This window comes from Nycticebus coucang, chromosome 20, assembly GCF_027406575.1.
Source record: "Nycticebus coucang isolate mNycCou1 chromosome 20, mNycCou1.pri, whole genome shotgun sequence".
NCBI classification, from domain to species: Eukaryota; Metazoa; Chordata; class Mammalia; order Primates; family Lorisidae; genus Nycticebus; species Nycticebus coucang.
The window spans coordinates 60359410-60490839 of record NC_069799.1 but is presented as its reverse complement, the minus strand read 5'-3'; the positions used below and the strand labels follow the sequence as shown (position 1 = coordinate 60490839).

The 131430-nt window shown below is 41.7% G+C and overlaps 1 protein-coding gene across 2 annotated transcripts; it reads right to left on the bottom strand.

The window, feature by feature from the left end:
* Positions 1-31172: 31172 nt before the first annotated feature.
* On the bottom strand, positions 31173-129526 carry UPF2 (UPF2 regulator of nonsense mediated mRNA decay). 2 transcript variants are annotated; one of them, XM_053573018.1, is made up of 22 exons: positions 129446-129526; positions 122404-122783; positions 119004-119783; positions 107096-107256; positions 103058-103255; positions 100940-101089; positions 99262-99365; positions 93838-93923; positions 81348-81456; positions 73673-73786; positions 71636-71752; positions 68331-68516; positions 66505-66708; positions 65299-65574; positions 62126-62309; positions 56815-56954; positions 52642-52746; positions 52265-52363; positions 45530-45697; positions 35948-36089; positions 34549-34669; positions 31173-32467 (listed from the first exon to the last, which is right to left on the bottom strand). In XM_053573018.1, the coding sequence occupies exons 2-22, from the start codon at positions 122763-122765 to the stop codon at positions 32458-32460; spliced, it is 3816 nt and encodes a 1271-aa protein (XP_053428993.1). In that variant the 5' UTR covers positions 122766-122783; positions 129446-129526; the 3' UTR covers positions 31173-32457. The 2 variants fall into 2 exon arrangements, with proteins under 2 accessions (XP_053428993.1, XP_053428994.1); XM_053573019.1 differs by lacking the exons at positions 119004-119783; positions 122404-122783; positions 129446-129526 and adding an exon at positions 118893-118912.
* Positions 129527-131430: the final 1904 nt, after the last annotated feature.

Sequence of the window (131430 nt, the reverse complement as noted above, 5' to 3'; positions counted from 1 at the left end):
CCATTTTTAAGAAACTCTTAATCCTTAAATTAAAGAAAATAGTATGCTTTCAGAAAGGTGTGTACAAATGGCCAAACCAGAGTCTCATCTGCCATGGGTAGTACTTGGCAGTGCCCAGAATAATTAGTATTTGCTGGAGTTTTCTCCTTCTCTTTCTGTGACCTGGGCCCCTGTGTACATACTGATCTTCACAAAATTGGCAGAAATTTTGGCGTTTGTTCTTCCTCTTGTGAGGCTGGTTGAAGAGAAAGGCCCAGGAATGAACAGCGAGAAAAATAAAATCAGGCAACCGGTGGGATGCCTTCCCTCTTGTGAGGGCAGTGCCGCTGCAGGGTGGCAGATGTAACAGAGACCCTAGTTTTCTGCACTGTTATCGCCTCAGAGCCCTTGAGGATGGCTCAGAGCACAGGCAGCTCCTAGCATGGCCTGTGGTACCATCCTGACCTGCACAAGCTCACTTCGGACTGTTAGGATCACTTGCTGGAAAGCAACTTCTGTGAAAAGCTGAGTGGAGTAAGTGAGGCTTTATGGAGACCTTAGGCTTGACCTTTGTCTTTAAAAAAAAAAAAAAAATCTGGCTTGCTACCCGTAGTACAGTGATTGTGGCTCCAGCCACATACACCAAAGATGGTAGGTTTGAACCCAGCCCCTGCCAGCTTAACAACAATGACATCTGCAACAAAGAACAGCTGGGCGTTGTGGTGGGTGCCTGTAGTCCCAGCTACTTGGGAGGCTGAGGCAAGAGAATCGCTTAAGCCCAAGAGTTTGAGGTTGCTGTGAGCTGTGATACCACAGCTCTCTACTGATGGCAAAATAGTGAAACTCTGTCCAAAAAAAAAAAAATTTAGAAATACGTTTTCTTTTGATTCCTACAAGGAGTGTGACCTTTCAGAGGTGGTGACATTGTGTTACACAGGTGATCTAAGAAATCAGTTCTTTAACTTTTAGTAAAGAGGAATGGAGAGAGAGAATTTAGGTAAATACGACAACAATTAGCTTTTATACCAAAACGTGTGATTGCCGTGCCGATGTTTTCCCAGTGGCAAGGCGCACAATGAAAGCATTGTTTCTCTGAGTGTGTTTTATCGCAACATTAATAAACTATTCCCCCCCACCCCTCAGCTGCTCCCTTGGGTTCTTCAACTTTCGTCATCAAATAATGGAGTTCTCCGAATGGGCGGTAGCCTTGTTTTTCCGTGTTTCTCCTTGTTCCCTGCCTGTGGTTCCTGCCAGGGTGGGAGGAGAGAGGGCAGGAGTCAGGTGTGTTCACCTGCGAGAGAGGTTCATGTTTTCATTGAAATGACAAGTTACCAAACAGGTTTTGTGTCTTCTCTTTACAACAAGCCTGGTTCCCCCCCTGCTTTAAAGTATGGGGAACAAGTTCCTATATCCTTTTCTAATCTTCTCATCGGAAAAGCCCTGCTTTGAAACATCTGAAGAGAGAGGCTGTGAGCTGCCGCATCCTGGGAAAACTGGAACTCCTTGGAATTGAACTTGAAACAGTGGCGTAGCTGGGATCCCCGTCTGCCACTCAGACCTCTCCCTGGCCCACCAGGGTCGCTACCTTCCAGTGTCAGAGCCAGGAGGGGGATCCAGTTGTATCTGCTGAAGAAGAGGCCCAAGGAAGAGGGACTTTACCTAACAATTGCAATCAGTGTAACTGGCTTATTGTACCCTCAATGAATCCCCAACAATAAAAAAAAAATAATAATAAATAAATAAATAAAAATAAAAATAAAAGAAAATTTGGCCCCTAAGAATAAAAAAAAAAAAAAAAGAAGAAGAGGCCCAAGGGCACTTTGCACCCAGGCTTGTTAGCACTGGATGGGTCGGGTTTTGCATACAGCACGCAGAGAGAGGCCTTCCGGAAAAAAACATAGCAAGGCTCTGCCTTCCATGTTCCAAATTCACGAGACTTCAGAAATGCCAGTCATCAGTTCAGGCAGCCCCACCTTTATCCCACTGTCCTGGGTGGGGGTTTCCTTCAAGCTTCTCATCTGAAGGTTGGGACCTCCTATTTCACAGCCGGCTAAATGGGAGACATGGTGAACTCCAGTAATGACCTAAAAAGCCTTGTGGCAAACTTGGCATTCTCCAGCCTGGGGAGTGAGGGACATAGTACCCGGCTTTGCTGTCTGCCTCCTGGCTTCCTCCTTCCTGGTTCCTCACCTGTGTCACTGGGGGTGGGGGGCTGATACCAGCTATCCCCCCTCTGCCCCTCATTCCTGAGGCTCTGGGATGCTTGGCAAGTGAGACTGGATCTGGCTGCTATGAGCCCACCCCCACCCAACCACCTGCCATCCCACCGTGGCTGCAGGTAAGAATTCACATTTGGAAGCTGAGGCTAATAGAACTTAGTCATTGATAAACAGGTCACACTTCATAAACTTTAACCTCGGAGTATTTGTGTATGAAGCAAGGCTGCCAAGGGTAGTGACCTAAATTGTGGAAATACCTCTTAGGGGTGGGGCTGAGCAAACAAGGAAGCCGTGTGCCCGCCATTCCAGCTCGTGTCCTCGCCCTGTATTGGCCTGTCTGCGTTCAGCCGTGGCCCCTCCGTGTGCCCGCCATTCCAGCTCGTGTCCTCGCCCTGTAGTGGCCTGTCTGCGTTCAGCCGTGGCCCCTCCGTGTGCCCGCCATTCCAGCTCGTGTCCTCGCCCTGGAGGGCCTGTCCACGTTCAGCCGTGGCCTCTCTGTATATGTTCACTGCATTGCTGCTTTTTATGAGAGGGGACCGCTTGGGACATGCAACTGGGGGACCTGGACCTGCTCTGGAAGATGCCTCGGCTGTGAGCCTTATGTAATGGCCTAAGTCCTTACACTTAGATGTCACACTGACGTTCCTAACAAGTGACAGTGACAGCAAAACTGGTGCTTCTCTTCAGCTTCCAACAAACTCTGGAATTGCACATCTGTTTCCTGGCCCACGAAATTGGATAGACTTTATCCCTGTTACCCAGCTGTTTACTTTGCATCTAAGCATTTTGAAATTGGGGAAAGCAGCCTCTTCCCCATGAAAACAGATGTACAGAGGGTAAGAAGGCTTGTAAGGGAGGTTGCCGCATCTTCGTGTTGTGGTGACCAAGGAGCCTCGACTCCTGCACCTGGCCTTCTGAACTCTGGCCAAGGGACTCACTTCACCACATTTTTCCTGGTTCATAATCAGTGTGACTGTGAAACTTTCAGCAAGACTCTTTCAGTCCAATCTTAAAGGCCAATGAACTGAATTATGGTACTTAAAATGTAAAATGGTTGGTGGGAAAGGGAGATGAAACCAAAATAAAATGGTTCAAAACTTATTTTCTTAATGTTTGAAGCTTAGGAGGTGAGCCACATGGCTCCAGATCTGAGCGTGTTCTTTTATTCATTCTACACATCTCTGTGGCCTTCCCCCGTCCCAGAGGCCCAGGGGCACAAGGTGGCATCTCCTTTCTTTCTTACGGCCATCAGGAGGGTCTGTCCTAGCCATCAGCAGGTGGGACTGCTGCGGTCACCCTGCCGTGGTGGCCTGGGCTGCACACTCCTGCTCCTGTGCAGGTGAGCAGAGTCTCCACTGCTTTGCCTTTCTCGCCTCTCACTTCTCAGAGTTACCACCCAGTCCCTTCTCCCCGTGGGTCTGCCCTGCTCTGTCCTTAGGTTTCATCTGATAGGGACAGGGTGCCCACAAAGGCAGGCAGGAAAGGCCGCAGGAGGTTGTGTCCAGCCTGGCCCTGGACAGGGCCCTTATGGCTGTGGGCAGGATCAGTGAATCCTTGAATCTGGTGCATGTGGCCTCGGCTTGGAGGGCTCCAGCTCAAGGCAGGTCCTTTGGTGGCCTCTAGCTCCCTCCCTCTTAGGACTTGGTCCTGGAAACGGGAATTGCCTGTCAGAGTTTCCAATACCCGACACGCAGGCTCCTATGCACAACACGCCTGAGTTCACCTGAGGTCACCCCAACAGTACCTTGGCAGGCTGTGGGAGTCGTGGTTGTTGCTGGAAAGTCCGTGAGCCTGGCTTTGGTGGTGCAGAGCCTGGTTCTGAACTAGGAGGCAGCTGCCACCTAGGGCCCAGATGGCGGAGAGAGATGAAGTTGCTTCTCACCACGATGCCCTTCCAGCCACAGCTGCAGCGTGACACAGGGCTGGGCAAACCAGTAGCCCCTCTCCCACCGGTGGCACTGCCCACTTTTGTCTGCCATCTTACTGGGAGTACCTGCTCTCGAAGAACTGAGCGTGTCCTTGCCTTGGGAGCATCCACACTGCCTCTCCTCATGTTGGCATTTAAATTAGGTTTTGTAAATTTCTTCTAGAAATCCCTACTTCTGATGCCAGTTTAGGCCTGGATGGTAAAAACCACAGGCTCTGCATGAGCACAACAAACCCGTGCTTAGGAGAAGATGGTCCTCCAGGACGGCCTGATGCACATTTCCTGGTCACTGTCATCACCACAGGGGTTCCCGCACAGCCTGGGGACTCATGAAGGGGCCTACCAGCCTCGGCAGCCCCCAGGGACCCGGCATTCTCATCCCCTCCCTGCTGGCAGCCAGTGCAGACACAACGAAGAGGTCACTTTTACATTGAAGTTCCACCGCCTGCTGGGATACAGGGCGTTTCCACTTTCTAAAAATAGATGTCCAGCATTATTTTCCTTCTCTGGGGCCAGGCAGGTCTGCCTTCCTGCGCAGACATGACACGGGAGGAGGCTGCCCACTGAGGTGCTGGCTTTTGCCTGTGGAAGTCACAGAGTTCTTCCCGGAGTGCCCTCCTCCGGAGATGCTGGGCCAGTTCCCAGCAGCCACCTAGGCTGGCGAGGAGGGGGGTGCCTATGTGAGCGGCGAGGTGCAGGCCGCAGCCTGGGCATCATGCTGGGATCTCCAGGCCCAGCCAGGGCTCACCAGAGCTCCAGAGTAAGGGGAAGACGCAGGCCCAAATCCCACCCACCCTTGCTCTGCATTCTGGGTGGGCCTGAGGTCCTGCAGCAAATCCGCTTCCTCAGTCCGTCCTGCCCAGACAGCAAGGTGGCCTGGCCCCTGCCTGCCAGACTCTCCTTCTCTGCCAGGCCTCCTCTGATTCTCCATAGCTCACCCAGCTGGAACACAGCTGGGCCCCTCACAGCCTTCCAGAAACCCACAGTGGGTTCAGCAGCTGATCTTACTCCACCCACTGCCCCAGGAGAAGGCAGAGGTCAACAGGAAGGCCTGGGCATACGCAGCCCAGGTGCTGACCAGCTGTGTTCGGCTGAGTCTCCCAAGTGGAAAGTTTGAGAGACTAAGTGGAAGCATGGATGTGGGAACCTGTGAAAACTGTTGCCCCAGGCTGGGGTTCTCACAGTGTGGCCCCCTGAGCAACACAGCAGACTGTCATCAGGGAAGTCGTGAGAGTTGCAAGCGACCAGACTCAACTTCAGGCCTATGGGTCAGAAGCTCTGGAGGGAGGACCCAGGGGGCCTCAGGAAGCCCTCCATGGGACCAACAGGCTGGGTCCGCAGACCTTCCCCTGAGGTGCACGGTGGGAGAAGCCCCTAAACGTGCATTGTAGGCGTGGGGGGTGACATCCTGCAGGTGCGACCCCTGCTGTGCACATCTTTGCATCCTCAGTACCTAGGGTGGCATCTGGTGTGCAGAAGGTGCCCGATAAATAGCTCTTAAATTGAACTGTCCCCTGAACACTGAAGTCTCACGGTGAGTGTATGTGATGCTTACAGCTTAGAAAGCAGAAAGCCCAGCTTGAGAAAGAATAGTAGACTTGGGCACTTACTTGGTCCCACGGTGACCACAATGGAGGAACCATCAACCTGACAAGGGGCCAGGCTACACTTCCTGCCTCCCCAGCACGTGACTTCCAGGGCTCCCCTAAGTGGATCAAAAGGTCCATGCCAGCTGTGGCCTCCAAGCGTTTGGGCACCTACTGTGTGCTGTCCTGAGGATGTCAGGGGAGCGGGACAGACACTACCCCATCCTCCCCAGTTACACTCCAGGGCAAAAGACAGACACAAGAAGTTATAGCCATACTGTGGAAGGGGAAACTGGCCTGGGGACAGAGTTGGGGGCAGTGGTTAGGGAAGAGAGCCAAGGTGAGAGTCAAAGCACTCAAATGGGAATGGAGTGTACTCTACACAGAGGGCATGAGCGTCCCAGAGTGGGTCAGGAGTTAGAGCAGTTAGGAGGAGGGTCTGTTGGAGCTGGGGGAAGGAAGCCCTGCCCACACAGGCCTTGCCATCCAGCAGTCACTTAACAAATGCTTGGATATGAACCTAGACACTGGGGTACAGGAAGATAAAAGCAACTCACAGAGCGAGACCTGCTCTTGAGGCACTTATGCTCCAGGGTAAGGACAGAAAACAGAGCTGGGAACGGTGCTTCGGGAGAGGGTTAAGCACCAGTGGCAGATGGGACTCCTGCCCAGCAGAGAGAGGGGCCGAGGAAGTCAAGGCCGGTGTCATCATCAGGCAATTAGGAGTTAGGACTGTGCCAGCTCACCCCCGAGTCACACCCCCACTTGAGGCCCTGTGAATTCAGCCTGACAGTTTCAACATCCTGGTTTGCAATCAAGGAAAGGGAAGATGCCAAGCTTTCCGGGAGGAAGGAACAAAACCAAGAGCATCACATACACACTGTCCCCTGTTGTGCACGTAATACGGCACCAGGCTCTATGAGCCGACTGCAGGGAGCAGCCCAACACCTTGCTCCCCATACACACGTCAGCCTTTGTGCAACTACGCTAAGTAGTTGCACAAAGGCTCCAGCTGAGGGCTAAACATTTAGAGCCCAAATCGTGTGCCCTGAGAGTGTCAATTCCAAAAATGGTTCCTGGGGCGGCGCCTGTGGCTCAGTGAGAAGGGCATCAGCCCCATATACTGAGGGTGGCGGGTTCAAATGCAGCCCCGGCCAAACTGCAACAAACAATAGCGGGGCGTTGTGGCGGGCGCTTGTGGTCACAGCTACTCAGGAGACTGAGAAAAGACAATCGCCTAAGCCCAAGAGCTGGAGGTTGCTGTGAGCTGTGATGCCACAGTACTCTACCAAGGGTGACAGAGTAAGAGTCTGTCTCTAAAAAAAAAAAAAAAATGGTTCCCTGCCCAAGAACCAGATCTGGTCCAGAGAAGTTCAAAGGAAGTGGTTAATGACACAGCAGGAGTACAACTGGGCCAGGCTAATAGCACTTAATGGGATTCTGAATCCCAGACACCAGTTGAGCCGGCTGACCCTCTAATGACAGAGCATGTTAGGTAGGTGCACCTCCTGGGTTGGCAGCCGATGGTATTTTTGTTTTTTGAGACTCAGTCTTACTCTGTTGCCCAGGCGAGAGGGCCGTAGTGTCCCCATCACTCCCAGCATCTCACATTCTTAGGCTTAAGAGATCCTCTTGCCTCAGCCTCCTGAGTTGCTGGGACTATACTGCCTGCCATCATGCCAAGCTAATTTTTCTATTTTTAGTAGAGACAGATCTTGCTCTTACTCAGGCTGGTCTTCAACTGCAGAGCTCAAGGGATCCTCCCACCTTGGCCTCCCAGAATGCTTGGATTACAGGCATGAGCCACCGTGCCCAGCCTGTGTTGGCAGCCTTTGGAGACCAACCAGATTTTGTTTGAAATGAGGCTTTGAACACCACCAACCCCATATTCATACTTGTTCCCATAAACGTGTTCAAGGGAGAAGAAGCAGGGAGAGGCGGGACACACAGTGAAGATGAAGACGGGCCTGGGCCTGCTCCTCGCAGCAAGACAGCCTGGCCTGGGTCACCCCCATCGCTCAGCTTCAGTGTCCTCATCGTGTTAGTCAGGACGGGCGAGGCTGTGCAGTGGGAACAAGTGGACCCTAACATCTTAGTGGCTTAACAAAGCCAGTCTCTTCTACTCACATCACTTTGCGGGCCGGGCTTCCTTTCTCCACTGTGTGCAGGCAGGAGTGCATGGCCTGTGATATCTCTGCAGCAGAGCGAGAAGAGGACAGGGAGGGCATCTCGGGGAATATATCAGAAGCAGGCCTGGCGGGGGCTGACATCCATCCTCCCTGCATCACGGGACTGGACTCATCACATGGCTACACCCCACGAAGGAGGACCAGGCATGCAGTCCCCTCCCAGGAAGAGGAAATGTGACGGGACGCATGTAACACAGTCTTTGCTCACTCTACCGTTAAGTCTGTTCACTCATTCATGCACACATTTACTCATTCAATGTAGGTGCCAGGCATTGTGTTAAGCGTCAGGGCTGTAAAAGTCACCGTGTCCTCATGAAGTTCTGTAGGTGACACACATAGATATCACGTTATAGTTCTGGATAGGTTCTTGGAGCAGCAAAAAGAGGCACTAACCCTACATGGAACAAGGAGGGTGGGTCCTAGAGTGCTGGTAGCTTTAACAACTGGCTCTCGGCAGAAACGTGTGTGTGTGTGTACATGCACAGACAGATGTTGTAGCGTCTACTGATACAAAGGCAGCAGAGCACACAAGTTGAACAACAGTACAGTCTGCAACGCCCTGGAAATTCTGCAGGGCCAGTTACTTCTCATAGCACTTAATGGATTTTTTTATTATTTCTTAATTGTTTGTTTACCAAGAGAAACTAGCCCACATCTTCGTTTATGGCTCATAGCTCAGGAGCACAGGTCTGTGAGAAACTTCTATGTAATTTTTTAGTATGTAATTTCTGTTTCTTTAGAAATGTCTTTCTAACATAAGATTAAAAGGATCAATATCTATTCACGTTTTTAAAATGCTAAATTTGTCCTTCACATTGAACTAACTTAATTCACGTAAAGGTGATTTTTTGAGGCTAGCAGGTCAGTATCTCAGCATTTTTGCTGTGATCCACTTGCAGGACCTGACCGGTCAGTCATAAGCCAGCACTCATGCATCAGGGGAGCTTGAGCCTTTCTCTGTGGTTTCTAGGGAAGAAATTCTTTATGTTCCAAAATCACTTGGCACTCTGAGAGATACCAGCCTTCCTCATCTCAAAATCTTTTTTTTTTGTAGAGACCAAGTCTCATCGTACCACCCTCGGGGAGAGTGCCATGACGTCACACGGCTCACAGCAACCTCTAACTCTCGGGCTCGATTCTCCTGCCTCAGCCTCCGGAGCAGCTGGGACTACAAGCGCTCGCCACAAGGCCCGGCTATTTTTTTGTTGCAGTTTGGCCGGGGCTGGGTTTGAACCCGCCACCCTCCGCATATGGGGCTGGCGCCCTACTCACTGAGCCACAGGCGCCACCCATCAAAATCTTTTATAGAACCATCATTTTTGTATAAATCTATGTGTGCCTTCTTTCCTGGCCAGAAGGTCACAAATCTGAAGGTCTGTTCTGTGACAGACTCTCAGATGTGTGACCAACAGATCCATGCTAGTTACTGTCCTTGATGGATAAGACCACCTTAAATAATGAGGGTCAAAAAATGTAAGTAAGGGCTGGAGACTCATGGCCCTTTGGTCCCTAGAACACTGGCTAAGAAGCAGGGAAGCAAGGTGGGGAAAACCCAGGGAAGGACACAGTGGTGGCCAGTGTGGAGGGCACTTTCTGGGAAGCTGGAATGAGGAGGGCTCTGGGAACTACAGGCCAGGGCCAGGAGAGAGGTCCTCACTCACAGGGAGGGGCTGGGCAGGTGGCTTCACCAAGGGGCGAGGGGCCCTGTTCCCTGCTGATGTGGGGTATCTGTTAGGCACTGTTGGCCTCCCCAAGCTGGTGAGGGAACAAGAAAAAAATATGCACGTGAAATTCTGTGCTTCGGTGCCCAGCTCTCCTATACATGGGAAGAGAAGGGCAGGTGGTACAGAAAGGGTCAGAATCCCCCAGCTATGGACCCATCTGGAAGGCCTGGGATTCTGCCCTTGGAGACATGGTTTGTCCCGCCAGCCAGCAGCCTTACCCTGGCCCAGACCCTAATCCTTCCTGAGCCTCAGCCCTCCTGGCCTCATTCTTCCGTGGGAACAGGGCACTGTTCCCCTGAGGATGCAGCCATGGCTGGGCCTGCAGGCTCCCCGTTTGCTCTGTGTCCAAGCAGCCCAGGATGGCTGATCCCCAGATCCCAATGTTCTGAAACCTTTCGAGGCTTTCAAACCTTAGATAAATAAGCGACACAGTTAGGGAACAATCTTTGACCTTGGAAGACGAGGAGAAATTCAGGGCTCTCCAGGACACAAGGTGCTTGCCTTTTATGGGGGCATTATAAACAGCGATAAATGGGGGTGGCGCTGTGGCTCAAATGGGGGTGGTGCTGTGGCTCATATGCCGGAGGTGGTGGGTTCAAACCCAGCCCTGGCCAGAAACTGCAAAAAAAAAAAAGAGCAATAAATGGGCTCTCTCTGTCTCTGAATATCTTTACGCATAATTTGTAAAGGCATTTAAGCCTCACAACCAACGACCCTAGGAGGTAGGGCCTATTGGAGGAAACTGAGGCATGGGGGAGGTTAGGTAACTTCCAGAACCCCACAGCCACAGATGACAGAGCTGAGACTCTCACCTGAGCCCTGGTGCCCACACAGGTGACCTCGTCCTCTGCCCTGGCCCTGACCTTTGGGACACACAGAGCCCAGGAGTCCTGTTGCATGTGGCATCAGATCCAGGGCAGGCTCAGGTCACAAGGCCTGTAGCTCAGACACTCAGGGGCCACTTCTTCAAGATCAAGACAACAGGATTGTGACTGAGGAACACCCAGGCTGTGGCAGCAGCTGGTGCTGGAAGGGACCTGAAGCTTCAGCAGCCCTGTAGTTGGGGGCTGGCTACAGGGCCTCCCTGGTCACTGTGCCAGGGCTTCCTGGAGCTCTCTCCTTCTACCCTGTCCGTCTCTCTCCTCCAGGAAAGAGAAACATTCCAGAAAGCCAAATGACAAAGACGTCTGAGGGGAAACCCAGAAATAGCACGGCTTCCTGGAGCCCACTGCTGAATGGTGCCCAGGCGGGGCCCTGGCACCCAAGTAGCCTGGGTGGGTGGGTGGGTGGCGGACGCCCTGGTAGCTCTCAGCGGTAAGTGACCAGGGGAAGCCGGAGAATCTCCTGCGTGAACTATAACCCATCCAAGGTCAGGCATGAAACCCGAGGCCAACACGGAAGGAAATGACCAGAAGAATAAAGGGCCTGTGCCTCTCCCAGCCGCCTTCAGCAGCCACCCTTTGTGAGAGGCATAGACAGGTCATAGCTGGCCCAAGCCAGAAAGCCCTAGTCCTTGGGAGGTGTTACCATAGGCTGCCTCTTTGGTCTCTCAGATTCAAAACCTCTACCAGCACTGACCGGTATGTTCTGTGCCACCCAAAGCTATCACTGGCCCTTATGCCCCTCACCCTTACTTCCCTAACAATAGGCTGGGCAGGGCTAGGGGCCCTAGAGCTGCAGCTGCTGGCCGGCAGGAGTCTCAGTCCCGGGGTCAGGGGAGCTGTGCAGTGGGAGTGACCAAACCAGTTGGTGAAGATAAATGAGCTCAAATAAGCCAGTGATGACAGTGGGAGCCAGCTTCTCCCTCGCTGAGAAGGGGTCACAGATGTGCAGAGAGCTCCCAAGGGAACCCTCTGGTGTAGGATTGGAATGGGAGATACTGCCGTGAACTTGCAGTTATCAAATTATGTCAAGAGATGTAGAAATGAATGTGGGTGTAAATGCGTGTATCTGTGTGCACATGTGTGTCCCCAGCTCAGCTGTCTGTGAGCACACGCAGCACCCAGCAGCTGCCTTCTGAACCCTGTTCATTCCCTGCAGTAAAGAATCGGGGCTCCTGAGGGAAACAGTGGCTCTAGAACTTGGGCAGGGAAATGAGAAGATGGGCCTGGAACATATTTTTTTGGCCCAGAAATTAAGGAAGTGTCCAAAGAATGATGGGGACATGACAAAGGGACACAGCGAGCAGTGTGAAGAGACTCCACTGAGCAAACCAGCCATAATTTGAGCAAAATAAATAACGAATGATAATAGATTGTAACCCATTATGACCCACTGAATAAAATATGAAACTACTGAGGCCACGCCCATATTAATTAATTACATTCGCTAGTTATAGCCATATATTTATAATTACTAACTATAATTATATTTATAATTACTAACTATAATTATTATTTTATGAGTAATCAGAGATTTGCATAGTTTTAAAGTACCTGACCTCAATTATTATTTCCTTAATAATTATAAAGGAAATGACTTATAAAACTGATGCCCCAGAACGGTCTACCATGTTATCCTGTGGCTTTGTTTACCCCCTGGCACATCACCAGGTAACCCCACGATCTGTGATCCCAGTCTCAAAAGCCCAAGACTAAGGCCACGTCAAGCCTCTTAAAAAGATGGAGAAGAAAAAAAAAAAAGATGGAGAGGAGGCCGGGCACGGTGGCTCACACCTGTAATCCCAGCACTTGGGTGGCTAAGGTGGGTGACTGCCTGAGCTCACAGCTTTGAGACCAGCCTGAGCAAGAGCAAGACCCTATCTCTAAAAAATAGCCTAGTGTTAAGGCAGCGCCTGTAGTCCTAGCTACTTGGGAGACTGAGGCAAAAGAATCCTTGAGCCCAAGTTTGAGGATGCTATGCACTGTGATGCCACGGCACTCTACGGAGGGTGACAAAGTGAAACTCTGTCTCAAAAAAAAAAAAAAAGATGGAGAGGAAGGGGGATGGCAGAGCATTGACATGCTGAAAAGGGGATAGCAGAGCATTGACATGCTGTTAGTCATTTACACTAGAGTCTAAATGCAGTACCTTTCCTAAGGAAAAGGGAAAGCTTTAAGATGGAGAGAGAGGAGAAAGCAGAGGACCAGGATGAGTTAGGGCAGTGGCAGGAATGAAGGGAAAGAGAGAGCTGCGGGTGGCAAACTCAGCGTTCATCTCTTTCTGCTGGCCCAGGGCCACCCCCAATCCTCTGACATCACTGAGCAAGCCCTTGCAGCACTTGTTACCTGTTGGTCCCCAAACATTTCATTCTGAGGCCCTTTGCCAGGAGAGGACCACATTCTTTGGCAGGGGTTGAAGCCCCAGAGAGACAGAGACCCTGCTGGGATCCGGCAGGGAGTTCAAGCCACTGTAATTAGCAGCCTAGGCTCCACCCCAGGGGAGGACAAGGCCCTGGGATAGGTTGGCTGGGCCTACTGAAGAGGTGACTTACAGGCCAGGCAAGATACGGCATGTGGTTGCAGGCCTCGTGAATTTGAGGCCCCTTGCCCTACTTCATCCCCAGGACATAGACACCAAGGCCCACTGAGGCCAGAGGAGCATTTGCCCGAAAATATCTCCCCACTCCTGCTCTGGCGTCACTGCTGCCTGCTCTTAGCTGCCCCCCAGGCTGCCATGTGTACCCTCATTGTTGGCATCTCAGGGAAGGGGACCTGGTGGATGAAAGCAGCCTGTCCGGTTAGCCTCTGAGACCCCAGGGACCGTGGAGCTTGAGATGTATCACAAGTGACGCTCCCTCTAAGGCATGATGGTGCCAAAGCCAAGTGCCCAAGACTCAGTTTTCATCACTGAGAGAGAAAGGCTTGGTCTGGACTTGGTCGTGATCCCACTTAGGATGGGCAGTGGGGAGGCTCAGGCCTGTCAGTCAACAGGACCGAGCAGGTATGGGCCGTCAGCGTGCCAGGTATGTGCCAAGGACTGTACGTGGATTACCTTAACTCGTTTTCACAACAAACTTGTGTTGACAGACGAGGGAGCTGAAGGTTAGAGGGTGGAGTCCCTCAACCTAGGTCACAGACAGCAAGTGACAGAGACAGGGCACAAACCAGTCATCTTCCCCCGATGTCCCCTCTCTAGACCCACTGGGGTGAGCTGTCCTAGGCCACGCGATGGCCTGAAGCCCCTGGTGTGTGGTTTAGGTGGTGTGGACATGGTGCAGGTCAAAGGGTGGGTCAGCGGTTGTATCCAAATACCCTGTCCCCACCTGGGTAGGATGCTGGCAGAAGGCTTCCAAGAGCTGAAGAGGTTCTGTCCTCCATCCTTGCAGTCTGTGACCCACATCTAGCCCTGAGCAGGGAGCCCATGAGTCTTAAAGTACTCATGAGGCCCCAAGTTCACAGGCAACCCCAAAAACAGGGCAAGGAGGGAGGAAGGCTGCCTCCTGCAGAGCCAGTTCTTAAACTGGAAGAACTGGGAGCCAGGCCAAGGCATTGGGCCTACTCTCCACTGAGCACACCTCCCAACCTGGTACTCTCCACCAGGAGCTGCCTCTGGGAATGGGGACTGAAGCAAGCCCAGGTCCCGTGGCCACTGGATGTGACATTAACCCTCCTTGTCTCCTCCACTTGCTTCACTCACCTACAAAAGGTGGGTGCAGCCAAAATAGGTGGGGCCACACCCTGCCAGCCCCAGCTCCTGCCAGTGTGATGTGGCCCTTCCAGGCAGGGACACAGGAGGTGGCACCTCCTGGCAGGTACACTCAGGGGTTGAGCAGGGAGCCCCAGAGGGCAAGATTTCTGACTACCCAGAAAGCAGTGTCCAACAGAAGGGACTGGCATTTCGTGGTATTTCTTGGGGTCTTTCTGGAGCAGGAAGATGCTTGGTGTTTAGCTATGGGGGGACGAGCCTGGCGGTCAGAGGGGACCAGAGGAGCTTCGGCTGCCCGGGACACCCTTCCTGTCTTTCCTTTCTTTCCTAGTTTTCTGAAGGGGAACAAGGGCCTTGTTACACTGAGCCAGAAAGTACTGCACAGAGGTCCCAGCAAGGCCGTAATGCAAACAAATCTATTTATTGTTAGACGCTGATGTGTCTTCCCCAAACACCAGTTGGGAGTGGCCCTGCTTGGAGTGACAGTGGCTACTACACTGATGAGGCAGGTCTTAGAAGTCCTTATGTTCCTGAAAATAGCATTTGTAGTTCTGAAAGGAATTGCCCAAATTTGTTCTTTTTTTGTTTTGTTTTGCTTTTTGAGACAGAGTCTCACTTTGTCACCCTCGGTAGAGTGCTGTGGCAATCACAGCTCACAGCAACCTCCAGCTCTTGGGCTTAGGTGATTCTCTTGTCTCAGCCTCCCAAGTAGCTGGGACTACAAGCACCCACCATAATGCCCCGCTATTTTTTTGCTACACTTTGGCCAGGGCCGGGTTTGAACCCACGATCCTCGGTATGTGGAGCCGGCGCCCTATTCACTGAGCCACAGGAGTCGCCCCCAAATTCATTTTTTCTTTTTTTTTTTTTGCAGTTTTTGGCAGGGGCTGGGTTTGAACCCACCACCTGTGGCATATAGGGCCAGTGCCCTATCCCTTTGAGCCACAGGTGCCGCCCTCCAAATTCTTTTTTTAATAGAAACTTTTTTTTTTTTTGTAGAGACAGAGTCTCACTTTATGGCCCTCGGTAGAGTGCCGTGGCCTCACACAGCTCACAGCAACCTCCAACTCCTGGGCCCAAGCGACTCTCCTGCCTCAGCTTCCTGAGTAGCTGGGACTACAGGTGTCCGCCACAGTGCCCGGCTATTTTTTGGTTGCAGTTTGGCCGGGGCCGAGTTTGAACCCGCCACCCTCGGTATATGGGGCTGGTGCCCTACTGACTGAGCCACAGGGGCCGCCCGGAAACTTTTTTTTTTTTTTTTTAGACAGTCTCACTTTGTCACCCTTGGTAGAGTGCCATGATATCACAGCTTATAACAACCTGAAAGTCTTGGGCTTAAGCAATTCTCTTGCTTCAGCCTCCCAAGCAGCTGGGACTACAGGCGCCCGCCACAACGCCTGGCAATTTTTGTTGTTGTTGTTGCATTTGTCATTGTTGTTTTAGCTGGCCCAGACGGGGTTCAAACCTGCCTGCCTCAGTGTATGAGGCTGGTGCCCTAACTGCTGAACTGCGGGGACCAAGCTGAAAAATGTCATTTTCTTTATGTATTTTTTTTTTTTTTTGGTAGAGACAGAGTCTCACTTTATGGCCCTTGGTAGAGTGCCATGGCATCACACAGCTCACAGCAACCTCTAACTCGTGGGTTTAAGTGATTCTCTTGCCTCAGCCTCCTGAGTAGCTGGGACTATAGGCACCCACCACAACGCCCAGCTATTTTTTTTTTTTGGTTGCAGTTCAGCCGGGGCTGGGTTTGAACCCGCCACCCTCGGTATATGGGGCCGGCGCCTTACCGACTGAGCCACAGGCGCTGCCCCTTTATGTATTTTTTTAAAAAGTCCTTTTGGGCTGGGTCAGTGCAGAAGCGTCAGGGTGTGTTATGGGAGGGTAAGTTGGAGTGATCTTTGAGACAGAGAGAAAAGCCCCCCACCCCCAGCACAGTGGAATCAGCTCTTGCCCACACCCACCCCACACCCCAGCCTGAGGGAGCCTCCCCTGGCCAACTTTGACCCCAGTGGGCTTCCCCACAGCTCCTCCAGCCTGCTCAGGGCCTGACCTTGCCCTATAAAACTGCAGCCCCCATCAGCAAATACAAACAGTAAAGACGGCTTATCTGCGTTGCCCAACCAAGGCAAACAGCCCTTCACATGCCGGAGCCCTGCCCTCACCCCCAAGGTTGAGGTGCTAGTCCAAAGATTCACACAGGGAGATTTTTTTTTCTTTCCTTTTCTTTTTCTTTTTCTTTCTTTCTTTCTTTTTTTTTTTTTTTTTTGTGACTATTTCCTCTTGGCAAGACTTCTGGAGGTCTCAGCTCGGGAGTTTTCTCATTGCTGTCTAGAAACCTCCATCTAGCAGGATCTTCAAGTAGTCATGAAGCCCATTCCCAAACTTTGCCAAACTGACTGCCCCTGTCTCAGGTAGAAACCTCCCAAGTGCCACCAGCCGTGCATTCCAGTGACCGGCATTTTCAGGTTTCAGGGTGGGGATGTACCAGCCTGGATGTACCAGCCAGAAGGCACTGTCCTCTTCCAGATGGGCCAATAGCCAGCTGTGTGACCTTGAACAAGTTGCTTACCCTCTCTGAACCTTGGTTTCCTCATTGGTAAAACAAGGGGGCTAATCTAAAGGATCTCTCAGGCCTCATGACAGGATGGCTTGTGTTGCAGCCCTAACCCCCATGCGACTGTACCAGAGATGGGGCTCTGTGAAGGTAATTAAGGTTAATGAGGTCATAAGCTGACAGAGCTGGTGTCTCATAAGCAGAGGAAGACATGCTAAAGCGCCGCCCACCAGAGCCAGCCCAGACGAGCAGCCGTGTGAAGACACAGCCACGGAGAGGGCAGCCCTCTGCAGCCTCTCAGGTCAGAAGGAGGCTGAGTCAGGGGTCTGCTCTCTTCCACTGAAACTGTCTATAAGGAAATACTGTCAAGCCATGAGGTATAAACGGTAATCAAAGTCTGATTTTTTAAAAAAGGATGGACACAGCCGGAAGTTACCCAGCCATTATTCCTCACCTTCCTTATTGTCACCAGTGGTCATTGCCTAATAGCACTGTCTTCCCTAACAGGGGCAAGATTTGAGAATGTCTTACTATGGCACTGCAGATGACTTGTGCTTCTTTAGATAACATTGCTATCATAAAGCCTAAGACTGGTCCTCAAAGTATTTGTTAGACTCTGCATTCTGGGGGCACCCCCTGACACTAACTGGACATGTGGACAGGTATGGAACAGATCTGACAGCCTTGAGACCCCTGCCCCAGAAATCTCCCAACGGAGACACTTATCTCTGCTTCCCAACTCTACGGGTTCATCCCCTGCCAATCAACAGACCCAATTTCCTAGCCCTTTGCCAGCAGAAGTATTTTTCAAACCCCTTTCTCCTTAATTCCCAGAGAGACAGAGTGGAGCCGTGCTCCTGTCTCATCACACAGCACCTGTGATGTTAACTCTTTCTCCACCGTGGCCCTGCTGCCTTGGTGCCCTGGCTTCCTCCTGAGCAGCAGGGCTGAACCTGGCTGGGCTGTGACACCACCTTGGAGAGTCACAGTAGCAGGAAAACCAGCACCTCAGCCTCTCCCGAGTCAGAGCGAGGGCTCCTGTGTCTGGCATCATCTTAGCAGCCAGTTTTAGCTTTCACAGAATTCTTTTGGTTAGAGATCATTTACTGTCCCACAGCAGCCCTGACACACCACCCCGATTTCTCCCTTCACAAAGGCCCCAGACCCAGACATGGAGAGGCAGGGACAGAAGAGAAAGAGACACAGAGAGAGGAAGACGATGGTCAGAGAAAGAGAGAACATGTGTGCAGGTGAGGTGTGTGGGAGTCCATCGTGCACAGGCCTTTTTTATCCCTGAATCCCTGTCTTGACCCCACCCCACTCCAAGTACGCCACCCTCTGTTTTAGGGCCTCCTCCAAATGTTGCTAGTTACATCTTTTGGCCGGAGTACCAGCAAGGCGCTATGCTAACAGCAGTCACCTCCTAGCCAGGCAGTGGCATGAGCCCAGTCTCCTCCCCAGACCCCTGCAGGATCCTGAGCCCTGACCCACTGGCTCTGCCCCAATCTCCCTCTAGTACCTGCATCCCAGGAGTCCCATGTCCCCTCCCACCTGCTCTACCCAGCATTGCTCTCTCCATCCCTGGTGGAAGTGGCAGCCATTGTCTGCATCAGAGCCTCTGGCAGTCAGATGAGACTTAAGCCCCAGCCCTGTGACCTAGTCCACCCCATGGTGCAGTGTGGGGGGCTCGCCTCCGCGCTGCTTCCAGGTTACCGCCTCCCCTCAAGCCTGCTCCTTGTTCCCCTGCCCCACCTCATCAATCCCCAGCCCCATGCTGTCCTGAGCTCTGGGTCTCCTCCCCATTCACAGTCTGGGCTCTGGAGTTCCAAGCTGAGGTCCAGCACTTTGGTGGCTTGAGGAACTTGGGAAAGCTACCAACTCCCTTTAAGCCTTGGGTAAATGGATGGGTCATAAATGGATGGATGAGTGGATGGATAGGTAAATGGAAAGCACTTCGCAGGGTGCCCGGTGTGCACAGATGTCACTGTTTCTGCCTCTGAGAGTGGACACTATCACCCTGGCTGACCACACCCTCCTACTTGATCACAGTTTTCAGAAAGATGGGGACAGGGTGGGACCTTGGGTTCCTACCTAAGCTGGTTCTCCAACATTCCAGTGAGTTCTGTGAGCTGCAGTACATGGATATAACCAGAACCAGTTCTATTGTCTGTGACCAGGGACCCTAACCGGCCCACCTTGAACCTGGCCTTCTCTGAATCCCTCGGCCCCAAACTCCTGAAAGCCACCGCATGCACTGCCAGCTTCTGCTCAAGCACGTGCCTGACTACACTTCTTCACCCAAACAACTCCCACTGTCCTCCAAAGTTCCCAAGGACTCCTTCTTCAGTAGCTTCTTACCACCGCTGGTGTGTTAGGTGTCTGTGATTCCACTAAACCCTACACTCGTAATAAGTGCCATCAAGCCCACTGGTTTCCCTGGGGGGAAAGAGTGGGTCATCTTTATCCTTCCCAGGAACTGGACCATAGTACACATCTAACAAATAGCAGCAGATGGCAGATGAATGACAGATGGATGAATAGATGGGTAGGTGAACAGAAGAGTGAATGGGTGGATGAGTGGACAGAGTGCACAGATAAATGAATGGACAGATGGATGAATGGACACATGGATGGGTGGATGGGTGAGTGGATGGATGGATGGATGGATGAATAGAAGGGTAGGTAAACAGAAGAGTGAATGGGTGGATGAGTGGACAAAGTGTACAGATAGATGGATGGACAGGTGGATGAATGGACACATGGATGGGTGAGTGGATGGATGGATGGATGGATGAATGAATAGATGAATAAATAGAGAAGGAACAGATAGATGGGTGGGTATATGCATGAATGGGTGATTGGGTGGGTAAATGGATGGGTGAGTGGATGGATAGGTGAATGGATGGACAGATAAATGGACAGATGGCTAGATGGGTGGGAGGGTGGGTGGAAGGATGAGTAGATGATGGATGGGTTGGTGGGTGAGTGGATGGATGGATGGATAGATGGATAGATGGGTGGGTGGGTGGGAGGGTGGGTGGAAGATGAGTAGGTGATGGATGGGTTGGTGGGTGAGTGGATGGCTGGATGGATAGATGGACAGATGGGTGGGTGGAAGGATGAGTAGGTGATGCATGGGTTGGTGGGTGAGTGGACAGATGGATGGGTGGGTAGAAGGATGAGTAGGTGATGGATGGGTTGGTGGGTGAGTGGACAGATGGATGGGTGGGTAGAAGGATGAGTAGGTGATGGATGGGTTGGTGGGTGAGTGGATGGATGGATGGATAGATGGACAGATGGGTGGGTAGGCAGGCAGATGAGTGGGTAAATGGGGAGGGAGTGGCCAGATGAGTGGGTGGATGAATGGACAGATGGATAAATGGACAGATAGATGAATGCGCAGATGCCTGGTGGATGGATGAGTGGGTGAATGGGAGGGGACTGGACAGGTGGGTGGCTGACCAAGGCACTCTGTCTCTAGTTGCCCTTGCTCCAGTCTCTCCTTTGAGTCATTTCCAGGCTAATCCTCCTAGAGTCGGACTTGGCTTGCTTCATGTCCCAAATACCTTCAGAGGTTGCACAGTGCCAGCCAAATACAGCTCAATCCCTTCAGCCTGGAACCTGGTTCTACCCACTTCTGCAGCTCGTCTTCCTCCCACTATTCTGCAGCCAGATCAAAGCAGATGCCCTCAGCAGTCTGGCCACTCTGACATGACACTCAGACCTGCAGCATCAGCTTCACTAGGGAACTTATCCTCAGTGCAGTATCTGGAAGCCCTCCCAAGACCACTGAGTCAGAGTCTGCATTTTAACAAGACCTCAGGTGAGTCACGTCCACACGAGAGTCGGGGATCACTGCTGGAAGGGGTCCCGAACATTCCCGCCAGTCATCTGTCGGAATCCAGGAACCCTTTCAGGGCTCAGCTAGACTGTGGTGCCACCACATAACCTCCCACCTGCCCTAACCCTGCCCCCATGTGCACACACCCACCCACATGCACACACATGTACACAGATGAGGCCACAGCACTTGGTCTATGCCTCTTTTGCCCCAGGACTCACCTTTCCTAACCTATATTCACCCTCTGCCATAAATTATAAATGACTGGTGAGTAAGGACCTGTTTGGTCCATCTCATCCCATGCTGCGCTGCACAGACACATGGAAGGAATGAGTGGGCTGAGGAAGGGACAAGCGAAGGGCAGGTTCTTGATTCAGGAAGCATGTCTTCAGGATTCCCATAGCAGCAGTGGCCCTGGGCACCTGGGGTGAGAGCTGCTCAACCTCAGTCCTGTGAGGGGGAAATGAAATTCAACGTATGGTGGGCACAGGAGCCTTCAGAGGCCGAGGGGTTGTCCCTGCACTGGCACCAAGAGCCCTAAGAGAACCTTCTTCAGTGGTCAGTTCCAGGACTGGATTATGACATGAATTCACAGATTCCCTGTCCTTGGCAAGCCCATCCCCTAAGGGAGCCTTCTGGGACTGCCCTCACCCGATCTTTCCTTTCTCAGGATCCTAGCACTTGGGGTGGGGGTATGATTTTCTTTGTCTACACTGCAGAGTGAAAATGGAGTGAGTCCTCCCTAAGATCTGGAATGAGGCAAGGATGTCACTCCCACCACCTCTATTGATAGTTATGTTGGAGATTCTGGCCCCTGTAATCAGGTAAGAAAAAAAAAAAGACATCCAGTTTGGAAAGCTGACACAAATTATATAAAGAAATTCTTAAAGAATCCACAAACCACTAGTAGAACTAATGAAAAGAGTCCAGCAATGTCACAGGATGCAAGATCAGTAGGGAAGTATCAACTGCATTTCTATATATTAGCAGTGAACAATTTTTTTTTTTTTTTTTTGTAGACAGAGTCTCACTTTATGGCCCTTGGTAGAGTGCCGTGGCCTCACACAGCTCACAGCAACCTCCAACTCCTGGGCTTAAGGGATTCTCTTGCCTCAGCCTCCCAAGTAGCTGGGACGACAGGCGCCCGCCACAACACCCAGCCATTTTTTGGTTTGCAGTTCAGCCGGGGCCGGGTTTGAACCCGCCACCCTCAGTATATGGGGCCAGCACCTTACCGACTGAGCCACTGGCGCCGCCCAGCAGTGAACAATCTTAAAATAAACTTAAGAAAATAATTCCATTCATAATAGCATCAAAAATAATAATGTAATTCCTATCAAAGTCCCAGTAAGATATCTTACGGATAGACAAGCTTATTCTAAAATTTATAAGGAAAGGCACGGAACTAGATTAGATGGAATAATCTGAAGTGGACGGACCCACTCTACACAATATTCAGGCCGACCACACATCATCGAGTTAGTGTAGATTCGCAGAGGGGCAGACACTGAGATCACTGGCACAAAATAAGAAACCTAGAAACAGTTACATGCAAGTATGTTCAACTGATTTTTCCTTTTTGCATAATCCTAAGCCTTTTACATAAACTGATTCTTTTATACCTAGCAAAACTGTATTTCAAAACTGAAAACAGCCTTTTTAGAAAAAGATGCCGCTGAAGGCCAAGAAGAAAGCTCTTATCCTTCCCAAAGCCAAAGCCAAAGCAAAGCCTTGAAGGCCAAGAAGGCCATGCTCAAAGGCATCCACAGCCACAAAAACAAACAAACAAAAAAAACGATCCACACATCACCCACCTTCTGGCAGCCAGAGGCAGACAAAAGATCTTCAGAAGCACACCCCCAGAAGAAACCAGCTTGACCATTATGCCATCACCAAGTTCCCCCCACTCTGATTATGCCAGGAAGACATTAGACAACACACTTGTGTTCACTGCGGATGTCAGAGCCAGCAAACACCAAACAGGCTGTGAAGAAGCTCTGTGATGCAGACGAGGCCAAGGGTGCACCTGATCAGACCCTGTGTGTGGTGTGCAGGGAGAGCCGAGGGCATACGTTCAACAGGCTCCTGATTATGATGCTTTCCTTGGATGTTGCCAACAAAACTGAGTTCATCTAAACCAGCGGTTCTCAACCTGTGGGTCATGACCCCCGTAGGGGTCGAACGACCCTTTCACAGGGGTCGCCTAGATACATCCTGCATATCAGATATTTACATTACAATTCATAACAGTAGCAAAATTACATTTACGACGTAGCAATGAAAATAATTTTATGGTTGGGGGTCAGCACAACATGAGGAACTGTATTAAAGGGCTGTGGCGTTAGGAAGGTTGAGAACCACTGATCTAAACCGAGTTCAGCTGGCTAGTTCTAAATATATATCTTTTCACCATGAAAACAAAACTGAAGACAAAAATAAAGACACAGATGAATAAAAGCTGAGAGGATTTGCTGCCTGTATATCTGCCTCACAAGAAATACTGTTCAATGGACTTTTGATGGAGGTGCAATAGCAGTGGAGGGAGGGAGAACAGCCCTCCAGCGAATGGTGCTAGAGAGTGGGCGGGCCTGGGCAAAAAGGAATCCCCAGTCTAACCCGCACACTTGATACAAAAATTGGCTCAAAATGGATCACGGACTTAAACGGGAAACGTAACTCTCATAGCAAAATAAATAAATAAATAAATATCAGAACATCTTAGACATCTAGGGCTAGGTGAAGAGTAGAGTTCTTAGACATAATGCTAAAAACACCAATCCAATCATTTTTTAAAAAATGCCAACTTAGGGTGGCACCTGTGGCTCAGTCGGTGGGGCACCGGCCCCATGTACCGAGGGTGGCAGGTTCAAACCCGGCCCCGGCTGAACTGCAACCAAAAGATGGCCAGGCGTTGTGGCGGGCACCTGTAGTCCCAGCTGCTTGGGAGGCTGAGGCAGTAGAATCGCTTGAGCCCAGGAGTTGGAGGTTGCTGTGAGCTGTGTGATGCCATGGCACTCTGCCGAGGGCCATAAAGTGAGACTCTGTCTCTACAGAAAAAAAAAAAAAAATGCCAACTTAGACATCATCAAAATGAAAAAAAAAATTGTCGAGTATAAAGGCCTGTTCAAAGGATGAAAAGACAAGCTACAGACTGGGGGGAAAATATTTGAAAACCACTGAAGTGACAAAGGACTTGCATGAAGAATACACAAAGACTTGTCCAAACGTAATGGTAAATACACTAACACAGGCTTTGCTTCTGGTTAAATTAGAAAGTGGGTGAAAGACATGAATAGACATTTCACTGAAGAGGAGATGCGAATGGCCAGCACATCATAGCCATTAAAAAGTAGGCTCGATGCCTGTGGCTCAAGCGACTAAGGCGCCAGCCACATACACCTGAGCTGGCGGGTTCGAATCCAGCGTAGGCTCGCCAAACAACAATGATGACTGCAACAAAAAATAGCTGGGCGTTGTGGTGGATGCCTGTAGTCCCAGTTACTTGGGAGGCGGAGGCAGGAGAATGGCTGTGAGCTATGATGTCACAGCACTCTACCCAGGGCGACAGCTTGAGGCTCTGTCTCAAAAAAAAAAAAAAGTGAAAATTAAAACTACAAGGAAAGCTGGTGTGGTGGCTCATGCTTGTAACTGAAGAGATTTGGGAGGCTGAGGTGGGAGGATCTCTTGAGGCCAGCAGGTCAAGGCCAGCAGGTCGAGACCAGCCTGGGCACACGGCAAGATCCTATTTCTGGAAAAAAAATCAGCTGGGCATGGTGATATGTACCTATAGTCCCAGCTACGGGGGAGTTTGAGGCAGGAGGATCACTTGAGCCCAGGAGCTCAAGGCTTCAGTTAGCTATGATCATGCCTCTGCACTTCAGGCTGGGTAACAGAATAAGAACCTGTCTCTAAAAAATAAAATGAAAATAAAACTACAAGGAGATACTACTATGCACCTATTAGAGCAGCTAAAATAAAAATAGTTAATAACGCCAATGACAGCAACATTGTAGGGAAATTGGATCTCTCATATGACGCCAGGAAATGTGAAGTGGCACAGTCACTCCAGAAAACAGTCTGGCAGCTGTTTCTTACAAAACCAGAAACAAGTCCTATAAAATCTTATGTACTTGCTATATGATCCAGCAATCCTGCTTTTGGGTATTTGTGAAATGAAAACCTACATTCACACAAAAACCTGTATACTTAAAAATGGTTAAAGTAGTAAATGTTATGGTATGTATATTTTACTAATATTCACAGCAGCCATACTCAGAACAGCCAAAAGCTGGGAAGAACCCAAAGGGGTTTCCGTGGGTGAATGGTTGAACGACTCTGGCCCACTCCTGTGTGAATTTCAAGGGCATTATAGATCCATACCATGTAATTCCATTTCTATAACACTCAAAATGACAGATGTGTAAGGGTGGAAACCAGAATAGTTGTCAGGGGACAGGACAGCAAAAGTGACTTCAAAGGGACAGTACGTGGAGCTCTCTCCTGGTGGTGGATCTGTTCAGGACCTCAGGGTTACACGAATCTGCACACGGGATCACACTGTATAGCGTCCCCCTGCCCCCAGAAGGCACATGTAAAAACCAGTGAAACTGAGTGAGCTCTATAGTCTGATTAGTGACACCGAACCAACGTCAATGTCCTGGTTTTGATATCTTCATAGAAGATGTCACCACTGAAGCTGGTTAAGGTGTTCGTAGGACTTAGAGTTGTGGTATTTTTGCAACTTCTGGTGGGTCTACAATTCTAAAGCAAAAGCTTTTGAAAAGTGAGATGTGATTAGGAATTTGCGTCCATACTTCAGCCTTCCTCTGCCCAGTCACGGCATGTCACTACCTTTCATGCCCTTGACCCTGTATCTGATCCAGTTGGAGACAGCAGGACCAAGCGTGCTGGGAGCCCACAGGGGGTGCAGTGGCTGACTGTGGAAGGGGCAAGGATTCAAGGCCACACAGAGCTGGCACCAGGGACCTAAACGCTCTTCACCTTCAGCCTCTGTCCCCTGTGGGGCTGAGTTAGAGTCACTTAATGCCTCAGAGCCCCAGCGAGCTGTGCCCTGGTACCTTCTGTCAAGGCAATAGGAGCCAGGCCCAGGTGGTGTGGCTGGCCTGTCTAGCTGGGCCCTGAGCCACACCTGTGGCCTGGGGGTGAATGAGTGAGGCTCAAGTCTCCAGGATGGCAGCAGCAGGCTGTGGCCGGGAGCCCTCGGCCCAAGCCAGGTGTGCGACAGTCACCACTGCTGTCAGCCTAGGCCCCTGTGGTCATGTCTCCTGAGCCTCTCTTAGAACAATGCAAAGCACATGCCCAGCAGACAAACAAAAGTCAAATGAAAAGGAAAGGAAAACCCAGGTCAGGCAGAACAGAAAGAGGCGTCTGCTTCTGGTCAGCCCTTTTCTCATAGTTTCTGTCCCTGATGGGCCCTTCATTCCTCAAGACCTAGGGCCAGGCCCGAGGGTCCCAGGGGCTCCAGGAGTGTCGCTGTTTGCAGTAGCTCTGGAGGGAGCCCCCACCTGCTTTGCCTTTCCCAGGCTGTCTGTCGAGACCTCTGCCCTGCCACCTGCAGACCAGGGAGCCTCCAGAAGCTGCGCCCATCTGGCAACGGCCACTCTTCCTGGCAGCCCATGAAAGCATCAGGCATGGCGCCAGGTTATACAAGCCAGGCGAATGACCATGAGTGACACCACCGGGAACCCCAAGTCCCTGCATCCGATTGTCCCAATATGGGGTCCTTGACTAAGACCTGCCAGTTGTGCTCGGAAGACACACACTCTTTTCCTTCTCTCCTCCACCCCCATGACCTCTTGTCCAGGCTCTCATCCACCCCAGCCTCCCATCCCACCGTGGCCCTAGAGACCGTGGTCCACTCACAGCCGGAGTGGTCCTGTGAAATCAGATCAAACCTACCTGTGATCCTTAGGAGGAGGTCCAGCCTTCCTGACACGAACCTGCCTCTCACCTCTTCTCCGGCTCTGTCTTCCATCTCCCACGGCTTTTCCTCCTTCCTCACGTCAGCCATGCGTGCTCCTTTCTCTCAGCTCTCTGCACCTGAGGGCTGAGTCCTTGTTACTCAGACCTGAGCCCCTCTTTGCAGGGAAGACTCCTCCTTCACAGGCCCAACCTCAGGATGATTACGAGTCCCTGAGCCGTGACATGGGCCCAGCGACGCCCCTTGGAGCCTGCCTCTGGCCGAAGCTTGGGCACTTGTGCTCCGCCATCTATCACAACTGACCCCTATTAGTTTCCTTAATAGTTGTGTCTCCCTCCCGGAAGCAGGACTTTCTCTGCCTTTCTCACTGCGACCTTGTTTATTTACTACAGGTAATGAGCACGCAGAAAGTGTTGGATAAATGCTTTCCATTCCAACTGTCACGATCACTCTGGAACATTCAGAATTTTATTCTCATTGTACAAATGAACTGAAGAGCTTAGCTTGGGAAATTTATCTAGTTAAGTAGCAGGAGCAGAATTCAAATCCAGCCTCGCTAGTGCTGCAGCCAGCGCCCCTCCGCCTGCTCCGGAAGGATGGCAAAAGGGCAAGTGGGTGGTCCTGAAGGATGAGGGTGCACGTTCCAGATTCGGCTCAGCACAAGATCCTCAACCACCAAGGAGTCCAGCCATTCCTTATAGTCTCAATTTTTAATATACTGAATGCTCCCTGTAACACTGGCATCATAATGCTCACTGACCCCTGGGGATTTAAGGATCCCTGTGTCTTCCAAAGGGCATCTTGGATTTTGTTGGTTCTCATATCCGTGAGGTATCTCACAAACTTACCCTGGGGTGGTTTGGCCCTGCCCAGATGCACCGGAGGGCTCAGAAGCCGCCATGATATATTGTAGATATAGGAGTCATTTAACCTGGGAACACCAGGTGTTTCTCCTTAATGTTCAAATTAAGCCACCAAGCCTTTGTCATTGGGAGGAAAGAGCCATACAAAAAAAAGAGAGTATTATCGAAAGATTAAAAGGTTCATGCCTAAACCTTTTAGGGGCCAGTGAGCTCTGGAGAGATGGAGGCATTATTTCTGAACCTGGCAAGGAAGCAGAACTTGATGGGGCTGTATTCCTTGAGGGAGGCCTTCCCGCTGCGGTTCAGGCATGTGGTTCCGTGAGCAATCCAGCCCAGCTGTTGCCAGTCACGTGTGTGCGTTTAGCTACCCAGGTCTGCACCTGTACTGACTCTGCAGACTTGCGATCACACAACCCTGGACCTGATGTGAAGCTGTGGTCGTGACACTACTACCGTAGTTAGCCTCCCTTGGGCACTTACTACGTAACAGCCGCTGTGCTAAGATAGCAGCGGTGACAGGACGCAAACTCTTCCTAAGTGCCAAGCACTGCTCTGAGCGCGTCACACTCAATTTCACACACTTGTTCTGGTCTCTCAGCTATTTCCCATGCTGGAATGTGAGTTCCTTGAGGGCACCAACTCCCGTCACCTCTGTACCCCAGAGCCTGGAACTGTGCCTGGTACATACAGTGAGGTCACTAAGTATTTGTCAAACTAATCTTTGTCTTCCCACGGTCTCCCAGCATTCACATAAATGTTTAAATCCATGAACCCAACCATCATAAAACTGACCATAAAGCCTAAAAACAATTTTTTTTCCTCTCATATAGGAAGCCAGGGAGTACAAACAGCGTTTGCACAAGTACACGCACACACTCAGAATTCTATATACTTTCCCCAAGAATGATAAAATCAGAACAGCTTCCAAGGAAACAAACATTTGTGTAATAATCCAACAATTTTCAGATTACTCCTCCAGAAAGAAGCATGTCTACTGAGACAACAGATGACAGAAGGTCTTTGTTCTTCCAAAGGTTAAGAAAAGCTCATATTTAAATTAAGAATGCCAAAAACATTTTACTCATAACATGCTGTCTTTAAATTTTATTTTCATTAGATCTCACCTTTTTTTTTTTTTTTTTTGAGACAGAGTCTCACTATGTCACCCTCGGCAGAGTGCTGTAGCATCACAGCTCACAGCAACCTCAAACTCTTGAGATTAAGTGATTCTCTTGCTTCAGCCTCCCAAGTAGCTGGGACCACAGTGCCCAGCTATTTTTTGGTTGCAGTTGGTTGCAGTTGGCAGGCCCGGGCTGGATTCGAACCCGCCAGCTCCTGGGTATGTGGCTGGCACCCTAGCCACTAAGCCATACATTGGGCTTCAGATAGCTGAAAGTTTAAACTCTGAATACTACATAAAAACTTTAAAACCATTTTAGAAGGGAATCTTAGATGTATTTCACCTCTGTATTCCAAACAGTATCTTATGTTTTTCATTAGGAACATCATAAAGAGATATAACAAATGTGGTTGGAGCTGTTAGGAAATCTGGAGTCATATTTCTCTCTACTCTTGGCCTCCCCTCTCTGGGGCTACAGTTGACCCGTGAACAACACAGGTTTGAACTATGTGGGTCCAAATGTGTGCGTTTTCTCCCATCTCTGCCACCCCTGGGACAGGAAGACCAACCCCTTCCCTTCCTCTTCCTCAGCCTACCCAACATTAAGACAACAAGGACCTTTGTGATGATCCACTTCCATTAATCAGTAGTAAATATATTTTCTGTTCCTTGTGATTTTCTTAATATTTTTCTTCCAGCTTATTGTAAGAATACAGCATACATTCAATAATACATATATAAAATAAACACTAATTGTTTATCAGTGAGGCTTTGTTAGCAGTTAAGTTTGGGGAAGTCCAAAGTTACATGCAGATTTTTGACTGTATGTGGGCAGGGGGTGCCCATCACCTCTGCATATTCAAGGGAAGTTAATCACATAAATCCCCAAATCATCAATTACTGTTCTTACCATCGGTGTTAAGTCACTGCACCTCTCATGGTGATTCATCATCTGTAAAACAAGCTGTCTCTTCCAGTATTGATCTTCAAGGCACTGTAGGATGAAGACCCTGGGGGCCTACTGGGCTTCTTGGGCATTTGCTCCCAGAAGTGTTTGTCCTCTTTTGTGTTTCTGGGACTTGCTCATCCTTTTAAGTTTCTAGTTTTCTCATCTTGTTCCTTTTTTTCCCCCCAGTTTTGGCTAGGGCCGGGCTTGAACCCACTATCCCCGTATATGGGGCCAGCGCCCTACTCCTTGAGCCACAGGTGCCACCCCATCTTGTTCTTCTTCTGGCTCTTCTAGGAACTGCACACCACCTACACCCTCTGCCTTGGCTGCTTGGGGTAACAGGTGTGTGGAAAGTTAGAATAGGTAAGGATGTGAGAGGCTTTCACAGGAAAGGGCAGGGACTGACTGTGACACAGATCCTTAGGCTGCCCAGAGGCCTTTCCACTTTGTCAGTGCATAAAAGGGAATGGAAGGCTCAAAGGAAGGGATAAATCTGGCAATCTGCTTACTTCTGATGGGTCACGAGGGCAAAAAAGAAAGAGCAAAAACACTAAGTTACAAGAATCACAGTATTTTCCCAAATTCAGGCAGTTTCTTCTCTTTTTAAAACATAAGCTGACATGGACCTATCTTACACATCAGTAATCTTTTGGTCTTCAGCAACCAACCTCTACTGTAGTAAACTGCCTGAAGGAAGCTGCAAACAACATCCTATTTGGCCCACTTTCTTTATGGTTCCACCAAAAACAATCGCACCTGCTAGTGACCTTCCTATGTCTAGATGAAAGGTAAATGAAGGCAAACTATCACTGCAAGGCTGATTTTCACATATTCTCTGCCCGGTGCATGATACATGACATAAAGGGTGAATTTAGAAGGATCCCTGACTCCCTATAGTTTAAAACCTAAAAATAATATACAAATGACAACATTTATACATAATATACAGGTTTATGTACAATATATACATAAGTTATAATAATACAAAAATGACAAATCCATTCTCAAACCCAACAAGAGAACAGTAAGCAAAAGTATCCAGGTCAGTGATGAAGGTGGTAATAGAGCAGAATAACAAGCTTCCCTTAGGTGAAAGGAAGTTTTGAAACTTAAAAAAAGCATAAATCCTCCTTGAAACCACCTGGAAAGGAATGGAAAGCAGTGGTTATTAATGTTCCCTTCTGAGTCACCTGCTGTATAGAGGCTTTTTTTTTCTTCTTTTAAAGAGATGGAGTCTCACTCTATTGCTCAGGCTGGCCTTGGCCTGGCCTCAGTAATCCTTCCATTTCAACCTGCACCTCAGTCCCTACTGGGACTGCAGGCGTGTGCTGCACCCGGCTACTTTCACAGCGGCTTTTGCTCACCCTGCTGCCTTGTGCTACGCCATTCTGTGCCGACATTCCACCTTAGCCAGTGTTAAGCCCATCCTCAAAGTGTTTATTCTACAGGACTGCATAGGCTGCCTTTTGTATTAACCCCAAAGGTAATTACTACAGGTACCTAAGAGAGTCACGCAAATATGGAACCCTTAAAGTCAAAGCAACACTAACATTAAAATACTAAAGAAACTGTCTTCGGGAATATATTATAAACCACAAAGATGACCCCAGAAGACACTGATGTACCCCTTCTACTATATACAGGTTTCTGAAACATAAACCAAAAAAGAAAGACAAAACCACACCAGATGTAAATTACAACACTTTATTGCAGCATCGGCAAAGGTCAGATTTCTGAAGCTGGTGAAGATTGGGCAGCATTTCCATGTGAAATGTTACAACTTTACAAGTTTTGTTTCTTATTTAAATCTACATGCAGAAACTGAAACATGGTAAAAGAAAAAATGTAAAATAGCTAGAAAAAAAGATGTAATCAAGTTGTAGCATACAGATGTGCTCTTTAACTAAATTTACTATGCCTACTGGAAAGCAAACGAAAGACAACTATCCTAGTAAATTAACAGATTGTCAGATACAGACTAAGAACCCTCATTTCTATTTAGTGGGGGGGAGGGGAACAAAACAAAACAAAACGAAACGAAAACAAAAGCAAAATAAAAAGATCTACTTGTTTCCATACTTCGTTTAGAGACAGAGGCTGTAAACCCATGAAGGTCAACAAAATATTCTGATTACTTCTTGTTGTCCTTCGTTCGTCTTCTGTGACATGCTAACTGGCACGTTTTGTTTTCAATGATACTTACAATGGGCTCAACTATATCCCTGTTCCTGGACTGGTATCAGACTCTTCTAAGCCATCTGAATTAATGCTCTCTGTATACTAAAATAGTCTTCACATTTTTCTTTTACCCTAACAGGCAATTTTATTTCACTGCCTCTGATGTATAAAACAGATTTTTCTCCCTCATCTCATGTTCCTCTTGAAACAAATTCCTAAACAAAAGCCTTCCTGGTGGATTATCTGGTATCTGGGTATCTTTCATCGTTTTGTTGTCCTGCATGTTAAGTTTTTACTAGGAGATTTTACTGCTTGCTCTATGCTTTTCTACTGTAGTCCTGGAGCCCCCAAATGTATCTTCTTCCAACATGGGATGTTCAATTCAGAGACACTGTAACTCAAATCAAGTTTAAAACTCAAGTTCATTTCCCCCATACCATTACCATCACAACCATTTCTTCTCTGGCTCAATCATCTCATTGACTCTCTTCTTGGTGTAACTGCTCAGTAGTCAAGTGAACCATCTCATTTCTTGACTGCCATTCTCAAGAGAAGATTAACCCTCACGTGATTTCCATTACAAAAGGCCTTTTACGCCTTGTCTGGAAGCGTCTGCTTGTTCCGGTGTTGGCAGAGGCTGGTGTTTCTGCCTCATGGCCCCAGCCTGTCCCAGGTTTAGATTCGCAACTCTAGACCGACATGCTGAGATGTGTCCACTGCTCTCATTCAATTGCTGGAGGACTCCACTATCCACAACATCAGATACAGGACCTAATGAAATGACACGTGCTGCTGGATCAACGTCTCCTAAAGGCACAAACAGGGCATGTCATGACAAACCAATTTTCTAAATTATAATTTGATTCGAGTTATGTAAGCAAAAACTTAACAATATTGTCAGGAACACACAAACACGTTCAGGGAGTGTAAGACTAGTGTCTGCATTTCATTTTCCCCAATACTTTCCACCCCCCAGTCCACTCCCTTCTATAGCTTGTCCCCTGCTCCAACAACCCAGTGACATCTTGGGCTCTGCAGATTCTCCATGTAACCACTAGACCCCCAAGTGAGGTAAATAAGGGCAGCAGACATCGCTACCACTTTTAACTCAACTATAAAACAGAAAACTGAGTTGATGATATGGGTCTGTCTCTAGATCTTATCCTAAAAAGAATTTTGTTTTTTTTTCCCTTTTTTCCTTTTTTGAGATAGGGTGTTACTCTGTTGCCCCAGATAGAAGAAGGTGATGTCACCATAGCTCATTGCAATCTCAAACTCATGAGCTCAAGTGATCCTCCTGCCTCAGCTTCCAGAGTAGCTGGGACGGGTGCCTCCCACAATGCCAGGCTAGTCTCGAACTCCTGAGCTCAAGCAATCCACCCACCTTGTTTGAGCCTCCCAGAGTGCCTGGGAGGTGTGAGCCACCGCACCTAGACCCCCCCCTAAAAACTTTAAATAATATACCCTTAAAGAAATATGAAAGAGGTCTTATTAGAGAACACCTTCAATGTGAAATTCTTCATAGAGTTTTTTTTTTTTTTATATTTTTTTGTAGAGACAGAGTTTCACTTTATTGCCCTCGGTAGAGTGCCGTGGCGTCACACAGCTCACAGCAACCTCCAACTCCTGGGCTTAGGCAATTCTCCTGCCTCAGCCTCCTGAGTAGCTGGGACCACAGGCGCCCGCCACAACGCCCGGCTATTTTTTTGTTGCAGTTTGGCCGGGGCCGGGTATGAACCCGCCACCCTCGGTATATGGGGCCGGCGCCCTGCTCACTGAGCCACAGGCGCCGCCCTCTTCATAGAGTTTTAATTATCTCACATTAAATAACTCTATTTTAATTTTAATTTAATTTTAAGTGGAACTGCCATGGATTCCATCAGGAAATTTAATGAAATTTAATAAAAAAGAAAAAAGCTCACAATAAACTCTACCTGCATGCTGGAAAATCTAGCAAATAGATTTTTAGTTTTTGCAAACACTGATATTAACTAACCTTGATCTGAGAAATTCTAACACAAAGCCCATGAATTCTCTCAAACTCACAACTAATTTTTTCTTTCTTTTTTTTTTTTTTAGAGACAGAGTCTCACTTTATCGACCTTGGTAGAGCCTGTAATGTCACAGCTCACAGCAACCTCCAACTCCTGGGCTTAGGCGATTCTCTTGCCTCAGTCTCCTGAGTAGCTGGGATTACAGGCGCTGGCCACAACGCCCGGCTATTTTTTTTTGTTGCAGTTTGGCGGGGGTCAGGTTCGAACCCGCCACCCTCGATATATGGGGACGGCACCCTACCCACTGAGCCACAGGCGCCACCCACTAATTTTTTCTATTAAGCCTAAAGAGAAAATACAAAGAAGTCCACTCAGAGACAGTGAAAACCATGATAGGGGTGAAATGAATAACTTTTTAAAAAACAGCCATAACTGAGTCCAGGCACAGTAGTTCATGCCTGTAATCCCAGGACTCTGGGAGGCCGAGACTGGCAGATTGCTTGAGCTCAGGAGTTTGAGAGCAGCCTGAGCAAGAGCAAGACCCCATCTCTAAAAATAGCCAGGCACTATGGTGGGCCCCTATAGTACCCACTACTCGGGCGGCTGAGAAAAAAGGATCACTTGAGCCCAGGAGTTTAAGGGTGCTGTGAGCTATGACGCACGGCACTCTACTGAGGGCAACACAGTGACTCTGCCTCAAAACAAAACAAAATAAAACAGCCATAACTACATATCAAACAGATTTTTTCCTACGGTAGCTACAACTGAAAGACTTTTCTATTTTGCTAATGATTAGGCCTTTGTCAATAAGTATAACCAAGATTCTCTAATATTTTCATATGAGCATCATAAAAAATAAAAAGCTAAGGAAGAAATAAGTTGAGACTGTTTTACCTCCCACCAGTCTTAAAGATTAGATCTGCATTAGGCGCTCCCTTTGGGTGTTGGTAACGAGGTCGCCGCTCCCGATTGGTGTTTGCTGGAGCTGGGCGTTGCGCGAGAGACTGCAACATTTCTGTAATTAAGCGCAGAAAGAAAATGCTGTTAACGCTTATAAATGAACTCCCTCATGAAGTAAATAAAATGTTGGTTAGATCAACATTATTAGTTTTGCCAGGTAGCTAAGGAAAAATTACCATTATACAGACCAAATGATCAAGTTCTGAAAAAGCATATCAGAGATGATAATCTTTGAATACTGAAGGTTCCCCTTACTGCAGATGTGGCCAGCAAAGAGGCAAACAGTACAATGGCCTATGAGGCCAGATAGTACAATGGTACTATCAGGTACAGTGTGTAGAGCGAGACGACACTGCCTGAAATCCCAGCCCGGCCACTTACTGGCTGTGGGATCTTAGGGTCGGTTTCTCGCAATGAAAGATGCAGATAATAATGCCATTATCTCCCAGACAGTGAGAGGACTGCAAGCTACGAAAACGTATACAAAACAGTGTCTGGCTACAGCAAGCACTAAGGTAAGCGTTAGCTAATATTTTTACTGGGAACTGGGAAAGAAGATTCTACTAGTGTGATTTAAGATAAAAAACCCACAAGTACTTATTTACACACTCTCTTGCACAAATAGCAGTTTGTTCAATACAATGCTACATAAACGACTATGTTTGAACTCTAAAATCTAAATACCACAGAAATGTCGTAAGGAAGGCTTAGGAGTGTTCATGTAAGATTTAAATTAACCCCAAATGCTGGGTTAACTGTGTAACACTAAAATCCTAATTTGAGTATGTCTCCAAAGCTGAAGGAATTTGCGGGGTGGGGGGGGCTAAAGATTAAGCCTCTAAATGGACAAAATGAGATAAATGCAGTCACATGCTGCATGTCAATGCTTACTCAACGATGGACCGCACAGGATGGCCTACTGTATACCACACAGCCGAGGTATACAGTAGGCCATACACCTAGGCCCAAGTAAGCACACTCTGTAATGTTTGCATAACAACAAAACTGCCTGATGACACATTTATCATATTTCTGGTGTTAAATCAATTTGCTCAACCGGCTGGCACTGTAAGGCAATTAAAAACTGGCTATCATCTTCCCTGCACACACAGCTACAGTACATAACCTTAACTGAATTACGGAGTTAGCAAAATAGGATGGAACATACTGTTATTTTACAAATAACTGAGAGAAATATGAAGATAGGATAGAATTTTAAAAACAATTAACTTCTCAGTATAAATATGTACAAATATGACACGAAAAGCTGAGAGAAAAAAACTTTGATACTCAAACAGCACTGAAATTTTCCACATCCCTTACGATGTTATACCTTGATAATCTTCTTGTTCTTGCCGTTCATTGATATCTAGAGTGAGCTTTTTCATTCTCATCCTCTCTTCTTGTTCTGCCTGTTGCTGGTTCCAGTGATTTGCAGCAAGTTGAGAAGACATGGGTACATTAAGGATCTTAAACTGAGGGAAAAAAATAACAAAGGAATCACAAAATAGCTTGAGAGAACTGAACGAAAGAAAAACATAAATTACAACATAACAAGTATATTTAAATGAGTTTATAAAAATAATGTCTTCGCCTTATTCTGAATCAGCATTCCAATAACAGATACTAAGATTACTTTAATAGAGACAAAACCACCAGGGCAGCACAGCAAGTAAAACGCCGCCAAGTTCAACTTCCATAAAAACCAGACGTTCCTCTTTATAACACCCTCTTTGGAAGCACATATTAAGCAATATGGAACGAATTTTTATCCTGTAGACTTTGTCATGTGTGGATAATTGTCAGAAAGGCGTTTACACAACAAGAAATAATCTGCATCCTTTTACTTCTATCCACCTCCTGACATATCCACATTCCTATACATAACAAACCAGTCCACCTTGAGCGTTACTCAGTATTAACACACTGTATTCCTGAAGATAGCTGTGATGCTGGGGAGGAAGGAGCGTTGAGCAACTGACCTAGAGACTAGCTCTATCATGGAGTGAGTCCTTATCTAAGAATGGTCTTAGTTTAGTACTGCTCATGGTAAACAAGCCTAAGTAGGATCTATGACAGCATGGGTTATGGCTCCCTGAAAAATGTTAAGTAAGCGACATTACCATCTAAGCATAAAACAGATGTATTTCACAACCCACATTTTCTCTGTTGTGTGCCTCACTTAATAGATCTCATCTATTACTCTGGACCAAAGCATGTTTGTTGGGGAAGGGGAGGATCTGGGGAGACGTGCTCGAGATCTCAGATCTTTGATCTGTGCCTTCTGTAATCCGGTACCCTTTCTTGTATTCTCTTATGATTAAAATTCTCCAGTCAGTATTTTCCTTAATATGTCATACCCAGAACACTAAACACACTAGGCCCAATACACTAAATATTAAGTGTAGGTGAGGAACTACCAAAAAACTGGACTGACTACATTTCATATTTGTGATGGCAGATAATTAAATATCTCATGTATCAAAATAAAAATCTACTAAGGCGGTCCACATAGCTAGCCTAGTAAACTCACCTCCTCTCCACAGTGAACTCAGCTTTAAAGAATGTGCGCTCAGTGACCTAGAATTGACTCCTTGCAATTACCACTTTCTTTTTAAAAAGTGCAAAATGATTAAAAAAAAAAAAAGACTTTACTACTGACATATGTTTGACTTCTTTTAAGCTGCATGTATTTAAAATGTTTAACTTGATGAGTTATGCTACATGTACACATCAGAGAAAACCTCTCCACAGGGGAGAGGGCAAACGTATCTGTCACCTAAGACCTGTGGTAAGCCTCTCTTTCTCTACCTCAGGCCCCAGGCAGCCACTCATCTGCATTCTGTCAATACTGATCAGCCCATGTTTTGTTTTAAAGAGAAGGGGTCTTGCTAAGTTGCCCACGCTGGCTTCAAACCTCAACTCCTGGGCTCAAGCTATCCTCTTGCGTCAGCTTTCTGCAAAGCTGGGATTGTAGGTGCATACAGAGTACTACGCCTGGTCAGTCTGCATTTATATAAACTGAATCATACAATGTGTACTCTTTTTACTGGCCTAGCTTCTTGGGGTTGGCATGATTTCTGGGATGCATTCACACTATTGTATGCACCAGGAGCTTGTTCCTTTTTATTGCAGAATTGTATTACACTGTATTAATACACCACACATCCATTCACCTGTCATTAACATTTAGGTTGTTTCTTTCTAGTTTCAGGTTATTAAAAATACAATTGTACAGTCATGTATAAATCTTTTGTGTTGACATATGTTTTCATAGACCTGAAATGAACAATGCTAGAAATAGAGTAGCTGGGAATATCTCGTGTATTTTACTTTTTAAGGAAGAGCCTGTTTTCCAACGTGGCTGTACCATCCTACATTACTCTAGCAGTGTGAGGAAAGTTTCACTTCCTTTACATCCTGTCCAATCCTCATATGGTCAGTCTTTGAAACTTTAGCATTCTAATGAGTGTATACTGCTATTACATTTGGTTTCAATACTCACTTCACTAAGAACTAAAATCATCTGTTTTAAAACTCAATCTAGAATCACGCTAACAGGTACTCAGTCTAGAATCATGCTAACAGGTGACATCTACTTTATTGGAGTACAGTTTTCAAAGTGTTTCCTGATTAATTTTGAAAAAGGCAGTATCTGCCCACTATAGTTCTTTTGTTCCATTTTATAAGACTTATTAAGTTTAAAGACAACTGCTCTAGATATATAAGTTCTTTCAGTCCTCCAGGATATAATTTGTTTATGCCTGAACACTGGGACTCACTTAAAGTAGATAATAGCTTTTGAAATTATTTAGTTCTAATCCAATCTTTAATCTACTCTTTTGCATAAAAATCTTTCTTCTTGTTAAAAGGGACTATGAATATATATATATATATTTTTTACATTTCTATCCACAAGCATTGGGATTGTCTTTCTTTGTTCTTATGGCGCTGAAAACAGCCTTTTAAAAAAGTACTTCATGCCTGTAATCCCAATACTTTGGGAGGCTGAGGCAGGAGGATTGCTAGGAAGTAGAGTTCAAGACCAGCCTGAGCAACACAGCAAGACCTCATCTCTATAAAAAATAAAAAAAAAAAAAAAAAAAAGCCAGGCATGGTGGCACACACCTGTAGTCCCAGATCCTCAAGAGGCTGAGGCAGGAAGATTGTTTAAGCCCAGCAGTGTGAGACCGCTGTGAGCTATGTTGACACCATTGCACTCTAGCCTGGGCAACAGAGAGAGACCTTGTCTCAAAAACAAAACAAAACAAAAGTACCTCCTAATCCTCTTGAAAATTGCCAGCTGTGGGCTATTTCTAAATTCTAGTGTATATGGTCTGATGATGGCCAATTTTTCCTTCTTCCACAATTATGAATTCTATGCTATCTTTTTTCCTGCCCCTTCCCAAATTTCCTTCCATTTCCACATTACAATCAGTTCTTTCATGAAATATATACTTGCCAGGCAGTGCTGCAAAGAAACAGAGAAACAGATTTTTGGAGTCAGGCAAATTAAGCTCATATCTCAGCCCTATAATTTATTAGCATGACCTAGCAAATTCCTTAAGGAATCTCTTTTTCCCATCTGTAAAATAAGATATCAATACTGTTTTTAGGGTTGTTCTGAAATTTAAATAAAATAAAATATGTAAAGTGCCTAGCAATAGTACTCTAAAATATTACATATTAGTAATAAATTTGAGTAACTAAAAAAGTCTAAAATAACCTGCCTAATTACTTCCTATACATTCTAAAAATAAAACTTTTAGCAAAATGATGTCACAAGACAATTTAAAAAAATCACCTTCTTAGCAAAATGAGATTAATAACCAATAGCCAGAAAACCAAAATCCTTAATTACATTTGTATACTTGTCTTTATGCCTATTTTGTAATCTGTATCAGGAATCTATTTATATCACACAACACTTGCCAACTGTTTATTTCCACTAACAAAACCAACTTAAACAAAATTAAAATGGCCAGGCTTCCCTGTGATAAACTTTCAAATTTTATTTTTCAAAATTTGGGAAGACTAAGTAAATGAAAAAATTCAACTTGAAATAAATTTTCTGCCATACTTCTTACATGCCTTTAACATGTGAAACAAGAACTTCATATAGGGCGGCGCCTGTGGCTCAGTGACTAGGGCGCCGGCCCCATATGCCGAGGGTGGCGGGTTCAAACCCAGCCCCAGCCAAACTGCAACCAAAAAAAAATAGCCGGGCGTTGTGGCGGGCGCCTGTAGTCCCAGCTCCTCGGGAGGCTGAGGCAAGAGAATCGCGTAAGCCCAAGAGTTAGAGGTTGCTGTGAGCTGTGTGACGCCACGGCATCCTAACCGGGGGCGGTACAGTGAGACTCTGTCTCTACAAAAAAAAAAAAAAGAACTTCATATAAACGCACTCTTCCTACACACTGAAGTTACTGGGAGACGTCACAGTTAACCATAATGAAATTCCTTATTTTCAGCACTACTCGTATGGATAGCACTCTGTGGTACCTGTATTTCCAAACCTGGGTGCTAAGAACCACTGGGAGAGAAAAGCTCCAGTAAATACACATTGTAAGCAGAGTTGGGCCAAATTATTATGACATGTGGGAGAGACATTTCAAATACTAGAAAGATTAAAATTTTTGTTTTTTAAAAATGACAATATCAGGTGGTGCCTGTGGCTCAGTGGGTGGGGCGCCAGCCCCATATACCGAGGGTGGCGGGTTCAAGCCTGGCCCTGGCTGAACTGCAACCAAAAAATAGCTGGGCGTTGTGGCGGGCACCTGTAGTCCCAGCTACTCGGGAGGCTGAGGCAAGAGAATCGCTTAAGCCCAGGAGTTGGAGGTTGCTGTGAGCTGTGTGAGGCCACGGCACTGTACCGAGGGCCATAAAGTCAGACACTGTCTCTACAAAAAAAAAAAGAGAGAGAATATCATTGTATTCTCATGGTTGGAACAAAAATAATGATATAAATATAAAAAACAAGAATAACATCCAGAATGAGAACTTGAAGCAACTCATTTTTCTAATCTTCACTGGTCAACACTACGTAACAGGTACAGTTACTCAAAAAGCACCTATCAGTATAAAATCAACAAAGAGCTACATAAAATACATTCATTCTGAAGATACAATTATACATAAAAATCTCTGGATTACATTAAGAATACAATAAATTTTAGCTAATTTATTTAGCTAATTATTATCTTTATCAAAGACGGGACTTCCAGGGCAATGTTAAGTATTTTCTCAGTGAAACATGAAATATCTATTAAGCATTGAGAATGACAGCTAAATTTTAAGTCATTTTCTGTCTCAAAGTATCAAAAAAGATGCCTTATTAGAGATGGCAAGGGTAAAGAAAGAGGGGAAAGTCTGAGTTTTTCCATGTAAATTAGACTCCCACATTAGAATCCTTTAAACGAGCTGGCTGGTTTTCCTCTCAGTGACTGTACTGACTGATCGTAAAATACTATAGAATTTACACAAATAAAGGGGAACTGGCATACTACTGTTTCATAAAACATTCAAGTAAAGCAGCCCAATAAGAAAAGCAGTTAGATAATTTCTTGATTATTATGCAACTGGAAGCTACAATTCTAAGATGCTTTTGTTTATATGTCACCATATTTACAAAATCCAAAAATAAAAGTGTGGCAATACTTCTTCCCTTATTAGCTACCTGATCACAAAATATGAAATTTCTTACATAATTCAGTAATAATAAGCCTAATGAAGGTGGTACTAATCATATTAGAGTACAAAACATAATAAAGAAAATTTCTTAATGAATATGATCAAAAAAGGTGAAAAATATGGGCTTTCTATTTATTTGTAAGACTAACAATTTCTTCATTTAGGTCTTCTAAAGGGAAATAATTGGCCAGGTGCAGTGGCTCATGCCTGTAATCCTAGCACTCTGGGAGGCCAAGGTGGGTGGACTGCCTGAGCTCACAGGTTCGAGACCAGTTTAAGCAAGAGCGAGACCTCCTCTCTTAAAAAAAACAATATAGCAGGGTGTTGTAGTAGTCCCAGCTACTTGGGAGGGTGAGGCAAGAGAATTGCCTAAGCCCAAGAGTTTGAGGTTACTGTGAACTATGATGCCACAGCACTCTACTGAAAGCTACAAAGTGAGACTCTCAGAAAAAAATAAAAAATAATAACCAAAAAGGGAAACAATTATATGAAAGATAAACAAAAACATTTTTATTTTATGACCTTTATAACAAGATTTACAAAAGGAAAATTTCTCAGGTGTTAAGTGCTTAAAAGGACCAGAAAACAGAGTGTAATAAGAGATGAAGAGACACATTTACTGATGCTGCCTTTGCCAAAGCCTTTACTGTAAAGCTATGAAGACACGATGAAAAGAGAGGCACTACTTTATAGCAAATTAGAAGATAAAAAGATTGAAGTCACTCAAATTAAATTTCCTGGAACATGATGAAGCAATAAAAGTGACTTAAGCTGTATTTTATAGCTACTACAAGTCTGTAGATAAAATTAAATACAGGTATGTATACATTTATATATACATGTATACATTTATATAAATATAAAATCTCAAATTACCAAGATAGATTAGTGTTATTACTCCAGTCAAAACACATAACGAATCTTAACTCCTTATACATACTAAGTGCAAAAAAAGGTTTCTCTTCAAGTAATAGACTATATTATATATCTATTATACATTTTTAAAAGTAATCAAAACATTTTAAATTTAAATCAAAATGTTTAAAATTTAAAACATTTTATAACAGTTCTATTACATTAAAGCTTTTGCTTTAATGATCAAAATATTTTATTTCATTATTCTAATTCATAAATATTTAAATCTAAGAAAGAAATAAATTACGAAAAGCATTATCCTTTTCTTTCTCTTCAACTACTCACTTCATTGGCACAAATACTTTTTTCCTAATGACAACAGAAAGTTATTTCTGAGCACAAAATTTGGTGCACAAAGAAATCTTTCACTTAATTAAAGATTCCTATAAGGCAATATGTTTCACATTTGTAGAAAAACCGTTGCACCAGAAGGGACAACACCCAAAAGCCAAATAAAGAAGTAAAAATCAGAACAAAATATACTTTCTCTTTCAGACCACAAAATACCAGTGATGTTTCTTCAAATAATGTTCCTAAAATTGAAGATTTTCCAAAATTCCAAATAAAGTTTAGAAGAGTTGAAAATTTACTTAATAACCAAGTACTCTGAGCTCTCACTTCATGTCTACTAATATTTTTAAAGTTCAAGAAATATATATTAAGAATTAAACTAAATTTCACATTAAAAAAATAAGGACATCTGGGCGGCGCCTGTGGCTCAAAGGAGTAGGGTACCAGCTCTATATACTGCCTCGGCCAAAAACTGCAAAAAAAAGGCCATCAAATTCTTCATTTTGTATAAAGTTATATAAGATACTTTATAATCTACTTTGAACCAAAAACATTCCTTCTAAAACATAAACACATAGCTTTATTTTGATGCACGTAATTCAGAATTTCAGACTGCTGAAGTGAATTTATTTTTCAAAGCACAGAATTTTTTTGAGGCACACTTTGATTTATTTTCAAGGCCCACATGTTCTATGAGGGTAAAATAGGATGAATAAATTGACAAAGGTAGTAATGACTTTTCGTTTCCTATTTCACAAAAGGGAGGAGGAAAAAAGAAGAAAATTGATTATTAACTGTTGTACAATAATTCCATCTTCAAAGAAAGCTATTCCTGAGCCCCCTAGTGCTTAACAGGAAGCTGGTGGCTGTGCACAACAGGGGCCAGGGTATGTCTGACTGAAGTTCCCATCCCTGCCTTTCACAGTAACAGCACCAGACATGATGGCTTTGGACGCGTGTGTATGTATGCCTTAACATTTTAGAGCTTGCCCTTTGATACTTTATGTGTCAAAAAAAGCTGGTGCTGGGGTCTGGGAAAAACAGAATGAAGGAAAAAGAAGTCTAGTCAGAGAACCAAGTAGTCCCTAGAAAGGAAAACCAAACAGCTGGGATTAAGCATGCTGGTAACAGTGACAACTCAGCAGTTCCAGGTGGCCTGAGGACAGCAGTCTTGACAAAAGACTAGATACAACCAAGTTTAGGGTCCTGACAAAAAAACAAAAACAAATAATAAAAAGAAAACCACCCCAAACCCAGGGAGCTCTCATTTTCTCCAGAGACAGAGGGTGAGGGAGTGGGGAGGTACCACAGCCCACCCTGGCATATGGAGTGGGGTACAGGGTGGGACTTTCTGGAAAGCCCAACAAGGCCCGGTTAGAACCTAGGCTAGAGGCAAGGCCAATAGTGTCAGTGTCTGAGGAAGACGCAGCAATGCCTGGACATGTCAAGGTTAACTTTCAGTCACGTGAGTTGTGATGCAATCTTTGCCAGCCCTACACACCAAGGTTCTAAGTGGCATATAGGTAGCATTTCAAGGCTGACCTGCATTATAGCAAAATAATGGTAAGCTACAAAAATGTGATCCCTTGCATATAAAGCAAGAAATTAGAGAAAGAAGAGATAAAACAAAGAAGAAAGCAGACATAAAAATTAATTCAGGCATCACCTTTGTGGCTGTCCTGTCACCTCTTTGTGGAGGGAAATGAATATCCCTTCACTATCAGATGACATCCCCTTGCAAGGATCTATCTAAAGCACCAGTCTGCCCCTCATGCACTCCCCCTCCCCCGTCTCCTACCCCCTAGTGTTGCTTCACTCCCCTACATGGCATTTCCCCAACTGACAGTACAAATTTTTTGATTGTCTGCCTCCTGGCACCACGATGAAGGCTCCGGACAGGAGGGACTTTGGCTGACTGCCGTTCTGTTCCTTACCTAGAAAGCCTGCTAGGTAGAAGGTAAATAAATATTTGTAAAATGACTATGTTAGATGAATAGGGAAATGTGGTCACCATTATATTTAATAAAATCAAACATCTTCCTCCTAAAAAGTAATTTTTCCCCCCTCCTTAAAAAGAGACAGAGTCTCATTCTGTCACCGAGGCTGGAGAGCAGTGGCTCAATCATAATTCACTGCATCCTCAACCTCCTGGGTTCAAGTGAGCCTCCCACCTCGGCCTCCCAAAGTACGTACAGGCATATCCCACCACACCTACACACATTCCATTAATTCTAAGATGGACCATTATCGCACCTATTACTGAAACAGAAAAAATGCTACTGATTATTACAAGATTCCATCAACTCTTAGAAGCAGCCTGATTTCAGAAATGGGAAGAAATTTTATAGAATTAATGCCATATCCTAGAGCTGTGTCTGACAGTTGGCCTTTATTTTCTTCATACCGTATTTTACTCTCTGCAAGTAAGTATGTGTCTCTCTCAGCAAGACGTAAATTCCTCAAAAGCAGAGCCTTTTATCTTGTTCATCAGTGTAGCCTCAGGACAGAGGCTAGGACCTGCCACATAGCAGATGCACAATAAATACCCAATAAGCGAATGTACAAATCCCTAAGATAACAGCTTAGAAGTCAGAACTCAGGGACCGTATGTAAGACAAAGAAAGAAGAAAAGGACATTAAGGAGAATGGAGGAGAAGGATCGGGGACAAATGACAGTGACTGTCAAGAGAAATCCTGGAACCGAGCATTCTCTGGAGCTGTGCTAGCTGCCATCCTACTTCCCTTCCTCACCCTAAGCTTGCTTATGTAAACTTCCCACTGAAAGTCAAGGTACAAATACATAAACTTAAAATTTAAATACCTTTTCCACTTATCTATTCTGTACAAGTCAGATATACCTTCTAGATACACACATATAAGGGATAAAAGTATTTCTACAACCCAACACTTTCCAACTCTTCCCCTTGCAGGCAAAGAGTAATTTAAAACCTATCACATGGAGCTACTCCTTATATTTGATAATTAACCATCAGTTGTAAATACAGAGCAGACGGTTTCTTACCTGCTGTTTATTGCCTTTTCTTGTTAACATGACAAATGGCATCGTGTCTGCAGACTCTGCCTCTCCTTCCCCACCACCAAGTGGGGGCCCTTTCCTCAGCTGGCTTTTGAGATGCAAAGGAATAGCCACATCAAGTTGGTGCACTTTAACAGATTCACCACTTCGTTGCTTAAAAACAGAAATATAAAAGTATATTAATATTCTAAAATACAGATGAAAATAGAAAGAGCCAACGATTCATTCAGTGCCATACAGTAGAACATCCCCGCTGACCACTTCCCTACACTGACCATCTCCTTAAACTGACCTAATTTTCATAGACTGGACATGTACCACATGTATCTATCAGTGTGACAGGCCTAGTTCCCTATGTTGACTAGTTTGTTACAGTCCCATAGGTGGTCAACTTACAGAGGTTCTACTGTACTTCTTAAAACACCACAATCACAAGAGCCAGAGAACGCTCTCTGAAACAGGTGACACTAGGAAGCACTTCTGCACCCCAGCATGACACACGAGTCGGAAGGACCTGTGTGACTCGGCCCTGTTAACGTCTGGCCTCTCCTAAGCGCACAACGCTGCAGGTGCTACCGACTCTCCCCGTCTTGAAAACACACTGTGCTCTCCTCCTCATTCTCATAGCCTGCATCTTCCTTCATTAAGTACCATCATGTATCTCTATGGCCTATTTGTCCTCCAACTTCCCTTTGGCATAGGCGGGCTCACCACTGAGCTCCCTGGACTCAGGCTCCCAGTGGAGCCTTGCACACAGTGGGCGCTCAGGAAGTACTCACAAGTTAACGGAATCTATAATCACATTCAGTTTAATTTCTTGGTTGTTAATATCAAATATTTTTAACTTTTAAACTAGTTTTAAATTTTAACTTTTCAACTAGTTAATTAAATGAACCTTCACTAAAGACTTACTATGTGATACAGACTTGGATATAACAATATTAAAAGGATGTAATCTCTACCGTCAAAGAGCTCATAAACTAATACATAGAAATAAACTATGGTACAGCCACAGTGTGCATCACTTGTGTACGGAGTGGAGTGACTGACTGTCCCCAGCTGGGAGTAGGTGGCTCCTGAGATTTCACCAAAGGTTGAACAGAAATGGGCCACTTGAGAATGTTAAAGATTTCATATGACTTCTTTCAAACGGATGGTAAAAGAGCAGTCTGGGGGATATGGAGGAAATTTAGGCAGGAGAAGAACAGGTACAAAAGCAAGGACATGAAATGGTACGGTGCACTTAGAGAGCTGCAAATAACGTGATGACCGGAGCAGGGGAGGAGAGAGCTGAGTGTGGTTCCTCAGAGCTGGGCAGGTGACGCTGAAAAGCCCTGAGGGTAGGGAATTTCTCTACTAACATTTAAATAGTCTTTTGCTATAGGCTCCATATATTCAAGAGATTTGCAAATCAAGCAAAACAGTGTTTTATTGTTTGTTTCTTAAAGGTCCAATTTTTCAGAATCTGCTTGAAGTCGTCCCAAGTTCATAAGATTTATAAAGACCTTTTACTTTTACTGAAAATTTCAAAGGACCGTATTAGATGAATCTTGGCTTATTTTTTCCTGATTACGACATTCACATATTCCCTACATACAATATTTAAATACAAAAATGTATAATTAATGTCTCCATACAAATTCTTCCAGCTACCTCTCACTGCCCCACACCAAGATGCAACAACTGTTAACAATGAAAAATGTTCTTCCAAATCTTTTCTTGCACATATTAAAATACACATTTAAATACAATCAATCACTAAGCATACTGGGCTATACCAAATATGCATATTTGCTTCTGCTTAATCCTATATTTTGGGCATCTTTCTTTCTTTCTTTTTTTTGAGACAGTTTCACTTTGTTGCTCTCAGTAGAGCTGCCGTGGCATCACAGCTCACAGCAACCTCAAACTCTTGGGCTTAAGCCATTCTCCTGCCTCAGCCTCTTGAGTAGCTGAGACTACAGGCACCTGCCACAACACCCGGCTATTTTTTTGTTTTTATTTATTTATTTATTTATTTTTGTGGAGACAGAGTCTCATGTTACCGCCCTCGGTAGAGTGCCATGACGTCACAGGACTCACAGCAACCTCCAGCTCTTGGGCTTATGCGATTCTCTTGCCTCAGCCTCCCGAGCAGCTGGGACTACAGGCACCTGCCACAGTGCCCGGCTATTTTTTGTTGTTGTTGCAGTTTGGCCAGGGCTGGGTTTGAACCCACCCTATTCACTGAGCCACAGGCACCACCCTATTTTTCTGTTTTTAGCATGCCGGGGCTGGGTTTGAACCCAGCCTTGGTGCACGTGGCTGGCGCCCTACCCACTGAGCTACGGGTACCACCCTTTGGGCATCTTTCTATTTGAATATATATAAAGCTAATTATATGGATATGTCCTTATTATTTAATTAGTCCCCTATGGATATACAAATTGGATTTTTTTCTATTACAATGTGACATTTTTGTATATTTAACTTTATAAAAAGAATTATTAACTACAGGTAAATCTTCAGATCAAATGGCACACCTATTTGCACCCATTTAACAGGTTTACTAAATTTCCCTGCAAAAAAGTTGGGACTGATTCACATTTACCAGATACAGATGTCTACCAACAGAGTTGGGTATTCTCAATGTGTAAACTGTCTGGTCTGATATTAATGTTAATATTACAGATATTTTGATTACTAATGAGCTCTGCAATGACTTTGCCTATTATCTATCAGACAGTAAAAAAAAATTGGGTCATTCATATTTTCTCATTGGTTTGCTATAGCTCTTTGTTGTGTAGTGTAGACTGTAATAAATATTTCTTTCCTGGTATGTCATTCCATGCTGGAAGGCAATACACAGAAAAATGGTTGAGAACAGGTTCTACCATTCTACCAGCGAAGCGGCCTCAAGAAAGTCTGTCCTTCCAAGCCTCCATTTCTTTAACTATAAAATGAGACTACTAATAGTACCTGACAGCCCCACATAAAAAACAAATGGAAAGCACTTGACACAGGGTCCACCAGATTTCTATTTTGGATTCTCTGTTTCATTCATCTAATCCTGTGCCAAACTATTCTTTGCATTATATTATTATTATTGCAAGTTTAAAATGTTTTAATATCTTATAGAGCAGTGGTTCTCAACCTACTTCCTAATGCCTCCTAATGCCGCGACCCTTTAATACACAGTTCCTCATGTTGTGGTGACCCCCCCAACTATAAAATTATTTTCGTTGCTACTTCGTAACAGTAATTTTGCTACTGTTATGAATTGTAATATAAATATCTGATATGCAGGATGCATTTTCATTGTTACAAAGAAAGGGGCCGCAATCCAGTTTGAGAACCGCTGTCATAGAGCATTTCTTCCCTCATTTTCCAGAAATGTCTTAGCTATTTTGCTTATTCTAAAAATGTTTTTAAGAACAACTTCATCAAAAACAAAGGGACCCAATGCAACTGGTCACTTCCAGTATTTTGTCAATGTTTTAAAATTAGGACCTAATATAGGATTAAGTTCTTCTCCAGCACAGGAAGCACATCTGCAAAAATATGAATTCAACCCTGTCATCACATCTGTCATCTTTCCCGCTTGCTTTTTTTTTTCTTTTTTTTTCTGGTTTTTGGCCGGGGCTAGGTTCGAACCCACCACCTCCGGCAAATGGGATGGGCGCCCTACTCCTTGAGCCACAGGCACCAGCCCCGCTTGCTTCTTTAAAGACTGTCAATAAGCAACAATTGTTAGATTCCATCTAAAGCTTCTATTCCTTTGACTTCAGCAGCTTTTCTGCCTTATTTCTAAAAGCTGAGGTTCTTCAGGGGCTCAATCCTAAACCTGCTTCTCCTCTCTCTCCACATATTACATCTAAGTGATTTATTTCCATGGCTTTAAGTGTGTTCTACAAATCACAGTTACATTTTCACTCCATAAGTCTCTTCTGATCTCCAGATGTTACCATTTTAATATCTCATGGAATTCTCAAACTTAACATGGCCTAAGTGGAATTCTTGCTCACTCCGCTTGTTTCCTGTCCCTAGAGGCCGAATCTGGAAAACCATGGTCCTTGATGCCCCGCCCCTCCCACATCCAAGAAAGCACCAAATAAATCCAGTTCATTCTATTATACTTTATAGATTGATTTCAAATCCAAACTTCTTTCTGTGTGCCCTATTGCTACTTTAGATAGATGACCACCCTCTCTTACCTGGATCCCCACACAGCCTCCTGCCCAGCTGGAAGTCTTAGTCCGTTAGTTTTACACCAGCTGGAACCACCTCCACAGAGGATCCTGCCCCTCCAACCAAACTGGTCCCATTGCAATGTCACGCCACCCCCCACAGATGATGTTCTACTGAATACTGGCCTCTTTCAGCTTTTCACATGCAAGTTCTTCTCTGCCTCAGAACCTTTTACACATTGTTTGCACCTTATTCCCACCTTCCCCTAATTTTTTATCTGAATGGCTCCATTTTATCTGCCCTATGACCTCAGAGATATCTTCCCTATCAACCTGTCTAAAGAAGGCACTTCCCTTACTCTCTACCAAAGCATTCTGTTTTTAGTATGTATCAAAGTTTGAAATCATATATTAGTTTAGTAGTTAAATAGCTGTCTTCTTTCTCTAAAAAAGGAACCATGTCTGTTGTGCTTACTACTTTATACTTAGCCTGCAGCACACTGCTGGGCACACAGTACAAACTCAATAAATATTTGCTGACATAAGATGGAAAAGTTTCTTTCGTGGCATCACAGCTCACAGCATGTCTGAGCCCAAGAGCAACTTCAAACTCTTGGGCTTAAATGATTCTCTTGCCTCAGCCTCCCAAGCAGCTGGGACTACAGGTGCCCGCCACGATGCCCAGCTATCTTTCATGTTGCAGTTGCCATTGTTGTTTAGCTAGCCTAGGCCGGGTTTGAACCTGCCAGCCTCAGTGTATTTGGCCGGCACCCTACCCACTGAGCTATGGGTGCCATCCAGGGAAAAGTTTCTTTCTTTTTTTTTTTGAGACAGAGCCTCAAGCTGTTGCCCTGGGTAGAGTACCATGGCATCACAGCTCACAGCAACCTCCAACTCCTGGGCTTAAGTGATTCTCTTGCCTCAGCCTCCCAAGTAGCTGGGACTACAGGTGCCCACCACAAGGCCTTGCCATTTTTTGGTTGTAGTTATCATTGTTTGGCGGGCCTGGGCTGGATTCAAACCCACTAGCTCTGGTGTATATGGCTGACGCCTTACCCGCTGGAGCTACAGGCACTGAGCCAGGGAAAAGTTTCTTAAAGAAATAAACTATTTTCTCCAAAAAGAGATTATAATGATTATATTTTATTTGATGATTTGGGTTTCTAAATGACATAAATGTAAGATTTATCTGATAAATTTATAAGATAATCAAACTGCAAATCAGCACTTCGTGGGGGCGGCACCTGTGGCTCAGTGAGTAGGACACCGGCCCCATATACCAAGGGTGGTGGGTTCAAACCCAGCCCCGGCCAAACTGCAACAAAAAAATAGCTGGGCATTGTGGTGGGCACCTGTAGTCCCAGCTACTCTGGAGGCTGAGGCAAGAGAATCACCTAAGCCCAGGAACTGGAGGTTGCTGTGAGCTGTGATGCCATAGCACTCTACCGAGGGTGACTAAAAAAAAAAAAAGAGAAAAGAGCTTTGTGGTTATATGAAGAAACATTAATATACAAAGGCATAAGCAGATAGGCCTAAGATACCTGTAATTCTAATTTATTCTTTATCATACCTTTGACTTTAGTATATCAAGTAAAGTCTGTATTTCTTCTCTATAGTATCTATCTTTAAAAAGCCCTGTCTTTTAACTCTATGACCTTCTGTAGCTACTTTCCCATTTCTCTTCCCTTCCTAGTAAAACCCCTTAAGAGGTACCTGCATCTCGTAGCTTCACTCCTCTCTTCCCATTCTCCACTGCTCCCACCCTAATGGAGCCTGCCTCCCCCCACTCCAACAAAACCACTCTTAGCAAGTCACCAAAGGGTCAGTTAACAACGACTGTGTGGGGGCTGAACTAAACAGTTTAAGGGGCTTTAAGTCTTTTCTCTAAGGACAGAAAAATGTGAGTACCCCAAATCACTGTGACACTTTAAAAACTGCTAAATGGAGCTTTTTATAAAATACAGTTTACTAATGTTATAAATACATTGAACAATTAACAATTGTTCTAGAAACATTAAATAACCAATATTCCTCTGTTTACATACAAGCTATCCAAATAATAAATCGAACAGAAGAATTTGCTAAATTAGGGCAGTGCCCATAGCTCAGTGGGTAGGATGCCAGCCACATACACCGGGGTTCAAGTGATCCTCCTACCTCAGCCTCCCGAGTAGCTGGGACTACAGGCACCCGCCACAACGCCCGGCTCATTTTGCTACTTGTTTGTAGAGATGGGGGTCTTGCTCTTGCTCAGGCTGGTCTTGAACTCCTGAGCTCCAGCGATCCTCTCACTTTGGCCTCCCAGTGCTGGGATTACAGGTGTGAGTGAGCCTGGTCTGTTCCAAGTCTTATATTTGCTGCATTTTCCCCCACCCACAGAAATGTGCAAATCAACATGTGGGATGCAAGTACTGGCAGCCACAAGCTCACACCCAAGGAGAAACTGCCACAGAAGCAGAGATTTAGAAGCAGAGACTCCCATGTTAACCACAATTTGATGCGCTCCAATGTTTCCTACTGAGGAGACTGTGTGGGATAGAACACCATTTCATACCTGAAGGTTTTCTAGCATCATTTTATCCAGAGCTTGAATGAAGTCCTCATCTTCTACACACGGTATGTGCTTCAGTCCACCACCTTTAATCATTACCTCCTTATTAAAAGAGAATAACAACAACAAAATTAGACCAGATATTTGAATGTTTCCTATGGCAAAGCTTTGTTTACTATAACTCAATTAGCAAGTGGGTAAAACATATACCATTATTAAACTTGAAAATAACTTGTTAATAAAATAGGAAAACAAATTGAAAATGAGTTTCCAAAGAAGTAAGATTGTCTAATAACCAAACAAAATTAAAACTGCAGTGGCTAAAATTCAAATACTACAGGAATGCTGCATAATTCAAAACCATTTTCAGCCGTACGTACAGTATTCTCCTCATCAGTCTCATTCTCCTTGTTGGAATCTGTAAGGTAATCTGTATTCTCCTCCTCCTCCTCTTCTCCCTCATCATCATCATTATCAGAACCCTCCTGAAAGTATTTAAATGAGAAGATGAAAACACTGAAAAGGGTCGCCACACTTCACATGCCTTACAAAGATGTTAAAACTTCTGTATAATTGTTTGTTGTTCTCAAGTTTCAGCCCTCTGTGTAGTCTGCTTCCAACGGGAAGGCAAAGTCAGCTAGCAACATTTACTACAAACCTGTAGCTGAAAACCCATCTTTTTTTCTTTTTCCTTTTGGAGACAGGGTCTCACTTGGTAGAATGCCGTGGCATCACAGCTCACAGCAACCTCAAACTCTTGTGCATAAGTGATTCTCTTGCCTCAGCCTCCCAAGTAGCTGGGACTACAGGCACCTGCCACAACACCTGGCTATTTTTTGTTGCAGTTGTCATTGTTGTGTAGCTGGCCCAGGCTGGATTCGAACCCGCCAGCCTTGGTGTATGTGGCTGGTGCCATAACCACTGTGCTACGGGCGCCGAGCCTGAAAACCATCTTACTACCTTCTACTAATCTAATAATATAAAGATCCCTGGTGGAAACTCTTCCTTGAATTCCAAAAGGAATGAGTTTCCTGAACTGTTTGTATTTTTCTCCTCTGAAACTAATCAAGAGACTGAATTTCTGACAGAAACCAACTGTGAAAGAAACAGTAGTCTTGGGGTAGGAAGAGAAGTGAACTATTCCAATCTCGCTTCCCTTAAAGGAAACCACACCTTTCACTCCTCCTAGACATGGGTATATGGATTGTCCAACCGAACATTTTGTTTGCATTTCTACTTGGCAAACACATTGTATCATGTACAATCTTCACTCTCTAAATGGAAAAGTAAGCAATGGTTAAAAATACAGCTTTCAAAATTCTTAAAGTTCAAATATAAAAAGGATAAAATGCATTTAGAAGGGAAAATATATCACAACTCTTCAAATGAGAAATTAATTAAAAAATGAGTCCCTTTTAATGTCACATTTAACAAGGATCTTTGATTTATTAGATGTTGTTTATCGAATTAGTACAGTAGCAAAATACAAAGACAACCATAAGATGAGCCTGAAAAGATGAAATGAAAATACTGTCTCATTTCCTTTTATTGTTATAAAATATTTTATAAGCCAATTAAAATTATATTACTGAATGTTTCTATGACAACCTCATTTTGGTAATAAAGCAATATAATGTCCACCTATTATACTGAAAAGAATTATGGAAACAGGCTCAGCACCTGTAGCTCAGTGGCTAGAGCGCCAGCCACATACACCAGAGATGGTGGGCTCAAATGCAGCCCGGGCCTGCCAAACAACAATGACAACTACAACCAAAAAATAAAAATAGCTGGGTGTTGCGGAGAAGCACCTGTAGTCCCAGCTACTTGGGAGGCTGAAGCAAAAGAATTGCTTAAGCCCAAGAGTTTGAGGTTGCTATGAGCTATGACGCTACAGCACTCTACAGAGGGTGACAAAATGAGACTCTGTCTCAAAAAAAAAAAAAAAGAATAATTATAGAAACATAATTCAGGGGCGGCACCTGTGGCTCAGTCGGTAGGGTGCCGGCCCCATATACCGAGGGTGGCGGGTTTAAACCGGCCCCGGCCGAACTGCAACAACAACAACAACAAAAAAATAGCCGGGTGTTGCAGTGGGCACCTGTAGTCCCAGCTACTTGGGAGGCTGAGGCAAGAGAATCGCTCAAGCCCAAGAGTTGGAGGTTGCTGTGAGCTGTGTGAGGCCATGGCACTCTACCCAGGGCCATAAAGTGAGACTCTGTCTCTACAAAAAAAAAAAAAAAAAAAAGAAACATAATTCAGTTCTAAATTTTTATTAGTTTATTTACACCTACTTTAGGTATGTTCTAAGATTGTAAAGAGAAAATAGGAGTAGCAACTAAAAAATACTTAGAAGTATAGTTCCACTGCCTGTGAATCCTAGCCAATTACAAAAACCATACATCATTGTCTTTACTGCCTTGTCATAACTGCCTTTTCATAATCAATTGTTTTTAACTATCAGTAAAGCTATTTATTCTGCAGTAAATCATACCAACATTCCATAACAGTTATAAACCTGGAGGGCTAAAAGAAAACACAGCTTTATAAATTTTTACTTCTAACTGTAGAAAAATTTAATTATCTGAAATTAGTGGATCCTTTTTTTTAATTCTAAATGGAGCTCTTAAAAACTGTTCACAATAGCCGGGCGTTGTGGTGGGCGCCTGTAGTCCCAGCTACTCGGGAGGCTGAGGCAAGAGAATCGCTTAAGCCCGGGAGTTGGAGGTTGCTGTGAGCTGTGTGAGGCCACGGCACTTTACCGAGGGCCATAAAGTGAGACTCTGTCTCTACAAAAAAAAAAACAACAAACTGTTCACAAATCTATCTGATGCTTTAAACAATTAGCATTCCTTTAAACACTAAGCAACATATATTCTCTATTTACATTCCATTTACTCAAATACAAATTTTAAAACTGAAATTCATCAATGAACCCCCAACAATAAAAAATTAAAAAAAACAATTGAAATTCAATTTCCCCCAAATATTTAAATATTGATTACCAATTTAAACTTTTAAAAATATTTAATCAAAATCATAATCCCAGGGAAAAAGATCTAATTTCATGGTTTAAATTTCATTTTCATTAATACATTATTCATATTCTCATTCATCCTACTTTTTAAAACTTTCTTATTTTGTTTCTTCTGTACCCCAAACCCATTCCCCAATCTAACTCCAGGTTACGAAGTAAATGCAGATATTCCTTTATTTTGATGGAGCCCCTACACCTCTGACCCCCGCCTTTTTTTTTTGAGATGGAATCTTGTTATGTTAACCATGCAGGACCCAAACTCCTAGGCTCAAATGATCCTCCCTCCTCAGTCTCCCAAGTAGCTAGGACTGAAGGCACATAATACCATGCCCAGCTGGATAGAACTTTAAACTTAACCAGGTTTGGAAGAAAAAAAACTGAAAAATTAAAGCTATTAGTTTGAACCATGTGAAAATGGCATTTTGGATTATCAAAATTTCATGATTTAGCCTAGTAGGGTCATAGAAACAAAAAGGGCTTATATTGGGCTGCGCCTGTGGCTCAAGGAGTAGGGCGCCAGTCCCATATGCCAGAGGTGGCAGGTTCAAACCTAGCCCCGGCCAAAAACCAAAAAAAAAAAGGGCTTATAGTATACAATGACTTTCAGATTTCAAATCTCATTAGATCTGGGAGAAATAAAGCAAAGTTCAATAATATATAGCTAGTAATTTTGTTGGTAAGACTGTAAAACCCACAGGTCAAAACGTCCATATTTAACAGTGAGATTAAGATAAACAGGAGATCAGACAATTTTTTTCTTCGTATCGCCTATTAAATAAAAACGTTGTGATCACTATTTTATTACTTTCTTTAAAAATCCTTAGTTACAGCTTGGCGCCCATAATTCAGTGGTTAGGGTACCAGCCACATGCACTGAGGCTGGTTACACAGAGTTCAAACCTGGCCAGAGTCTGCTAACCAACAGTGACAACCATAATAAAAAAAATAGCCAGGCGCTGAGGAAAGAGAATCGCTTAAGCCCAAGAGTTTGAGGTTGCTGTGAGCTGTGACGCCACAGCACTCTACTAAGGGTGACACACTGAGACAAAAAAAAAAAAAAAGAAAAGAAAAGAAATCCTTAGGTAAGAGATTTTAGGCTGGCCCAGGGGCTCACCCGTATAATCCTAGCACTGTGGGTAGACTGTTTGAGCTCAGGAGTTCAAGACCAGCCTGAACAAGAATGAGACCTCTTTCTACAAAAAAAAACAGAAAACTTAGCGAGCCATATGGTAGACACTTGTAGTCTCAACTACTTCGAAGGCTGAGGCAGGATGATCCCTTGAGCCACGAGTCTGAGGTTGCTGTGGGCTAGGTTGATGCCATGGCACTCTAGCTAGGGCAACAGAGTGAGACTCTGCCCCCCCCCCAAAAGAGAGAGATTTTATAACATAAATATACTAGTTCTATTTACTGTAATAAAACTGAGGAGTTCTTATGCACTAAAAAAAGTTAGTTCCAATATAATCAAAATACTCTTATACAAATGTACCTATTTGCTATAAATAAAAGTCATCACCTCTTCTTCTGGCTCATTTACTTCACTTTCATTTCCAGATTGTTCTTCTGTCTCAGCTCCCCCTTCTTCTTCTTCTTCATCCTCTTCAAGATTTTCTCCTTCTGTCATAGCATCTTTTGAATCTTTGTCATTTACTAGGCCTTGAAATGAGGAGAAAATGGAAAAATACATTTCAAAGACTAGTTTTCAATATTATACTACTTTATTGAAAAGTGTATATTAGGCTGGGCACAATGGCTCATGCCTATAATCCTAGCACTCTGGGAGGCTGAGGTAGGTGGATTGCTTGAGGACAGGAGTTCGAGATCAGTCTGAGCTAGAGTGAGACCCTGTCTCTACTAAAAATGAAAAACTGCCAGACATGGTGGTTCATGCCTGTAATCCCAGCACTTTGTGAGGCCAAAAGGGTGGACTGCCTGAGCTCAGGAGTTCAAGACCAGTCTGAGATAGAGCGAGACCCCATCTCTACTAAAAATGAAAAACTGCCAGACATGGTGGCTCATGCCTATAATCCCAGTACTTTGGGAAGCCAAAAGGGTGGACTGCCTGAGCTCAGAAGTTTAAGACCAGGCTAAACAAGAGCGAGGCCCTGTCTTTAAAAAATAGCCAGGCATTGTGGTGAGCACCTATAGTTCCAAGCTACTTGGGAGGCTAAGGCAAGAGGATCACGTGAGCCCAAGAGTTTGAGGTTGCTATGAACTATTATGCCAAGGCACTCTACCCTGGGCAACAAAGTGAGACTGTCTCAAAAAAAAATACATGTATATATAAAAAAATAATTCAACAGCCATATTCTCAGAACAATGTAAACAGAAATACAGAAGTGAAGACTATGAGAAAGAAACATTTTTAAACTAAATGTGTAGACCTACATTTCAACAAGGGAGTACTGAAGCATTTAACCAATGCCAAAAAGGGAGGGGAAAAAACAGTGTGTGTGTGTGTGTGTGTGTGTGTGCTCCTTTTCTTAGAGCTTCACATTTTCGGATTATCTTGTTTATCTCAGTCTGAGATGAACAAAAGCAAAAAACAGCAGCACGTAACATGCAGTGTCAGTCACGTGTAAGGGAACAGCCTCAGCCACACTCTTTACCAAGTGCTATTTCAAGAATCTCAGAAAACTCAAAAGACATGACATGATGTCACTTTAATAGAGTAATCCCATTTGGCTATCAATGTAAATATCTGCAAATTACAACTGAGGGAAAGGGGCAAAAAGACACAGCAGCTTGTCACCATACAGAATACTCCAATCTCCTCCTAAAGGAACGCCTGACTTGAATCTGCTTTCACCTCTGCGTCCACCCCACATTTCACTGCCTAGTCATTCTTATTGCTGTGTGAATTCCAATCCAGCCTCTCAACTTTCAAGATGTGCCTAATATGGCCTCACAAGGTCTGATTATTTCCCTTCCTGTCACAGAGCACATGCCTTGAGACCCTTGCTCACTCAATGCCCTTCTCAATAAGTGAATGTCCTTCAGTAAGTACTTTAAATACCATCCCTCCTTCAAGTTCAGTTTAGGGTTTACTTTCTACATAAACTCTCACTGACCACTTCACTCTATTACTTTTCCTCCTGCTTACTCCTAAAGAACATGGAAAATTTACCACAACATTTGACATCTGGTGATACACCATGTCAGTATCTCTAATGATTTCGTAAATGTGATGTTAGATTATAAGATCCTTGAGGACAAAAAAATATATATATATTGTTTTATATGTCTAAAACTTGGCTCGGCACCTGTGGCTCAAGCGGCTAAGGTACCAGCCACATACACCTGAGCTGGCGGGTTCAAATCCAGCCTGGGCCCGCCAAACAACAATGATGACAGCTGCAACCAAAAAATACCCAGGTGCTGTGCTGGGTGCCTGTAGTCCCAGCTACTTGGGAGATGAAGGCAGGAGAATCGCTTGAGCCCAGGAGTTGGAGGTTGCTGTGAGCTGTAATGCCACAGCATTCTACCCAGAGCCAACAGCTTGAGGCTCTGTCTCAAAACAAACAAACAAACAAAAAATATATATATATGTCTAAAACTTGAGAGACTATATCTTAACAAATACACAGCAGGTGTTAAGTAAACACTTGTTTATTCACAGAATCTTTGAGGATCAGAGCAAGAAGAAACCTTAGTAGTGATGTGATATAACCACCTTATTTCATAAATAATGAAGCCAAGAGGTTTAATAACTAGGCCTATCAAGAAAAGTAAACATTTACTCCAATGTCTTAAGTATAAGCAACTGATTAAGAAATGACAGAAATACAGATGTATGGAGTGATTAAAGGGTATATATTCCCATTTAGGAGAAAAAAACACAAGAGAATGAAACCCAGAGAGAATCATTTTAAAAGGAAATAATACTGAGAAAAACACGTTGGTATCTGAGATTGAAAATCTATTTTCTGCTTATATATATTATTATGTGTTATCACTTAATAGTTTTCATAGATATGAATAATACATTTTATATATCTATTTATTTAGTTATACAAACTTTAAAAAGTGAAACATTGGACTTCTGACTTGTTTAAAGCAAAAAATAATAAGTTCAGAACTGTATAAAGCTAAGTATTCTCAGTAAAAATCACAGTGGTGATAAATGCAAGAAGCATGAAACACCATTACACTTGGTTATTATATCCACTTAAAATATGAATCATGAGGGGAGCCACAATATATAAACAGCTTTGTTTGATAGTGATACTTTCATTTTCTAAGGAAAATACACAGTATTTCTACACATCTTCATTTGCATCGCAGGTTACTTTCAAAAATAAATTTGTCAGTATCCTATTTTGCATTTGCTAAAAATTGTGTAATAATTAGTTGCTGACCCCTAGGAAACTGTCAATATAAAATAAACATTAGAGAAAAATGAGTATGTAAAGGATGTATGGATAGCCAAACACAAAGTCCAAACACTGAAATTTAAAACATTAAAGTATTATAGAAGTGTACTTGGGAACCAAAAGAAAATGCTGTTCTCTTTTAATTTGAGCTGTTTGGTGCCCTGGTTTTCCTACTCATAACACAGATGGTAACAATGGCAATACCACCTTTAAAATTGTTTTAATTTACATTTCTCTTCTTATTAGAAAACAATGAACATTTCTTCCCATGGTCAGAAGAGCATGTTCTTTGAATTGTCTTGAACGGTTAACCCAGGGTATTAATTTGGGCTTTCTATGAGTAACGTTGCCTCTATCATTCTGGCAAACAAGCTGTACTCAATAAAAACATCATCTTTTCCTTGACCCCCTTATTTAATTATGTCATGCTCACTTATCTACTGGGGTGTTCTACTTCATTATCAATTTGCCTGTGTTCTTTATATAGCATGGAAACTATTTTCCTTTTACTTTTAATTATGTTTCATTGTATGAAAGTTTTAAAGACCTGAATCTGTCTATTCCTGTGTACTTACTTCTAGCATTTTACAATTTGAACATGAGCCCTTCTTCAAATATTTGATAAATAACCAGATTTATTTTTAACCTTTAAAAAATATCTAACTCTTTTAACCCATCTGGAGTTTGATGCCATAAAGTACAGCTCATTTTAATTTCCCCCCAAATGCTCATCTATTGTCAGTCTATTTTTAAGAGTGCTCATTCACCATATGCCAAATCACTTCTAATTTAACTGGAACTACTTCTGGGCCTTTTATTCTACTGAATTTATTTCCAATTTATGAAGTACACTTTTGTTTTAAAATATAATTTATTCATATGGTTTTTCTTTTTTAATTTTTACTTTTCTCATTGCTATTCCTTATAATTATAATACTAACTAGAACTTCCAAACCAGAATTAAGTAATACTGCCTCTGATCATTTTTGGTTTTGTTCTTAAATTTTAAAATATTTCTGAGAAAGCAATTCTATCTATCCTGAGAAAATTAGAGGTGATTCAAAAATGACATAAAAGTATTATTTATACTGCCAGGTGCGGTGGCTAACACCTATAATCCTACCACTCAGGTAGGTCGATGCAGATGGACTGCTTGAGCTCACAAGTTTGAGACCAGGCTGAGCAAAAGCAAGACCCCATCTCTACTTAAAAAAAAAAAAAGAAAAGAAAAGAAAAACTGAGGCAAGAGGATCACTTGAGCCCAGAGTTGGAGGTTGCTGTGAGACATGACGCCACAGCACTCTACCCAGGGTGACAGCCTGAGACTCTGTCTAAAAAAAAAAACTCCAAACAACCTAAGAGTCAAATTGCAAGATTAAATAAGTTATCGCACATTCATACAAAGGAATACTGCCAATTAATAAACAAATAAATGATTTAAAAGCATATTTAATGTTAGGAAAAACTTCATAACAGATTAAGTAGAACCAATGCAGTTATAAAACTGCAAACACACATGAAAACATTAAAAAGACTAGAATATACAAAATATTAAGACATGATTATCCTTCTTCATGAAATATACGCAATATTGTTTTCTTGTATTCTTCAAAATTACTGCCATCAACATTTATTACTTTTAAAAGTAGCCCCTTTAAAAATAATGCTCAAATCAAAACAATCATTCTCTTCAAAAGATTTAACTTTAGAGAAAACAATCCTATTAATATGCTAGATATATGAAAAAACAGTTTTACAGGAAAAAAAATCACAAATGCTTTCACTACAAAAAGTGGTTCTTCAGATATACAACGTATAGTAAATTTGTACACTCTGTGTAACTGGTGAAGGTAAGGATCCACTAATGATAGACATGAATGTACCAAGGACTAGTGGACATAAAATCCTTCGTATTAGTCTGAAAACAGGTGCCACTTTGAAATAACCAAAATAAAACAGGCTAAGAACTCTGAGCAAGCAAAGCAGATTGGTACTGCTACAGACTTCACCAGTCATCTCTATAGGCAAAGCTAGCAGTTTCCTCCACTCTACAAAGGGAGCTGTCCAGGAGCCAACTCTTCTCCCAGAACCATGGTTTGGACAGTTCCAAACTTCTAATAGGTATTTCCTTCTGAAGTTTCTATGCCTGCACTTTCTTGAGAAATGATGACTACTGCGTACACTGCATAAATAAGAGATACTTTAGTCAAAAGTAGATTTTATATTAGCAACTGAAAATTCTAAAATTAAGAGAGGCTGACAGGACTGTTATTTTCCATCATTAGGACTTGATTCGAGTCCGGAGTGACTGTTTTCCTCCAATTTGAGATGATTTAATGAAATCAAGAATGCTGCACAGGTCTTGCCTAACACTAAACATCACGAATATAAAAGTATGCAACATAAACTGCCTGACAACATTAAAAAGCATATTCTCTGTGATTAATTGCTTACCTAGTTTTATTAAGAATTCTCGTTCCAAGTCTTGTACCTGCCTGATGGATTCTTCCAGCGAATTACACAGTTTGATCTTTGGTCTTAGCAGTTCCAGGGTATCACTGATCATGTAATCTATATCAATAGGAAATGGATGGTCTTTCGTCCAAACCTCCAAACTTTTCTTCCACCAAACATAACGCTGATAACAAATGAAAAACAAATTTGGTTATATAAGAAATGAATAACAAAAATATTTCAAAATAATTAAGTTTACTGTTATAAACTAATAATTAACTTCATTGTTATAATAACTAAGCTAAAAGGCTGAACAAGACACCATTTTTTTAATGGTCAACAGCAATGATTCTAATCCAGGCGTCCTCAAACTGCGGCCCGCGGGCCACATGAAGTGGTGTGAATTGTATTTGTTCCCATTTTGTTTTTTACTTCAAAATAAGATATGTGCAGTATGCATGGGAATTTGTTCATAGTTTTTTTTTTTTAAACTATAGTCCGGCCCTCCAACGGTCTGAGGGACAGTGAACTGGCCCCCTGTTTAAAAAGTTTGAGGACGCCTGTTCTAATCCAATTACTTCCCTCTATATAGTTTTTGAGCTATTTAGTGGCACAGTTTTCCCTAAAGGCAAGGAAAAATTGTAAATAAAATACCAAACAAATTTTTAAGTGCTCTGAAATAAAGCCAAAATTCATATCCATATCCAAATGGAGTTTACATATTAATTCTGGGGAAATAACCAGAATTAAAGACAAAATTTTGATAAAATTTTGTTATTTTCTCTGTGCTACCTACTTTGGTTTTTTAAGAGTCAATTAAAGTATCTGAAGATAATGGTTTTTGAAATATATAAATATCACTAACCATCAACAACTGTGCGGATATTATCCCTCTCTACTCCTAGTCTGGTCCCCTCCATTTACTTTGTGTTTGTATTTGGTTTAATTCCTAAATTTATATTAACTAAAGGCACAACCCCATAATTTGCCAGTATATGAAGGACAGGTATTCCTCTGGGTGCTTTCTCAACAATGTCCTCAGGTGAGGTGCACACAGATCAAGTTCAGAAGCACTGCTCCAGGCTGTCCTTTCTTTCAGGCCTTCTAATACTTACTTAACTGTACACTCCATGATCAAGGCAGCACATGCTGATCTCACCTCCTAGGCCTGCCTCCCATTCCCTAGGTAGATCTCGTTATGTGTGTCTGTTAATCCACAGCAAGATTATTTTTGTCTCTTTCAGCTCTTGGATATTTCTGAGTGGCTCTTTTCTCTCAGCCTGGGATGTCAGAGGGAATCCAAATAAGGATTCTCTTCTGAAAGAAATTCTACTTTAGATGCTGTTATAGCTGTCACTTCGCAGCAGAACTCTGGTTTTTGGTTTTTTCTTTGTTGTTGTTGTTGAGACAGGATCTCACCCTATGCCCAAGAGCTGAGTGCAGTGGGCGTGGTAGCTCACCGCAACCTCAGACTTGGGCTGTGGGCACCCCGCTGTCTCAGCCTCCGGAAGCTGCTGGGATTACAGGCGCTCGCTGCAGTGCCAGGCTGGGTTTTTCCATTTTTTTCATGAGTTGGGGTCTCACTGTCGCTCAGGCGAGTCTCGAACTCCAGAGCTCAAGCAATTCTCCCTCCTCAGCCTCCCACAGTGCTGGGATTACAGGCGTGAGCCACCGCACCTGGCTAGAACTCTGGTTTTTAAGTCTCTAATTTAAGACAGTCCTTATATACAACAGGGAATCTGATTCTCTAATCTGCAAACTCCTTTCCCCTTTTTTTGCTCATCAATTCAGAAAATAAGGGAGTAATAAGTTGCAAAGAAAAGTTTAGGGCTGGGCACAGTGGCTCACACCTCTAATCCTAGCTCTCTGGGAGGCTAAGGTGGGTCGATTGCCCTGAACTCACAGGTTCGAGACCAGCCTGAGCAAGAACAAGACCCTGTTTCTAAAAATGGCCAGGCACTGTGGTTGGCACCTGTAGTCCCAAGCTACTTGGGAGACTGAGGCAAGAGAATCACTTGAGCCCAAGAGTTGGAAGTTGCTATGAGATATGATGCCATGGGCACTCTATGAAGGGTGATAAAGTGAGACTCTGTCTCAAAAAAATAATAAATAAATAAATAAAAGCAAAATAAAGTTTAGTGGTAGAAGAAAGTTAAACTATCCCCACTTAGTAATAGCCAACATGTGGATGTATTTTTGACAACTTAAATTATAATATTAAACTTATTTTCTTCATTAATGGGTAAATGAAAAAACTAACAATCGTGATTATAAAGAATCAAATGGTACTATTGCTACTTTATTCATTATTATCTAAAGCACTTGATAGCAAGCTATTTAACCAAATCAAACTTGCAATGTTGTATTTAATGAGAAATGGTAATCGGACTCCAACATATAACCTACAAGTTAACTTTTAGAAGATAAACTTCACAGAAGTTATAGGATTGCCTCTGCATTTGTATCTGAATTTAACCTATACTAGATTTGTTCTAAATCACAAGCTTATATAATTAACCAAAATTAAGATACAGAAAGCACAACCCCAGAGTGTACTAACAGATGAATAAGTATTTCTGTGTTACAAGTAATACATTTTCCCTAAAAGTAATAGGTTTTTCTCTCATTCTCCACTATCTCCCCACAAATTAGATCTTTTAGCAGTAAGAGTCTTGGATGCAAACAAGAATACAGATGAATGAGAAGAATGTTATCCAAAGTATAAAAATCTAAGTAACGTCATAAATTACTGTAAGAAATACCATAATTTATAAACTATTATACCAAATTCATAAACTTTACCAAAAGAATTCCCAAAAGTAATGGAAATTACTTCAACTGTTATCAACCATGAAAGTTAAAAGCAATTAGAATGTTTATAAGAGAATATACCATACAGTTTTAAATCTCTAAAAGCATCTTCATATGATGAATATTGTCTAATTATGAATATGTTATATACGTTTCTTCTCCAATTTTTTTTTTTTTTTTTTTTTTTGGTTTTTGGCTGGGGCTAGGTTTGAACCCACCGCCTCCGGCATATGGGACAGGCGCCCTACTCCTTGAGCCACAGGCACCACCCAAAGCTTTTTTTTTTTTTTTTCTTCTCCAATATTTTTATAATATACCCAATGTAGTATGCAATTTCCAACTGCCTATCAGCTTAGACATACCTGAAAATATACAAGGAAGCAATCAAGTTTTCGTTTACTGGAACCTCTGTCAAAGTACTGGCCACATGTGTCCAAAATAGTACATACTAATCTAATTCTGAAAAGATGCTCAGGAGGGTCCAGTGAACTTGGAGATCCATCAGGGTTAACACCAAATGAAGTAAAAGAATAAAGAGTTCTGAAAATAACAGCTGATTCCACCATTCGGTAATTATAAAGTTCTCCTAAGAACTTGGCACTGCTAATACGCCTCTGATTAAATTTAGGTTGATTAACCTAAAAAAAGAACAAGAACAAAATGGATTTTCATTAAAGAGTAGTAAATGTATCTGAAAACAGGCTAAATTCTCCTCTGTAATTTGACAATATCAATTACTGAAAGAACAAACACTGACCAGAGAAACAGCAGATGATTTTTTTCCTCCTTTCCTAATAAGGTGGTCACTGCTGTGTGTCCTTTTTTTCTCTTTAAGAAATGGCTATCTTTAAAATGTTTCCATAAAAAGAACATGTTCGATATTAAATTTAGTACTAAGCTATCATGAGTGTGTCTAAAAGGTTGAAATGTCATTCTCCCTATCAGCCCCCCACAATACATTTTGTCTCTAATCAGTGAATTAAGGAAACATAAGCCTATATTTTATGGGAAGTGTAAGAGAGAAGTGCTTACAGGAGATTCTTATAAAATGATTATCAACTTTTTTCTAAGTAATAAATCTATAGAATCCTACAATATGAGTCTTAATTGTGACCCTGAAATATTAAAAATTAAATATAGTCTTCTAAACTAAGCTTAACAAAGTTTGAGATAAAGAGGGAAGAAATACTCCAGGCTAGGTACCATGGCTCACGCCTCTAATCCCAGCATTTTGGGAGATCCAGGCAGGACAACTGCTTGAATCTAGGAGTTTGAGGCTACAGTGAGCTATGCTCATGCCACTGTACTCCAGCCTGGGTGACAGAGTACTACCTTGTGTCTAATAATAAAAAACAAAGAAAACTCTAGAACTGGCCTAAGAGAAAACTTGGAAATCTGATACAATAGGGCTTGTTAATGATTAAATCATTAACTCCCAAGTAGTAGTAAGCAACATAGTATGAGAAACCGACAGTTTTTCTTATTATTATTTTCAATGATAGGATTTAAAGGTTGTTTAAATTCCTCACAGACTCCAATTTGTTGACTTTAAACAAAGTCTTTGTTACCTCCATTCCTAATCGAATATCTTCCAAAACTCCATCCACGACATGGATGCCAACATCCTCTTGGTAGAGCACGAGTCCTGCTAAGAGGTTGGCTACACAGTGAATACTATTATACTTCACATTCCAGATGTTTATCATACAACAAATAACATAATCTTTCACTTCTTGGTCCTGCCAGGGTAATTTTCGCATCTGCCTCAAAACCTAAACAAAAAGAATTTTGTTTAAATTATTAAGATAAGCACACAGTGATCTGACCAACTAACATAAAAATTTATCAAGAAGGGCAGCGCCTGTGGCTCAGGGAGTAGGGTACCAGCCCCATATACCAGAGGTGGTAGGTTCAAACCCAGCCCTGGCCAAAAACTGCAAAACAAACAAACAAAAATCTATCAAGAGATAGAGAACTTTTGAAATTGAAATACAGTAGAGATCGTCAGCCTCTTCTCTTCAGAAATAGAAAACATGAGAATTTCTAATTCTGGCAAAATTTATTCTGATCTTTCCTAAATCTTTCCATAATCCTCCTAAATTTCCTAGAGTTTTCAGGTCTTCAGTCTAACTAATAGTGTACAGTCGTATACTCAGACCACTGAAAGAAATAACCAAGGTTCAGCAAAGACAACACATTCTCTTTTGTGCATCATCTGGTATCAATAACATCATTTTTAAAAAATCATCAATTTCCAACAAATAAATAAACCCAAGGTCAACTGGTTAAAAGACCATTTAAGAGGGAAAACACTACATCAAGACTGGCATTACATGATAACTTCAGTTTCTTTGTGTATAAAATGGGTGACAGTGAAGTACTTACACTTCATACCTTATTCTGTAAGGATTAGACAAGTGAAAACACGTAAAGTATGTAAGAAAGTATCTGGCACATTATAAATGCCTCATAAAAGTTAGCTATTACTATTTCAAAAATAAACCTCTACTAACAACAACAACAAAAAAAAATTAGAAGAGTTCTACCTATAACCAAAGTCTTTCCATTATTATTCTGAATAATATGGATACTATTAGCAGAATGCAAAGTATTCATCTCTCCTCCCTATATCCACAATCTGTCTTTCAAATACCAAATATGTTCAACATCTTCTCCACTGTATAAGCCTTCTATACTTTACAAACTTTCATCCAATTCTAAAACTGTTTTAAACAACCACTGCCTCAGACTTGGGAAGTTGGTTTCCATTTTGAAAGCTATACTGTCATTCTTTATCACCTTCTATCCTAACAAGAAAAAAGCTCAACACTGTATTCTACGTCAACTTGTAGAATTCACCAAGAAATATTTTTATTCAACACATCTTATTTAAAAGTGAAGATTTTAACAGAGTAAATACAATAATTAAGATAATAATAGGTCAGCTGTTCTTAACCTTTTCTGAAAATTGACCACTGTTGAGAATCTAACAAAAGCCACATACCCTCTCTAAAAAAATATAGTCCCAGACATTCAAAATTATGAAATTTCCGAGGGATCACAAGCCTCCTGAAGGTTAAGATCTCCTGAATTAAAGTAAAATACTTATGGGCAAATGCATTATAGAATATTAAAGTAATAGTTTCAAATACACACATATAAAATCAAATTTAACTTTAGTAGAATCCTATTTCAATTAGAATAAGTTATAATTAAAGGGAAACAAAACCGATGTCCCAAACATTATATGCCATTGAATGAATGCTTTCTTCAGACAACTCGTACAGGAACATTGAAGCACAATGGAACCTGGGATTTACCCCCACCTCTCCTAGATTTTAGTACTATCGCAAAACTCAAGCTGACTATACTGTATGATTTCATTAAGATTTACCTTCTCAGTAGTAACCTTAGAGAGATCTTTGTACAGAAGTTTCCGGACGTATTCCTGGAGAGGAGGTCTTTTCTTTTTCACTGTTTTCTCAGCTGGAGGTGGGTTGCAGTAGTAATATGCATTCTCTACCATTGTAACATATCTTGCATCAAGATGCATTGCTTGTTTTTTTCTCATCATTTGCTCCTAAAATAAAAGTCCAAATTTATTAAAACACTTTAACTCTTAAGATTTCTTTATTCCTAAATAAACTTCTATTCTCAGTGATTTAAAATTTCTAGATAAAGGTTCAGAAAGGAAAAAAATAATCAAAAAAAAAAAGAAAAAATAATCACTGGTTACATCTAAGAGAATATAAACACAATTATTGTTATACCATTACCCAATTTTATGATGCATTATTAGTCCAATCATACTGAGCCTTAAGATTTCATCCAATAAAATACTCAGAGACTTTGCTACAAATGTAGCTTATCCTTAACCATACAAACTCTAAGGAAAGCAGGACTAGAATACATGAGACTAAAATTAAGGACTAAGAATATAACAAAGGTGTGACTCTGGCCCTGGCTGTTCCAGATACAACAACTGAGAATAAGTCTGTTCTCCAGGCTACACCACGCAGTGTTATAACAGGCAAATCTGACAGTCTCTACACCCCCGAGGTTCCATAGCTTGTTTAGGGTTCCTAGCATCAACTCAGAAGAGGAAACTAGAAAACACATATTTGTTTAATCATCATTTGCCTCAACGTATCTCAACCTCAACCCTGTTGACATTTTAGATCAGGTAATATTTTTGTTGTGGGGGATTCCTACCTGCATGAAGCTTAACAGTCTGGTGTAGGAAGACAGAAAATAAACAAGTCAACAAATAAATCAACTGTTAGTCTTTCCAATAATTGTAATCAGTAGTATGAAGTAAAATTACAAGGTACTAAGATGGGGAATAACGGGAAACCTGCTTTAGTTAGAAGTGGGTTAGGTAGGGAAGGCCTCACTGAGAAAGTGACACTTAAGCTAGAATTGGCTAAAGAACCCCAGGAAGAGCACTCACAGCAGAGGAACAGCAAAACCAGAGGCCTGAGGCCAAGAGAGTGGGATATGGCCCAGGCCCTGAAGGAAGACCAATGTGGGAAAACATGGAGCAGCATGAGAGGAGCTATTGGGGAGGAGAGGGGGGCGCTAGGTAATATTGATGCTGCACCCCACAGCAGTAAGAGCCCTGGGTTGTAAGCGTACAAAGAGAAACCACTAACCAACGTCAAGCAGATGTTGTGGAATGGGGTGTTGGTGGTGGTTAATTTCAAATTGTGAAAATATCACTATGCATGTAAGCTCAGGGAAGGCAGAGGCTGTACCTGATTCATTGTTGTCTACCTAGAACCTAAAACAGTGCCTAGCAGGCAGACATTAATATTTAACAATGTATGAATGAATGAATGTTAAAAGCACATTAAATCTTTTCCATGGACTGCTTTTCTTTACAGGTAAGATCACGAAATATTGGGAAAAACTTTTGCTATTTATAAATTCAACAGTAGAAACTACAGGAGAAAACTACTCTTTCACCTCTGTATACCAAGGGTCTGGCTCAGAGTGTGTACTCAGTAAATATTATAAAGCCCACAGGGTAGATCTTCCCTGACTCACTGAGTCTGGCACAAGTACCCCTTCTGTGGGCTCACAGTATCTGCTGCAGACCTCTGCTGTGGCATTTACAACACCGCATTAGAATATATGTTTAGCTCTCACTTGTTAGGTATGAACCACTTTGAGGAGGGCAATTATATTTCATTTCTTAAAATCATCTTCCTCGCCCAGCTGTAATACCCCTGCAGAACTGAGCTTAGTGCCTGACACATAGGAGGAAACCCAAAACTTACTGATTAACAAGGCTCCTATACAGAAATCAAGAAAATCAATAATAGCCAGGCGTGGTGGTGTACGTTATATGCCTGTAATCCCAGCACTCTGGGAGGCTGAGGTAGGAGGATCACTTGAACTCCTGAGTGCACAATCAGCCTGAACGAGAACAAGACTCTGTCTCCAAAACTAGCTGGGTGTTGTGGCAGGCACCTATAGTCCAGCTACTCTGGAGGCTGAGGCAAGAGGATCATTTGAGCCCAAGAGTTAGAGGTTGCTGTGACCTATGACAATACAGCACTCTAGGGCAACAAAGTGAGACTCTGTCTCAAAAGAAAAAAAAAATAATAATAATAATAACACCTAGCTGCTTTTGCAGTTAAGAAGGGAAAAGAAAATTGGTCAGGTTAGAAGCAATTTGGTTTTCAGAAATGCTATGTTCGTCCCTATAAGAAATAAGAAATAAGCCAGACATGGTGGCTCATGCCTATAATCCCACCACTTTGGGAGGCAGGAGGATCACTTAAGGCCAGGAGCTTGAGACCAGCCTAAGTAACACAGCAAGATCGCCATCTCCGTAAAAAAAAAAAAAAAAAAAAAAAAAAATTAGCCAGGTGTGGTGGTGCACACCTGTAGTCCCAGCTACTTAGGAATCTAAAGAAGAGGGATTGCTTGAATCTAAGAGTTTGAGGTTAGTGATCTATAACAATGCCACTGTATTCTAGCCTGGGCAACAGAGCAAGATCCTGTCTCAAAAAAATAAAAGAGAAGAGAAAGAAAAGGTTTCACTCCCAGGTTAAATTTCTAAGCTTATATTTTATTTATAAATCTTAAAATCTAATTCAATATTTTTAGGCTTATATTTTATATACTTATTTGACCACATCATTGATGGCTTGAGATGTATTAAGAACATTCACAAAGAAGGTTCTAACATACTAGTATTAAGAGTACTCATCCAGCCTGAGGAAGAGACCTGGTCTCTACTAAAATAGAAAAACCAGGCAGATGATGTGGCGGGCACCTGGAATCCTGGCTGCTTGGGAAGCTGAGGGATGAGGATCACTTGAGCCCAAGAGGCTGAGGTTGCTGTGAGCTATGACGACAACATGACACTCAACCCCAGAGCAACAGACTAAGATTTTGTCTCCAAAACAAATAAATAAGAGTACTGTTCATTTGCACCATGTGTCAAAAGTTTTATAGGAATAACTTAATTCCCTTTTATGACACTGTGAACTCACTGGTAGCCAAGTGAGAATAATTTCTATTGATCTCCAGGGATGGCAGCTCATATATATAAAAGTTACAACTTAGGTAGAAATATCTGTATGTATAAACAACTTAGAGCAAAATAACCAGCACCGATCAATATTTTTAACCCCTGAAGTACATGTAAATCAAGAACCTCCAGCTCTTACCAGGATCCTCAGCCCTTACCAGAAGTACACTGGTCCTCAAGTGAGATTCTGGAGATCTGAAAAGAAACCGTCCACATGTCTCCAGTAGAGTACATGCCATTTCGATGTGGTGATGAGAAAAGTCTGACAGAAGCATCTGTAATAATAAGAATGATGAAAAACTACAAAGACAACATTTCAATCCTAGTACAGAAAGAAAATATTACACATCTAATGTGTGTAACAACTTAAAAACTATCAGTTGTTAAAAAACAAAATTTGTCAGCCTACTTAGCTTCACTGTTCAGCATCTTTTGTGTGATACCATAAAATTTTTATTGAAAAACTTCAACATATTTAATGTTTTTCCTTTCAGAAAAACACATGGTCAAAGCCCTTTCTATATTATTCAATGTTATGCATTCACATGCCACATCCCCAAACACTGTCCCAGTGCCTTTTTGTTTTGTTTTGGTCTATTTACTATTTACTTTTAAAAATTTCTACTACTAAAGTATAATCTGTATGAAAATTTATAAACACAAAACATACCAGGAAGTTAGTACTTATCCTCTCTCAATCTTTCATGCATATTTTCGAAACTAAAACAGATTTAAACATTTCATTACAAATTTTGTTTTTCTGGCTTAATGAACATTTTTTTCAGGCCTCTTTTTATCTTTCTATGACATGATTTAAAAGATACCCTAGTATTATATCACATGAAGTAGATTAAAACTTCTTTATTCTTATTTGTCATCCAAATTGTCTCCCATTTCTTGCTAAAATTGTTATTTTAAGACATCTGAAATACTTAGGACCACAGGTATTTTGGATTTCAGACTTTTTTAGATTTTAAAATATAGTATTTGCCCATAAATAATGAGCTATTTTGGGGGGTGGGACCCAAGTCCAAACACAAAATTCCTTTTTTCCTTTAAATTTTACCACTCAGAAAATTTTCACAAGTCCTCTTACAAAGCTGTCTTAGAGTTTCCCTAAATGGACTGAGCACTGTACATTTCCTGAGATGCTCAAAGGTTTGAGAAACTTAATACCTAAAATATTTACAGTAACTATTAATATTTTAAGTGCTCTAAGAAACCATGCAGTTAAGAAACTCTAATTTTGTTTAACTCCATGTGTCTGAAATGTATTTGAATCTGTGATGGGTTATGTGTATTATACCTATTAGTATTCCAAGGAAATCAAATTGACAAAAGAATGTGTTATTCAGAAAAACAACCCTATTAAGGGAATGATCAATTTCAAATGCAGAAGAATTATTCCACCTCTTTTGTGTTAACTTTACCACAGATAGCTAATTACTATTGCAAATTATTTCTAGTTTAATTCCACTGTGGATAGAAAACATAATCTGAGTAATTTCCACCTTCTCAAATTTGCTGAGACATTCTTTATGGTTGATTTTGGCAAACGATCCAAGTGCACTTGATGAGATTGTAAATTCTGCTGCTGTTGGAATATGGTGTAAATTAGATCAAGGTTGATAATAGTGTAGAGTATTCAAATTCTGATATATTTATTGATTTTGTCTGCCTATTCTTTAGGTTATTAAGAAGTGTTTTCAAGTCTCTCATTACGTTTGTGCTTTTGTATGCTGACTCAGGAAGGTAATACTGACCTCTTCATCATACCAAACCATCCTTCCTTATTGCTATTAATAATTTGTGCCTTAACATCTACTTTGTCTGATAATAGTGAGTGAAACTAGATCTTTGGATCAGTATTTGCATGGTATATTTTCCCTTTTTAACTTTTCTCATCTTTTATATGTACTGTTATCTCTCTAGTACATAGCACATGGTTGTTGTAATTAAGGCTTGTTTTTTAAGGCTTCTGCTTGATGTATTGAGTCCTTTCAGGTTTCATGTAATTACTAACTACACAATGCGCCTAACATCTCACTATCTGTTTTCTATTTTGCTCATCTATTTCGTGATCCTGTTTACGCCTTTCTTGTTCTCTTTCGGATTAATGATTTCACTTTATATACTACTTACAACTAAAACTTTAAACTTTTCTATTAAAAATGATCAAATAATTCAGTACTAACCTTTAAACAATGTAATGTATCATTTTTTGTGAACATCTTAAACTTAGTTAGTTCTCCAATAAAACGAACAGTTTTATTCTTTGTTTCAATATTGATCTGGTCCTTTTTTCGTACCTACAAATTAAGAGAAAAAAGATATTGATTAGGTAATCAACATTTTGAATCTCTGTGATAAGAACTGTTATTTTAACACATCTGAATTCACTCTCAATATTTTAAATAAATTGGGTATAATTTCTTGCTACATTTAAATTATTTTAAGTTAAGGAAAAATTTACTCTCTGTAACAAGATTCCCAAGATGGGCTCTACAAAACAGTTCCATAGTCAAATAATCTGGGGGAAACGATGCATTTTATCAGCTCAAAGAGGCCCTTAAATAAAGAAACCTGTTTAAATATGTCAATGTTTCTCAAATTTATTTGGTAACACAAATTTTCTTTCTTTTTTTTTTTTTTGTAGAGACATAGTCTCACTTTATCACCCTCAGTAGAGTGCCGTGGCATCACACGGCTCATAGCAACCTCCAACTCCTGGGCTTAGGCGATTCTCTTGCCTCAGCCTCCCAAGCAGCTGGGACTACAGGCGCCCACCACAACGCCCAGCTATTTTTTTGTTGCAGTTTGGCCAGGGCCAGGTTTGAACCTACCACCCTCGGTATATGGGGCCGGCACCCTACTCACTGAGCCACAGGTGCCGCCCAGCACAAACTTTCTTTTGAAACATTAGCCACTATCAGCAAACATCTCATTAAATTTATATTACAAGAAACAACACTTACGAAAATGCTGCATTGAAATATGAATGCCAACTTATGCAAAAATGACATCAAGGTTCAGCTGGGGTACTGTAACTACAAACTACGTTGCATTTTTTATCATAAATTCACTATAATGAAACATCCAGCATTATCATTGCTCTTTTATCACCAGACATAGTTGTATGTTGAAGTTCAAATCCTTTGTAAATAAAAGTTTTGTACTTAGGCATACATTTTAAGAAATACCAAACACTGGGGGAGGCGCATGTGGCTCAAGGAGTAGGTGCCGGCCCCATATACCGGGGGGTGGCAGGTTCGAACCCAGCCTGGGCCAAAAACTGCAAAAAAACAAACAAACAAACAAAAAAAAACAAATGCAAAAAATCCTACTGCAACAGTACAATGTGAACAGACACATCCAGGTAAATGTAATTGGATTTATCCTCAGAATTCCATTTTCATCTAAAAACTAAATCTATAGTCAAGAAACCTTTTATCTGAACAAAAATGACCGTAATATGGTGGTGCCTTGAATTAGTTTAGCGCTTTCTTTTCAGGATATGATTCTATCTTATTTTGTCCATATGACAACATTCTGAGAAAGGAACAGCTGTTATTATTCTATTTTGTTTTGTTTTTCTTTTTTTTTCAAGGCAGAGTCTCACTATGTCACCCTGGGTAGAGGGCTGTGGCATCACAGCTCACAGCAACCTCAAACTCTTGGGCTTAAGTAATTCTCTTGCCTCAGCCTCCCAAGTAACTGGGACTACAGGCACCAGCCACAACGGTTGGCTATTTTTTGTTGCAGTTGTCATTGTTGTTTTAGCTGGCCCAGGCCAGGTTCGAACCCGCCAGCCTCAGTGTACATGGCTGGCGCCTTAACCACTGTGCTACAGACGCCAAGCCTATTATTATTCTGATGTAAAAGTTAAACCAAAATAGGACAGAAAGCTGTCAAATGACTTGATTAAGAATTGATACTAAGGCTCAGCTGGATTTAAACCCCAGCTCCATCACTTCTACTTCCTGGCTGTTTCTTCAACTCTGTGGTTCAATTTCCTCATCTGAAAAATGGAACTGATAGGTTTGCTGTTGAGTCTTACATAAGTTAATACATACAATGCACATAAAGCAGTGCTTGGGATGAGTAAGGGCTCAATGAACGTTAGCTAGCTATCATTAATGTTATCCATCCTTGCATATCTGCATCACTAGTACATAGGTATTAAATAAATGTTTACTGAATAAAAAAACAGCTTTATCTATGTGTTACAGTGAAGTGAAAGAGCCAAAGTTCTATAGTCAGAATAGGTGTGCTCTTCTGGTGACTGCTAATGCCTATAAATTTAAGTATTTGGTTTTAATCTAAATTTCAGCTACTTCTAGCAAAGGAATTGCAAGTAGCATTTTTTCTAAGGGCAATTGATTATGTAAGCAAAATCTTATAATCACCCTGAACAAAACTCTTCAGACATGCCCACACATAAATTATAAGGATTTCCTGGGCCTTCCATTGACCGCTTTCCTATAGGAAGACTTCTCTTCTCCAGGCAAGCTGGCCCCTCTACAAGAGGCAAACAGACACTCACCCAAACAGACTGCTTACTGTCCTCCAGTCCGCACGTTTTGTTTTACAAGAACCTTATTCAATCATTCAATAAAGTTTTTTTGAAAATCTATTGTATTCTAAACACAAAATCAGTTTTAAGTCTATTAATTTTATAAGTAAATTTTCCTTGCTATAATATTTTAAAATTTTGTGGACCGATGATCTCCAAATTAGGGAGGGTTTTATAAGACCCTTGATCTACTGGGATGTGATGGGGGGAAAAGTTGAACTTCTATTTATGTTTTATTTCATACCTTTTCTTTTTTAGTTTTACAAAGAACATTAAATATTTGCTACAACTGCAAACATATATAATTTTTTTAATTGTCTGGGATTCATTGATTGCATTTGTTAGGCAAAGTCCTTCTTATAATTGTGTCCCACCCCCAACAGGTGTGTCATACACCATAACCTCACCTCTCTCCTCCCCTCTCCCTTATTCCCTGCCCCCCACTTTGGATTTGAGTTTGTCTCTTATGAGGGTAAGTATTAGATCATCTACTGCCGTCATATTAGAATGGAGTACATTGGATTCTTACTCCTCAATTCTTGTGATACTTTACTAAGAAGAACGTATTCCGAGACATATAATTTTAAAATGAATACACCTATATTAGGGATATGTGGCCAACTTATCGTAACTAATAAAGAGGCTTGATCAAAAAGTTGAGAGGTGGGCGGCGCCTGTGGCTCAGTCGGTAAGGCACCGGCCCCATATACCGAGGGTGGCGGGTTCAAACCCGGCCCCGGCCAAACTGCAACCAAAAAATAGCCGGGCATTGTGGCGAGTGCCTGTAGTCCCAGCTACTCGGGAGGCTGAGGCAAGAGAATCACTTAAGCCCAGGAGCTGGAGGTTGCTGTGAGCTGTGTGAGGCCATGGCACTCTACCAAGGGCCATAAAGTGAGACTCTGTCTCTACAAAAAAAAAAAAAAAGTTGAGAGGCCACCAATTTTTAAAAGTCAGTCAGTAAGGGTAATTTACTTACATTTAAATAAAAGTTGTCCCTTCCATTTATTAAAGAAGTAGGCCGTACTGAAAATTCAGAGAACAAAAGGAAAAAACATCCCTCATAGTCCCACCATCTAAAGATAGCCACTGTTAACAAACTTACATGTATTTCCCTACTTTCTAAGTATTTTAACATGACCACAAATTTATGTTATGCAAGATTTTATATTTTGCTTTTAAAACGCCTGTGGCTCAGTGAGTAGGGCGCCGGCCCCATATGCCGAGGGTGGCAGGTTCAAACCCCAGCCCCAGCCAAACTGCAACAACAACAACAACAAAAATAGCCAGGCATTGTGGCGGGCGCCTGTAGTCCCAGCTGCTCGGGAGGCTAAGGCAAGAGAATCGTGTAAGCCCAAGAGTTAGAGGTTGCTGTGAGCTGTGTGATGCCACAGCACTCTACCCGAGGGCGGTACAGTGAGACTCTGTCTCTACAAAAAAAAAAAAAAAGCACTTGTTTTATGACACGAAAACTTTTTAGCAAATACCATTTGTAATGATTCTGTATCATTTCAGCATTGTGACTATATGGCCATTTTATCACTCTACTATTGGGCTATTAGATGATCAGTTTTTCCCTAGTATAGTTCATGATGTGAATAAAGCTTTTTTGGTATACAGAATTGTTTATTTAGTACAGATTCTCAGAGTTGTCCAATGTTTCAACATCTCCAAGGCTCTTGAAATACTGCCAAACCATCACTCCCAATTCCTATATAAAAATGTCAGTTTCTCATTTCTATTACCTTTACTAATCTTTGTTTTAACTAGATAAACTTTGTTTTAACTAGAACTTCTTTTGAGAGTGAAAATGCATAGTTTTGCTAACCAGCTTTACATCATAGCTGAGGTTCTTCTAAGTAAAGGGCACATATAACTAGAATGTGGCAATATACCAGAGCTAAGGAGAAGACAGAGACAGGACAACCTGGTTAAAAGGCTACTGTCATAATTGTAGTTAGGGAAACAGAACACAGCAGCAGCAGGAATGAAGAGAAGAGGCTAGATTTGAAGTGCTTTAGGCGGCAGCATTAATGGAATTTGGTAACTATGCCTCCTGAAGTAGAGGTAGTTTCTCTTACCAATTAGGCAAAATATACTGCAAATTTACAGGGAAAATAAAGAAGTAGCTTCGAGGAAATAAAGATTAAGGACATTTTTAAGAAGAACATAACAAGCCTATTTTTTGAACACATTTAGCTAGAAGTACATGATGACTTTCTCAGTATCAGGAGACAGGTTCTGGCAAGAGATACATATCTGGGGTTGTTGGGAATAGATGTGAATTGAAGAGCAGGTAAAATGTACTCCATCAAAAAAAAAAAGGTAAAGGAAGAAGAAAGCTTAGGAAATTTTAGCATATGAATTCACCCAGAAAGAAAAGGTGAAGGAGATTAAGAATAGCAGTCATTAAGTAAGAATCAGGAAGAAGTGGCGGTACGGACAGGATAATCATTACAATAATATTTATGAGCAGACACTGTGTGAAGAACTGTATATGCATTATCTCATTTAATGCTTAGGAATAGTCTATGTTAAAAGATACAGGTGGCTGAGCGTGGTGGCTCATCCCTATAATCCTAGCACTCTGGGAGGCCAAGGCAGGTGGATTAATTGAGCTCACAAATTTGAGATCAGCCTGAGGAAGAGGAAGACCCCGTCTCTACTGAAAATGAAAAACTGAGATAAGAGGATCGCTAGAGCCCAAGAGTAGGAGGTTGCTGTGAGCTATGACGCCAAGGCACTCTACTGAGGACAACAAAGTGAGACTCTGTCTCAAAAATAAATAAAATAAATAAATAAATAAAAGATACAATTATTATCCCCAGTTAATAGATATGGAGATTGAGGTTTAGAGCAATTGAGTAACTTGGCCAAAGTCACAGTGCCAGCAGCATGTGGTGGAGACAGAATGACAGTTTCCTACAAAGCAGGAGTGTCCAGGAGTTTAGAATCTGAAGAGACATCAACAACCAAGCAATTAAGAAATATTGTCGGTCTCTGCCAGGGTGCAGCTATCATGGGGAGTCAAAGGGTGCAAGCACGCAGAAATATAGATAAGCAGACTCTACAACATGTGAATACGAAGAAAGGGGAAGAAGACAGCTGCAGGGGAGTAGGGGTGTTGAGAGAAGTTTTCTGTTGTTGCTATTATTTTATTTTCCTTTGAAGATGGGTGAGCACCAGGCACTGAGCATACTTATGACCTAATACGAAATCATTGGCAAAGTGCAGATTTGGCAACAGGGAAGGACAGATCGTGGGGGAAGTAAAAGAAAATCAATTCCTTCCAGTGTCCTCTCTTCTCTTCCCTGAGAGCAGTGGTTCCAAAGCATGCTCCTGGAATTCTAACACCATGCATTTCGCCCATTTACAATGAAGCACTGCAGCGGTTATAATAAAAATGCCAATTCTCGGGGCGGTGCCTGTGGCTCAGTTGGTAGGGTGCCAGCCCCATATACCGAGGGTGGCGGGTTCAAACCCGGCCCAGGCCAAACTGCAACCAAAAAATAGCCGGGCGTTGTGGCGGGCGCCTGTAGTCCCAGCTACTCGGGAGGCTGAGGCAAGAGAATCGCTTAAGCCCAGGAGTTGGAGGTTGCTGTGAGCTGTGTGAGGCCACGGCACTCTACCGAGGGCCATAAAGTGAGACTCTGTCTCTACAAAAAAAAAAAAAAAGCCAATTCTCCAATTCCCATCTCAATTTTAAAATGGGAGGAGAGTACACATGGAAAATGTTATTAATTTTAGGTTTTTCACGAAAAGCACCAATTATGCTTCCTCCAGCAACGTCTGTTTCAATTTGGAGTTTGATTGAGCAGTACAGGCATGTAACTCATATAATACACTCGTACTGTCCACTGGCAAAACAGTGGTGTGTACAATGGGGTTAAACATACCAAGAATTTCAGGGCTTCTGACGCATCAGTCCCTGAACTAGCAACATTTATCAAAGTATGTTCTTTAAAGGATTATATACTTGTGCCCCTCCAGAAGACCCCCAAAGCACATTATAACATATTAAAGCTTTCAGAATTCTTATAATAAAACAAAACAAAACCATTTAGTTTTATTGAGTTCAGTATTTTCAACTTCTCTAAACATAAAAATCTTTCTAATTAATATTACCTATGAAAATCTAAAAAGCATTGTAGCAAAAGCTGGCCCAGAAAAATCTTAACCACAAATCTCGTAATACCAAATTAACTCCTACTCCAAGAAGCTAGTACAGATCATTCACCCTCCTAAGACTTTCTCCTTCCTTGGAACCAAAGCACTCACTCTCCAATAATTCACTTGACAATTAAGCATGCAATTTCTTATATTATATTTAAGGATTGAAATTTTATTTCCCTCTTGCTTTTGTCTTTATGCCTTGTCTCCCCAACTACATCATTAGATTCCTGACCTCAGAAATTGTGTCTCTTCTTTTCTGAGTTCCCTGCAATGCTCCTGATCTGTGTGCGATGAACATAGTAAAGCAGGTAATGAACACAGCAAACAATTCCTGATTTTATTTGCATCCAGAGCAACTTACCATCAAGCTAAATTTTGTAAACACAATTTCCCCCTAGCTAATATAAACACTTGAATTTCATGTTTTTTCATTATCTACCAATGCCCACTGTCAGTCCCCTCCTAGCAGTACCATTCCCTACCCCACCCTCACCAAGCCAGTATCTGAAGATGACCTGGCTACTTGGGTTGGGGAGAACTACAACACTGAAGTTGTAGTTCAGTCTGTTCAGACTCCTATGGAAGCTGTCTGGTAATAGGCCCCTGGTATTTCCCAGGGTGGTCTTTAAAAAACTCACCACTACCCAAGGTAGAAACTCTTAAGACAAGAATCAATAAAACATGGGCCACAACAGCATTTACTAATATGAGAGAATTTATGGAACCTTTTATGGTCCACACATTTGGACCCCAACACTCCAGAGGCACCCCACATGGCACCCTGACTCATCATTGCTGATCCTGCTGGAAACACAACAAGGCCCCTGGCTGTCTTGACCTTGGAGAATGGTTTTTACTTTACAAAAGCAAAAAGTGAAATAACTACAATGGGGGGATAACGTAGCAGCAATGGCTCACTTCCCAGGTAAAATCTCACTTTGCCATTTCAAGCTTTGTTGAATAAATTCACATTTTTAAGATTTAGAATTCCATAAATTCAGAACTGTTATATCACTACCAAATTTCAATAATATATATGCTCATCAACAATCACGTTCTTAATCTAAAGAATCCTTACTCAATTTTTAAAAATATATATATTACAAAATAAATGCTTAAATACATACATGAAATCTGAAATCCCCCCTCAGCATGGAACAAAGATCCTCTGCTACATCAGACATGCAGGGATGCAATGTAGCAACCAATCTTGCATAAAATGGTAGCAAATCCAACCTGCAAAAGTTATATGTGATATGTGTAAAAGGAAAGACATATCAGAAATAATTCAATTTAAACTTAAACTTTCTCAGATGTATTCACACATTAAATGATTTTAAAAGTAATAATCATACAGACATGCCTCTTTATTGACATCATAATGAAATGTCTGAAAATTCAATCAGCCTTACAAAAGTTTATTAATAATCTGGCGTTTTCCATTCAGTGAATTTATCACACATCTCTAATTTTACTAAGTATGTAATTTTGATAAAATGTGAAACACCAAACAAAAAAAAGCTCTGAGTTGGTTTAAGTTTTTAATCATGTAATTACTAAGTAACTGCATACTTAGAAAACTAAAGGCAATTTATACAGTGTAAAACAAAATCCTTTCAAATAATTTCTTTCATTTATCCAGGGGTAAGTTATTTAGAAACCCCAACATCTAAAATAAGAAGGTAATCAATAACCAAAAACATCCAAGAAGTCAAAACAGTATCACAAAATCCACACACTAACTTACATACTTCATTCATTTCAGAACCCACTTGGATCCACCTTCAGGATCGTACTTTAAATGACAAGTATGTGGCACTCACGTGCCCACAGTCAGCCCACTCTTTTTCATCACACATGGACAAAGCTCCATCCAAAAATGCTGCCTTATGCAGGACTCCGGGCAGCTACTACTAATTAGAATCAACACAAGCTAAAACTTATTTTCCATTTCTGCCCTAGACATTATTTTATACAATTTGATTACTCCATGATTCGACACTCAGCAGATCAGATGCCAAGCTGGGAAGCAGAGAAGAACTAATAAAAGTGCTGCACTGACAGCAGCAAGTAATGAGAGCTGACAGCGAGGAAGGAACCTAAAAACTAAACTGAAAAAGTAGACTAAGCTCAAAAACTGTGACAACTGGAAGCCATCTAGAAATGAAAGAATCATAAGCCTTAATTATCACCAAATAGATCACTGTACACAGGAATAATACATGAGAATAGTTTGATCATCAGGAAAGAGACTGCATACCATGAAAGGCTTAGAATTAGATCCGGGAAGCTCCTGACAGATTAACCCTTACACAGAAGAACAGACACAGCGAAGGAAGAAGAATGGAGATAAATTTGAAAGGGGCAGTTAAGGAGAAGAAATTGAGTAAATCCATGCCTAAAAGCCTCAAAAACTTGGACCGTTATAATTTGAAAGATACCTATCATTTATTTAGTTCTTTTTTTTTAAGACAGAGTCTCACTATGTTGCCCAGAAGGGTGACGTAGCATCACAGCTCACAGCAACCTCTAACTCTTGGGCTTAAGCAATTCTCTTGTCTCAGCCTCCCAAGAAGCTGGGACTACCGGTGCCCATCACAACGCCTGGCTATTTTTTTTTTTTTTGGTTGTTACTGTCACTGTTGTTTGGCAGGCTGGGGCTGGGTTTGAACCCTCCAGCTCCGATGTATGTGGCTGGCGCCCTGGCCACTGAGCTATAGACACTGATCCTTATTTAGTTCTTAACTAATGTGCTAGCTAGGCACAGATAGGCATCTATACACATATTATTCAACTTATTAACCTAATAACCACCCTGTGATGCTGACATTGTAATCACCATTTCAGAAATGAGACAACAGATGCTAAGAGAAGTCAGTAACATATTAGAGCTTCGCAATAAAATCTCAATAATTCTTTTTAAATGAAACCATATCATTCTTTAAAGAAAGAGCAAAAACTATAATCCATTACATAAAGATTCAAAAATGTTTCAAATTAAAACATTTAATGTTGGCTTGGTGCCTGTAGCTCAAGCGGCTAAGGCGCCAGCCATATATACCAGAGCTAGCAGGTTTGAACCCAGCCCGGGACTTCCAAACAACAATGACAACAACCAAAAAAAAGTAGCCAGGCGTTGTGGTGGGCATCTGTAGTCCCAGCTACTTGGGAGGCTGAAGCAACAGAATCACGTAAGCCCAGGAGTTGGAGGTTGCTGTGAGCTGTGATGCCACAGCACTCCACCCAGGGCGACAGCTTGAGGCTCTGTCCCAAAAACAAACAAACAAACAAAAAACCATTTAATGTTAAACATTAAACAATTAAATATTCAAAAACCTTCCTCAATTGAAGGTTAAGCTTCTGTCACAGACAATGCATATAATGTAGGTCAAACCACTCCCTGAAAAATATTTTTAAAAGCCTGGAATAAGTAAACTTTTAATTTTCCTACATCATAAATGGATTCACTTTAATATGAAATTTATAAGTATTAGTTATCATAGAATATTAGGTTCTTCATTTGTTTCCCATACCCATTTTAGCAACAATAAAATATTCTTTTTCAGTTCATAATCAGTTGCCAAATTCAAATATAGGACTTTTAACCCACCCTTAGCTTCTACTGCTCCCAATTGCCACAGTACAGATACAAGAGCGAAGGTCACAGGCTAACAGAGGGCAATGGGCTGGGAGTTAGGAGGCCCAGGCATGAACTCTCTGGCAACAAACAGTACCTCTGTCACCTCAGGGGCTGACCCATCCTCTGCTCAACCTGTTCCAGGCACACTGGCTCGTCAGCAAAGCCTTGCACTGGTGCTACCCGTGGCCTTTCCCTAAATGCCTATTCCAAATATGCCACTGAAACCACAAACTCACCCCACCTTCCTCCCAATCCCCTTACCCTATACAACTTTTTTTTTTTTTGAGACAGAGTCTTGCTGCTACCCCGGCAGTGGCTTCATCATAGCTCACTGCAACCTCAAACTCCTGGGCTCAATCAAGTCTCCTGAGTAGCTGGGACTACCAGCTAGTGCCACCATACCTGGCTAATTTTTATATTTCTGTCTGCAGAGACAGGGTCTTACCATGTTGCCCAGGCTGATGTTGAATTACTTGCCTCAAGCAATCCTCCCACCTCAGCCCACCAAAGTGCTGGGATAATACGTAGGAGCTACCTTGCCCCGACTGCTTTTTAAAATATAATTTACCACCTTCTAACATAATAAATAATTTACTTATTTGTTATGTTCATTTTATCTGTTACGCCTCCCAGAGACTAGAATGTTACATTCCATGGGACACAGTTTACCTAGCACTCAAAACAATGCTTAGAACCAGTAGGTACTGTAGATAGATAGATAGATGGATGGCTTTGGGATCTCACTCTGTTAGCATTTAGTCTAAGATAGTTTTCCCCATATTAAGGAAGCATCATCCTATCTTTACAAAAATATTAAATTTCACCAAAAAAGCTCATTTATCAAATATCTTTCAAGCAACTAACAGGATATTCATAGTTTCTTATTTTCCAATTAATGTTATACACATTAGTAGATTTCCTATGTTCAACTATTCTTCCATTCCTAAGAGCAATCCTCTCTGATCATACTGGATTCTTATTTTTTAATATGCTATGTATTAAATATGATTTGTGAGTATTTTACCTACAGTTTTTACAAAGACATTCAAAAGATTAGTTAATACTTTTAGCTTTCTTATTCTTTTTTTGTTAGTTTATCTTTTTTTATGAAATATGAAATACCAAGTTTTTATTTATTTATTTTTTTGAGACAGAGTCTCATCATGTCACCCTTGGAAGAGTGTTGTGGCTCTAGCGATTCTCTTGCCTCAGCCTCCCTTGTAGCTGGGACTACAGGTGCCCACCACAACACCCAGCTATTTTGTTTTGTTTGTTTAGCAGGCTCGGGCCAGGTTTGAACCCACCAGCCCCGTTGCAGGTGTCCGGCGCCCTGACCAGTGCCGAGCCAGATTCAGCAAGTTTTTAATGCTCTGGACCAAGTGATATAGCAGAGAAATTACTTATTCCATGAAAAATCAAAAGAACTCTAAAAAGCTATCTAGTCTTAGTCTATTAAGACTTAATCTAATAAGTTTTTACATTTTCTTCCCTGATCATTACTGTATTTTATTTTGTCCTAATTCAGTTTTTAAAAAAATGTATGTTTTAAAAAAATTATCTATTTTGCTAAAATTCAAGTGGCTTTTTTTTCTTATTAATAGCATAATATCTGTTCATTTCTTAAACTTTGTAATGTTCTTTATTTCTTTTTTCTAGATTCTGTATTTGAATTTTTTTAACAATCAGCTCTAAAATTTCTAAACTAAGTTTTACCTTGGTTGTCTCTTTTAATGCATTTTTTAACAATGTTTGAGATCATAATACGTACCATAAAAAAAAATTCTTAAACTATGTCATTTCCTCTATTTATTGGCCTGTCACTTATAACTTGCTTCATTTTTTCTTCTTCTTCCAATTATCTCAATCTACTTCAAACCTTTTATTTTCTCAGACATGGTCCTGCTCTGTCACCTAGGCTGGAGTACAGTGGCCCAATCATACCTCCCTGTAACTTCAAACTCCTGGCCTGAAGGGATACACTCACCTCAGGCTCCCAAAGTGCTGGAATTAGAGGCATGAACCATTCCTGGCCAAGACTCTTTCTGAGCTCCCAAAAATATGCAGATATAGTTACCCATTTTAAAATAAAACAATTTTGTGTTATTTTCACAACACAATACAAATACAAACACAACACAACACAAATAAAACAATTTGTGTTCAGGTTTGCATCAGTGAACTAACAACACAGGAAAGTGCTTTCAGCTTTAACAGAGATTTAAAAAAATGGTTTAAGGATTCCCTGAGAAGAATTTAACTCTTTTTTTTAATTTTATTTATTTTTTTTTTTGTAGAGACAGAGTCTCACTTTATGGCCCTCGGTAGAGTGCCGTGGCCTCACACAGCTCACAGCAACCTCCAACTCCTGGGCTTAAGCGATTCTCTTGCCTCAGCCTCCTGAGCAGCTGGACTACAGGCGCCGGCCACAACGCCCGGCTATTTTTTGGTTGCAGTTCGGCCGGGGCCGGGTTTGAACCTGCCACCCTCGGAATATGGGGCCGGCACAGAACTTAACTCTTTAAAGCTTTTCTAGGTAGTTAGTAAATCTAGTTTTTGTTTCTTTTGGAATTGGCAAAGTGGAAGTAAAGTTAGATGCTGCATTTTTTCAGGATCTTCTAACGAATAAAATGAACCCCCCTCTTTAAATCTTCAAGTTCTGTGACTGTCCATTCCTTATTTCACAAAATAAAATCCCTTATGTTGTAAACAAAGTAATAAATTATATACTTGATCAATGCCAACCCTGCTAAAGAATGTTTCTTGTATTCCAAAGAATACAAGCTCAAAAAGGAATGAAGTGTGCAAGATGTCATATCATTCATGTGAAAGCTATTATAATACAAAATGAAATATTTTAATCAATATAAAGAGCAATTTCTGTGCCCAAATTTAAGCTAGATGGATAGTTCACCTAATTTGAGTTTTCTGAAAAGCAACTGGAAAATAAACTTAAATCTTTCCTTTGAAATGAATTCTAAAATGTTCTGAGTGTGAAAATTATTTTGACCAATGGTTAACAAAAAACTTACAAAGAATCCTTTTTTCTTTTTTTTTTTTTTGTAGAGACAGAGTCTCACTTGATAACCCTCAGTAGAGTGCCGTGGCCTCACACAGCTCACAGCAACCTCCAACTCCTGGGCTTAAGCGATTCTCTTGCCTCAGCCTCCCAAGTAGCTGGAACTACAGGCGCCGGCCACAACGCCCGGCTATTTTTTTTGGTTGCAGTTTGGCCTGGGCGGGCCTGAACCCGCCACCCTCGGTATATGGGGCGGGCGCCCTACCGACTGAGCCACAGGTGCCGCCCAGAATCCTTTTTTCTTAAGCAATAATAAAACCTTGTTTGTATCTTCAAGATCTCCTGAATCACACGTTTAAGTATCCTTCTGGCAGTTAATGATAATCAAGTTAGTAAACATACAATCACTAACTATAAGCAAGAAATAGCAAGAATGCAGACACGTACACACAAATACACATGCTTTTGTTACTCAAGAGGGAAAAGAAATTCTTACAGGTTTTTATCTCCTAATCAATTGGCTTTCTAAAAGAAATGTCTACCTTTCTTTTTCTCTTTAAAAATCTAAGAGAATTCAACTTGAAAGCTACAAATTTTATCTCTGTGCTCAAAAATACCTGGGGGAAAAAGTATGCCGAAGAACACAGTTACAGTTCAATTAAAGAATACAAAGGATTCTCTTCATAGGAAACACAAAGGAGATGACTCCAAAAAGATAAAATATAATAAATAAAAGATTTCAGATTACTCTGAAATCCCCAACCAAATACCCTGTTGACTGTTTTCACAGTGTTGCTGTTCACAACACAACAGTGCCATCAAGTGGTGTCGCGTACTAATAGGTTTCAAAAACACACTCTTTCAGTAGTTCCAAATTTAAGGAGGGAAGATGTCCAGAAAGAAACTTTCTCACAAGACTCCAGCAAACTTTCCTAAAAGCTTGATCAGAAGAGGTTTTCAAACATCGAGTGCAGCACATCACCTTTGAACAGCACTCTGCTTATGTTTAAGAGATGCTGGACACTCACCTGCCAACACTTAGCTACCTTATGGCTTCAAAGTCACTGTAAACAATACTATGTGCTTCTACATTCACTATAAGGAAAGGAACTCTTCACACATTTTCCCTGACTCTGATATTAAACTCAAAATCTGCCTTAGCTAAGCTGCTTTCTGGGGGTGCTAGGAATGTTCTACATCTTGGATCTGGATGATGGACACATTATGTGTACTTAAGATATAAACACTGTGAAATTTCAATTATATGTGTTTATAGATACGTTATATATTACTTGTGGCATGCAAATATTTAATTAAGGGGATTTTCACATTTCATTCCTGTGGATTCCTTCAAATTAATAGGCTAAGAGAAATGACAGCCTTTTGAGATTTCTTTTTTTTTCTATTTAATGAAGGAAGAACACAACTGAAAGTTAAAACACTGCTCTAGATTAGACCTTTAACAACTATAAAGATAGACTCCATCAAATTTCAAAAAAAAAAAATTTTTTTTTTTTTTTTGCTGCAAACCAAACCACCAAGAAAGTGAAAAGATTTCGGAAAATGAAAGAAAATATTTGCAAATTGTATCTTTTTTTGTTTTTTTGTTTTTTTGTTTTTTTGAGACAGAGGCTCACTGTGTCGTCCTCGGTAGAGGGCTATGGCTGTCACAGCTCACAGTAACCTCAAACTCTTGGGTTTAAGTGATCCTCTTGCCTTAGCCTCTCAAGTGGCTGGGACTACAGGTGCCCACCACAATGCCCAGCTATTTTTCTGTTACAGTTGTCATTGTTGCTTAGCTGGCCTGGGTTTGAACCCGCCAGCCTCGGTGTATGTGGCTGGTGCCGTAACCACTGTGCTATGGGCGCTAAACCTGCAAATTGTATCTTATAAGGTATGCGCACCAACAATATATAAAAAAACAACTCGGGGCGGTGCCTGTGGTTCAATGGAGTAGGGCACCGGCCCCATATGCCAGAGGTGGTGGGTTCAAACCCAGCCCCGGCGAAAAACTGCAAAAAAAAAAAAAACTCAATAAAAAGACAAATATAGTTTTAAAAAGCAAAGGATATGACCATTTCTCCAAAGATGATACACAAATGGCCAAGAAGCACACAAAAAGACTTTTAACATCATTTGTCATTAAGAGAAATAACCAATATTTATCCCTCAATATCCATCAGGGATTGATTCCAAGATCCCCCATAAATACCAAAATCTAAGGATGTTCAATTCCCTGATATAAATGATGTAGTAATGGCATCTAACCTATGCATACCATCCTATATACTTTAAATCACCTCTAAATTATTTATAATACCTAATACAGTGGAAATGTTATATAAATAGTTGTTTTACTGCATTTTTTATTTGTACTATTTTTTATTGTTGTATTATTGTTTTTACTGTTTTTGTTTTTTTCCCCAAAAATTTTCGATCCACAATTGACTGAATTCATGGATGCAGAATCCCCAGATCCAGAGTGTCAACTGTGCAAATCAAAACCACAATGAGTCTCTACTTTCACATCCACAAGGATAGCTACAATCAAAACACAGATAATAACAAGTGTGGCCAGGATGTGAAAAACTTTCTAACAGTCAAAAAGTACAAACAGGCCAGGCATGGTGGCTCACCCTTGTAATCCTAGCATTGTGGGAGGCTGAGGCAGAAGGGTTTCTTGAGTTCTTGAGCTCAGGGGTTCAAGACCAGCCTGAGCAAGAATGAGACCATGTCTCTACCTAAACAGAAAAATTAGCCAGGTGTCATGGTAGATACCTGGAGTCCCAGCTACTGGTGAGGCTGAGGCAGAAGGATCACCTGAGCCCAGAAGCCTGGGGTTACAGTGAGCTATGATCATGCTACTGTATTCCAGCCAGGGTAACTAAGAAAGACCCCATCTCTCTTAAGGAAAAAAAAAAACCAAAAAACCCAAAACTGGGGAGTTTGGGTAGGAAAAAAACGAAACAACTAAACTACTGGCTAATTTAATGAAGATTAGAAAGAAGGGGAAGTGCAAATGTGGCACTGTTTATAATGGCAGAGGCCAGAAAGCTTGAAACAGTTAAATACACAGTCAAATGTGCTAAATATAGTACATCCACTAAAAGAAACCCTGCAGCTTTAAAAGAAATAACAAGGGAAATCTTGTGTATCGAAATGAAAAGGTATGTTTAATAAGTTGCCCATTGTATAAAAAACAGGAATAGGAATCTATAATTATATTTTCTGATATATGATGCAAAAGTAAATTCAGGAGAATATGTAAGATTCTTTTTTTTTGAGACAGAGTCTCATTAATGTCGCCCTTGGTACAGTGCCATGGCGTCACAGCTCACAGCAACCTCCAACTCTTGGGCTTAAACCAGTTGTTCTCAACCTGTGGGTCATGACCCTTTTGGGGGTCGAATGACCCTTTCACAGGGGCTGCCTAAGACCATCCTGCATATCACATATTTACATTACGATTCATAACAATAGCAAAATTACAGTTATGAAGTAGCAACGAAAATAATTTTATGGTTGGGGGTCAGCACACCGTGAGGAACTGTACTAAGGCAGGTTGAGAACCACTGGCTTAAGCAGCATCAGGAAGGTTGAGAACCACTGGCTTAAGTGATTCTCCTGCCTCAGCCTCCCAAGTAGCTAGGACTTCAGGCGCCCGCCACAATGCCCGGCTATATTTTTTTGTTGTTGCATTTGTCATTGTTGGCTAACTGGCCCAGGCCAGGCTTGAACCCACCAGCCTTGATGCATGTGTCTGGTGCCATAACCACTGTGCTACAGGTGCCAAGCCAAAAAATATGGAACTCTTCACGAATTTCCATGTCATTCTTGACAGTGGTTTCCTATTGAAAGGAGAGTGAATTGGATAGATAGAGAAGCATAGGAAGGACACTTTTCACCACACGTATTTTATACTTGTGGGTTTTGAGCCATGACAATGTATTATTTATTATTTTAAACTGTTCATGACCAACATCAGTGCATCAATTATTTTTAAACATGTACTATGTACTGAACACTATGCTAACACTCTAATAAATGGTGTTAGAGATGTACAAAATGAAATGATCTAGTCCTCTCTCCTAAAGGGCTGGAAGCTCAGAGACAGTCTGGCAGATACGGCAGCAAACCAGCAATGGGAACACAACGTGCCTAATTCTTCCCATGAACACATGTGGAAACCGCTATAAAAAAGCACCTGTATCTACATAAGGAAAGTAAGGCTGTTCAAAGAAGGTAGCTTTTGTGCTAAGACTTAAAGGGTGAGTCCAAGATTTCCGGTGGAAAAATAAAGGACATCCCAGATAAAATACAAAGTAGAGGCAAAGGCATGAAATGGGAGTGGAGAGAGCAAAGGGTAGAAATCACTCTGCAAGAAGAGTAGCTAGAATGAAGACTAAAGAAACTGAAAACAGGCTTAGAAAGGGCATTATGTGCTATGTTATATATTTCGATCACTCCTACGTGTTGGGAGTTGTGCTGGGAATAAAGAAGTAAACACGGCCTCCTTCTTGTAGCTTACAGACTAGTGGACAATGCCAGGCAGTCCAAGAAAGCGGTTTAGCCATAGTTTGATGCCATGACCTTTCCTGTCTCTGTCTCTCTGCACACTATTGCCTTGTCAGAAATGTTTTCTCTATTCTCTTTCCTCACCCATTGCTGTCTAGCCAATTCCTTTCTCAGGATTCAGATTAAATGACTCTTGTTCAGGCAGCCTACTCTGACTCCCCAGACTAAATCAATCAGTTCCAGTAGCACTATGCTTCAAAGCATGCTGCACTTCTTCATAACTACGCTTAGAATTATTCATCTGTCTTCCTCTGCAATTCATAAACTAAGTGAATGCAATGAACTAAGTCAATCTTCTTCATCACTATCTCCAGCATTGAGCACAGTATGCAGATGACCACTAACGATTTAATAAATGAATAAATATTAGAATAGAATTTAATCTTTCCTGATCATCAAGCTGATTGTAACAAACTTATTATAGTTATACAATTCAGGTATGTAAGACTGGGGGGGGTGTCTTTCTCATAGCTCATTCACTATGCATTTTAAGTAAATTTTATCTTTTTAAAATATTTTTTCTCTCTTCTCCAACCATAATTTGTTATTTCCTACTATTTCAAACTGACATTTCTAGCAGATTCCAACTACTACTAATTTGCATGCAGTTTTCTATCTCCTGAGCTAAGCAGATAAATTCAGTTATAAAGGATATGACTGATAGAAAACCAATAATAGTACACAATTTTTTAGGACCACTTTTTTTTTGAAGGTGAGAGAGGAATAGGTATACAAAAAGAGAAGATGCCCCTTTATAAGTAAACTACTTAAACATCACTGCATGGTTTATTTTGTTAACATTTATTTTTTTTTTTTTTTTTACCTTTTTACTACCACAAGATCAACCAGGTAACAAGCTTTTAATTTTTGCTAACTTAAGTCTATTCTGTATTATAAATGTTGCAATAAAAATTAAGTCCAGACAATTGTTGCTACATGTCACGTCATTCAAATAAACAGCTGAAAAGAAAAATTTGAAAACATACATCCCATCGACAGGGTAAAGACTCACTTGAAAAAAAAATCAGCCTAAGATAATATAACACTGTTTTATGTAGTTGTATTTTCACACCTACCATCTGTCTGGTTTAGCATTTGTCCTAAACAAATACCAGTTGGACTATAAATGTTATGGTTATGCTACTGTCACCCCACATAAGTTAGTCAAATTCCTAGCTGCTAATGCTGCTTCTACACCCAGAATCAGCTGGGCTGTGGAGGGAAAAAATTTAAATTCCCTTCAATTCAAGGTATTCCCCCCATTTTCATATCCACAAAATTGTAACACGTCTCAGTATTTTTCCTTAGGTAGATTAGATGTACATAAAATAATGTGTACCTCCTCATTTATGGCTCCTTAGAGTGTACTTCTCAATATGACTTTTTTAATTACATAATTCTTTCTGATTACATACATTAACACCCTCGCTCTCCCTTGCCCCACTAAAATAAAAAACTAAGTGCTCATATTAATGGTGCTGACAGGAGATTAAAAAATCAGCATGATTTCCTGATCTATATGTATACGACTTAATAAAAAAAATCAGCATGAAAGAAAAAAAGACAAGTAGTAATTTAGTTTCACCGAGAAATCTTACCATTAAGAGATTAGGGGCCCCCACCAATGAATTGGACCAAATTAAAATTCTGCTGAAGAGACTTCAGTGAAATCCCTTAGAATCTTTATCTTTTGAGGAAAGTATCTACCTTAGCTATTTTGTACGTAATCCCCATAACAGGTAACAAAATTCTTTATTCATTGTAGAATAAACAGTAATGGATCTCCTCCGGATAATGCTAAGGTCAACATTCTATGAGTGGTCCTGAAATGTTTAGGTGAAGCAGGAGTCTTAATTTAGCGTAATATAAAACATGGAGAATTTTCTCAAAGCATTATGCAACTATTTGTCTTGAATTACTAGCAATGTTATCACCAATATGACTTCTAATTCTACCCAATGAATCTCTAGGTGGGCTATCTCATCTCTATCGTAATTGCCTAAATAATTTGAAATTTTTCATTTAAACACAAATTCAAGAACTAGGTACACTAAATTAGTCTCATCTGTACACAAAATAAAAACTCTCCAAAACACTTATATGCCATTTATTATTTTTTTCCACCTCAGAGGCGAAAATAAACCAACTGGTTCTATCAATTATTATTACTCTTAAGTTATCCTTAAATATTTTCTCCTAAAATAGCAGATATCAGAGAAAGTATTTCCATTAGAGCTAACAAGACCTGTTGTTGGTAACAACACCTACTAGTGAAAAAAATCAACACAAGAGGTATTTTTAAAGGTAATTAAGAACTTTGACCTTACTTTCTGTAAACATCACTACCGAGTAAAAACACTTAAAATTTCTCTTTTTTAATACCTACCTTTGTCTAGGAACAATGAAGAGCGCCCGTACCAACTTCTTCCTGTTTGCCTTTGTGTTCATGTTCATACAAAAATCCATTGCAGCCTATTGAGAAAAAGCAAACTTTTTCTTTAAAAACTTTGATTTAGCCACTGAAAGCAGAAACCTCGCCCACTACGGTATTTTCACTTGTTCTTAAACAATATTTTAAAATGTTTTTAAGACATTGGTATTATAAGCATTTCCCAAATTAAAAAGATCACTAAGCTTAAAGTTCTCTCTAATTACATATCTAAAAATCTATGCTTCTTACTTTTTGAATGCAACCTAGTGCTGGGAACAGCACTAAGTTAAAAAAAAAAAAAACCTACCACAAGATGTTTGGCAAATAACCATATGAAAAATACAATCGATGCCTTTAGTCTTCATTAAAGACAAGTAAATCAATGTTAATATCAGGAAAGTTTTCTGATAAAACTAGAAAGTAGCACAATTCAAGAACCAATAAAATTACTAATACTAATAAAGGCAGTAAAAAAAAAGCTCACCCAACCCTCATTTTATTTTTCATTTTTTCATTTTTTTTTTTTTTTTTTGAGACAGTCTCAAGCTGTCACCCTGGGTAGAGTGCTGTGGCATCATAGCTTACAGCAACCTGCAACTCTTGGGCTCAAGCAATCCCCTTGCCTCAGATCTTCTATTTTCAGTAGAGACAGTATCTCACTTTTGCTTAGGCTGGTCTTGAACTCATGAGCTCAAGCTATTGACCTGCCTCAGCCTCTCAAAGTGCTAGGATTATAGGCATGAGCCACTACGCCCAGCCCCAACCCTCATTTTAAAAACTACAGATGGGCAGGTGAGGTGGTTCATCCCAGTAATCCCAGCACTTTGGGAGGTAAAGGCTGGAGGGTCTTCTGAGGCCAGGAGTTCCAGACCAGCCTGGGCAAAAGGAAAGAAAATGAGCCAAGCATGGGCCCACACCAGTAATCTAAGCTACTTGGGAGGGTAAAGCAGATCTGATGATGGTATGCATCCAGCAATTTGAGGCTGCAGTGAGCCATGATCAAATCACTGCACTCTAACCTAGGAGACAGAGCAAGACCCTGATTCTAAACATGCTTTAAAAATTAACTATAGGGCGGCACCTGTGGCTCAGTCCGTAAGGCGCCGGCCCCGTATGCCGAGGGTGGCGGGTTCAAACCCGGCCCCGGCCAAACTGCAACCAAAAAATAGCCGGGCGTTGTGGCAGGCGCCTGTAGTCCCAGCTACTTGGGAGGCTGAGGCAGGTGAATCGCTTAAGCCCAGGAGTTGGAGGTTGCTGTGAGCTGTGTGAGGCCACGGCACTCTACCGAGGGCCATAAAGTGAGACTCTGTCTCTACAAAAAAAAAAAAAAAATTAACTATAAATGGCTGGACACCCATAGCACAGTGGTTATGGCGCCAGCCACATACACCAAGGCTGGTGGGTTCAAACCTGGGCCAGCTAAACAATGACAACTGCAACAAAAAACAGTCGAGGCTCGGCACCCATAGCACAGTGGTTACGGCGCCAGCCACATACAACGAGTGTGGCGGTTTTGAAACCAGCCCGGGCCAACTAAACAACTGCAACTAAAAAATAGCCGGGCGTTGTGGCAGGCACCTGTAGTCCCAGCTACTTCGGAGGCTAAGGCAAGAGAATCGCTTAAGCCCTGGAGTTTGAGGTTGCTGTGAGCTGTGATGCCATAGCATTCTACCAAGAGCAACATAGTAAGACTGTCTCAAAAAAAAAAAATTAACTATAAATGAATTTATATACACATACAGCATAATATTCAGATTACATTCTGATTCTGTCTATATAACTTTAGGAAAGTCTCAGCTGTAAAATGAAAGGCTAGGTCCAGATCATTTCTAAGAACATTTTTGGGTTTTTTTTTTTTTTTTTTTTTTGGCCAGGGCTGGGTTTGAACCTGCAACCTCCAGCATATGGGGCCGGCGCCCTACCCTCTGAGCCACAGGCACCACCCACATTTTTGGTTTTATAAACTCTTGTTAAAAATTTGACTTACGGTTATTTGTAGCTACATAATTACTAAAGTCATAAAATTCTTAGATTTTTCTACTTCTTTCCTCCAAATTTTTCCTCCTAAGCCATCTGCACCTTTGCTAATACATGTAGAAGAAATCCCTTTCACAAGAGAGCCAATGGGTCTAAAAGAAAGCTGATGACTCCCATTTCACATCTGGCTCTGAGAGAGTTAATTCATCATTTATCATGTGGTCATTACTGTCAATTGCTCTTAATAACAAGCTGCACAATGGAGGATACATTCTAACAGCATAACCTGAGATTCATAAGAATAATGTAACTAGTACACATAACTGATGGGGTCCCTCTTAAAGGACTTAAAATGAGGAAGGAGTGAACCAAGACTGTCAAAAGCTCTCTCTTTCACCCTGTTTATGGCCAATGGACCCAAAACTTAGAAATAAGCCACTAGGCTTAGTGCCCATAGCTCAGTGGTTAGGGCACTGGCCACATACACCGGGGCTGGTGGGTTCAAACCCGACCTGGACCTGCTAAACAACAATGACAGCTACAAAACAACAAAAAAAATAGTCGGGCATTGTGGCAGGCACCTGTTGCCCCACCTACTGCGGAAGCTGAGGCAAGAGAATCGCTTAAGCCTAAGAGTGTGAGGTTGCTATGAGCTACGACGCCACAGCACTCTACCGAGGGCAACATAGTGAGACTCTGTCTCCAAAAAATAATAATAAGCCATTGTTTAAGAGTAGTTTCTCTTACACCTATAAAAAAGAAAGCAGAAATAAATGCTGTAATTTCTAAATTTTTGACAATTGCACATTGACCCAATTACTCAAGAAGTAAGCAATCTGTAATGAGATTCAAGCCTATCTGATTACATTAATAATTACTCAAGTGCAATAAAATTATCTGAAGGGTTAAAAGCTTAAAGTGAAAAATAACCTAATTTCTTCAGTTCTCTACAAAGGACCCTCAAAGAATTATGGGGGAAAAAGGATAAAAGACATCACACTTTAAAAAAAAAAAATTAACTAAAGCAATACTTTTCATACTTGGTCTCAAGAGTCCTTTACACTCTTAATAATGATTAATGACCTGAAAAAATGTTTATGTGGATTATACTTATTAGCATTTACTATGTTAAAAATTAAACCTAAGAAAAATTTAAAAAATAGTGAAAGATGAATGGCAGGCATTCATTTAAAAGCAGCTGGATTCTCTTATTTATTTATGCATTTAATATACTATGATGTATTATTTTGAATGAAGTATATGGAGAAAATCTGGCTTCACATATATATGTACTTGGCAAAGGCAAGTATATACATACATTTTTTGCAGGTTTTTGGCCGGGGCTGGGTTTGAACCCACCACCTCCTGCATATGGGGCCAGAGCCCCACTCCTTAGAGCCACAGGAGCCACCCAGGGAGGTATGTTTTTTTTTTTGTTTTTTTTTTGTGGGTTTTGGCCGGGCTGGGTCTGAACCCGCCACCTCCGGCATATGGGACTGGTGCCCTACCACTTTGAGCCACAGGCGCCGCCCTGGGAGGTATGTTTTTTTTTTTTTACTTAATCCATTTACTTCCAACTTTATTTGACCATGGATTCTTTTTTTTTTTTTTGTAGAGACAGAGTCTCACTTTATGGCCCTCCGTAGAGTGCCGTGGCCTCACCCAGCTCACAGCAACCTCCAACTCCTGGGCCCAAGCGATTCTCTTGCCTCAGCCTCCCGAGTAGCTGGGACTACAGGCACCCGCCACAACGCCCGGCTATTTTTTTTTGGTTGCAGTTTGGCCGGGGCTGGGTTTGAACCCGCCACCTTCGGTATATGGGGCCGGCGCCCTACCGACTGAGCTACAGGCGCTGCCCGGGAGGTATGTTTTTAAAACCTTTTCAGTAATTGCAAATATTTTTCTTTGATACTACACCCAAACTTGACAAGTTGTAGTTTCTGAAGGGTTAATAGCAATGTGGAATTGGAAACTATATCAATAAACATTTTATGCTTTTTAAATTAAAATCCATCAATCCACCTTGCACCTTGAGCAGATCTTTTAACGATTTTTAACACTGTGTTAAAAATCGTTAAAAGTGACTGTGTGATAGAGTCACTTAGAAAATAGTTCACTGAGCCATGCAGATCTTCCAAATGTACACATATTTTAAAATTACATTATGTAATATTACAACACTCTCACCAGAAGTCTCATCAATGAAGTTTATTCAGAAAAGAATTGCGAGGTTGTTGAGCTCACGATGGTAAACAGTTTTCCAAAATTCTAATTTTTGTTGAAAACTCAAATTTGATCACTGGCAATAAATACTTTTAGTTATTTTCCTTGAAGTGATGAACTCACTTTGTTAATTTTAGAAAAATGTTAAAATATCCAAGTTTGAATATCCCTTGTTTGTCCATCAATTCTTCCAAGTAAAAATGCTATTCTATGAAAAAAAACAATTAGTCCAGCTTGCAATTCCAATCATCACACAAGTGTTTTTCCTTGAGACAGCAGAAATGCTTCACATGTCCTTCCCATTTTGTCAGATTTAAAGAGCATACACTCAAAGGTTGAAATGTAAAAAAAAAAAAAAATCATTCACTTCTATGGATCCACCAAGGAAATTCTTAAGTAAAAGTGGCATTTTAACTGTAAATTTATGGCAGTAAAGAATACAATGGTACTAGTATGGTCTGGCACCACTGCCTTGATTCATGAGAAAATGCCAGCAGCTTTACTAATCATCACTTACGCAAATGTCAAAATAGTAAAAAGGGGAAGAACTCTTAATATTACGATGAAAACAGTTTTGACTTTATAGACTCCCTGAAAGTATCTCAAGAGCCACCAGGAGGCTCAGTGCCTATAGTTCAGTGGTTAGGGCGCCGGCCACATACACCAGGGCTGGCAGGTTCAAACCCAGCCCAGGCCTGCTAAACAACAATAATAACTGCAACAAAAAAATAGCCAGGCATTGTGGCAGGTGCCTGTAGTCCCAGCTACTTGGGAGGCTAAGGCAAGAGAATTGCTTAAGCCCAAGAGTTGGAGGTTGCTGTGAGCTGTGACACCACTGCACTCTACTGAGGGTGACATGATGAAACTCTGTCTCAAAAAGAAAATAAAGGGCCACAAGGAATCCACAGACCATACATTAAGAATCTGATCCAAAAAACTGTGGGATCCATAAATGAACAGGAAAAATATCAAACCAACAAGATTCTAGAGCCAATCCCATTCCCAAAAAGAGCCTCTCCATAATATATCCAATTTTATCTGTATGTATGTTGGATTCTGTGACTCCATTTGAAAAAACGGTTCAATCTATAGCTTGAATACTCTAAAAACGACAGACAGCCTAATTAAAGGACTTCTACAAGTATGTGCTTTAGTGCAATTACACAGCAATAAGGATACCTTGTCTATAAGGTCTCGGTTGACACAGTTGGGCAACTGCTGGAGGAAAGCGTCCACTATGAGCTTGAGATGAGATCCGGTGCTGGCTTCTTCGTCCTCTTGTTCTAATACAAAATTCATTTTTAAACAGGTTAAAAAAACATACAGAGAAGAGAACAAAATTCCCAATTGCAAGTTACTTAGAAAATAGATCATTGAGAGCTACTTACTCATGAAAAAACAGCTGCAAACCAGTGAGGACATCAAAGACATGCAGAAACAAACCAGCCTCACCTCTCCCCATTGGTATGCAACTGTTATGCACTGTTTAGGGTTTTACTCTAGAAAGTTCAGGTATATCTAGAATCATTAACCCTAGTCACTAAAGTCTTCCAAATATCAACCATTCTATTAAAAAGTCCAGCTTTTTACATTAGATACATAAATTCGATCAGAAAAAGCATGTATATATTTCCTAGAGGCTACAGAGGAAAAAAAAAGAAAACAGAAAAAATCATATAGTTTTATAGTAAATTTGTTATTTTTTATCAGCCTGGCATCCCTTCCCCTGCCCCTGCGTTCTTCAATTAACAGCACCCCCAATTATCAGCTTTGAAAAGCCATCAGAAATCCATGAGATTCTGACGGGATGGCTGCTACCAACCAAAGCACAGATACACCCCACTATTCCTCTTGGCCCCTGGGTGAGGACAATACACAACCAGCCAAAGTCTTTATGTGAAATTAATATCCATACAGTGGGAGAGAAACTCATTCCCTATAATATCACTAGCTGGTATTATTTAAGCCTGGGACAGCCTCTAGCACTATTCACCTTCCCTTTACTATATACAGAAAAAGAGAATCTACAATACGAAATAATGAAGCCACCAGAGAAAAAACAATAATAATAATAGCAGGTATCTTTCTAATAAAGAATCCTAACTAATAAAGAAACTTGATAGGAGAATAAATGTAATTTTTTATTATTAAATACAAACAACTAATAAGCTAGTCGCACTTCTACCTCTCAACCAATTTAAAATAACTTCCAATACATTTAAGTTTGTAAAGATTATATCATAGAATTAAAATAGGATAATGTTATCAAGTTGTCAGAAAGTTATAAGAAATATCTTTTAAGCTATTCAGAACTAAGATTTTAGAATTTAGTTCATCACTAAAGCTTATGGCCATATAATACAGGGTATGCTTAAGCAAAACAAACAAACAAAAAAAAAAAAAACAGGGTATGTAGTATCTTGTTCTGACTCAAATTCTAATAAAGTTATAGCCTGAAAACAACAACAACAACAACAAAGGAATTAAAAAACAGAGGCTTGGCATCTCTAGCTCAGCAGATAGGGCACCAGCCACATACACCAGGGCTGGTGGGTTCAAACCTGGCCAGGGCCTTCTGAACAACAGTAACAACTACAATAACAACAACAAAAAATGGCAGGCATTGTGGCAGGCCCCTGTAGTCTCAGCTACTTGAGAGACTGAGGCAAGAGAACTGCTTAAGCCCAAGAGTGTAAGGTTGCTGTGAGCTGTGACACCACTGCACTCTACCGAGGGCAACATAGTGAAACTCTGTCTCAAAAAAAAAAATAGAGAAATAGAAAAGAAGCATTTTCTTAGGCAAGAGTGTTGTGTATAAAAACTAAGCAAAAATGAAAATTGGTGAAATAGTACTTACCTTGCTCATCAAGAAGTTTCTTCGTAAGATCTTCAGCTTCATCCCCACCCTCTAACTCCAAGGTGTCATCATTAATTTCTAGATTCTCCAATTCAAGTTCCAAATCATCAGGACTTGATACCTCCTTATTATCTTTAGGTTCTTTTGTCTCTGTTTAAAAAACAAAAACAAGTATTATCTGAATTAAAAGTCATACTGAAATCCTGCTGCAAAAAGTAGATAAAGATTCACAAAATCCGTCACTTGTTTTAGAAGCTACACATATATCTGGCAACAAATATGAATGAAAATTAACACATCCACATTTTATAAAATACAACAAAGATGACAATGTCTTTGATTCTACATGCCATTTGTTCACTGATGGGGTAGATGGATGGATGAAGACTTATATGGCATGAGCATCTGTGCTAAAGATGAGGAGAAATGAAATTGATAAAAGTAGACTCAGATTAAAAAGGGTCTCAACCTCCAAGATGAGGAATTCAAGCAGATTGATTGCATGTGATTTGATATGAAAATTAACTTAGCAGCAATATATAAGACGAATCAGACAGGAAAGAATAGATGTGGAAATATCAATTATGAAAACAACCTTATAATCTGGATGTGAGGGGTCCAAGAAAACCAAAAACTGGGACATAACAAACAAAAACAGCCAGGAATTTGGGAAAAGCCTAAATAGAAAAAATAAAAAAAGAAAGAGAAACTAAACCTTTGTTCAACAAAACGTTAATAATTATTGAAGTTGAGTGATAGGTAAATACGAGTTCACTATACTATCCTCACTTTTAAGTTTAAAAATGGTCTTAAGTTGCTCAGCACTCATAGCACAGTGGTTACTGCGCCAGCCACATACACAGAGGCTGGCGGGTTCGAACCCAGCCCAGCCCAGCTAAACAACAAGGACAGCTGCAACAACAACAACAAAAAAAAATAGCCGGGCGTTGTGGCGGGCGCCTGTAGTCCCAGCTACTTGGGAGGCTGAGGCAAGAGAATTGCTTAAGCCCAAAAGTGTGAGGTTGCTGTGAGCTGTGATGCCATGGCACTCTACCCAGGGTGACAGAGTGAGACTCTGTCTCAAAAAAAAAAAAAAGTTCTTAAGTAAAAGACAATGAAACTTGAGTTCAAGAATTTATGCTTAAATTCAATACACAGTATTTCTCAGCTTCATCTCAGGTTCTCTAATCTCCTCATTTCCACACTGACGCCACACCATATTTGGGAGAATTAAAGCTCTAACTGCTATGGCTTGATTTTGCTGTCTCTGAGTAAAGGCAGACTACTATTTTCTCATTTGTCCATCTTTTTATGTGACTGACACTTATTGAATTCATTGAATTCCTACCATAGCTAGGTACTGTTCTAAAACCAGAGATACAACAGACACCATGACATACAAAACCCTCCCCACATGGGGGCTTATTCTCACTCACAAGTCTTCCCTGATGCCTGGCTATAAAAACAAACAAACAAACAAAAAACCATTTTATGGTTAGTCATTACCCATTCAGAACTATGCTAAACTACTGACTATTCAGAAAAAAGCTTAAAATGTGACCCTTGCTCTCAAGTAACTTATGATTTACCTGAGAAAATCAAACTAACATGCACTGAGGGGGTCAAGTTGGATATGGGGATGAGAGGGCTCCAAGCAGAACAGAGAACAAATGTAGGAAGGCATGAAGAAGATCTCAAAGACTGAAAATGCTTTAATTTAATGACCTCCAAGATTTGATTTCTCTAAAATATCTCTTCCTCACAAATTGCTGGCTATATCAAGCCTAGAAAAGACATTACAGGTACAGACCACCACAGAGCTAACATTTGCCTAACAATCCAATTGGGGGAAATTCATACCTTATCAAGACTTCACATGAATTAGTTATAAGATTATGAATGCTTACCTTCAAATTAGTTCACATTAATTTAAACATAGAAGTAATGTTAAAAGTATGTCAATTATCGCCCTCCATGATTCATTCCTTATTATTCTGTCATTTAATCTAATGATCTAATGTTCAATTACAAAACCAGTAACTAGGACACCTTTTTTTAATGCTACTTTGAAGCTAAGTTTTGTAGCACTTAATGTAAATATTTTTATCTAGAATTTACCTTTGGAATCATCTCTGTTGGACTCTTTATTCTGACAACTTTTTTCATTGTCTTTAAACAAGATGGCTGGAACAAAAGCCTTCAAATCAATGAGGTTCTCATAAAAATTCCGAGCATCTTCATCTTCCCATATACCACCTTCCAAGTCATATTCTCCAGGTTTACCAGGTGTAAATATATCAATTCCAGGCCCATGTTCTACAATAAGATAATTAACAAGTAAATAAAACCATTTTAAGTATAGCATGCTAAACAAGACCTTATTAAGATATTTTACATTTTGGGCGGCGCCTGTGGCTCAAGGAGTAGGGCGCCGGTCCCATATGCCAGAGGTGGCAGGTTCAAACCTAGCCCCGGCCAAAAACCACACACACAAAAAAAGATATTTTACATTTTATAGCTATTGAATCTTTAGTGTTTGAATTGACAGGTGCTTCTACAATTAACAAACATTTGGAACTGTAAATATGAAATCAAATCACAAATGGTGGGGGCTTGTTTGTATTTTTTAGACTGAGTCTAGCTTTGTCGCCTGGGCTAGAGTGCAGTGACATCATCATAGCTCACTGCAACCTCAAACTCTTGTGCTCAAGCGATTCTCCTACCTCAACTGGGACTACAGTCATGTGCCATCAGACCAGGCTAATTATTTTCATATTAGTAGAGACAGAGGTCTTCCTCATGCTCCAGCTGATCTTGAACTTCTGACCCCAGAGGCAGAAGAGGGAGGATTGCTTAGGGTCAGAATTTCAAGATCAGAAGTGCTAATTTATATCAAAAAATGAGTATCCATTACATACAGAGTGTGGTATAATAAAAATTATTTGATCTTAGTCCCTGATTCCTTGCAGAGCCCCTAAGACCTTTGTATAGCCTGAGTGATAGAAACATCCTTTATCATTCATAATGAGCCCCTTTTGATTACACCAGAGTTTATGCTAATGAAATAAGGGGGCTGTAGGCAACCTCAGGACAACCAATTACCAAAAAGACCAAGAGCAGGCAGAGTTAGAACTTTCAGCCCTTTTTGTGTAAAATAATAATAAAGTCTGGACAGATTCATATTAAGCTATTAACAATGGTAACCTTGGCTTGGCGCCCATAGCCCAGTGGTTACGGCGCCAGCCACATACACCGAGGAGAATGGGTTCAAACCTAGCTAAACAACAATGACAAATGCAACAAAAAATAGCCAGGACTTGTGGCAGGGGCCTGTAGTCCCAGCTACTTGGGAGCCTGAGGCAAGACAATTGCTTAAGCCCAAGAGTTTGAGGTTGCTGTGAGCTGTGACACCATAGCAGTCTACCCAGGGTAACATAGTGAGACACTGTCTCAAAAAAACAAAAAAACAATGGTAACCTTAAAGAATAGAATGCACCTGATGTGAAACTTACACTTTTAATTCTGTAACATGGGGCAGTGCCTGTAGCTCAGTGAGTAGAGCGCTGGCCCCATATACCAAGGGTGGTGGGTTTGAACCCAGCCCCGGCCAAACTGCAACAAAAAAATAACCGGGTGTTGCGGTAGGCCCCTGTAGTCCCAGCTACTCAGGAGGCTGAGGCAAGAGAATCACCTAAGGCCAATAGCTGGAGGCTGCTGTGAGCTGTGACACCACAGCACTGTACCGAGGGCAACAAAGTGAGACTATCTCTAAAAAAAAAAAAAAAAAAAAAAAAATTCTGTAACATGCATAAATATTTTGTGTATAAAAAATGTATTTATAGTAAATCATAATAGTCCAGGCCCAGGGACTCACACCTGTAATCCTAGCATTCTAGGAGGCCCAGGTAGGTGGAACACCTGAGTTCAGGAGTTCGAGACCAGTGTAAGCCAGAGTGAGACCCGTTTCTACAAACAGCCAGGCGTTGTATTTGGTACCTACAGTCCCAGCTACTTGGGAGACTGAGGCAGGAGGATCACTTGAGCCCAAGAGTTTAAGGTTTCTGTGAGCTATGATGCCATAACACTCTACCCAGGGCAACAGAGTAAGAGTCTGTCTCAAGAAAAAAAAAATTGTTATAGTAAATCACAACAGAAATTCAACTTCTGAGAGGCAAACAAATACTAAAAAGTCAAAAAGCAACTAAAAATACGGGGAAATAGGGAGGCGCCTATAGCTCAGTAGGGTGCCGGCCCCATATACTGAGGGTGGCAGGTTCAAACCCAGCCCCAGCCAAACTGCAACAAAAAAATAGCCGAGCGTTGTGGCGGGCGCCTGTAGTCCCAGCTAGTTGAGAGGCTGAGGCAAGAGAATCACCTAAGCCCAAGAGCTGGAGGTTGCTGTGGGCTGTGTGATGCCATGGCACTCTACCGAAGGCGACAAAATGAGACTCTGTCTCAAAAAAAAAAAGCGGGGGGGGGAATATTTGCAATGCATAGAAAAAAATAATTTCGTTAACATGTAAAGTGCTTTTACAAATCAATTTTTTAAAAAGACATAGTAGGGGGCGGCGCCTGTGGCTCAGTGAGTAGGGCGCCGGCCCCACGTGCCGAGGGTGGCGGGTTCGGACCCAGCCCTGCCAAACTGCAACAGAAAAATAGCTGGGTGTTGTGGTGCGCGCCTGTAGTCCCAGCTCCTCGGGAGGCTGAGGCAAGAGAATCGCGTAAGCCCAAGAGTTAGAGGTTGCTGTGAGCTGTGTGACACCACGGCACTCTACCCGAGGGTGGTACAGTGAGACTCCATCTCTTAAAAAAAAAAAAAAAAAGACATAGTAGGGGTAAAAATATCATGTAAATACTAGCATGCATACAGAAAGAAGCAGGTTCAGATATTTTGTATAGCACTGACAATAATAGCTACAAACAAGAAATAATTTATTTAACAATAATTTTAAAAAATTTAAAAAAAAGAAATAATTTAAAAATCATTCAAGGAGACAAGTAAATTATAGTACAATTGTACAACAGTATATTATCATGTAGCAATTAAAAAGTAGATGGTTCCATACATATTAATATGAAAAAAACATCTAAGACATATGATTAACCAAAAAAAGTAGCTGTAGAATAGTACATATGATATGATCTCATTTCTGTGAGGCAAGAAAGGATATTCTATTTTATTTTTTTTTTGGCTTTTTTATTTTATTTCGTTGCTTATTTTTTATTTCTTTACTTTTTTTTTTGTTGTTGTTGAGACAGGGTCCCACCCTATGCCCCTGAGCAGAGTGCAGTGGACGTGGTAGCTCACCACAACCTCAGACTCGGGCTGCGGGCACCCCGCTGCCTCAGCCTCCGGAAGCCGCTGGGATTACAGGCGCTCGCCGCGGCGCCCGGCTGGGTTTTTCCATTTTTTTCACGAGTCGGTGGTCTCACTGTCACTCAGGCGAGTCTCGAACTCCTGAGCTCAAGCGATTCTCCCTCCTCAGCCTCCCACAGTGCTGGGATTACAGGCGTGAGCCACTGCGCCCGGCAAGAAAGGATATTTGAATCACTGCACAAGCTAGGCCTCTTTGGGACAAGATGAAGATGTACCAGTGACCCAAAATAATTAAAAATCAAAGCCAACAATATAAAACAATGGTTTCAAACACTGGGTATCAGGCAGCACAGGTAAATAATCCCTGATTGAGAGCACTCAGAAAAAGTCAGCCCTGCAATTCCCCTAGCTTACTGCACAGAGAAATGCTCCAGCCTGAGGCCAAGACCTAAGCCAGACAGAGGCTAGCAGTTTCCCTGAGTTGAGGACAGCATTCCAAAAGTCCAATCCATGGTATCAATATCTGACAAAGTAAATCTTTCTGTAACTCCAAGATGGTTTAAACAGGTCCCTACTGGATATAATCTGAGGGTATCTATTACACAAAAACCTAAGGAACTCATCATCAAATGAGTTAATTATTATCCCCAAAGTATCATGCTTTTTCTATTCAAGTATAATTTTGAGCAGTTTTTCAAAGTTAACAATAAATCTTAATACTATTTCTTCATTTAAAAAATTTTGAAGGCATTTTTAAACTTAAATTCTAACAAACCTAAAGGTAAATGTTAGCATTTATTTAAAAAAAATTACAATGTTTATTTTTAAGGATATCTTACCTTCTGGTGTTGGTTTGTCTTGAGGGAGATCTGGCATATTTTCATCCAAGAGGTCTGCTAAGGATTGAGAATTTGCCAGCAGCTTCTGATAAGACATAGCAAATTCCTCATACTGTTTATGTCTATCTTCACTTAGCTCCCCTTTAGAATGTAGAATACGCCTATAAACAAACGATGAAATAATCTGACAATCTTAACAAAACAGATATGACCATGTATCATTATGCAGGAATTGTTCAGCAAAATTTGACTTTGTCAAACAAAGTTAGCACAATCTTATTCACTAACTCATTTTCATCTAACATTTTCAAGATGTATCTGAAACTTAAAATACATATAATCAAATCCACCTAAACAATTACATTTTAACACGAGTTCCTCAAAGATTATGAAGTATACCTACAGAAATACCATGTTATTTAAAAATATATTACTAATGCAACATTATCTAGTATTTCATTAAGTCACTTTTCTCAGACATCCACAGTTAACCAAGAATATTTAACACAACTACAGAAGTCAGTTTTCAAAAGCAAAGGAATACAGAATCATCTATCATTCTATACATAATTTAATCATAAACTGACATATTTAACATTGAATCAGAAATGTCATATTTAACACAACTACACAAGTCAGTTATCAAAAAGAATTAGTTATCCTTAAACTTCCATAATGATTTGAACCAAGATTATCTTTTGAAAAAGCCCACATCTTTCACATAGCCAATTCTCAATGTACTGTGCAAGCACAGGTTACTTATCCACTTGACAAATACTAACTGAGCAACTCGCTCGGGGCAGGCTCTCCAAAAGAACAAAGGATATAACTACTCTTCCACTTTATAACAGTATACCAGTAAGACACCCAGAATTATAAATGCAAAACTATTGGCAAATACCAAAATATACAAAATCAAAGTTCTACCATATGAATACAAATGGTTTAGACTTACATAGGTGGATCCAAATTTTTCTATCTTACTATACAGTGATACACTGTTTGAAATTTACAAACCCATGATGCAAATACAGTATAGGTTTCAAAAAAAGTCGATTATAAGTAACTTTCAAAAGTAATACTTAGAAGTTTTTTATTCCTTGTCGTTATGCTTTCTCACGAACAGTGAAGAAAACAAGGGACTTCTGAGATATCTTCTTAAAAGAGAAAAGAAGGCAGAAAGTCACGCCGACACTTATTCTTCCCAGCTTATCTGAAACAATGTCCAAACTTTCCCTTCTTATCTTGTTCCCACCCACATAGCTTTTGCTTAAATGTGGTAACAATCCAAATAACATTTTCTATTGTAGGAATTTCCCATTACAAGCATATCAACACATGCATTCATTAAATCCAATCTTTTTTCCCCAAATCTGGCCTATTTGAGTAAAAGTGAGAAATTTCCACTCATTTCTTATGATTTAAGTATATAATAAGCAACAACATTTTACCAACACATTAGAAAAATGTTAAAATAGCTTAACCATAATAATCAGGCAAAACACCTGTTTTTTAATAAAACAGTCACTAGAGAGATTTTTCCCCATTCAAACAGTTAATTCAGACTATTACAAGCAAAAACAAAGTTTCTCACAGTAAGTATTATGAATGAATTTTAGAAATTCAAACCAAACCAGAAGTATTTTAAATATTTACACCTATGAAAGAAATGATTAACATTTGTATTTTGAATGAGCTTATCAGAACTTTTAATCAAAAGCTCTACTAGAAGTCATTTTGCATGTTTTTTAAAATCATTAAATATTCAAATAATGCTCAAACATAGGTACTTTAAAATGTGTCTATAAATGTGTTAAGAAAAATACTAAACTGGTAAAAACTGAAGACTTACTATGAGGTAAATTAGGTTAAATGGGATAATAATGGCTCTAAGACATTTCAAGATGATACAGCCTTATTTCAATAATTGAAAAGAAACTGAAAAATAGCTCAGAATAACATAACCTAAGTTCTATTAGTTCTATTCTAAATTCTTTATTTCTCCAACTAGTTCTAACATTCTGGTCATCTGAAGAATATCCAGTCTATTAAAATACACAATACTCACTAAAGATTTCTGACATATCAGCAGTAGAAAGCTAATGATTATTTTAATTTTATCAGAACAAAAATGAACAGTCCCTCTTCCATTAACAACCTCACTTCCACATATTTATCTGGGACTCTATATTGAGTCAATTAAAAAAGCAATTAAATTCTATGAGGTTCCCTGGTTCTGTGTTTAACTCTCCAGTCCTACTAAAACTAAACTTAAACTTCAAGTTTCAGCTGTATTCTTCCCCAAACCTAGATTCCACCAACAAATTCTCCAACAGCACTAATTTACTTAATTACTTAGTAAATATGTAAAGTTACTATTCAGTGAGGAAACTGTCCTCAGGGAAAGTTTAGATTCTGGTTGTTTTGTTTTCTAATCATTATCTCGCTCTCTCTCTTTTTTCTTTTCTGGAAGCAGGGTCTCCATGTTGTCCAATTTACAGCAGCAGTATCACAACTCACTGCAACCTCAACTTCTGGGTTCAAGTGATCCTCCTGCCTCAGCCTTCAAGTAGCTGGACTACTGGCAAAAGCCACTGTGCCCAGCCTCTAATTATCTTAGACACAACAGGTGGTAAGCAAGACAGGATACCAATGAACTGAATTATAAGTTCTAGTATATAGAAAACTTACATATGAAGTCATGTATCTTTTCCTTGACCATCTGTTTAAGAAACATTTACTGAACATCTCACTAAATCCAGAGCATGAAGCAAATACACCCATCATAGGTGAATTCGAACATTCGAATACCCAAGAATCATTTAGAAATTCTAATGAAATTAAAATGAAACATTTTCTTTCTTTTTTTTTTTTTTGGAGACAGTCTCACTCTCTTGCCCTGGGTAAAGTGCCAGGGCATCATCACAGTTCACCAAACTCTTGGGCTCAAGCCATCCTCTTACCTAAGCTTCCCAAGTACCTAGAACAAGAGGTGCCTGACACCACACCCAGCTAATTTTTCTATTTTTAGTAGAGACAGGGGTCTCATTCTTGCTCAGGCTGGTCTCAAACTCCTGAGCTCAAGTAATCCTCCCATCTCCCAGAATACTAAGACAAGCCACCACGCTCAGCCTGAACTTCATATAATTTTTGTGTTTCACGAAGTACTAGCTACTTTTGACTTTTTCAACCATTTAAAAGGTAAAAACCGTTTTTAGGTTACACACTGTATAAAATCTAGTCATAGGCCTAACCTGGTCCACAGGCCACAGAGCCTCTCAATTTCTCTATCTGTTCTGGCACCTTCAAATTTTAGGTATTTCTTGGAGGGGTACTGTGAGGTTCAATTAAGATTACATATGCAATACATTATTGAAGTAGAATGTATTTTCTTTTTTTTTCTGAGACAGAGTCTCAAGCTATTGCCCTGGGCAGAATGCCATGGCATCACAGCTCACAACCACCTCCAACTCTTGGGCTGAAGCGATCCTCTTGCCTCAGTTTTTCTATTTTTAGTAGAAACAGGGTCTCGCTTTTGCTCAGGCTGGTCTTGAACTCGTGAGCTCAAGCTACCTGCCTCAGCCTCCCAGAGTGCTAGGAGTAAAACAGTATTTTCATAAGAAAAATAAGTGCCAAACCCCAATGCAAGAAAGGCAAGAACTTCAATGTCAACTTCATCTATTAATCTTCTAATTAGCTAAATTAAAAAGGAAAAAATCTTGACGAGAATATAGAACATTTCAGGCTCAGCGCCTGCAGCACAGTGGTTACACACCAGCCACATATACCGAGGGTGGCAGGTTTGAAACGGGCCCAGGCTAGCTAAACAACAAGGACAACTGCAACAAAAAATAGCCTGCGTTGTGGTGGGCGCCTGTAGTCCCAGCTACTTGGGAGGCTGAGGCAAGAGAATTGCTTAAGCCCAAGAGTTTGAGGTTGCTGTGAGCTGTGATGTCACAGCACTCTACCAAGGGTGACATAGTGAGATTCTGTCTAAAAACAAAAAAATACAGAACATTCATTTTTAACTTTGACCTTGTTCAGTCATACAAAATAACATAGAACACATGGCCAAAATCTTTAGATAAAAAATGTAGCATCTCCTCAGCACTTTGTCAAATTTTTATAAAAATCTGCAACAGAATTATCTTAAAATTTTTTGGTTTCATTTTAGCATTAATTTGGTTATGGATGTCTCAATCTTGGGAAAAAACACTAGAACATAGTGAAGCATAACTGTACCCATGCAAATATTTATTAACATACTAGATCTGGTCATTTAAAGAGGCCAGCACAGGTGCTCATGCTTGTAATGTTAGCACTTTAGAAGGCCAAGACAGAGCTCAGCACCCATAGCATAGTGGTTATAGCGCCAGCCACATGCACCAAGGCTAGCAGGTTCAAGCCTGGCCCAGGCCACCTATACAATGACAACTGCAACAAGAAAACCCCAGGAGTTGGATGTTGGCATTGTGGTGCACACCTATAGTCCCGGCTACTTGGGAGGCTGAGGCAAGAGAATCGCTGAAGCCCAAAAGTCAGAGGTTGCTGTGAGCTCTGACACCACAGCACTCTACCGAGGGCAACATAGTGAGACTCTGTCTCAAAAAAAAAAAAAAAAAGACCAAGACAGGAGGACCACTAGAGGCCAGGAGTCCAAGACCAGCTTAAGCAACATAGCCATAACTCATTTCTATGAAAAAAAAATTTTTTTTGAGACAGAGCCTCAAGCTGTCACCCTGGGTAGAGTGCAGTGACATCACAGCTCACAGCAACATCCAACTCCTGGGGTCAAGCGATTCTCCTGCCTCCGCCTCCTAAGAAGCTAGGACTACAGGTGCCCACCACAACACCGGGCTATTTTTTGGTTGCAGCCGTCAGTATTGTTTGGCGGGCCCAAGCTGGATTCGAAACCCGCCAGCTCAGGTGTATGTGGCTGGCACCTTAGCCACTTGAGCCACAGGCGCTGAGCCTATGAAATACTATTTTTAAAAATTAGCCAGTGGTGCTAGTGTACACACATATGTAATCCCAGCTACTCAAGAGGCTAAGACAGGAGGATCACTTGAGCCCAGAAGTTTGGAGGCTGCAGTAAGCTATAAAGGTGCCAACCCTAACCTAACCCTAACCCTAACCCTCTAGCCAGGGCAAAAGAGTGAAATCTGGGGGCAGGGAGGGTCATTTAAAGAGAATTAGAGAATACCTAGGAGGTAAGGATCTTAGACTTTTTATAAAATTAGAGCTTCCTTAAATCTAAAGTCCAGGGAAATTAATATCTTAAGAGTGCTTAAATACTACCAATTAATTAATCAAACAACCTACCAGTAGGCCAAGGCACAACTCACCTGGAAGAAAAGTGAAAGTAAAAGCAACACTTTTAATTTAGGCTGAGTTTCTATGTTTGAACTTTGGTCAATGAATGCCTCATTAATCTACTTCAATAACATAAACCTCTCTGATTTTATTAACAATGAGGGAGAGGGAAAAGTCTGCATTTTACTTACATTTTTGCTAACCTTTATATCAAATCACTTATTGCTGAAGGACTAAGCATGCAATCAAGAAGGTATTAACCCACGGGTCTACAGAAAAACTTGCCACTACTTCTACCAATTAGGGAGGGAAAAAAGGAGTTACAGACACTTCAAGATTATTCAAACAAGAATTCAGATTTAACATACGAATTCATTATTTCACTATGCTGAAAAAACAAATTCCATTATATAATTAACATTAAGTTACACGTAATAAAAATTTAATCATTTCTTCAGCCAATCTTTATGAAATGGCAAAAAAATACTAAGTAATAAGACTTCTATAATATTTCAAAGTACAAACCACTTCAAGGTACACAGTAATAGCACTAAATTAAAAGCAGAACTTTACCAACACAGGTGTTAACTCCAAGTTGGCAAATACTACCAGATATTTTATTTATTTTTTTAATTGAGATAGAGTCTCGGGTGGCACCTGTGGCTCAGTCGGTAGGGCGCCGGCCCCATATACCGAGGGTGGCAGGTTCAAAACCGGCCCCGGCTGAACTGCAACAAAAAAATAGCTGGGCGTTGTGGCGGGCACCTGTAGTCCCAGCTACTCGGGAGGCTGAGGCAGGAGAATTGCTTAAGCCCAGGAGTTGGAGGTTGCTGTGAGCTGTGTGATGCCACGGCACTCTACCCAGGGCCATGAAGTGAGACTCTGTCTCTACAAAAAAAAAAAAAAAAAAAGAGATAGAGTCTCACTTTATCACCCTTGATAGAGTGCTGTAACATCATAGCTCACAGCAACCTCAAACTCTTGGGCTCAAATGATCCTCTTGCCTCAACCTCCCAAGTAGCTGGGACTACAGGCACCCACAACAATACCCAGCTATTTTTTTTAGAGACCAAGTTCTCCCTCTCCTGCTCAGGCTGGTCTCCAACTCCTGAGCTCTGGCAATCCACTTGCCTTGGCCTCCCAGAGCACTAGGATTACAGGCATGAGCCGCCGTGCCTGGCTCAGATATTTTAAAATATGTAAATATTAATTATAATTCCACAGACATTATTTTAAATACAAAACGTTTCCAGACTCAAATTTATTAGAATTCACCCAACTCTAGGGTCAGTCACGCTGCTTGCTTACAGTTGCAAATCCATCAGAGGCTTAGAAACAATACTAGCTACCTAACAACCTCCACACAGGCTCAGATAAAAATATGAGAAAAGTAGTCAGATTATGCAATGTTTCGTTCAATCACTTCCTTCATTCATTCATTACAATGTCTTTAAGAAAACAGCTATTTTACTAGTCTACATTTAAAAACTGGTTAAATTTTTTCTTTTTTTCCTTTTTTTTTGTAGAGACAGAGTCTCACTTTATCGCCCTCGGTAGAGTGCCATGGCATCACACAGCTCACAGCAACCTCCAACTCCTGGGCTGAAGCGATTCTCTTGCCTCAGCCTCCCGAGTAGCTGGGACTACAGGCACCAGCCACAAGGCCCAGTTATGTTTTGGTTTGCAGTTCAGCCGGGGCCGGGTTTGAACCCGGCACCCTTGGTATATGGGGCAGGCGCCTTACCGACTGAGCCACAGGTGCCGCCCAAAAAGTGGTTAAATTTTTAAGTATAGACTTTATTGCGTGTAGACAAGACTTTAGAATCTCTTATAAGGGTGTCTCCCAAGTTCATTAAAATGACCTTAGAGGATTCCTAGAATGAAAACAATACAGTACAGCTGACATTTTAAAAGACATTAAATAAAGTCTTAAAGAAATTTAACTATAGGGGCGGTGCCTGTGGCTCAGTGAGTAGGGCACTGGCCCCATATACCGAGGGTGGTGGGTTCAAACCCAACCCCAGCCAAACTGCAACAACAACAACAAAAATAGGGCATTGTGGCACGCGCCTGTAGTCCCAGTTACTTGGGAGACTGAGGCAAGAGAATCGCCTAAGCCTAAGAGTTTGAGGTTGCTGTGAGCTATAATGCTACAGCACTCTATCAAGGGTGATAAAGTGAGACCGTCTCTAAAAAAAAAAAAAGAAAGAAATTTAACTATAATAAGAGTCTTAAATATTATATCAGCTAGCTTGGAACTGCATTTTCTTCATTATCACACCTAAGAAAAACATCATTGGGAAAAAATATTGCCCGTGATTTACTACTATGACATAGAAAAACCTCCAATACCTACTGAATAATGACTAGGAGGGAGAAAATTTTGGCAAATGATCACTTTAGCAGTACACTGTAATGTACCCTCTCAGAAGGTAGAAGACTGACATTAGACCAAGTAGGGAGTCTGCACTAATCCATTCCTCATGTCTTTTTTTGCTCTGTCACGTATTTGCATCTTTACTACAGTGGCAGCTCAGGGTGAATCTACTCTAAAGCATGAGTGATTTCCAATGGTTCTCAACCTGTGGGTCATGACCCACAGGAACTGTATTAAAGGGACACAGTATCAGGAAGGTTGAGAACCACTGTATTAAACTGTACTACGTAGACTGATTATATGGTGATTAAGATTCTCATAACCCCCAAATTATTACATCTAAATGTTTCCATGCTAAGGTCAACTTACACAACATAATTAACCTTCTCTAATAACCATCTATTGATAGTTCTGTATCAAAATGGATAAAAGTTTTTAAGGAAAGGCCCTGAAGCTGTATTCTTAATACCACGCCCTATTCAAAACCTTCATCAATGACTTCAAAGATAAAAGAACAGCTGTGTATCAAAGTTGAATGTGACCAGCAGATAAATATAATAGTATTAATAATATACACACATATTTAATATTCAAAGTTATCAATAGGCTTAAATAATACACCAAAAGCACCTATATAAAGTTTAAAAGAGACAAGCAGGTACATATTTTGGCTTAAAGAATTTTTTCACGGGCAGCACCTGTGGCTCAGTCGGTAAGGCGCTGGCCCCATATACCAAGGGTGGTGGGTTCAAACCCGGCCCCTGCTGAACTGCAACCAAAAAATAACCGGGCGTTGTGGCGGGCGCCTGTAGGCCCAGCTACTCGGGAGGCTGAGGCAAGAGAATCGCTTCAGCCCAGGAGTTGGAGGTTGCTGTGAGCTGTGTGATGCCATAGCACTCTACCAAGGGCCATAAAGTGAGACTCTGTCTCTATAAAAAAAAAAAAAATTTTTTTTTTTTCACTAGCTGAAGGTGAAGAACTGGTTTGGCAGCAGCTCACATGAGAAATTAGGCTTTCATGTCAAAACCCTAACAAAAAGTCAAAAGAACAACAAGGCAGCTATAAAAGCTAAATCCAAGTTTAGGTCACAGAGAGAAAAGAATGCATTAAGTGTCCGCAAGAAGAGATAAAAAGAAATCCTATCTCCAAGTGCTTACACGAATTAAAAAATGCATCCAGATAGCCAGGCATTATGGCAGGCGCCTGTAGTCCCAGCTGCTCAGGAGAATCGCGTAAGCCCAAGAGTTTGAGGTTGCTGAGCTGTGACGCCATGGTACTCTACTGAGGGTAACATAGTGAGACTCTATCTCAAAAAAAAAAAAAAAAAAATCATTCAGAACAAAAGTCCTAAGGACAGTGAAGTGCCTGGAAATCAGTGGGGCAAACAGAAAGAGCTGAAGGGGGTATATAGGCTAGAAGGGGAAAGGGAACCACCACGGCAGTCTGTAAATATCTGAGATACTATCACGGGAATAAGAGGCACATGTCCTATACCAGTGTTTCTCAAACTCTCAGTAGTTAAGGGCCAAATTTTGCCCCCAACCACTGCAGGCACTTTCCTAAAATACTTTCCTAAGAATATCATGACAACAGAAAATTGCTCTGAGTTTCCGTACTTATTTCATTGCTAACATGTAAACAGTTCATAGACTCCCCCCCACCCTTATTCCATTGATACCAGAAAAAAGAACTAAATCAAAGGGAATAATTTTATAGGGAGAGTTAAACTTCAACTTGACATAACAAAGAATTCCTAGCAAACAGGTGTGCCCAACATTGAAATGGCTCAAAGAAGAACTAGCTCCTTTGAGAGGTATTGACAAAAAGAATAATCATCGGGGTGGCGCCTGTGGCTCAACGGAGTAGGGCGCTGGCCCCATATGCCAGAGGTGGGGGTTCAAACCCAGGCCTGGCCAAAAACTGCAAAAAAAAAAAAAGAATAATCATCCACGGTAATCTGTACAATGGATTCTGCATTGGAAAGATGATTGAATTAAACTATGATACAATCTCTCTACTCTCTAGGTACTGTAAGTCCAATCGAAAGCAAATACAAAGCGAGTAGATCACCTGAACTCAGGAGTTCAAGACCAGCCTGAGCAAGAGCAAGACCCTGTCTCTAAAAAACAGCTGGGCACTGTGGTGGATGGCTATAGTCATAGCTTCTTGGGAGACTGAGGCAATAGGATCACTTGAAGCCAAGAGTTTGAGGTTGCTGTGAACTATGACACCACAGCACTCTACCAAGGGCAACAAAGTAAGACTCTGTCTCAAAAAAAAAAAAAAAAGGCTGGGTGGCACCTGTTGGCTCAAGGAGTAGGGCGCTGGTCCCATATGCCAGAGGTGGCAGGTTCAAAACCTAGCCCCGGCCAAAAAAAAAGGCAAATACACACATACCCTTGAAGTAGCCATTAACAACTAATAAATGACTAGCATACTTAGCAACTCAGTTGTGACATATTAGGTAGACTATATGGGCAACTGACTATGAAACTGACAAATCACTATGTAAATCATAATCAAGAAGCCCCAAATTGATGAGCATTATTCATAAAGGAATACCATATTCTTTTGATAATATCACTTTTGAGCCTCTTCAATGTTTAAAAAGGGCCCTGCTAATCAAAAACACAAAACAAGGGCGGCGCCTGTGGCTCAAGGAGTAGGGCGCTGGTCCCATATGCCGGAGGTGGCGGGTTCAAACCCAGCCCTGGCCAAAAACCACAAAAAAAAAAAAAAAAAAAAAAATGACAATCCCTTATATTAAGAATCATTGATAACACCATTGCCATCTTAAATTTTCACCTCTGAGTGACCTTCAGCCATAGTCTCTACCCACACTTTGTTGTCTTCTCTTCTAGTTAAATCACCCATCTTCCTATGGTAACTACTTAAACCAGTTCTCCCTCAACTGCAAACTTACAAAAATACAAAAAGGGTATCCCCCATATAAATTTCTGATCATTAACAATTTCAGATTCTCAACCATGCAATTTAAATCACTATGTAGTACACAAACACATGATACGTTCCATACCCCCTCAGCCCTTCTCCCAATCCACCCTCCACAGAAGATGACCTAGCAAGGTGCAGTGGCTCTCATCCGTAATCCCAGCACTTTGGGAGGCTGAGGTAAGAGAACTGCTTGAAGCCAGGAGTTTGAGACCAGCCTAGGCAACACATTGAGACTCTCATCCCTTAAGACAAAAAACTGACTTAATGCCTATAAAACTACATTAACTTCTAGCTTCTTGTTGTGTTCTAGATACAGAAACTACCCAGCAGCCTACAATATTTTGTTATCAAAATTGGCCCCTAAATCAGGTGTTTTCATCAAATAACATAGCACAGTATATTATTCCTTTAGCAATTTAAATGGCTGCCCCCAGGAAGAAGACTGCAATAAGTGCACTTGATAGCTACATTTAAGAAACTTTTTTCGGGCGGCGCCTGTGGCTCAGTGAGTAGGGCGCCGGCCCCATATGCCGAGGGTGGCGGGTTCAAACCCAGCCCCGGCCAAACTGCAACCAAAAAATAGCCGGGCGTTGTGGCGGGCGCCTGTAGTCCCAGCTGCTCGGGAGGCTGAGGCAAGAGAATCGCATAAGCCCAAGAGTTAGAGGTTGCTGTGAGCCGTGTGACGCCACGGCACTCTACCCGAGGGCGGTACAGTGAGACTCTGTCTCTACAAAAAAAAAAAAAAAGAAACTTTTTTCATTGCTAATTTTGTCCACTACTTTCCAAAATTCTGATCAGAAATACCACTGATAATAAATGACTCATTTTCTTAAGAAGAGCAAGTATAAACAGTGACATTAATAACTTAAAATACAAAACAATAAAAGCAAACGTGTTATAGAGAGGGAACATCAAAACACACAGAAAAATAGTAGCAGTTAAGTTAAAGTGACAGAAAAAGAAAATTTACCCTTCAACATTAGGAAATTTTTTAAATCACAGGAAGAAAACACATCCACAAAAGCAAAAATCATCATCTACTTGCTAGATTTCTTTTAAAAATCAGAAGCAAAATCTATTACAGACTCACATTTAAACATGAGTACTTAGACTGTTACACTTAGAAATTTTCCTGGAATGTTAAGAAATCACCTGTAAGGAGCCCTTTTCCATAAGTTCTTTCAGTGGCATGAAGACTTTAAACAATTTTTAAGTATGAGCTCCAAAATAAATTCTCAATTCTGAGAAACATTTGACAATCACCTGTTTTGTCTCTCAGTATTCTGGAGCTCCCTGTGGTCCCTTTTCAGGTGTTTGGTCAAAGATGTAAAGTACTCTTTTAAAAGATTCTGGAAAGGCTGTTGTTTCTCTGGACTAATTATCTCACTAGGAGGAAAACTCAAATTAAACTTCTCAGCAGCACTTTTAACTTTCCTTGGTACAAGTCCAGCAATATCATCTCCACAATGTCGACAGAAACTAATCACCACAGAAACATGAGTGTGGGATTCCCGATCAGCATTAATAATACTTTTTAGCTGTTCATAGATTAAGGAAAGACCTTCCTTGTCAGTGAAAATCCCAACTATTGTCAATTCTGCAATAAAACGCAAATCGGTTCTTAACTTGGTAATGTTAGGCGTTTTCTCCTCTTTCCTTGCTTCGAAATGTTTTTTCCAGACCTGAAGAAGTGATGGAGCAAAGTCAGCATATCTCTGGTGAAAAAGAGAGCACAGGTGCACAGCACAGTTCACATCAGAGATTTTCAGCTTTGCTTCCACAATAGAAGCTACGGCTTCTGCAATGTATTTGCTTAAATTTAGGCCATTAAAATCATGAGACAAGGAGTCTCTCTGCTGTTCTGTAATAGTTTTTAGCTTCTTGACAAAAGCGGTATTTTTCTTCAAACTTGAGTCTAGGCGACTAAAGAAATTTTCCTCTGGTCGGTTGTCTGGAGCATTTTGATTTTTGCTACGAAGTTCCTTTCTTAATTGATGTCGTTCCCAAGCTTCTTGATGAAGCTGAATAGATTCTTCTTTCTCTCTGTATAAGAAATAAATTAATTAATTAAAACTACTCTAAATATTTTGAAGCATCACTGATGAATCACAGAAAAGCCAATAAACAATAATCACCTAAATATCAGAATCCACAAGCAACAAAAGACGCAGAAGGTCCTTTCCCTATACTTAAAAACATTTTATTGGACAGATGCAGTGGCTCATGCCTGTAACCCTAGCATTTTGGGAGGCTGAGGAGAGAGAATCACTTGAGAACAGGAATTTGAGAAAAACCAAGACTTTCTCTCTACAAAGAATAAAAAAGTTAGCTAGAAGCGGCGCCTGTGGCTCAAAGGAGTAGGGCGCTGGCCCCATATGCCAGAGGTGGCGGGTTCAAACCCAGCCCCGGCCAAAAACTGCAAAAAAAAAGAAAGAAAGAATTGGGCAGCGCCTGTGGCTCAAAGGAGTAGGGCGCTGGGCCCATATGCCAGAGGTGGCGGGTTCAAATCCAGCCCTAGCCAAAAACTGCAAAAAAAAAAAAAGAAAGAAAGAATTGGGCAGCGCCTGTGGCTCAAAGGAGTAGGGCGCTGGGCCCATATGCCAGAGGTGGCGGGTTCAAATCCAGCCCTAGCCAAAAACTGCAAAAAAAGAAAAGAAAGAAAGAATTGGGCGGCACCTGTGGCTCGGTGAGTAGGGCGCCGGCCCCATATATCGAGGGTGGCAGGTTCAAACCCGTCCCTGGCCAAACTGCAACAACAACAAAAAAATTGCCGGGTATTGTGGCGGGCACCTGTAATCCCAGCTACTCAGGAGGCTGAGGCAAGGGAATCGCCTAAGCCCAAGAGCTGGAGGTTGCTGTGAGCTGTGATGTCATGACACTCTACCGAGGGCAACAAAGTGAGACTCTGTCTCAAAAAAAAAAAAAAAAAAAAATTAGCCAGGCATTGTAGTGCATGCTGGTAGTCCCAGCTACCTAGGAGGCTAAGACAGGAAAATCACCTGAACCCAGGAGTTTGGGGTTACAGTGAACTATAATTACATCACTTAACTCCAGCCTGGGCAACAGAGCAGGATCCTGTCTCAAAAAAACCCAAGAGGGTGGCGCCTGTGGCTCAAAGAAGTAAGGCACCAGCCCCATATGCTGGAGGTGGTGGGTTCAAACCCAGCCAACGCCACCCCCCCGCCACAAAAAAAAAACCCAAGAAAACATTTTATTAATGACTTAAGATAATGAGAGCCAGTACTGTACATCAATAATCTCAATGTGGTAGACCAAAGGATTCTTAATAACTAGGTTATAATTAAAACTCATTCAGCAAACTGGCAAGCTAAACAAATAAAACACATCATGTTTAATATGAAAAATATAAAATAATAAAAAAAAGAAAAATATAAAATAATATGCTTGGGAAGGATACAAAACATTAAACAAAAGCACTGAGCAAACAGGAAACAAGTTGTCTACAAAGAATACTTTATAAAGAATAAGCACTATAAAAGAATGCATTAAAAATGTTTTGAAATGTTAGATAACGTTTTTCCATACCTGGCATTAACCAAACCTATAATAAAGCACCTTGCTAGGTTTGGGCTCTTAAAAATTCAAGTATGATTTAGAAAACTGGAAAAAAGTCAGAAAAGAACTATCAGAAAAAACTGATAAAAAGCCAAAAAACTCAGTTTATCTTGAAAAGAATAACTAAAAATAGATATGCCTATTTTTCCACTAAGAAGAAAAAACAAGTTCAAACAGCAAAAGTAGTAGAGTAACTTGGACAGGGGTTGGAGGGTGGACAGTCTATGACTTTAAGGTTTCTGAGATATGTAATTTTAGTATATAAATCTCTAAAAAGGTGGATTTTCATCTTTCTAAGACAATCACTCGAGTTACTGTATAAGATTTTTCCACTGTATATGGATTTTCATCCATACTGTATATGGATTTTCATCTTTCTAAGACAATCACCCGAGTTACTGTATAAGATTTTTCCATATTTCCAAAGCTAAAATATGTTATCAGAGAGGTTGTCTCCAATCACTTATACATTTAAGCATCTCTTGTAAATCTCCCAGCCACACATAAAACACAGGATTAGCACTCTAGCCCAGGTGACAAAGACAGACCCTGTCTCAAAACAAACCAACCAACCCATCTCATTATTTAAATGATTAAATCAGACTCAGCACCTATAGCTCAATGGCTAGGGTGCCAGCCACATACACTGAAGATGGCAAGTTCGAATCCAGCCCAGACCTGCCAAACAACAATGACAACTACAACCAAACAATAGCCAGGCATTGTGGCAGGCGCCTGTAGTCCCAGCTACTTGGGAGGCTGAGGCAAGAGAATCACTTAAGCCCAAGGGTTTGAGGTTGCTGTGAGCTGTGACACCATGGCACTCTACCCAGGGAAACATAGTGTAGTGAGACTCTGTCTCAAAAAAATAAATAAATATAATTAAATCACCTTCAGCATGGCTCTTGTCAATGAAATTAACAGAATAAGTTAACAGAAATTAACAGAATAATTAAATAGAATGAAATTAACAGAATAATTCTCAAAGAGCTACACCCAGGAAGTATTATTTCAAATAACCATTTTTTCCTAAAATATGCCAATCTCCCTACTCCTTCACAGTAATAATCACAATAAACTGTCTTACTTCATCTGAGCAGCTTCTTCTTCTTGCTGACGTTTCGCCTGCTCCTCCTGCTTCTTTCTCTCTTCCTCTTCCTGTTTCTTTTTCTCCTCTTCCTCTTTTTTCTTTGATTCTTCCTCCGCCTTCACCTTTTCTTCTTCTTTTTTCTTGCGCTCCTTGTCTTCCTTTTTTCTCTTATCGTCGTCTAGTCTCTTCTTCTTGTCTTCAGGGGTCTTGCTGACCTCCTTCTTGGCAGTGAGTTTGAGATCGTCTTTTGGCTTCTCTTTGCTGCTCACTGGCCGCCTTTCACCGCAATCTTTTTCCTTGTTGTTTAGTAAAGAGTCTTTTTCTTCCATACTTGCTGGCTTTTTACGCTCAGCTGGCATTATGTGACCCAGTACAATCTGTAAGAGTGAAAGAAGGTCAGTACTGTACATGTGGTGACTTTTGTTTAGTGATGTGACACTATTTTCCAAATATATCAATGCAACACGGCAATTTTGAGAGAGGAAAAAACGGCATGCAAAATGAATACTATTTCATTGTTAAAATAATCTATTAGTCTTATTCCACATCCTCTCATTATTAGTATCTGTCACCCAGATTCAATTATTATCAACTCCAAAACAATACATTATTTAATTGAAAAACTTCAGTTATGTATTTTGAATTAACCCCAGCATTTTACAATCATGAAGAGATGCTGGTTAACTATCTCATGCAATACTAGATGTAAGTATTTAAGCTGGAGAAGGGGAGCATGAGCAAGTTCTTGCCTTCTAGAAATCACAGACAAAACAGAGAATAGAGGACTCATTAAACTTCAGCCCACCCCACTGTGCTAACCTTATAATCAAATTTTCGAATATAAAACGTATTAACTAGACCTTTAATCTCTTTATTAGTATTAGTCAAAATTTAATTTATAAATAAATATAAATATTTGCCAATACTTATATTTAATAAATAAAGGAAAAAAGGAAAGAAAAAGTGTATTTCCCAATAAAATTCTGTATTTTTCTTTTCTAAAAATTTATTTCTCAACTCAGAACAAACTAGTTTTCTAATATAATTTCTTTTTGGACAGTGTATCCCATTTTAACTCCTAAATTATCTGAGTGTTGTTTACAAGAAAATCAAAATTCTATTTTTGTTTGTTTGTTTCTGAGACAGAGTCTCACTATGTTGCCCTTGATAGAGTGCCGTGGCATCGTAGCTCACAGCAACCTCCAACTCTTGGGCTTAAGCAATTCTCTTGCCTCAGTGTCCCAAATAGCTGGGATTACAGGTGCCTGCCACAATTCTGGGCTATTTTTAGAGACGAGGTCTCGCACCTGTGAGCTCAGGACAATCCACCTGCCTCAGCCTCCCAGAGTGCTAGGATTACAGGTGTGAGTAACCGCGCCCAGCCTCAAAATTCTATTTTAAAAACAGAGAATTGGCTCAACGCCTATAGCTCAAGCGGCTAGGGTGCCAGCCACATACACCGGAGCTGGCAGGTTTGAACTCAGCCCGGCCCGCCAAACAATGATGACAACTACAACCAAAAAAAGAAAAAAAAAATAGCCAGCATTGTGGTGGGCGCCTGTAGTCCCAGCTACTTGGGAAGCTGAGGCAAGAGAATCGCTTAAGCCCAAGAGTTGGAGGTTGCTGTGAGCTGTGATGCCACAGTACTCTACCCAGGGTGACAGCTTGAGACTCTGTCTGAAAAATAAATAAATAAATACAGAGAATTACTTAAACTTTCTGGGTTTTTTTTTTGTAGAGACAGAGTCTCACTTTATGGCCCTTGGTAGAGTGCCATGGCATCACACAGCTCACAGCAACCTCCAATTCCTGGGCTTAAGCAATTCTCTTGCCTCAGCTTCCCGAGTAGCTGGGACTACAGGCGCCCACCACAACGCCCAGCTATTTTTTGGTTGCAGTTCAGCCGGGGCTGGGTTTGAACCTGCCACCCTCAGTATATGGGGCCGGCGCCTTACCGACTGAGCCACAGGTGCCGCCCCCAACTTTCTAGTTTTTTATTATAAGCTAAAGATACAGGCTCGGCGGCTGTGGTTCAAGTGGCTAAAGCGCCAGCCACATACACGTGAGCTGGCGGGTTCCAATCCAGCCTGGGCCCACCAAACAACAATGACTGCTGCAATTAAAAAATAGCCGGGCGTTGTGGCAGGCGCCTATAGTCCCAGCTACTTGGGAGGCAGAGGCAGGAGACTTGCTGGAGCCCAGGAGTTGGAGGTTGCTGTGAGCTGTGATGCCACAGCACTCTACTCAGGGCAACAGCTTGAGGCTCTGACTCAAAAAAAAAAAAAAAAAAAGCTAAAGATATATATAGTATTCTTAAATATTTTCAAACATAGGCTTTAAATTACAGCACTGAAAATTGAGTTAGCAAACAAAACATTTGCTGTAATAAATATTTTATAAATACACAAGAATTCATTGCAGCACTCCAATAAAATGTTATCATCACAGAAAGACAATCTAGGCCAGTAGAAACACTTCACATAATTTTCAGAAATACATGCCACAGTCTGCACCTCTGCTCAGCCACTGTTTCCTTCCACTTTTTCTCTTTTACTCCCTTGTTTCCCTCTACTCCCATGTTCTATGCATTTATTTTGAAACTCAAAGGCTTTAATTAACCCCACTGCTGAACTCAGAACAAAAAAAGTTACTAGTTCTATTAAATCAATCATTAAAATGTGAAAAATACTTAAACAACTTATCTATGTTCCAAGACAATGTTAGTATTTACATTATGTGAAGTACAGATACCAGTTCTTCCACATTTTCAATTAAATATCCACCTTTAACATGGATATATGTGAAAATATCATGCCCTAAAAGCAAGCAAACTTTCAAAGAAAGGATAGTACTAATAGATAACCACTCATTAGTACCACACTAAACATTTTATATACATTATCTCATTTAATACTGAAATCTTTATGAGGTGGGTATCATTTTCCCTAGTTTATAAATGAATAAACTGAGACTTAACCAAGTAACTTGACCAAGGCCTCCACAGCTGGTGACGGAGCTGGAATCTGAACCCATACTCTTAACCAAAGAATCCTGAGAGTACCAAATTGTGAGATGGAAGACTTGATCATAGATGCTGACTATGACAAATCATGGAATTATGAATCTCAAGAGTAGAAAGAATCCCTCATAATGGTAAGGCAGTTTTCACATACCCTTTTTAACTTTTACCATATATATATATATATCTTCTGGTTGAAATGTATGGGGACAAGATAATATCTAAGGTAACACAATCTTATTTAGGGATATTAATTATTATGTGCAAGAAAAGTGTTTTATATAGACTTTTTGTTTTCTGATGTGAAGCATCAAGTGATATTTCAGGATTACCAGAAACAACAGTTCTCAGACAAGAAAAATGCCAACAAAACTTACAATTAATGCCTCATTTAGGAAAATAAAATTAAATCTTAAGTTCTTCTAAAACATTAAGAAATTGGGCAGCGTCTGTGGCTCAAAGGGGTAGGGCGCTGGTCCCATATGCCAAAGGTGGCGGGTTCAAACCCAGCCCCGGCCAAAAATAAAAAAAATAAAAAAAATAATTGACTTGGGGGCGGTGCCTGTGGCTCAGTTGGTAAGGCGCCGGCCCCATATACCGAGGGTGGAGGGTTCAAACCCGGCCCCGGCTGAATTGCAACCAAAAAAATAGCCGGGCGTTGTGGCAGGCGCCTGTAGTCCCAGCTACTCGGGAGACTGAGGCAAGAGAATCACTTAAGCCCAGGAGTTGGAGGTTGCTGTGAGCAGTGTGATGCCATGGCACTCTACCCAGGGCCATAAAGTGAGACTCTGTCTCTACAAAAAAAAAAAGAAATTGACTTGGTATCTGACAAATTCATAAAGGATCATTATTTACCAGCTCAACAGAATCCCAGACTTTTGTGACTCTTAACAATATTCATTTATGGGCGGCGCCTGTGGCTCAGTCGGTAAGGCGCCGGCCCCATATACCGAGGGTGGCGGGTTCAAACCCGGCCCCGGCCAAACTGCAACCAAAAAATAGCCGGGCGTTGTGGCGGGCGCCTGTGGTCCCAGCTACTCGGGAGGCTGAGGCAGGAGAATCGCTTAAGCCCAGGAGTTGGAGGTTGCTGTGAGCTGTGTGGGGCCACAGCACTCTACCGAGGGCCATAGAGTGAGACTCTGTCTCTACAAAAAAAAAAAAAAAAAAAAACAATATTCATTTATTCAACAAATGTTAAGTACTTACTACATGAAATAAACTACAGGAGGCATTCACAAATTAGATCCTACTCTAGAGCATGATCTAATAGATTCTCAATAAGACACTGCCTTAATCATGATACCTTCTTTGAAATCACTTCAAAGCACACACCCCTAGTACACCTGAAACTAAACTTCAGTGAATAAAAATGAAGGTTCGTGCAGAGGCACCAATGCAGCTTGTGCAAATGACACGCATGGGGTGTGAAGTCAGATTTTTAAGTCTGCATCCCAACTCTCAGGGAAAGCACCTGAATAGAAGTTGGACGACTAACTTCTCTGAGTTTATTTATGTAAAATAGATATACTACTATACCCTTACAGAGTTCTTTTTTTTTTTTTTGTAGAGACAGAGTTTCACTTTATGGCCCTTGGTAGAGTGCCATGGCATCATACTGCTCACAGCAACCTCCAACTCCTGGGCTTAAGCGATTCTCTTACCTCAGCCTCCCAAGTAGCTGGGACTACAGGCGCCTGCCACAACGCCCGGCTATTTTTTGGTTGCAGTTCAGCCGGGGCCGGGTTTGAACCCGCCACCCTCGGTATATGGGGCCAGCGCCTTACCGACTGAGCCACAGGCGCCGCCCCTTTACAGAGTTCTTAAACTTCTAGCATACTAGCATGAGGGAGACACACAAAAAATGATGATTCTCTTTCACACAAAACACTAAAAAGTTCATCATAAGATGAGAGATTTGAAAGTCAGAAGGAGTAGTAGGTTTTAACTACTCCAATCCTCTTTTTTCACATTGTGGCGGCAGCAACAGAATAATCTGCCCAAAATGACACAACTTGGTTTGGGGACAGGCCCGCAAGATGCCCAATGTACTTTCCCACTATACACCTTGTCTCTTAACGATTTAAAAGAACAAACGACATGATTCAGCTCAATACACATGTAAGTCAATTTAAAAAAATTAAACTGACCATTAAGTTATATTTAACAAAATGCTAAGACTCTTATTTTAATAAATTCAAGCTTTAGGGCGGCGCCTGTGGCTCAGTGAGTAGGGCGCCGGCCTCATATGCCGAGGGTGGCGGGTTCAAACCCAGCCCCGGCCAAACTGCAACAACAACAACAAAAAAAAATAGCCGGGCGTTGTGGCGGGCGCCTATAGTCCCAGCTGCTCGGGAGGCTGAGGCAAGAGAATCGCGTAAGCCCAAGAGTTAGAGGTTGCTGTGAGCTGTGCGACGCCACGGCACTCTACCCGAGAGCGGTACAGTGAGACTCTGTCTCTACAAAAAAAAAAAAAAAGCCAAGCTTACTGCAAAGCCAAATCTTTCATCCAAAGTGTTTCCAAAAGCTTTTCAAGTAAAAACTAGAACTTCAAATAGATTCCATCTCAAGATAATCAAGATAAAAAATGGTAATCTTTCTTTTGGAATATGACTAGCTCTTACAATTTGTTTTGCTGAGTACAATTACATTCAGCCCTTAAAAAGATACCATGCTTTAAAAACCAACTTCCTAGCTCCCAAAATAGTGTCCTGGAACTTGGGCTATATATTTTATTTGGTTTTCTAAATATACTCTGAACTTCCAAAAGAAAGTAAAATTACTTTACTAGTAAAACAGGTACCAGTGGTGTGTACTAAGAAAGAGAAGGCAGAAAAGGGGGGTATTCCCCTTTTAAAAAATACCCCTTCACAAAGTACCATATGGACTATGTATGAAATCACAATTACAGTGCTCTGAAAATACTCCAGACCAACAGAATGCTATTTTCCTTTTATTCTGTGTCATTCAAAATGTTCTGAGGGCAACACGGCACAGGGGGGATTATCTCTCAATCTTTGACTGTAAAGAACGTCTAAAGACTAAAGAACATCTTTAGTGTTAAGAACTCATTCACATTTTTTAGAAATCTCACCACATTTCCAAAATGAGGAGCCGCACGATTTCTACGAACACCTAAAAGCTACAATAAATGACAAGAGTCGGTGAGAGTTTCACTTTCATCTGATGCATCACTTTCATGTAAGTCCTGTCAGAGCAAGAGAGCTGAAAATCCGGCCGCTCCAGTGTGTACCCCCCAGCCTGGAAGCTGGCTCTGCTCTGCCAACCTGGAGACCAAGTGTCCTGTACTTGGAGTACTGGGGTGAAGGCGAAGTGAAGAATCAACCAGCCTACGTGATTAAAAGAAGTAAAGCAAACAGCCCGTGCCCACCATCCCCAGAGGCAACCCTGACCAGTCCCCTCCACGCACATCTCCCGCAAAGCCCTGCTGTGGCTCCACGGTCCTGCACCCAACACGCTTCCCCGCCACGACTCCCCTTCCCACGGGGGCCCGCGGGCACCTTCACGTACCATCCCCTACCCTAACTTCTCGCCCCACTCTCACTCACCACCCAAGCCTCTGGGCTGGTCTCCCGACTCCACACTCTCCCACACACGCGCCCTCCCCACTTCCTCGCCCTCGCCTCCCTCCCGGCACCCCAGGCGCTCTCCCCAACCTCCCCTTGCTCTACTCCACGCCCCCAAACACCTTCACAGCTCCCCGGCAGGCTCCCCGCCTCCAGCCTCGAGGCCCGGCCCAGGGATGTGGGGCAGGCAGCTCCTCTACCGCCCCTCACGTCTGCCCCGGCCGGGGGTTCCCGCGTTGATGGGAGCCTCGGGAGAGGGTCTGAGGAGGACGCCGCCGGACCCGCGGTCCCTCCACTGCTCGCCGCCCCCGGAGAACTGCTGTGCGGAGTCGCCTCTCGGGTGCCCCAGGGAGTAGGAATCCAGGCCGGGTGCCCCCCCAGCCCCGTTTCCTCCCGATCGTTGAAGCGGAGGGGAAGGAGGCTCCCCGGGACTCACCTGGAGCCTGTTGTCAACATTAGCCCCGGGTTTCCCAGCACCAACTCCAGCTCTCGGGTTCTCCCCTCCCCTCCCCCCACCTATCTCGCAGCCGAGGGCCCGCCTTCCCTCAGTTCCCCCTCCTCCCTCCGCCCGCCGGCCCTCCCGCCCGCCACTCACCAGCGCGGCCGGGCTGCGAGTGGGGGCGGGGCGGAGGGAGGTGGAAAGGAAGAAGCTGTCCGTATGATTGCCAGATTAAAAACTCTCTGGGTCGTCCTTACCCCCGGCACGCCGGCGCCCTCAGCTTGGCTCTATGGTGGCGTATCCAATGCAAAAGCTGAAATAGCTGACAGCCACTTGATGGCTTGTCCAAATTTGCCACTCAATGAGACAGGCAAATTTTTTCAGACAGGCAATCCTTAGGGCAACCACCACCAGGACTTCAAGCCAGGGCCCCAGCAGAGGGGAGGAGTGTTCCGAGGACCGGAGGCAGGAAGTGGATTGGTCGCCAGGAAAGGGAAAGCGCCTGAATTGGAGATGCGCAGGCGCAGATGCTTCGCGGGGGGTGGGAGGGCAGAAGGGGGCGGGGCGGAGCGGAGCTAACAGGAGACAAGAAGGGGTGGTGGAATAGTAGGAGAATTACGGAGCGCCATTAAGGACAAGTTTGGCCACGTGATTCTCGTGAGCGTTTCCTAGTGCAAACGTAAAGGAGATCTAACAAGGGAAAGTTTGATTGGACAGGTTGAAGATTTAGGAAATTGGAGAAACCAAGGAATATGGCTGGTCTGGAAGCTAAATGTTGGCTAGGAATGGGTCGAGATTTAAGGGTGCCCGAAAGGACTACGAACGTCCCATGGGGGATTTTCCCCAGTTTTATGACATCCAGAGTGAAGTAGAATCCAGGCTTTTCCCATACGGTTCTTAGAAAGCACCTGTTTCTGGCAAGCAAAGTCTTTAAATTAGAATGGAATAACCTCCCTAATTGTCCAATGAAATTACCCTTTTAAAAAAGGGGGGGGAGAGAGTTAGTCTCTCCATTTCTTCCGACTGCGAACCCAAGTCGACTTTTAAAAATGGCTATCAGCTTATCTACATTAAGTGCTCAAAACTATGCACCTGGACTTTGGTCCGACTAGATGTTCTCCTGGGTTGGCTTTGGCCAGTCAGAAACCACAGTAACAAAGGTGTAAGACTGGTCTTCATTTTTGCTTGACATGTGGGGCCCCACCTGGTATCCAAGCCACAAAATCAGCTACCCCCAATCTCAAATACCTGAGGCAAATCTGACTTTCCTTTTGTTCAGCCTTTGCCCATTTGCCCATTATTTACTGTTTGACTCCCTATTGATTCTTAGCAAGCAGATTACCCTCCCATATTGAGGGTTGATGTTTCCTGCATTCAAAAATTCTTTTTTCAAAACACTACTAATCAATCATTAAACAGTAACAGAAAAATGAATACTGCTGTTCTGCATCATTTATAAAAAATTACCAAAGAACTGTCCCAAAACACTGTACTGGTGATAGCCACCCACAATTCTTTCTATTAATGGCTTTCTTTTCTCATTTTTGTCTACTTTAAGAATCTATTATAGCCTTAGCCGGGCGTTGTGGCGGGCGCCTGTAGTCCCAGCTGCTCGGGAGGCTGAGGCAAGAGAATTGCGTAAGCCCGAGAGTTAGAAGTTGCTGTGAGCCGTGTGACCCCACGGCATTCTACCCGAGGGCGGTACAGTGAGACTCTGTCTCTACAAAAAAAAAAAAAAAAAAAAGAATCTATTATAGCCTAACTGGATTGTATTGCCTGCTGCACAGAGACAAGCAAATACAGGCATTCCCCTGGGTAGCAAATGACAGAGTTTCTGTAGGTTTGTTCTGAAGTTGAAGAATATGTAAGTCGGGACAGGTATATTTACCTATTACCTGTAGTGATCCATTTGTGTTAGTCATAATTCAGATTTTTGTAACTTGAGGACTGCCTATACACTGAGACGGCCATGGTCCCAGCAG

What these genes read in the sequence shown, in the direction of transcription:
- UPF2 (XM_053573018.1), bottom strand. Translation starts at nt 122,765, where the DNA reads ATGCCAGCTGAGCGTAAAAAGCCAGCAAGTATGGAAGAAAAAGACTCT. An exon ending in AATACTGAGAGACAAAACAG is followed by an intron (nt 107,257 to 119,003) that starts GTGATTGTCAAA and finishes GTTTGTTTATAG; the next exon opens with GCGTATTCTACATTCTAAAG. An exon ending in ATATTCGATTAGGAATGGAG is followed by an intron (nt 65,575 to 66,504) that starts GTAACAAAGACT and finishes TTCTTTTTTTAG; the next exon opens with GTTAATCAACCTAAATTTAA.